General features: G+C 39.0%; 3 protein-coding genes and 1 long non-coding RNA gene across 7 annotated transcripts; 1 reads left to right on the top strand and 3 right to left on the bottom strand.

Moving 5' to 3' along the window:
• Window positions 1-30,828: 30,828 nt before the first annotated feature.
• LOC124275223 lies at window positions 30,829-46,464 on the bottom strand. Its single transcript, XR_006898241.1, has 3 exons — window positions 46,367-46,464; window positions 39,089-39,098; window positions 30,829-30,839 (listed from the first exon to the last, which is right to left on the bottom strand). It is a non-coding gene; the product is annotated as an uncharacterized LOC124275223 (long non-coding RNA).
• A 30,787-nt stretch (window positions 46,465-77,251) lies between these two features.
• LOC124275364 (protein phosphatase 1 regulatory subunit 42-like) lies at window positions 77,252-100,129 on the bottom strand. Its single transcript, XM_046710885.1, is given in 10 exon segments — window positions 77,252-79,683; window positions 83,896-84,013; window positions 84,495-84,563; window positions 88,248-88,388; window positions 88,678-88,912; window positions 92,060-92,198; window positions 92,964-93,064; window positions 93,066-93,134; window positions 96,215-96,464; window positions 99,992-100,129. Coding segments are annotated over 9 exon segments (1,143 nt in total). The 5' UTR covers window positions 96,350-96,464; window positions 99,992-100,129; the 3' UTR covers window positions 77,252-79,547.
• Window positions 100,130-101,380: 1,251 nt separating this feature from the next.
• Window positions 101,381-111,369, top strand: LOC124275267 (prolactin regulatory element-binding protein-like). The gene is made up of 9 exons (XM_046710749.1): window positions 101,381-101,522; window positions 103,844-104,039; window positions 104,720-104,940; window positions 105,518-105,572; window positions 106,546-106,615; window positions 106,726-106,899; window positions 107,725-107,797; window positions 108,517-108,676; window positions 111,015-111,369. The coding sequence occupies exons 1-9, from the start codon at window positions 101,391-101,393 to the stop codon at window positions 111,098-111,100; spliced, it is 1,167 nt and encodes a 388-aa protein (XP_046566705.1). The 5' UTR covers window positions 101,381-101,390; the 3' UTR covers window positions 111,101-111,369.
• Window positions 111,370-117,275: 5,906 nt separating this feature from the next.
• On the bottom strand, window positions 117,276-133,590 carry LOC124275363 (titin-like). Of its 4 annotated transcripts, XM_046710881.1 has the most exons (22): window positions 133,106-133,590; window positions 132,184-132,280; window positions 131,096-131,260; window positions 130,255-130,371; window positions 129,389-129,550; window positions 129,198-129,224; window positions 127,075-127,157; window positions 126,390-126,483; window positions 125,668-125,699; window positions 125,394-125,422; window positions 124,986-125,042; window positions 124,088-124,201; window positions 123,071-123,181; window positions 122,914-122,950; window positions 122,638-122,735; window positions 122,392-122,441; window positions 120,596-120,681; window positions 120,325-120,459; window positions 119,952-120,040; window positions 119,645-119,705; window positions 119,035-119,059; window positions 117,276-118,672 (listed from the first exon to the last, which is right to left on the bottom strand). In XM_046710881.1, exons 1-22 carry the CDS (start codon window positions 133,179-133,181, stop codon window positions 118,609-118,611), a joined length of 1,809 nt encoding a protein of 602 aa, XP_046566837.1. In that variant the 5' UTR covers window positions 133,182-133,590; the 3' UTR covers window positions 117,276-118,608. The 4 variants fall into 4 exon arrangements, with proteins under 4 accessions (XP_046566837.1, XP_046566838.1, XP_046566839.1 ...); XM_046710882.1 differs by lacking the exon at window positions 129,198-129,224; XM_046710883.1 differs by lacking the exons at window positions 129,389-129,550; window positions 130,255-130,371.
• Between the last annotated feature and the right edge of the window lie 10,589 nt (window positions 133,591-144,179).

Genomic DNA, 144,179 nt, shown 5'->3' with positions numbered 1-144,179 from the left:
TGTATCATTTTTGTAAAGGTATTTTCGCTGCACATACAAAACAGTAAAACAAGACTTGACGACTTCGTTCCTGCGACGTGTTCAAAAGTTAATTATGTAATTCTTCATTGTGTTGCTGATTATTTACGTTTGCATACGATTTTTTCATAAAGATCTGTAATATTTGTGTGCATTCCATAAACAAATACTTGACACGCGTGTTTTCTAGCAGTTAGATAGAGATATTTTCACGTAAACACATTGATTAACAAGATTTGAAAATATTATTTTATTCATAAGTCTGTCATTTGTATCTGTAGTATTACTAATGGATGACCAGTGGTGGGTTTTATCGAATGGCAGAAAGATTCACCTTGCCGAAAATGCTATTCTGTATAAATATTTCTAAAACTCGTTGGGCTCATGGTTGAAGCATCCGAACACCCTTTCACAACCCTTTTTCTGACTAGCATCAAGGAAACTGATTAAAAGCAACTATCAAATGAAGTTCTTGAAACTGGAAAAAGTAAGGAAGTTTGAGGACGCGGAGCAGACATTCCTTTGAAAGCAGTGACCCAGTATGCCAGTTCCACTTATGTCAGACAAATATATATTGCAAGAAAAAATGCACAAGTAGTGCATCCAGCTCCTTCTCCAAACCGTTCATATCCGTGGCTTTCATAACCCTTGACAGCCTGCTAGCCTATTGCAATAAATGCCGACCTCAAACTATTTATCAGCTGTCGTTACTATCTCCGTTACAGGAGTATCGCGTGTTGGGGACGGGATGTTCAACAATACGAACTCATCAGGCTTGCTGTGAATACGAAGAGGCGTATCAATGACACTGTAGCGATATGGTTCTATGATTGCTGTTAATCTGAATAAGCACATGACATGGTAAGATTGAGCTCGTTTTCTATTATTAGGGTATGAAATGAGTGAGAGAGAGCGTATGCTATTATCCGAAGGGCCTTTGTATGTCAGATGATATGTAAATTGTACCCAGGAACGACAGATAACGGAGAGCGAGACAGAATGTGTTGTATAGATGAAGATCTATTTAATATATACTGATGACACCAAAACGTTTACCAGAGAACATCATTTGGAATGAACAAATCAGCAATGTGATGCGTCAACACATTCCGACATCAAGGAGTCGAGTTCGGTGTACAAGGACAAACCTTTCCAGTATTCATCATTTTACGATTCCCTCCAGAGCGGCATGTGTCTGTGAATCACCACCAAATAGTAATGGTACCAGGCGTTCGCGAAGAGGTGGCCGTACCCTGCCCTCCTTCCTACTTGTGGCACACGTCACAAACACATCCACAGGCGAGTCATGTATTCACCTGTAAAAACACGGGGACGCGTTGCACGAGTTACAACAGATCCTTGTCGGTGACAAGGGTATAATCAGAGCTGATTCTGTGATTTATAGTTTGAGCACAGATCGGTTGCAATCCATTTAGTCATCACCTTTACCACAAGCAAAGAAAGTGGTGCGCAGAATTGTTCCATTAGATTTAGAGTTTGCCCATGTTACGATCATAATATCAAACTATTTCGAGATCTTACCCCATTTACAGCTGTTACCATTTTCAAGTAAGGAAATGGACTGTATCTGTTCATCAAACTCTGGAATCTAATCAAGTCGTATTGAATTAACCGGGGTAATTTAATAATGTTTGCACTTTGCCGATAATTTGTCTTTGAGGTGTATATAAGGCGCTCTACAAAATGCATGTATATATATCATATTATTACATAAAAGTCCTTTTCACTTTGCCCAAGCTATATCCAAAAATGAAGTTATATTTTAGGGTGCGCTAATAATACTTATGCAACAGGGGTATTTTGGTTTGACGTCGGAACAGGAAGCTGACAAGAATTCAGCATTTAAATACAGGATTGATGTAATTGAATTAGCAACCTTGCCATGCGTTGAAGCAATTTGAAGGGACGCCAACAGTATTTAAGTGACTGCCGGGACACACCTTCACTGAGAAGAGAGCTGTCAGATACATTTGCAACTATTACATATATTAAGTCGTTTAGTTGGTTTCTAGACTCAGGTATGAGAAATAGCGTTTAAATGTAAAAGTATATGTAAAGCGTTATTGGTACAGGCGCAATAACAGACGGAAACATCTTCATGGTGAATTTAGTTTTGAGTTTATATAATTATGTAATATAATTCCCTAAATAAAGAATGTGGAATAGCATTACTCTGATCTCCATTAATAACATTATGGACTGTTAATAAACACGGAGATTCCCAAATTACCGTCGTTTGAAAGGGGGAACATCACTGAAAGACCTGTCCTTGAATATCTAAAAAATGTAGGCGGTATATTTTTGTTCCATATTACAACTTTCGTTCTCAGCTCGATATTCTAATACCAGGCATTTGTGACACGGCTAGTCACGCACTTCACATGATTGGGAAGATGGTGTTAGAAAAGACATGCTTTGCGATTGTAACAATCTAGTATGGCCAAAGTGTCTGTAATTGAGAATACAGTATGCAAAGAGACCTTTGGTGGTGGCCATCCTGGGTAGTATGGTTGACGGCGTGTCAACGACCGCGCCATCACTGCATGTAATATCAATTGTAGACAATCGTAGACATAGACGTAGACGTAGACTTGATTTTACACAAGCAAAATATGTAGTTGAAAGTGTGCGACGCATCAGTCAGCAACTCACTGTTATGGCTGTAGAAAGTTGAAGGAACTGGCACCAAGATAACTCCCATTATCGACATACAACATGACTGACATCTGGTTACATAAATACGAAAAACTCCAATGATCAAACCAAATAATTACCTGCATGGATGATAATATTTTAACGTAGCTAAGGCTTGTTTGCGTTGTTGATGAACTAATTGATTATCAGTTTGTCACACTCACGTGAACTTAAACCTGAAACAGTGAGGTATTAAATAGAGTTGACCTAACGGACCCGTGTGTTTACAGACACATCAGGCATAATCTATCACCGGGAATTGTTATTCAGTACATGCTATTATAGACCTGGATGCACGTCAGATGTTTGAACAATGCGTTCTAAATGGCATTGTGTATTCAATGCATTTTAAGGTCAATTAAGGTGCAGGTGTAATCAGCTTAAACGTCGCGTTCAATATTTATGCTCTTCTACATCATCGTGCATCACAGTGCTATTTCAGTTAGATACCAAATGTTTCGGCGGGGGGCTGTGGGGTAGCCTTGTGGTTAAAGCGTTCGCTCGTCACCCCGAAAACCCGGGTTTGATCCCCCAAATGGGTACAATGTGTGAACCCCATTTCTGGAGTCTCCGGTCGCGATATTGCTGGAATATTATTAAAAGCGGCGTAAAACCATATATATTACTCACTCAACTTTCGGCCGATAACCGAGACTGTTCGCTCGAGGTTGAGAGTTAACTTATGACAAAGGAATTCCCCCCCTCAACTAATCATAAATGATGACATTCCAATATAATACATTCGATCAATGTAAGTATCAATAATTAGGACGGATTATACACCTGTCTGTAACCCAAACAAAAGATCAAAATCCGCCATGAAATATGATCAAAATTATCCCATAATGAGGAGTGGAAGTGGGAATCAGACGAGCATCTTCATCATGTGGTTATGAAAGTGTCAGTCGGCCCTGAATCATTAACCATTTCTGCTCCCTGGAGTGGGTTAGTGATTGGTACAGCTCACACTATTCTAGGTATGTCTGTCTTGGAGTCTGTAATTGATTTTCTTCGGCGAGATCCATCAAACACCTCCTGAATTCGAATTTGTCTCCATAACTAACTATCATGGCCCGGTGGCGTGAAGAGGCGGTATGGGCCATAGTATAATGAATAAGTATTGTGTCATGCCACAAACATCTTGAACATTTCCACTACATCAATACCAGAACATGAAGGAAGCAGTTTGCGGTAACTGCATTCAATCCTAGCGTGACGAATGGATGTGTGAATTATGTGTTAGGAAACTAACATTTCTGTTATATCACTCTGTAAGTAACTGAATCTGGCCAGTATGACAATCATATTCGGAGATGAATATCAGAAAAACGAGTGATAACATTATATATTCAAAGAGATCCATTAACTTCAAGATCAATATGAGGTATAGGTTGACTTGTTTGAAATGACATTGATTAAAGAAGACAAGTATGGAAAATGTGGTCCTGTTTATTCCATTAGGAACGTGTTTGTGTCATGTCTAGAGATGATGTATTACCACCTTCATGTAAAGGAGATGTTAAAGTGAGTTAAAGATATCTCAAGGAATGATCTCGACATCATACAGCACGGTCCCACAAACGAAGCATGATATGCTCAACATCAGCAGTATCGTATTTGAACTTTTTCTCCGTGGGAGCTGATTGGACAGTTATTCGTAGTTATGAAAGATTATCTAATTAATTTTTTTCTGCTCATTTTACTTTACTTTACTTTTGAAATGCCATCTTGACTTAAACCACAGTATGAGAGAAGATGAATGGTGGGCCGTCAGTGGAAGGGAGATGATTTTCTTTGATAGATGACGCGATGACAAAACGAACCATTGCTGTTTAGGTTAGTTCACAAAAGTGTACTTATAAAGAAATTAGTGTTTTTGTATCAACTTTCGAACTTTTTATCGGGATCAGATGACCAAGAACAGAGGATTGTATAAGTGAGTTTAGGGTGATACATTGATGATACAGGTGTGAGATGAGAGTGTTAAGGGTGGTACGCTGGTGATACGGGTGTTACACGAGAGTGTTAAGGGCGGTAAGTTGGTGATACAGGTGTGACACGAGAGTGTTAAGGCTGGTACGTTGGTGATACGGGTGTGAGATGAGAGTGTTTAGGGTGGTACGACCCAGGGTAGAATGTGTCCCCAGCACCCCATTGCTGGTTGTAAGTGGCGCCCGAATTGGGCAACCATTGAAGGCCCGAGTAAGATTAAGTCTTCAGCCCCTTCTAATCTTCATTAGAGGCAACTAACGGAATCAGATCGGGATTCCTGTGATGATTCTGGTAAACACGAAACATAAACAAGGACAGATGTCGTGCTAAACACCGCATGATATCTTGATATCAATCTCCATCAAACCCACAAAGGTGTCAACGATTCAGATCATCTTCAACATACATTCGCAAACCTTGTCATCAAATTGTGCTTGTGTTTGTAAGTATAACCTCCAGGATCTGATCCTATAGTTGTCAATACATCCGTCAAATTGATTGTTTGAAACTTTATCGGTTCACTGTGAGTGTAAGATTTAATTAACCCACCTTAATAAATCCATACAGGAGAAAATAGAAATTCCTACTGAAAGGAATTGATAAAAACATATGAAAATACAAGCAACCGCTACTTCAGGTACTGTCATTACAGTTACTGTACACTTGAAAATAACTTATATAAATTGGGCCAAGCACGTGAATTTAACCGGGTACTCGAACCCGGGACATTTACAGCTCACGCGAAGACTTTAAACCACAAAGCTATGTCACCGTCCCGCCACATCGCTAGTTCCTATTTAATATTCATGTTTATATAGGAGAGGCGTCTTCCTGAGGGTTGTATAAACGCTAAGGCGTAAAAATATTACCTATAAATTAAGCACGTGGGTTATGTTATATACGTTGCTACTGAAACTGATAAATATACCTATATTAAGACGCTATATTTTACCATTAATAGATGAAAGCTGTACCATGCTGGCTGATGATATACCGGTATTAAAAAGGTAAATATAATATCATATGATCTAGCTGGCATGCATGAAAATCAATAGATGGTAGAGGATGTCATATGTTGCAAGTGACCTACAAAATACACTAGGTTCACACATTCCGAACATAAAAATCCACTTGTTCCAATTATCGTTTGGAAAGAAAATTTTTAATAACTTAGTGTCCACTTAAGTGAATGATAGCAAAATACACGAGGTTCACACGTGTATTTCAAACATAAAAATCCACGATCCACGTGTATGGAACGTGTAGGCGTTACAAGTTTACCGACCCAATTATCGTTGTGAACAAAACAGTATAAATAAAGTAGTGCCTTCTGAAGTGAATGATGAGGTGAAAGCGTGACGTGTGCGTATATGTTGATATACTGACCGTCATCCTCTATACCAGTACTCAGGTCGTAACAGAAGTTTGCTTGGAAACATTTTTGGTTTATCATTTATAGAAGTGACTGACTGACTGAGTTTGGTTTTACGCCGCTTTTAGCAATATTCCAGCAACATCACGGCGGGGGACACCAGAAATGGGCTTCACACATTGTACCCATGTGGGGATTCGAACCCGGGTCTTCAGCGTGACGAGCCAACGCTTTGACCACTAGGCTACCCCACCGCCCCATTTATAGAAGTGAGTGAGTGAGCTTGAGTTTACGCCGCTTTTAGCAATATTCCAGCAATATCACGGCGGGGCACACCGGAAATCGGCTTCACACAATGTAACCATGTGAGGAATCGAACCCGGGTCTTCGGCGTGACGAGCGAACGCTTTAACCATAAGGCTAACCCACCGCCCCGATTTATATAAGTGGGAGCACAGTTGGTAAAACCGTCTATGGCGTCCCACATGTACGCAAAATTCGATGGTCATGGGTTCGAATTCCGATTCGCCCCGATTATGGTTCTAAGTTTGTCAGCACCTTTCTCGTAATCGTGGGTTTCATCGAAATGTTAAACGTCTTCAGAAGACTTCCATGAAGTTGACAAGGCTGATATTATGAGAATACACAATACACTGACGTTAACCCGAATGAATTACTTATGTCAGTATTAATACACTCCAAGCTAAGTCGTTATAATTGACGACCAGATTACGCACACAAACACACATAGGCCCGATATGGAAGATATAGATAATTATTATAAATGTTACACAAATTATAAGCACATGACCCGGGTTCGAATCCCCACATGGGTACAATGTGTGAAGCCCATTTCTGGTGTCCCCCGCCGTGACGTTGCTGGAATATTGTTAAAAGCGGCGTAAAACCAAACTTAGTCAGTCATAAGCACATGACCATGATAAAGTAGGAACCACACAATGAATGTAAATGTCTTGTGAATGTAAAAACGCTCTTATCGCTTTATTTTGATTATAACATTTGACTTACAGATACAAGAAACAACCATGACCACAAAACGGTACCACATAGAAACACTGGCCATCTATGACACAAGATCAAGTAATGAATGACGATAGATCAAACACTGAGATGCTAATGTGGCTGATCTCATGACCTCACAAACAACAGCATTAAACTCACCATGAACACTCCCTGTATGTACACCGACATATCGTCCCCGAGGAAAGGTTGATGTAAACATCTCTATATCATCACAATAAATCACATCTACCTTCAACACGATATTGAACCAATTAGGTTTTGTGATCTTGTCAAGATTTGGCTGCAGAGAAATCAATGGGAAAGGAATAAAACTGGTGTTGGCGCAGATCACCTAATCCATCCACTCTGCGTGAATGTCAATAAATTAGTAGAAACGATTCTATTAAACCGATCCACTTCTATCCTCTCACAGGGAACTATGGAAGCAAACAGGCAAATCCTTTCTTTTCTTAAGCGACTCCGACGCCACAAACGAAAATTCTTCTAACATACCATGATTTATGTCAGCAACCTTTGAAGCCAATTGATGTATTTATGTCACAACCATTCGTGTCATTGCCGAAATTGCCCCACACACTGTAACGTTGATGAGTACACGGTTTATAGTTCCAAATGTGAGAGTGACCTTCGCTTGGACATGTTATTACATAAAACTAATTATGTTTGATGAGGTACATAGACTGAGGACATAAATCCTTCTTGTTGAAGGCATAATCTCAATCATGAACCACACAGACACCAGACATGGAGTATTGTAACAGTTACATAATCGTTATTTCGAAAGAAATATCACAGTCATACTTCAGGAAAACTATAAATGAAATGATTGTACTTCATTTTATTCACTGTACATGGTTTGTATATTTGTTTAATAACATTTCACTAGACAATGGTCCAACTATATGACGGCGGCCCCATACCTGGATCAAACTGATCCACTGACTGATATCATGAATAATAATATATAAAAACCTTGTCTGGTCAAACACTCGCTCATAAGACATGAACAGGTTGCCGACGACAACATCTGATATAAATACCCACATGGTTGCACATGTGTATAATATCCTTAAGATTTTAGTATAATTTAGGGAACACTGCGACAAGGTGGGTTAGAAGGTTATTGTGATGCTTACTGATACTAAACAGAAGAGACAAAACCTTATATTTTCGTAATCATAACAAATTTCTGATATTACGACAGTTTAAAAAATTTAAATGTGATTCCTAATCACATAGTGATGACAGTATCTATCCACTAAAATATGTCTCACCCGTATGTCCGTCACAAACACATGCAAAGGCGAGTACAGCGCTCACCTGAGCAAACCACGCGAATATAGTATTGTACCAGTCAAAACCGGGAATTACACCGAACAATCAATCGTATCCTCCACGAATCATTTCCCCAGGTTTGAATGCTATTAATCTGATTAAAATACCTTTTGAGGCATTGAATCATATGACGCTCTGTGTAAGTTTCGGAGAAAGTGCATCATTTATACGCAGCTGATGGAAACTGCTCTGCGCAACGAGTAAGCTGACCATTTGAAAGACATACAATCTTACAGGCAAACAGACGAGGTGGTTTCACTGGTCTCCTTAAATGTACTTCAGGTATGTAAATCTATTTTCTTGAAGGCATTTGATGGATGATAGTGACGGTAATATTACAAATGATAATGTAACTGAAACTACAGTTACTAGAATCATTCCATTCATGACTACTTAAGGAAAAAATTGTGTGTATTTTTGTCATCTTTAGCTTATGATATTTGGGTGTCGCTGTTTACCAGACTAGACATCTTTGTCATTAGGGCGATTAGTAGAATTAAGCTTAACTGCTTTGAATACTATTTAACTTCGTGCAGGGTGTTTGTAAGAGGACAATATCATGCTCAAGAATAACGCAATTGGACAAGTAATCGCACTGAAAAGTATGAAGTGAATGGATAGTGTTTTTGACGGTTACAAAGGGTGGTGTCTGTGATGGTTAAGCAACAAATCAAACGGTTTTGCATGCATGGCCTCATCCTTCAGACACAAACACGGGGGTGGAAGTAGGCTATGATGTATGTGAATATGTCGTGTCAGAAACACAGATTTATCGGATTCCATTTCAAACCATCTTTGCACTTGTGCACTGATTCGTGCCCACGTTCTATTATCTTGGGCATATATTTTCTATGATCAACGTTTTTATATGCTAACACAGATAAATATTGTCACGATACTGTTCCCCGGTGTTGAATTGTCATGGCTTTCATCAGCGTCCCACTCCTGATTATGTAGGCAACATCTTTGAGACAGAGAGGAAGATAATGTCTGTGGCCAAGAACATACATTCGTGAAATGTTCAAACACCCTTAGCACCAAAGCTGATGGGTGAACAGAGGCAAAATGCAATGACGCATGCCAGAACCATGCTGTAGGATCATACATGTGCATTAATCAGTCTAGTGATTGCACATGCCGCCATGTACTAATATTCGTAGAAGAATTTCCTGACAAGAACATGACCATATTGAGTAGAATGGCACCCTTACTTCCTAAAAATTTCCAACAGTTATCGAAGATAGCTCAAATTGATAGTTTGTCCAATTAATATGCCAAGTAAAAAAAAAATCCCAGATGTGACCGGAAAATCGTTCAGAACGGTTTTAGGAGTGTGTGTTTTCATTTTTAGATTTTAATCTATATCTAAATGTTTCCAGACATACAGCATTATGTTGTGAGTACATGGTGTTTTCCATCAAATGTTGCCAGACATACAGCATTACGTGGCTAAAGGTATGGTATATACTAGACACATCGGTAGGGCAATATCACGCACAAGATAAACGACCCACGAAATATGTGTAGGTTAGTAGGTAAGATGACCTACAAACATTTAGGTCATGTGTTCCTTATCGTCACGCAATTCGGACTTTCTAAATCGTTGGAAACATTGGGGCTTGTATGGGTGGTTATCTCCCAATTGACGGACACCAAATTGACAGACAGTCGATTGACAGACACTGAACTAGAAAGTTAATTGGGGTAATACCTACGGGTGTAATGGAACAGTCAACTGTCAAGTGAGTAGAGTACGGTGATCCTGAAACAGGTTCGAATTCGTTACTGAGAAGTTTGATTGTGTGTTAATAGAACTTATGTTTTGATTAAATGATAATCTGTCTTCTCTTCGCAAAATTGTTTTTGCTATCAATTGCTATAGAACATAAAAAACAGGGAGACTGAGAGGCTTGGTTGTGTTTATTGATTAAAACATAATTTTATTGATTGAAGAAAAGAAATGGGTACAAGTTATTCTACTTAGAAAAGCCTTCTCCCAATAATAGGATATGTACAACAGAAGTTAACTGAGAAAACGTTTTGTTTGAGAGATATAGATATAAATATTAAAAATATTCAGGTGTTCATTTTTCTTTCAGATGTTGCGTACCTCAGTCTTGTACATGGTTGGCTAAAATTTTTGGAGTTTCTTAACTCATAGCTTGTCCGGTTGCCTACTGCGGATGGGTGTAAATCCTGAAGAAAAACTGGTGTTGTTCTACTTATTAGGAAATTCCATATCTGAAATGCTCTAATCATTTTAGATGTATCTTTTGACAATTGTTTTATATGATTATGCCAACTCCCGCTAGATGAGAAGGTTAAACCGAAATGTTTATGAAAATCAACTGTTTTTATAATGCAACAATCAAAATTCAAAGTAATGTCTTTTCGGTCACCTTTGAAAGTAAGTAATATAACTTCAGATTTTTCTTGTGTTATATTTGGACTATGCCATTATAATGTGTGGGTAACAGGTAATAGCTAATCTGTTCATTGAACCGTAAATGTTGTTGTTTTAAGGCGTCTGCGAACTGCCTGTCTGCGTAATGTGAGGACACCGTATGGGTTACTGATGGGTAGCATGGACGTGTTTGGGTTGGTAGTGCTTCAATTATCGAAGGCCTTCAATAATATTGATATCACTTTCAGATGTCAGATGGCTGTACATTAGATGCAAGTGTATAACCTACCGATCAGTTATATATACTGTTTTGTCATCTAAATATGTACCTCCACCATATCGTAAGATACAGTGTCTTGACATTTTTTAATTCTATATTAATTTCGCCTTAATAGGACATGTTATATATTACTGATTTACGCATGTTTCTAATGAAACATTTCTTCAAGTGACAATTTAAACTGCAATATTGATCAGTTTGTCAATCATTTTCATCTTCCACTCAAGGTGTGGTGAGTCCCAGACTTGGTGTGTTCAAATCCTTATGGACTATGTTTAAGTAAACTGTATTGTCTCTAAAACTGGTACGTTTACAACTTTGATCATAACCTCGAACATTGGTATGGCACTGACAGATAAGGAATTTTAGATTTCCTTGATTCTGCCACTCCTAATGTGCCAGTTACACCTATCATCATTTGTTTACCCGTATACTATAAACTTCGGTATACGAAAAAAATGATTTTGCAGACAATACACTGGGGTATCTACTATAAGTGTTAGTAGTCGTACGCTTTCGATGCGAGTCCCGGATAGAACCGTCCCTGTTGTGACGTCACACCCTTGATCTGACGCCACATCATATTGTCAACACGCTTTAAGTGTGATCAAAATGAGCTGCCAGCGGTTACGTGTGATGATAACTACGGACTTCAGATAGACAGGTACGTGTGTTTGCCATGGGTACGAATACAGATGCTAGGAATGTGATCCCGCAGGAAAAGATGCATGATCTGGGGGGCCTCAGATGACTGAGTTGATCCCTGAACTAACATGTAACGATTTGATGTGACACGTATAGTGTTATGGAACAATCAATCATCTTTCAGTACTTGCTGTTTATAATAGAATATTATAATTAATTGTTTGTGTTCAAAATAGATTGATCATTATTCCATCGCCTCGGGTATTCAATACATGTTGATATTTTCTATCAACAATTCATTGGATTTGAAATAAGTAAATCAGCTATGTTAGTGCGGAAAAATATATTAAATATTATTGAGGATCAGTTACAATAAGCAATGGCATGAGACGCAAACACTATGGGAACATTAGACACTTCTTGTCTGGCAACAGTTGATGGCTCTAATCCTTTACCTCAGTCTCATCACAGTCCCGAAGTAAGCAATGAATGCGTTTTCAATAAGTGTCGTAAATAGAAAAAGTTCCTTGTGTTCAATTTGGGAAAATTCGATTGCACCTCGATTGGATATTTATGTGATACACGTTGTAGTTTTTAATGTATAATGGCGGGAAGGTTCAATCTTGTCATCTGTGAACGCATTTTATCTGGAGACAGAGATGAAAAATAAACTGCTAAAGAATTTAATTTAGTTATGGAAACAGGATCGGTTTGGTGTCGCGTTTCCCACATTTTGTAGACTTTGGATATGAAACGAGGACGCTGTTCACCGATAAATTGTCTGATTGATTATAGAGTTTCTGCTTGAAGATTGCATTTTCCCGAGTTAGAAGTAATAAAGAGGGTACACTTTAAAGTGGCAACTCTATGCCTACTATGCGTCAAGTTCACAGCCAATACCTTTTACTTAATTGCGCAAGTGTTGGATACAGAGGGAACGCCAATATCGTGCTCTAATCTGAAAAGAGACGTTGACCAGCGAGTGGTGATGTCCCATTTGCATCAGCTGGACGGTGTAAGGACGGTTATACTCAATGCAATTGCTCGTGAGTATGTTGAGCAGGGTGGTATATTTCTCAAATGTCAAAGGTATTTTGTAAAATAGTAAGTAAGTGCATAATGATTAGATTACATCATTTGACGCACAGTCAATTTACAACATGAAGAACCAGGTTCAGTGTTATATAATAATTGTATCTTCAAAACGAGTATGTGTGTGCGTAATGATTAGATTGGAAAAACATTCTAACATGAAGAACATAGGTCGACGTTTATGCTGGTGGACTGAAGTCCACACGATTCATCATGAGCATATTAGTAGCATATGCTGAGTCAGCTACAAACCAAATGTTGGTTCTAAACATTAGAAATCCCACCGATTAGAAATGAATCAATACACCGCTGAGGTACCTCAGATTTCTCAAACTTTAACTTCCGTTGACAATAGCAAGACAGTTTGGACGTTCCAGACACATGACTATTTAATGTAAGATCCTTTAGAAGACACAGAGTCAGTGAAATGTTTTAGAAGAAACAGAGTCAGTGAAATGTAGATACAAAATATTTCTAAATACTGTCAGTGGTGTCCATCCAACATCATAACACTATCCACGAGTTCTCTGGAGGGCACACCTTTGGCTTTGATCGTCACGGAAACCCAGTGGGAGAAAGCAGCATCCAATACTCCAAACAGCTACAGACAGCGTTCCTAAGGGATGCTTGCCGACAGTTCGGGAGACGCATTAGTAAGTCTCGGAGACAGGAAGGGCTTGAGACGTGTAAATTGTCAGCTGATCAAAACTCATCTGAAATAATTTCAACGAGCTTCAGTGATCCATAGATCTGCCTCAACACTTTTGGTGGTCATAAGCATCTTATCAGTTAATCCATCTCCTCTAAGTGTGAGATGTCAAAACTTTTCTAGAACATGTTTTCATATTTGCAGACAAATACATGATATAAATACAAGTGACAAAAGTCCCCGAATTCAAAGCAATCTCTGCGAAAGGCAGAGTCCACTGTACTCTCAATGAAGCATTCTACTTTGAACAACTTGTTTCAAAATTGCCATTCCTGTCATTCGCTCGGAGTGGCATGTGTTCGGATTTGTAGCTTGCTTAATTGTGATACATGTGTCGTCGATATGTCACTAAGCCCTTTTGAGACAATGCAAGGGGGTCAACATTCTAATATAGATATCAATATTAATAATGCTTATCAGAAAAAAAGATGAGTGTTGAAGACAAACATGCTATGCAAGAACGTTTTGATCTGTAAACCTTTGAAAAGTGCCGCATCCTGCAGAGCCACAAACGCGCGTATTATGTCATCAATGAAATGTGGGCATCAATCATTTTCAAACTTAAAATGTTTTCAGTGAATGTAATCATCTTGATTAGAGATTCCTAAAGCTTGCTATCAACTTTCGTCCGTGTGTTTGTAATTATAATTTGAAACATCTGATCTGAAAGTGATTCATCGAAGTGGTGAACCTGGAAGACCAGCATCAAGCTTGTAACTGGAATACTCTTCAAACTGGCGTTAGGGGAGATGGGGTAGCCGGATGGTTAAAGCGTTCGCCCGTCACCCCGAAGACCCGGGTTCGATTCCCCACATTGGTACAATGTGTGAAGCCCATACCTGGTGTACCCCACCGTGAATATTGCTAAATGCGGCGTTAAACTAAACTCACTCACTCAAACTGGCGGTAAGCCCCAACGCGTACACATGTGTAATAATAAATACACCCCAAACACTCAGACACATATATGACCACTTATGGGAATAGTATAAATGTTACATTAAATCATAAATAATAATGATTATGATAAAGTCAAAATCGCACAGCACCTTTGTTATTTTTTGAATCTCAAAAGGATCTTGTCGCGTATATTTTGATTAAATCACTAACGACCGAGAGTTAAAAGGTACAAGAATAACCACGCAACCGCCGCTTTATGAAGGATAATGGGTTTAAAATTGAGTTTGCTAACGTGACTATTGATACAAGATTAAACTCATGATGAACACTCCCTGTATGTACACCAACATATCGCCCCCGAAGAAAGGTTGATGTAAACATCTCCAGATCATTTCAGTAAATCACATTTAATTTCAACACGATATTGAACCAATTAGGTTTTGTGATCTTGTCAAGATTTGGCTGCAGAGAAATCAATGGGAAAGGAATAAAACTGGTGTTGGCGCAGATCACCTAATCCATCCACTCTGCGTGAATGTCAATAAATTAGTAGAAACGAGTCTACTAAACCGATCCACTTCTATCCTCTCACAAGAAACTCTGGAAGCAAATGGACAAATTCTTTCTTTTCTTAAGCGACTCCGACGCCACAAACGAAAATTCTTCTAACATACCACGATTTATGTCAGCAACCTTTGAAGCTAGTTGGTGTATTTCTGTCACAACCATTCGTGTCATTGCCGAAATTGCCCCACACACTGTAACGTTGGAGAGTACACGGTTTATAGTTCCAAAAGTGAGAGTGACCTTCGCTTGGACATGTTATTACATAAAACTAATTATGGTTGATGAGGACACGAATCCTTCTTGTTGAAGCTATAATCCCAATCATGAAACCTACAGAGACCAGGCAGTGGGACCTGTGGCAGTTATACTTCATTGGTATTTCAAAACAACTTTCATTATCATATGGTTGTATCAGACAGTCCCCTGATTGATGATATGAACAAAGTTCACTCACCCTGTCCGACCAACAAAACACTCGCTTCATGAGACATTAACACGTTATGAGAGACCACATCTGACTTGAAATTACCGCATAGGTTCACGTGTATCTGTGATTCAGTGTTGTTTTCTTTTGTTGTTTTAGTGCATTCACACATCATGCTTGTCACTTCATTATGCATATGTAGATACAATATGTGTGGGACTTTCTAGAAGTATCATCTCACAAGACCATGAATATTTTTCCGTATCGCTAGTATTCAAATCTTACTTCCTTAAGAATATCAATAGTTTTATAGTCAGTTCACATTTATAGCTTGTGAAATATACTAGGCAGCCAAAGAAACGTCAGTTTGGAATTTTCCTTCGCAGAAACGGATAACTGTAAACTCATTTAATGTTTTGATTGTATATTTTTGACAACATCTCCAACTCTCTCTCTACCTGAGCAATGATATTCCTTCCCAAACCCAGAATGAAACCCAGGATATGATCTAAAAAACGCAACCTGATCTCGGAGATGGTACGGTGTTCTCCGTGTGTTTCATGCAACTCATGCTGCACGTGATGTTCGCAAGGACCAGCCCTATAAAATGCACCCGCAAACCTGGTGGAAACATTCACATTACAACGTCAGCAGGATCCCGCGACTCACGACAGCTCAGGAGAACCAGGCGCTAGGAAGACTTGAAGCTGGCCACACTGCACAAGCCGTTGCCAATCACGTCCAGGTCAACGTTCGGACCATCTTCTGGCTGCAGCAACGTTTCCGGGCCACCAACACCACAAATGGTCACCCCCGTACTGGCAGACCAAGGGTGACCACAAGACGACAAGACCGTCATGTTGTGCGACAGCATGTACAGAATCCCTTCATGCAGGCATCCGAAACAGCACGCCAGACAGTGAGAACACATGGAAGACCAATCAGTACTGATACAGTACGCCGATGTCTTAACAGCGGGAACCTCCATTGCCGTAGACCTTACTGTGGACCTATCCTCACCCCTCGTCATCAGCATGAACGTCTACAGTTTGCCCTACAACACCAAAACTGGCGATACAGGCAATGGAGAATTGTTCTGTTCACAGATGAGAGTCGGTACTGCGTATCAACTGCAGATGGCAGAACAAGAATATGGCGACGACGTGACCAGCGATACTCAGACCAATGTGTTATGGAAAGAGACTCATGGGGTGGTGCAAGCATCATGGTATGGGGTGGAATAGGCCTCAACCAGAGAGTGGGTCCTGTGGTGTTTCAGAACCTTGGTCCAGGGAGAGGAGGCGGCATCACAGCGGTGCGCTACATCGACCAAGCTCTCAGACCCCACGTCATACCACATTTCGCACGTCACCGGAACAACATTTTCCAGCATGATAACGCCCGGGCCCATACTGCCAGAGCTACACGGGACTTCCTACAGCAGAACGGTGTCAACATTATGCAGTGCCCAGCCCTTAGTCCTGATTTAAACCCAATTGAACATCTTTGGGATGAAATTCAGAGGAGACTGAATAATGTCATACCAAGGCCGAACACAGCCGATTTATTGCGCCAGGCCTTTCTCAGAGTGTGGTTCCAGGTGCCAATGGAATTCATCAATCGATTGGTGCATTCCATGCATAGACACTGTGCTGCAGTTATTGCCGCTCGTGGTGGTCACACTAGATGCAGAAGTCAAGAGTCTGAACGGACTGCAAACGTTCACGTAATGTCTTCAAATTGATGTGTCAGGATATTGTACACAAAACAAGTTTTTGATCCGCTTATGATGGCCATTTCTGTAATAATTTGATTACAGTGCCTATCGAATTTCGAATTCGTACTGACGGGGTTTTTTTGCTGCTGAGTATAGTATGCCAAATAACAAACATGTAGCACTGAGGAAAAACATTCCAATTTAGAACCTTTTTGGAGCTGTATTTGAAATTTGTCGTCTTTCATCAAATATTCAAGATTGTTTTATTGATATATTTTCCATGACGGTGACCAGAACAACATAATTACGTGGCGGAAAGTACGGTACATAAAAGACACATCTCTAGGAGAATGAGAAACGGCCCATGAACACCTTGTACGTGAGTACGTAAGATGACACACAATCATTTAGGTCATGTGTTCCCAATGGTCACGCGATCTGTACTTTTGTCTATTCTAACAGTGCGCAGGAAACACTTTGACTTGTGTGGGTTACTGATGGATAGCACAGATCCAATAATATGGATGTTTGCTTTACATGTTAGTTGGCAGTACATTGAATGCACGTGTTTGAAATACTGTTATGTCATCTACCTATTTCTCGCTCCCATATTATTACAATTTAGTGTTGCGTTTTGATATTGTTTATTTCATATTATATCAATCTCGCCGTTAATAGAGCAAGCATACAAATTGTCGCCATTATCTTTAAGCGTTATATATTATTGGTTTATGTATGGGCTTCTTCAAGTATCAATTCAAACTGCAATATTGATCAGTTTGTCCATCAGTTCCACCCGAGGCGTGATGAGTGCCAGAGTATGTGTGTTCACATACTGAACGATGCACAACTACATATGCGCTTACACATACTGAATTCACATAAAATTCGATAAATGTTTTCTTATTTGAAACTGTATACATACTCATTAAATTGGCTGACAATTAAGAACACCACAAATGTTAATGACATATTTGTGTTTGTATTTACCAAATACCTGACAATCGTTAGTTTTCTTCTTCTATGAACTTTAACATATCAGTCAAACCACGAAGAAAGCAATCATCATAACGATCGTTTCTAAACGGAAATTCCTGTTACATCAAAAAAGAAGAGAGATTCGTTCGCTTGTTGTCAATCATCATTTCGATCCCTGATATTTGTTGAGATCAATAATATCGGGCAGTACAGTTTCATGTTTACAGATAAAAAGAAAGACCAGAGTGAGTGAGTCGGGTTCACCGCCGATTTGAGCATTACCTCCGCCATTTTTCTTGTCTTCAGGCTAATCCTGAACGTGAATTCAGAAGTAATGCAGGTCCGTACCAGTGGGGCAGGAAACGCTCATTTTGTTTGGCAACCACCTTAGCATCTTCGCTATTTATAGAACAGAGATTCGAAAACACATGAACATTATATATGGGCCGTGATCAAGTAAATGGCATTGTCGCTTGTATTGATAGGTTTACAACTTGGTTTAGTCCCTCCAACCGTAGTTTAGATCGTAGATCGTGTAAGAAATTGATGGAACACTTATTTTGTTAAGTTACAATCAATCCTCTTTCAGTACTTGCTGTTTATAATGGACTATTGTTGATTTTTGTGCTCACCCCAGATAGATCTTCATTCCATTGCCTCGCTGATTTTCTGCGTGTTTATCTTTTTATCAGCAGCAGGTGATATAAGTCAAAACAAATCAAATAGGTTGGTGCGGAAAAAAAATATTTTTATCAGTATGATTATTTCCATTACCCGTTTTAATGATGATTGTAAATGTTTTCATTTACAATATGAAAACATGCAATAACGTCAGTACAATATTAGGTCTTTCTATCTCAACATTTTTGCCAGAAGCCCGCGTTTAAAATAATAGATCGGTAGAGGTCATAATATGTAAAAGTGAATGTAAATATATGCAGTTAATCTGATTGAGAAAGTAAATATACTGTGTGTGTTGATAGACGATAGTTTTGGAACCCAATATACACGTGATGTCATTTGGATAACGGTAAAACATAATATTGGTAATCGATATAGTAGTACATGTATCAAGAAGAGAAAGAGTTTACACATTAAGGTTCAGTTAAAATTAGCAATGTCGTGTGACGCAAATGCGAGAGGATAATTACGAATAGTTCCATCCAGTTAGGGCTAATATAATAACTAATGTCACCATATGATGTTGGACCCTTCTTGTCTAGAAACAGATGATTGTTTTCATCCTTTATCTCTTCTCGTCACAGTCCCAAGTACGCAAAAGGTATTTTCAGTCAGTGTCGTAAATAAAACAAACGTTTCCTAGTGTTATATTTGGAGAAACTCTTGCCTCTCGCTTGGATATTTATGTGATGTTCGTTGTAGTTTATGACAATAAAATGGCTGGATGGTGCCAGCGTGTCTAAAAAGTATTATACCTGGAGATAGAGAAGAGTAAACAACTAAAGACAGTGCATTATCAAATAGGATTCAATTTACTGAAAGCTGATATTGAAAAAGCCATCTGAACCTAGTTTCCTGAAAACAGTTTAATGTCGCATTTGCCGATTTTGAAGAAACCTAAGACATGAAACGGAGACGTTATTCCGCGATATATCGTCAGATTGATTATAGAATCCCACTTGAAGATTTCTATTTGGCGAATTAAAGTTCATAAAGAGAATACACTTTAAAGTGGGGACTCTAAGCGTCAAGTTCACATCCAATACCTTTTACTTAATTGCACAAGTGTTGGATGCAGAAGAAACGCCAATATCGTGCTCTAATCTGACAAAAGACATTGACCAGCTAGTTGTGATGATCCATTTTCATGACGTGGACGGCGTAGGGACGGTAATACTCAATGCAATTGATTGTGTGTTTGCTGGGTTGTGTTTTTCTCAGGTATGAAGTGCATTTTGTAGAAAGGTATGTGGATTAGAAAACTTTCTTAATATCTGAGCAGATGATGTGTGGTGCCACTTCATCATTTGACGCGTCGTTACCGTCAAATATGAAGAACCTTTCTCAAAATACTGAAGTTTTGTCTCAAATGCCTCCGTTTAGAAAAGCATCACTATACCGCTAATGTCCCTCGGATTTCTGAAGCTTTTATCAGTTTGCAAGAATCAAACACATGACTGATAAACTAAAAGTTTCTGTGAGAGTAACAATTTATCTCAAAATGTTGCCAGTGGTGTCCATTCAACATCTCACCACTGTCCCCCGTTCACTGGGGGGCACATCTTTGGCTTTGATCACGTTCTTGTTTGTTAAATGTTGCCATACTGAACAAGACATCTGCTATATGACCGCGACCCCTGAAAGCTGCAGTCCGTCTTGTTATCCACAGAATTTCTTCACAGATCTAAACATGAAACAGATGACAAAGTTTCACTGGTTTCTTGTAATTCAGTTCAGATATGTAAATTGGCGGAATGGAATTGGCTATTTTCCCGACGAGAAATAATAAGAGTGACAGCAATGTCATGATAACGTAAAGTAACTGAGTTTACTGTAGAATCATTCAATTCACGACCACTTATGCTAAACAATTCTTCATACTATTTAGGTCTAAATATATCTGCTTTTACTTTTGAAATTTTTCGTTGCTATATACCAAACAAGACATCCCAGTTATAAGTGCAATTACTGGAAACCAACACTGACTAATACGAACAAAGTAAACTCACATCTAGTATGGACTCAAATCATGGATGGCGTTTGTGGCGGTTAAGCAAAAAATCAAACGTTTTGGCATGTATGACCTCATCATTCAGACTCAAACACGGGGGTGGAAGTAGACTATGATGTATGTGTATTTGTCGTGTCAGAAACCCAGATTTATAGGAGGACTTTGATTCCATTTCAGTCGACCTTTGCATTGTGCGCTGGTTCCTGCCCATGATCCTCATCTATTATCTCGGGTACATACATTCTGAGATCAACGTTAAAACGTGTTTGCAGGGATGTATATTGCCATCATACTGTCTTGTAGGCGGTGACGTTGGTTGGCTTTGATCAAGTGGTCATATAGCACCAACGCTACTGGGTCAACAGTGCTCCTTTGCATGTCAGAACCGACCTTCTAACTCGGTGAAGACAGAATCATACATATGCATTGATCAATCTACTGAGCGTGGCCATCACCCACTTTGATCATTTGTCTGATACCACGTGTTTTTTTCTGACACTACTTGTTTTTCTTATGTTATTGTTACCCATGCCCTACTAGGCTTGTACTTAACACGTCTGGCTATGTTCAGTGCACGAAGGAAAGCAACATCTTCAAGTTTGCCAAAGAACGAGTTTTGATTACTGATTGAAACATGTAGCATAGGTGCGTTGTGGTGGGTGGGACGTTATTGATAGAAGAGCTCCAATGATATTAATATTTTCAAATGACAACTGGCAGTACATTGGATACGCGTGTAGTACTTATGTATGTTTTATTTATACTGTTGTGTATCCACTATCATTATCTCTCTCTTGTGTCATATCTTACCTGATAAGAATGAATCAAGTCAATGACACCTGAGACACAACCACATGGGCAAGTAAAGCGATGTATCTCCTTACTTCATACGTTTACAACTTTGGTTAACCCCCAGGGACATTGGTATGTCATGACAGAAACTGTATATCAGAGAGTATCTGGAATACGATCCAGTGATTACAGGCTTCCGCATTTCAAGAAGGCCTTTCGCACGTATCTGGATTTGCGTACCCGGTCCGTATCACCGTCCGTATCCGAAAGGAAAGGGAAACAGCTTTCACTGATTGTCATGCCACTGCTGTCAAAGGAATGTGCTTGTATCCACACATGCACTTTGTCATCTCATTGTGTAGTTGAAGTTACAATACATGTGGTACTTCCTAGAAGTGTTATCTGCCAAGAACATGAACTTGTTGCTAGAATGTAACCCTTAGTTCCGTAAGCATATCAGCAGTTAATTTAGACAGCGCAAATATATAGTTTGTCTAATGAATAAATGACAAATCATTAAACCAATGAACCGTTGTGTGTGTCATCTATTAGTTGTCATGAAATATTTAGGATTTTATATCTTAAATGTTTTATACTGTGAGCACAAAATGTGTTCGATCACAGTCAGTAGAACTACAGCATTACGAGTGAGTGAGTTTAGTTTTACACCGCACTCAGCAATATTCCAGCTATATGGCGGCGGTCTTTCAATAATTGAGTCTGGATCAGACAATCTAGTTATCAACAGCATGAGCATCGATCTGCGCAATTGGGAACCGATGACATATGTCAACCAAGTCAGTCAGCCTGACCACCCAATCCCGCTAGTCACCTCTTACGACAAGCATGGGTTACTGAAGATCAGTTCTAATCCGGACCTTGAGGGCTATACAGCATTACGAGGTTGTAGGTTCGGCAAATAGTAGATACATGTACATCGCTACGAATCCATTGTAGGTCACTATACGATGCCACGAAGTCACGTGAGTCATGTGTTCCCTATCGTGACGCGATCTGTACTTGTGTCGTCCCCTAATACCACTCGGGAGACAGTGGACCTTGTATGGGTTACTGATGGATAGCCTAGATGTGTTTGGGTGGGTAGTGCTTCAATTATCGAAGACCTTCAATACTATTGATAACACTTTCACATGTCACATGACCTTAATTGGATGCTCGTGTATAAACTGCCATCTATCATATATATTGTTGAATCATCTACATATATCTTGTTCCCTTATAAAATTATGTTTTGTATTTAGGCATGTTTCTATTTTATATCAATCTCGTCGTTAATAGGGCAAACATAAAACTGTTACAGATTATTGAATTACGAGTGGGTTTCTGCAAGTATCAGTTCAATCTGCAATATTGAGTACCACAGTATGTATGTTCACCTCCTTTACGATGCAAAATGTTAGACCTACACATACTTTACAAAAACACTGAATCTATATTTAAATCGATACATGGTTTCTCATTTGAAACTGGCTACGTGCTCATTAAACAGGCTAACAATTCGGAATGTCACAAATGTTAAAATAACTGACTACGGTCAGATTCTTCCACTCTGTACTAAAATATGCGAGTCAAAACACGAAGAATTCAATATTTCGATTTCTATGCTAAAATCTCAAAGCAATCATCATAACGATAGTTTTCAAACGGAAATTCCTGTTACTTCAGAAATTGGAGTGACGAGTCAGGTTAATGTGGAAGGGAAATCCGAAGAAAAGCAGGTATGTACCAGTGGGGCAGGAGACGCTCATCTTGTTTACAGCCACGTAATCCTATTTAGTGATTTGGTTTGTTGGCCTGTTGTTTAACGCCGCACTCAGCAGTATTCCAGCTGTATGGCAGTGGTCTGTAAATAATCGAGTCTCGACAAGACAATCCAGTGATCATGAGCATCGATCAACACACTTGAGATACGATGAGATATGTAAACCAAGCCAGCGAGCCTGACCAGCCGATCCCGTTAGGAGTGAGTGAGTTTAGTTTTACGCCGCACTCAGCAATATTCCAGCTATATGGCGGCGGTCTGTCAATAATCGAGTCTGGACCAGACAATCCAGTGATCAACAGCATGAGCATCGATCTGCGCAATTGGGAACCGATGACATATGTCAACCAAGTCAGTCAGCCTGACCACCCAATCCCGCTAGTCACCTCTTACGACAAGCATGGGTTACTGAAGATCAGTTCTAATCCGGACCTTGAGGGCTATACAGCATTACGAGGTTGTAGGTTCGGCAAATAGTAGATACATGTACATCGCTACGAATCCATTGTAGGTCACTATACGATGCCACGAAGTCACGTGAGTCATGTGTTCCCTATCGTGACGCGATCTGTACTTGTGTCGTCCCTAATACCACTCGGGAGACAGTGGACCTTGTATGGGTTACTGATGGATAGCCTAGATGTGTTTGGGTGGGTAGTGCTTCAATTATCGAAGACCTTCAATACTATTGATAACACTTTCACATGTCACATGACCTTAATTGGATGCTCGTGTATAAACTGCCATCTATCATATATATTGTTGAATCATCTACATATATCTTGTTCCCTTATAAAATTATGTTTTGTATTTAGGCATGTTTCTATTTTATATCAATCTCGTCGTTAATAGGGCAAACATAAAACTGTTACAGATTATTGAATTACGAGTGGGTTTCTGCAAGTATCAGTTCAATCTGCAATATTGAGTACCACAGTATGTATGTTCACCTCCTTTACGATGCAAAATGTTAGACCTACACATACTTTACAAAACACTGAATCTATATTTAAATCGATACATGGTTTCTCATTTGAAACTGGCTACGTACTCATTAAACAGGCTAACAATTCGGAATGTCACATGAATGTTAAAATAACTGACTACGGTCAGATTCTTCCACTCTGTACTAAAATATGCGAGTCAAACCACGAAGAATTCAATATTTCGATTTCTATGCTAAAAGCTTAAAGCAATCATCATAACGATAGTTTTCAAACGGAAATTCCTGTTCCTTCAGAAAATTGACGAGAGTGGAAGGTCAAAGGTATTAATGTTGAACGCTCATCTTGTTTACAGCCACGTAATCCGAAGAAAGGCAGGTGTATTCCAGCTATATGGCAGTGGTCTGTAAATAATCGAGTCTCGACAAGACAATCCAGTGATCATGAGCATCGATCAACACACTTGAGATACGATGAGATATGTAAACCAAGCCAGCGAGCCTGACCAGCCGATCCCGTTAGTCGCCTCTTACGACAAGCAGCGGTTGCTGAAGACCAATTCTAACCCGGATCTTCACGGGTCAATAGTGATTTGAAAATACATGACCATTATATAGTCGGATTGGACTGTGATTAGGTAAATGGTGTTGTTGTTGTATTGATACGTTTACAAATTTGGTTAACCCCTAGAATATTGGTATGACACTGACAGGTAATTCTAGTGAGTGAGTGAGTGAGTTTAGTTTTACGCCGCACTCAGCAATATTCCAGCTATATGGCGGCGGTCTGTAAGTAATCGAGTCTGGACCAGACAATCCAGTGATCAACAGCATGAACATCGATCTGCGCAATTGGGAACCGATGACATGTGACAACCAACCCAACGACCTAGACCACCCGATCCCGTTCATCGCCTCTTACGACAAGCATGGGTTACTGGAGTTTCATTCTAACCAGGGCCTTCACGGGTACAGGTAATTCTAGGACAGGTAATTCTAGAACAAGGGATTCTAGGATTCCGCCACTCCTTATGGGTCATTTACGCCTATCAGCATTTGTTTACCCGTGTCCTATCAAGATTTGTATCCTAAAGAATCTCTTTTACAGACAATACACAGGGACATCTTTTATCCAATTTAGTAGTCGAACCTTTTCGATGCGCGTCCCGCATCTGTTTGTTCATTATTTGTAAGGTTTAGCCTGTGGATGGAACCGTCCCTGTTGTGACGTCACACCCTGTTGTGACGTCACATTATGTTGTGAACGCCATGAAATTCCCTTCTTGCGTGTTATCAACACGGGCTTCGAGTTGTAAACCTAGATACGGATACGTGTCACGGGTACGGATACACGTGGTATCATCCCGCCTGGAGAATGCACACCCTGTGGGGCCGTACTAACGACTGTTAGTACAATGTAGCTATATACGGAAGGTATGAATAATAATAGTGATTGTGAAGCCCATTCCTGGTGTCCCCCCTCCGTGATATTGCTGGAATATTGCTAAAAGCGGTTTAAAACTAAACTCACTCACTCACTGAAAAATAGTGATTGTCAAATCTTTCATTTGTGTACAACTACAACATCATGAAGATTTTGCAGATTGCGGTTTATTCAAAATTAGCAATGGCATGTGACGCAAACGCGATGGGATCATTAGGAATAGTTCCATCCAGTTAGGGTTAATATAATAACTCTTATCTTACCTCACACATAAATGTCGCTTTCTGATTGGCTGAGCGCTCTTCTATTATTTTCAATGTACCCTGCTTACAAGAAAGTAACATTTCAATAAAATTGCACTAAGGTGCCAGTGTGTCTAAAAACGTATTATAACTGGAGATGGAGAAGACTAAACAACTAGAGACTGTGCATTATCAAACAGAATTCAATTTAGTTATAGCAGATATCGAAAAAGCCATTTACAATTTGTTTCCTCAAAAACAGTTTAATGTCGCATTTTCCGATCTTTAGGAGTCTTTAGACATAAAACAAGGAAGCTGTTTAGGGATTTATTGTCAGTTTGATTACAGAATTTCTTCTTGGAGATTTCTATTTGGCGAGTTAGAGCTAATAAAAAGAGTACACTTTAAAATTAAGAACGCTATGCCTCCTTAGTCAAGTTCACGACCCATACCTTATACTTAATTGCGCAGGTGTTGGATACAGAGGAAACGCCAATATCGTGTTCTAATCTGACAAGAGATATTGATCAGCGAATGACTATTACCCATTTCCATCAGCTGGACGGTGTAAGGACGGTCATAATCAATGCAATTGTTCTTGTGTATGTTGAGCTGAGTGGTATTTTCTTACGTATTTAATGTATTTAATAGAAGAGTATGTGAGCGCGGAATGATTAGATTGGAAAATTATGAGAAGATACCGTATGGTTACATTACATCCTTTGACGCGCGGCAACCTTCTAATATGAAGAACCTGTTTTGTCTCACATCACATTTCCAATGATTTTGTCGACATCCACCGATTAGAAATTAATCAATAAACATTGATGTACCTCGGTTTTCTCAAGCGTCTATCCTAGCCATTTTTCTCCTTCAAAATAGTAGCGTTTCAGCACTGTCCCCGAGTTTGATCGTCACGGAACCGCATCGGGAGAAGGCAACACACTACACGTCAAACATCTACAGCCAGGTTTCTTCAAGGAGGCTGGCTGACAGTTTGTGAGATACATTCATAAGTCCCGAAGACAGGAAGGACTTGAGAAGTGTATGATTGTCAGCTGTTTGAGACCTAAAGTCAATTGAAATCATTTAATCGAATGTCAGTCTTGTCTCAACACCAATTAATCCAACCTGTGTTTTATGTTCAGACAAAAACGTTATTCAAATACAAGTGACAAAACTCATTCCTAAATTTGAATAATCTCTGCTAAAGGCTGAGTCCATTGTGCTCACAATGAAACATTGTATTTAGAAAAACCTGTTACTGTAATTCGTTCCGATGCTGTTTGCACCACCTAGGCGTGGTCGTGTCTAGTGACATCGAAATGAACGTCAAGCCTATGTCAACCTCATTACAGATTCGGCAGTGTGGAACAATTTTGATGTTCGGTTGCGAACCATATTGTGCAAGGAAGGGTCTTTGGACAGCACTATCGGGACACCATACTGTGACCCTTTCCTGTTCCGTTTGACTGGCGTATGGATTTACCTTTCGTTTTGCAGCACGACAACGTCTGTGCTTACTGTAAAGTTCTCGCGATTCGCCAGTGCCGATATCCAGCACAACGTCGGTAGCAAACACTGCAAACGTTGGTGACAAGTCAAGACCCAAGATCATTCCCCGTTGAAAATGTCCGGGATATGACACGTAAACGTGGGCGTCAACGTTGTAGATCGCGTTGGCTAATCTCGGTCAGGCGCTGGCCGAAGAGTGGGACCCTCAAATTGCCATTGGGAAACTGATACGCAAAATGTCAAGTGAATGAATATTGGACGAATGCTAGTGGTGTTTTACGCTACTGATACAAAAACGTCAACTGTGAAATTTCACATCCTAGCCCATCGTCCTTCAAGACCGTTGAAGGTATAAAATTTGCAATCAGTCTTCACTAGAGGTTGTAACGTATTTCCGTTTATTATTACAATACAATTATCACCGAAAACTGATATTTCTTATGGTTTTTACATTGTTTTAGTTCTTTTCAAACATTCCCTGTTTTGGAAGAGTATATGTTCAAACTGCGTCCTCCAGTGGCCATGGGGCGGTGGGGTAGCCTAATGGTTAAAGCGTTGGCTCGTCACGCCGAAGACCCGGGTTCGAATCCCCACATGGGTACAATGTGTGAAGCCCATTTCTGGTGTCCCCCGCCGTGATGTTGCTGGAATATTGCTAAAAGCGGCGTAAAACCAAACTCAGTCAGTCAGTCAGTCCAGTGGCCGAAGTCATCTTGTTGTAGATGTCAGCTCAACAATAAGCCATAAAGTGATGTATGTGGTGAGATGAAACCCGGGAGCACTGGTTCAGCGCTAACAAATGTGAACCGGGATGGTTCCTGTACGCGAACTCAAAGTCAGTGGTCCCTGACACCAGAGTCACAAATATGCAAAACCAGTTGTAACGCTTTTAACCACTTGGTTACCACCTTGTGTAAGGAAAGGAAACACACGAAGGAGTTTGTTTTCAATGTATATCAATACAGATATACCGAGTGTTCTTTTATCTTTCCTCGTGACAGGGTAGTCAAGTGGTTATTATGTTCACAAAATCAGGGTTCGATGGCACATATGGATACAATTTGCGAAGCCAATTGCTGGGATATTGCAGGGATAGTGATAAAAACGACGTAAAATAATACTCACTCATTTCAGTTTCCAATAATCAACAAATCCAGACACTATAGCTATACCACCAGGCATAATTTGTAAAGAGACATGTGTGGTGTACTTGAAAAGCTTCTTCTAACAGGAAACACATTTTTTGGTAAAAGACAACATGTCATCAATGCTTCGGCAAGTATGATAAAAGATTAGAGAATTTCACTGAAGCATAACCATTGCACTTGTTATGTCAATACATAATCACTTCAGTGATCGTGGGAATGTGCACATTTTTGCTTCCCTAACACGCGTAAGCGGCTGCAACGTCTGTGTACATCACTTGTCGCGTACAAGTACAGGCATGTTTTATAGTACACAGACAACAAATGGACATATGTAACGCATGCTGTATTTAGGATTAACCCTTTCTCAGTAAAGTACAGATTCTAGTATATTTCCTGGGTTGAGTCCCATCCGGTATTCGAACCCACACCCACAGAGTCAAGCGCCTAATCGTCAGTACACACAGTTTGCTGTTTAACCCACTCAGGCAAAACGGCTTTAACCAAAAATGGATCCGGAAATCGGACAACTTTACTGAAAAAGCGTTAATTCGAAATATAACGTGTTACATTTACACTTTCTAAATGGCATGTGTATTCATAACAGATGCACAATGGACAAAACTGAGCAGTTAGAAAACGAATGTCCAAATTCATTTCAAAGAGTGAAAGCATCCATTTCGATTCAGTAGTAAATAATACAGATTACTAAAGACAGTCGCGTGACAGGACGTGAATATTATATAGATCCACACGTGAAAAGTTTCAGCTAAATTGACACACCCAAACACCGCCAGGAAGAATCAATGATTCGCTCATCAGTTTTCATCGGAAACCCCACCGAAATTCAAACTCCGTAGCTTTGTGTCATTCAAGGAGAGTTGATTGGTGTGTGGTTATTCCAGCTCGACTGCGTTAGGGATTGATCAGCCCTTGAAACTGCTCGGGTTCTCAGACAGCTTGGTTGGGTTATTAGATCCCTCTTTCTCCTTAGCGTCCCTTAGTCCAAGTTTGAGTCCAGGTCCTCATTTATTGATTACCCGTCACTGCTGTCTCTTCACCTAACTATTGCAACCAGTAATTTCTCTCCATGAAATGTTGAAGCAGAACTAAGCAAGATTTGTTTTCAAACGCCGAAGAGATATCTATGCTATTAGGAAGCTTCCCAGCAGAGCCCTTCAGACTGGGGTGAGATGTTATGTGTAAGGTGTATCAGAAGCTTTAACAGATCAACAGTTGCCTATCACACATCTTTGTAATTTGTCATTGCTGTTAACATACAGTGTGTCTAATTAAATAGAATTGTGTCTACTTGTTTCAATTCGATACATGAACAAACTATATATTGTCAGCTGAAGTCCGTGGGTGAGTGAATAATGGCTAGTGCCACACTATCTGTGTCTTAGCCAATACATTAATGGTTGCGTCGCGCCCCAACGACTTGGCATATTACTCATCATACCAATTACTGGATGACAAGTGGATGATCAGCTTCTTTATTGTATAACAGCGACGTTTCGGTATAGATACCTATACCGTTTTCAAACATGAGAACAAAACTCCATGGCTCATGACGCGTCGTCGAATAGTTTTGTCGTCCTTTTTTCGGTTTGTTTTTGCTAGTTCGTTTGTTTGTTTGTCTCTTTGTGTGTGTGTTTGTTTGTTTGGTTGGTTGGTTGGTTGGATGGGTGGTTGGTTCTATAGTTTTAGGGGTTTTGGGGGTATACGTTGCTTCCAGCAATGTTCAGGTTGTATGACCGCGGTCTGCTAATAATCAAATCTGGACCAGACCATCATTGGTTGACGTCATTAGCATCGATCTACGCATTGCAGATATGATGACATATCATACAAAGTAGCTAGCCTGTTTATCTGATCCTGTAGTAGCTTCTTACGACATGGTTTGCTTTTCCATGACATTTGTGAGGGGCGGGTGCTTTGATAAGAACACATGCTTACCCTCTTTGCAGACACCTGGTGTCATCACTCACTGACACAGTCGTATAATTGTCATCACTTTTTCGCCTTTTACGCCAGAGGAATCCCCTTCTGTGGAGAATCGAGACATTCTACTTCCTGGTGTTTATGTTCCTGCATTGAGATATTCGGAGTTAACTTCCCATGCATTTTATCAGCCATCAGCCATCAGTCATCCTCCACGTCAAGCCCAAATGTAGCACACACTGTACAGGCCATCCACTGGCATTTCACACCACAAACTACATCAAAGGTTTCGAGATAATTACCGAAGCCATTTAAATGAAACAGGCTACCAAAACAACATTAATTTAACATAGCAAGAGTTGATTAAGCTATACACGTGTTGTAATATCTAACAATGTCTCACTTGTTTTCCACTCAAACGTTTAAACGAGTACACGTCTTATCAACGACCAAATGGTATACTCGTGAGTGCGCAAAGTTCTTTTTGAGAATTACAGCGTCAGACATGCATACCCTGTTCAGATGAAAATTTGGTGATAATTCTTGCGTAAGGAAAGGAAACACACGAAGGCGTTTGTTTTCAATGTATATCAATACAGATATACCGAGTGTTCTTTTATCTTTCCTCGTGACAGGTTAGTCAAGTGGTTATTATGTTCACAAAATCAGGGTTCAATGGCACTCATGGATACAATTTGCGAAGCCCATTGCTGGGATATTGCAAAAATAGTGATAAAAGCGACGTAAAATAATACTCACTCATTTCAGTTTCCAATAATCAACAAATCCAGACACTATAGCTATACCACCAGGCATAATTTGTAAAGAGACATGTGTGGTGTACTTGAAAAGCTTCTTCTAACAGGAAACACATTTTTTGGTAAAAGACAACATGTCATCAATGCTTCGGCAAGTATGATAAAAGATTAGAGAATTTCACTGAAGCATAACCATTGCACTTGTTATGTCAATACATAATCACTTCAGTGATCGTGGGAATGTGCACATTTTTTGCTTCCCTAACTCGCGTAAGCGGCTGCAACGTCTGTGTACATCACTTGTCGCGTACAAGTACAGGCATGTTTTATAGTACACAGACAACAAATGGACATATGAAACGCATGCTGTATTTAGGATTAACCCTTTCTCAGTAAAGTACAGATTCTAGTATATTTCCTGGGTTGAGTCCCATCCGGTATTCGAACCCACACCCACAGAGTCAAGCGCCTAATCGTCAGTACACACAGTTTGCTGTTTAACCCACTCAGGCAAAACGGCTTTAACCAAAAATGGATCCGGAAATCGGACAACTTTACTGAAAAAAGCGTTAATTCAAAATATAACGTGTTACATTTACACTTTCTAAATGGCATGTGTATTCATAACAGATGCACAATGGACAAAACTGAGCAGTTAGAAAACGAATGTCCAAATTCATTTCAAAGAGTGAAAGCATCCATTTCGATTCAGTAGTAAATAATACAGATTACTAAAGACAGTCGCGTGACAGGACGTGAATATTATATAGATCCACACGTGAAAAGTTTCAGCTAAATTGACACACCCAAACACCGCCAGGAAGAATCAATGATTCGCTCATCAGTTTTCATCGGAAACCCCACCGAAATTCAAACTCCGTAGCGTTGTGTCATTCAAGGAGAGTTGATTGGTGTGTGGTTATTCCAGCTCGACTGCGTTAGGGATTGATCAGCCCTTGATACTGCTCGGGTTCTCAGACAGCTTGGTTGGGTTATTAGATCCCTCTTTCTCCTTGGCGTCCCCTAGTCCAAGTTTGAGTCCAGGTCCTCTTTTATTGATTACCCGTCACTGCTGTCTCTTCACCTAACTATTGCAACCAGTAATTTCTCTCCATGAAATGTTGAAGCAGAACTAAGCAAGATTTGTTTTCAAACGCCGAAGAGATATCTATGCTATTAGGAAGCTTCCCAGCAGAGCCCTTCAGACTGGGGTGAGATGTTATGTGTAAGGTGTATCAGAAGCTTTAACAGATCAACAGTTGCCTATCACACATCTTTGTAATTTGTCATTGCTGTTAACATACAGTGTGTCTAATTAAATAGAATTGTGTCTACTTGTTTCAATTCGATACATGAACAAACTATATATTGTCAGCTGAAGTCCGTGGGTGAGTGAATAATGGCTAGTGCCACACTATCTGTGTCTTAGCCAATACATTAATGGTTGCGTCGCGCCCCAACGACTTGGCATATTACTCATCATACCAATTACTGGATGACAAGTGGATGATCAGCTTCTTTATTGTATAACAGCGACGTTTCGGTATAGATACCTATACCGTTTTAAAACTCCATGAGAACGTCGTCAAAACTCCATGGCTAGTTTGTTTGTTTGACGCGTCGTCGAATAGATTTTTGTCGTCCTTTTCGGTTTTTTTGTTTTGCTAGTTGTGTTGTGTTTGTTTGTCTCTTTGTGTGTGTGTGTGTTTGTTTGTTTGGTTGGTTGGTTTGGTTGGATGGGTGGTTGGTTCTATAGTTTTAGGGGTTTGGGGGTATACGTTGCTTCCAGCAATGTTCACGTTGTATGACGGCGGTCTGCAAGTAATCAAATCTGGACCAGACCATCATTGGTTGACGACATAAGCATCGATCTACCCATTGCAGATATGATGACATATCAAACAAGTTAGCTAGCCTGTTTATCTGATCCTGTAGTAGCTTCTTACGACATGGTTTGCTTTTCCATGACATTTGTGAGGGGCGGGTGCTTTGATAAGAACACATGCTTACCCTCTTTGTAGACACCTGGTGTCATCACTCACTCACTCACTGACACAGTCGTATAATTGTCATCACTTTTTCGCCTTTTACGCCAGAGGAATCCCCTTCTGTGGATAATCGAGACATTCTACTTCCTGGTGTTTACGTTACTGAATTTAGATATTCGCAGTTAACGTCCCCATGCATTTTATCAGCCACCAGCCTTCAGCCATCGGCCATCCTCCACGTCAAGCCCAAATGTAGGAAACACTGTACACGCCATCCACTGGCATTTCACACCGCAAACTACATCAAAGGTTTCGAGATAATTACCGAAGCCATTTAAATGAAACAGGCTACCAAAACAACATTAATTTAACATAGCAAGAGTTGATTAAGCTATACACGTGTTGTAATATCTAACAATGTCGCACTTGTTTTCCTCTGAAACGTTTAAACGAGTACACGTCTTATCAACGACCAAATGGTATACTCGTGAGTGCGCAAAGTTCTTTTTCAGAATTACAGCGTCAGACATGCATACCCTGTTCAGATGAAAATTTGGTGATACTTCTTGCGCGAGGTGTATATGAGATAAGATCGCCGATTACGGATAGGTCATGAAGTTAAGGTTTCGTTTTGGGTGTTTTTGTTGCTTTGTTTATCATTTATATTTTGTTGTTGAATTTGGAAATTGTTTGTTAAAAGCTGTCTGACCAGTCAGTCTAGTGATTGGCATCACTGACTATTGAAAAAAACAGAACACCCGTTTAATAACCATGGTATTTATAAATGCTTGTATAATTAATTTCACACATCCCTGATGCTTTATACTTCAGTAACATGAAAGAAACCTGTAGAGTTAACACAAAATACTAGACAAATTGTCCCTCGTGTGGAAGACAATGCATTTTTGTTGATTCACGTTAATAATCTATTAACAACTCATTTGGAACGACCATTTCACGATGCTGCCTAACCCTAGTTCAATCATGTCAAGGGGCGGTGAGTAGCCTAGGCGTCACGCCGAAGACCCGGGTTCTGTTCCCCACATGGGTACAATGATTGAAGCCCATTGCTGGTGTGCCCTACTGTGGTGTTACTGGAATATTGCTAAAAGCGGCGAAAGTCTATACTCAGTGACTCAAGCAGTTCAACTCTTTTTCGGAGACGATTTATCAGGTGATCCCGTAAGGTCTCTCTAACGGTACATTTCATCTCCGACACTGTTTTTAACACACATCGACCCACGCAAGTGGAATACAGTGACATGCAACCAAGTCAGAGAGCCTGACAAACCGATTTATTAAGTCGCTTCTTAAAGCAGATTGTGCTAGGAACCTGTATTTTTACCCGGAATTCCCACAGGTATCACGACGTTGTGACATGTGCATATGTGTCATTGTACATAGTTGTAACAGCCGATCGAAATATCAATTTAAGACAAAAGCTCAATATCAGTCAATATACTAAAGTTTGTTGATTCGTCTTGTTTGAAGGAACGACACGTTTTCCACTCACTGACGGCATGGTCGCAGCAGTGTACGAAAGTTGACCTAATGTGTTTACTCTAGTCCCTGAACGATATTTCTTTCACTTTCGTCCATACCCGTAAAGATACGGGTTAGAATTGGTTTTCAGCATCCTACGCCTGTCGTAGCCGGCGACTAACCTTTCATTAAGGTGAAGGTGAAATCAGCTTTAACGCCGCGTTCAATATTTATGCTCTTCGACATCATCGTGCACCCTATTCCGGTCTAACCCACTATGCTAGTTCACTTAGATGCCGCAGTTAAATATACCCGTGAAGATCTGGGTTAGAATTGGCCTTCAGTAACCCATAAGAGGCGACTGACGTGATCGGGTCAGGCGAGCTGACTTGTTTGTCACATGTAATCGTATCCCAAATCCATAGACCGATGCTGATGTTGATCACTTGATTGTCTGGTCCAGACTCAATTATTTACAGTCATATAGCTGGAATATTGCTGAGAGCGGCGTTAAGCAACAAACAATGAAAACCACTTCCGTTCAACTCTCCTGAATGCAAAACGCTAATTTGGGTTCTGAATCCTCGAGCTAACTTTCCGATTTACATGGAGTCATTAAAGTTTTGAGAGATAAATCGGTTGTCTAGTGCATACAGTTAAATTTCGATTTCCGAATTGAAACAATAAGCTGACCCAGACATATTCACGCAGAAGAATTCAGTGTGAAACCAACAAGTACCAAGAAATGCAGTATACAGATATCATTTGCATGATACAATTGACCAGGCTTACACATCAATATAGCATATTGATACAGCATAACACATATAGCATACAACAGAGTGACAGTACAAAATTCGATGGCAGCACTGTTTCAATATAGCACTAACGTCAGTGATCGTGACATTCTCCTAAATGTGGTCAAGCATCCAACATAGAATGGATGTCCATGTCGAAATGTTATCTTCACATAATCGCTGGCCTTTGTATAATGTTAGAGTAGAGATACATGCGCTCATTTACATAGTCGAAATACATTCTAGAACGTTACGTAAAATGCTGGAATACTCCATCACTGTTCAAAAAGATAGCACTTGACCTCGGTAGCCCTAGCACAGAATAGTGACCCTTCAAGCCACAACTCCAATTCATGTGCAACACCCAATTTTTGAAAGATCGATCCCTTACCTTTGGTAAAAGGTCGACACCCTGTCCGCACAAAAAGACCAACACCCTGAGCATACCTTAGTTTTAAGGTCGACATCCTGTTCTCATCCTGATTGCAAGTATGGCATCATGCGCATACCTTTGTCTGAAGGTCGACAGTCCATGCATAGTAACGGTATATATTTGTTATCATTTGATTTGATTCGTTGACAGTATGAACACAGCATGTAATTCGACTGTTGAATCTCCTACCATATTCAAAACATCGTTGAAAAGAGCTGTGTCTTATTCATATTTTCAATGAAAAGAAAGAAACAAAGACTTCGTGTCAAAACTACAATTCTTTTAATCGTGGTAAAATCAAAGTAATGGCACGATACTTTGCAATACGAGTAGGCCAATCCGGTGTTACCGGTACTAACTATCAAACATAGGCGGCAAAACATTTTCCATAATTATAAGAAAGCAGTGTCTTTTACAGGTGAGAATCGGTCTTCAACAACCCAGGTTTGACATTATAGAATGTAAACCAGATCGAGAGATCAGGCTCTCTGAATGTTGTCGTCTCCCAGCTGCATAATTCGATGATCAAGCAGTTGATTGTCTGGTCCGGGCCCGATTATTTACAGACCGCCGCCAAACAGCAATCACAATGCTGACTTTGGCATTAAACAACAAATAAATAATTGTAAGATTATGATTAAATCCTAAGCAAGTGATGATATCAGTGTTAGCGAAAGGTCCGGGATTACAAAGAGTCATCTCAAATAGTCCAATTTATGCCTTGGCTGTTAGGTTGTGAATATCACAACCGGCTATCTACCTATACAGCTGCTCGGACACAGTATGAGGACGACATCACGTGGAAGTATAAAGTTTGTTCAATCATGTCACGGTACACAACATTACAAACACCATTGAAAGAATCGACATCGGTTTTGCATTCGTAACAAAATAACATGGCACGCTTAAGGGTAAGAATTACTATTCAACTACAACAGGGTATGTTCAAAATATACTGAGTCAAAAAAGAAACTTCACAAAATGTAATTTGAAAAAATAATGAATAATCTTTCTCTGATGATACATCTATGTATCCGAAATGGGATTCCTATCTTTCGACTATAGAAAAACGTGAGCAAAACCCACTCAAACCCATCCATTCGTCGTGCAAACGACGTTAGTGCCAAATCAGGTTTTGCACGTGCAGTCGATCACGTGATCTTCGCATCGAAGTTTTCTTCATATGCACGAGTTTGCATTGGCCTCAAGAATTGAAAAAACACTTTTAAACCACAGTTCTAACGGTACTTGAAATGCCACGATTGTCAAATGTGCAACGTGCCGTTGGCATGTTGCAAGCAGGAAGATCAGTTATTGACGTCGCAAGAGCAATGGGATGCAGCCGTTGTACTGTGTATGACTTGCGAGGTCGTCTACAACAAACTGGCACCACTTCTGATCGCCCAAGGTGGGGTCGTCCACGTGTGACGTCACGATCAGAAGACCGTCAAATCGTCCTACGTCACCTACGTGACAGATTTCTGCCGGCTACACGAACCAGGGCTGAGATGTTTAGAGGTCGACTGTCCTCACAGACCATTCGAAATCGGTTGCGGGCTGCCAATCTCCATTCTCGACGTCCATATCGTGGGCCAATATTGACGCCGTTTCATCAACGTCAACGTCTGTTGTGGGCCCATCGTCACCTCCGATGGACCCAGAGAGACTTGAATCGAGTCGTCTTTAGCGATGAATCCAGGTTTACCCTCAGATTCGCGGACGGCAGGCATAGAGTCTGGAGACGACGTCGTGAACGGTATACCCAATGTTGTGTACAGGAAGTCGACAGATTCGGGGGCGGAAGTTGCATGGTGTGGGGTGCTTTCTGTGGGAACAACCGTCTCGACTTCTGGTCATCCGTGGAAACCTCACAGCTGCTGCTTACCGCCGCGACCAGGTGCTCACCCCTGAACTCGTTCCTCTCATGGCAGATCATGGCCCAGGTCTACAGTTCCAGCATGATAATGCTCGGCCGCATACCGCGATGTTGACACGAAATTTTCTTCAAAACGCTGGAATCAACGTCATGGACTGGCCATCGAGGTCCCCTGACCTTAATCCAATAGAACACGTTTGGGATGCACTTGAGAGAAGGCTTCGTGGTCTTAGGAACCAACCTCAGAATTTGCAGGAACTTGGCGCTGCCTTGCAAGAGCAATGGCGCAGAATCCCCAACAACGTGTTCACAAGCATCAGGCAGTCGATGAAGAGACGGTGTTTGGCAGTGGTGAATGCGCGGGGCGGCCATACACGATATTGAACTGAGAAATTTCGCATTTTTATTCTTGTGACTTGACAATCTCTATACCCATGTTTTGGAACGGCGGTGTAGCCTAATGGAACTGATTATGGCACTGTCAGTGTATCGAGTACATCACACAGATCTCAGCAATGAAATAATAACAATTTAACCATCTTACCATCTCTTGTTCTTTTATAGTGCCCTGAAGAAAGAATGTGAAGTTTCTTTTTTGACTCAGTATATAGTGTGAAATTGTCAAGATCATCTACACTAACTTGCAAACAACAGCGTAAAGTAAAACTAAAACGTCAACGTCGACCTGTATGTGTTACATCAATTGTCCAGTTGTAACTTGCAGATTAATAGAATCCTCGAAACACTATAACTGCAACGCAAATTCATTGTTTTCTTTCGCATACGTATAAATCGTCCACATCAGAGTATATTCAATCCCGAAATTCAATATACCGAAACAGATTCCACTGAGCGTGAAAGACAAAGCAGTTTTGATATAGTATAGGATCGACCTATTCAGTCAAATGTCACATGCCCAATGCATAATTATATACATTTTAAGATAATATACAGTTCTTTAAATCTCATCAACATTTTTAAACAAGTATGAGTAGAATATAATAAAAATAAGATCCGAGGATGAGCGTACACATAAACAAAAGACCTATTTCTAGTTATAACAAGTAATATACTATGGTTACACTCAAAATAGTTAAACTGACAAAAGGTGTAACTAACAGATTGTTAAAATAATATCACGGGTGGGTATTCCCACGTCTGTAAAATCCCTTTCCATAAAATCAAAGTCGTACAAAAGGTACATTGTCGGTATTCTTTATCAATCCCAAATATACGTCCCCGTTCAGGCATTAGATTGTGACAACCGCACCTCAATCAGGATAATATTTGCCTATATATTCCTAGCTTTACCTTAGTAAGATAAAGCTCAACATTTAGAAGAGATTTGTACATGGAGTATGATGTCAGTATGATGTATTAATATTCATCTCCATTGCTGGTAGTCACTGAGTTGCTTTGTTTCTGATAGAAACGCTGATTTATGTCCAAAATCCTGCACGATCCAAATCTTTTTTTTAAAAGAATCTGTTTGACGGATGTATTCCATGAAGTACGATTTGTACTGACACGGCCATTCAGCCTTTAATGAGTTTGCTTCGGATGCCTGCTGTTGTCCATTAAGGGAAGTTTAGTCCAATAAGTTATGCATTTAACACATGTGAAACAAAAGCAAGAATAACTCCCCTAGTCTCCTAAAACAGTAGCATTACAGCAGATAATGGTAGATAAGTGATTTTCTGAAAACACACTTTGTCTGGACACTTTTAAATTTTGGAAAATTACATGAATTGATCACTTAAATCGGTGAAACCAGCTCTCCGCGGAAAACTGAGGAAAGTAATTTCAGGCTATAGCAACTATTAACGCTATGCGTATCGGCGACATAACTGAAGCAGCAAATTTTCGTTATTCACATGACCATGCCTGTCGGTGATCTCTTTGTGATACAAACTGTATACTTCCAACTAACTTTGGTTTGATATAACCCTCTTGACAGTCCTGGCAATATTCTCTTGTCTTTTGGGCTATATAACACGGGCACATGCATCATGTATTAGTGACCATGTACTTGTAGGTGGTATGAATATCAACAATAGAGAAATGATGAAACAAATCAAAAGAAGATAGTTCCTATTTTCATGTGAAACAAGCAGTTACATGCAGTTTTCCGCGTCATGGCCGAAATGTCACCATAAATCGCCATATGAGATTGTTAGTATTTATCATAATCGTCACATCGTAGTATCGGTTAAGCAATTAAGTGGCAAGCCACCTGGTTAATCGAGATTGTAATAACACTAATGTTCAAGTGAGTGAGTGATTTGGGTTCAACTCAGCATTGAAAGTTAACATTGTACCAGTTATATCACAGTGTGTTGGCATCATTGGGGTAGTGATGCAGGTCTCAGATGTTCACCAGGGATAAGGTAATGACATATAAATATTCACTCAAACGTTATACATGTATACAGATGTACAGATCCTACTTAACATCACACCATAATAGTATCAGAGGAGAGACGTAAAGGAGCGGTGAAACAATTATATCTTGTAGATGCTCGGAAACCACAAACCCATGAACATCCGGGTTAGAATTGATCTTCAGCAACCCATGCTTGTCGTAAGAGGCGACTAACGGGATCGGGTAGTCAGGCGAGCTGACTTGGTTGCCACATGCTATCGTATCCCAATTACGTAGATCGATGCTCATCCTGTTGATCACTGGATTGTCTGGTCCAGACTCGATTATTTACAGACCGCCGTCATATAGCTGGAATATTGCTGAGTGCGGCGTAAAATTCAGTCACTCACTCAGAAACCCCAGAATAAGCCACACACCATGTGCAGTGAAACTGACTCACTGACGATAACGAAGGTGTGTAACAGGACTGTCTCGAGATATCGGTGTACTTGGTTTTGGTGAATTAGTTCAAGACAGTTCCATAGCTTTGATCGTATATCGAGACCAGTCTTGGCGTTTCAACCCACGCTGTACGTAGATATCCATATGACATTGGTCTACATTCGAGGACAGTGGGCACACGACTAATGCCACCAATAGCCCCCAGCAATACAATTGTAATGAGTGTACTGGTCAGCACGTCTCCCAGAACGCAGTCCTATACAACATGTCTGGAACGTGTCACAGATTGCCATATCACGTCGTCTGTCCTGTCACGGAATCTACAAGAGCTTGTCACAGACTTCCACAACAACAAATACGTGACTTATTAGGAGCGTGATCTAGGGCTTCGTTGACAAGCTTGTCTTCGAGCTAGGGGTTCTCACTTACACTTCTGAGTATGTTTGTGAACAGTCTGAACGTCGGGGTCTCTCGCATACGCTACTGCACATGTTTCAACCCTTTCTGAACTGGAGGTTCACATACCACTGATCCTGTTTGTGAACAGTCTGAACTCAGGGTTCATCCACACGCCATCGAGCATATTTAAGTACAATCTGAACTGTGGGTTCTCAGACACGCCACTTAGCAGGTTTTAGTACATTCTGAACTTGTTTTGTTTCTTAGCAGCAACCACACATGTGGACAACGTTACCATCTATGGATAGGTTAGCTTGTCGAAGCCTGACTGCTAACATATGGAATTCTAAAGTTTAATGACATTGCCAGTATCTTTGTTTTTCATCAAAGGAGTGAGTGAGTGAGTGTGTGAGTGAGTTTAGTTTTACGACGCACTCAGCAATCAGACAATCCAGTGATCAACCACATGAGCATCGATCTGCGCAGTTTGGAACCGATGGCACGTGTCAACCAAGCTAGCGAGCCTGACCACCCGATCCCGTAGGTTGCCATTTCCGACAAGCATGGGTTGCTGAAGATCAATTCTAACCCGGATCTTCAGGGGTGTCATCATTGGAGGAGTATATGAGCATTGTATATAATACTAATTTAAAATTATGTAACTAAACTGCTAATGTTGAAAAGAAAATGGTGTAGCTCATGACAGTCGACTGACAACGAAGGGGATCTTTTTGTAACATTTGACAAATGACCCTCAACTGTGACCTTGAAGATCGATTGTATGGTTGTTTCACACTGGCGTCCACTAGTGTGTATGTCCCAGATTCGGTATATTTACGTGCTGAATTGATATAAATACTCTGATGGTGTTTTCGCAGACACAATAGCGTGGAATCGCCTTCACGAACAGATTGCACCCCGACATCAATATGGATAAGAGATACACCATCAGTGTGTCCGAGGAAGAAATGGTTATCTGTCTTGCAAGGGCGTACTGTATCAGGCACACTATCTACCGTGATAGACCTGGCACAGTAGATGTGTACAAGAAGACATATGCAATGAAGCTGGTACACATGGTAATACTAACACCACTCGTTGAATCAGGAACCAGTAAGAGTCAGTAATGAGATGAGACTCGGTCTCAAAGGGCAGTTAATGTCAGGAGACTCGGATGGTGGTGATAGATTTGACCAGTGTAACGGATTATATCCTATTCTCTGGGCGATGGTATCATTTTCACAGGTACCAATGTGTTAAGGGCAAGTAACTCTTACCGGTTTGGAATGACATTTATTTATTTAAACATACGCCACGCTTTGAATAGATCGTCATTCTTGAAGTACGTGAGGGTGTACATTTTGGAGATGTAGCACATGTGAGGGTGGTGTAGTGTTGCGGTTTACCATTTCCCCATTGACAATTCATGAAGACAGCTGTTAGTTTAATCTATTTTAGACACTGTCAGTTATTCTTCATTTACACGAGTTAAGGTAAAACATGATATTTTTGTTTTTAGACTAGCTATCGAAATGGTTCATGGGTTAATTTCTATGCGTTTTTGCATCCATTTTGAATTGTAAGTATTTATATGGAGTCATGATTATTGATACCACTAACGCCTTGAACCGTTAAATTAAACATAAGCAGTTATAAAAAAATCGACAGTAACAGGTAAAATTATATGGACACTACTACGATTAATACCCGCGCACATGTTAACTCCCCGTTGCAACGCTATACTATGGCAATGTTACAGCGAAGCGATGCAAAGAAGTGATCAACTGTCTGTGGCGTGCCCTTAGCGCTGATTATGAATAAACAGGTCAGACAGAACAAACGGGGATGACAAAGAAACGGAACTTATAGTGTCATCCTTTACAAAATAATCCCTACATTTTGTATTGATTGCATATGACAGGTTTTAATCCAAAATCGACTTGACGTCGTGCACAACAGCAAGGTAATACTCAGTTAGGGCTGTCATGACATTCAAACAAAGACAGGTCAGTTAGTTCATTGCTTTTTTGTAAACGTTCGAAAACTGTCAAGTGACGGCGCCTTCGTTATTTTCATTTTCAGAACGACGGTGTTCTCTATCATTTAAGGAACTGACACGAAGAAAGCGGATGAAATAAGCACCTAGAAACTAGACGATCGATTTTAAACACTTATGCAAGTGCCAAGCAAGATTACACAATTAGATACGGCATGAAGATGAAATAACAGGAGTGGCGAGCAATGGAAGTGTGAGGGAAGAAAAGCTTCCATTATCCGGTAATCACGTTGTCACAACCGAACGTAAATGATTCATCTTACAACTAAAAATCATCTTATACAGAAATAATTATAGAAATATATCCTGAACCACACAGTCCATTTTCGCAGAGTATATTCAAAGATAAAAACTGTTCACACGCCCCACATATTCTCTGGACTTCGTCTCAGCGGAAACACGTCCCTGTATATCAGGAATTCATCTTGCAAAGAAGTTAAAATCATACTGGATGCAAACAATTTAGAAAAATTCTTTAAGAATTGAATTAAAACTTTGCGTGAATTTCTTTCGAATCCGTATTACAGTAAAAGTCTACATCTGGAAACTAATAATTTAAACTAATTTAATCCATTTCTCTTGGCTTCATGGTTTTGATGGAAACATACAGGATTAAAAATGCCGCTTACAGTGAATGTATCCTGCCTACAGAAGAAAGAAAACAGTACCAATATAGTACTGGAATATATGAGCTGATCAAAGACTGAGGTACATCTTACAGCCAGTGGAAGACTGTTTTATGTTTGTAGCGTCTAACATGAGAGACACATCGAGCCATAATCGATGCCACCTTTTCAGCTCAGAGTGGAGTGGAGCGGAAACGCACCATTCGACCGAACACCGTAAATATGTTTTCAATTGTATGTTGTTATAAAAAAAAAAACATCATGTAGGCATTATTCAAATATTTTCGGTGAATAAAAAGAGAGCATACCATCAACGTTTGTCATATTCTTTATTATTATCCTGCATCATCAGTATGTAAACAGTCTAAAAGGCGAAAACATGCATTGAGCCCATGTGTAGTTTTGACATTTTGCAGCCATGAGGATCTGAACACACCTACTCTGGGAATCATTACGTCTTTGGTGGAACGTGGAACTCATGGACAAACTGATCAATATGCATTTTGAATTAGTACTTGAAAAAAATGTTTCACAAGAAACCCATTTATAAATTAATATAAAAAAACCACTTAGCTAATGACGATAATGTTTTTATGTTTGATTTACTAAAAAACGGAATTTATATGGAATATAAAACTGTTAAAACACTTTAGCTGGTATGTTGAAAATAATTAAATATGAATATTGCAAAGCGGCTCTGTTTGCGTCTCAGGCGTTGTTGAGAGAGAGACACACAGAGAGTGAGTGAGTGGGTGAGTTTAATTTAACGCCGCACTCAGCAATATTCCAGCTATATGGCGGCGGTCTGTAAAAAATCGAGTCTGGACCAGACAATCCAGTGATCAAACAGGATGAGTATTGATCTGCGCAATTGGGAACCGATGACTTGTCAACCAAGTTCGCGAGCCAGACCACCCGATCCCGTTAGTCGCCTCTTACGACAAGCATGGGTTGTCGATCGAGAGAAAGAGAGAGAGAGAGAGAGAGAGAGAGAGAGAGAGAGAGAGAGAGAAAGAGTGAGAGAGAGAAAGAGAGAGAGAGGAGGGGGGAGTTGCCAGTTTTTTTTTATCAAGCTACCCCACTGAGATATCATGCAACGGCTGACCGGTCCCTTTCCGTGATTGCAGAGAGTCAGTCACGGTAACAACAAGTACCACATTTATACATCAGTATGATGACGTTGCAGGGGAGCGTGCCACCTACCTTGTCAATTTCATCGGGTCAATTTTCATCGTTTGTCCCAAAGCTGTCTACATCAGGTTTTATAATACCATGTGTGATTTAAAGAAAATTAAATTTCGCAACAAAACGAAGAAGGGGACATTGCCCACTCATGCCTCAACCGGCGGACAGTACAATGCAAGCCAAATGGGACAATTTCTGATGCGACAAACGAACTAATGTATCGCCGTGCACAAACATCTTCAGTAAACCTTTTTTTTTCAATCAAGCCGTGTGTTGACCTAATTTAGTGCGCCTACGTTGACCAACTTTTCTCCAAGCCACACACTTTGCAAGAGCTTCAAGGTCATCGCCAAGCATACATGTTTTCGATCTGGCGCCGTGTTACTGCCTCAAATTAAGGGTTTGCTGCGAAGTGAAGTTATGTGAGATTTCTATATACGTGTGTGATTATAAAATACGTTTAACGTGTTTGCAAGCAGGTTGCTATGGGCTAAATTCATAAAGCGTCAGTGTATTTTCTTTTGAATAACATATATTTTATATATTGATATTTTATTTGTTCAGACGTCCATTGTTTGCGTACCAGCAGCAGATCGTGAGAACGCGTTATACAATCGTAATCCAATTCATCGCTGGAGAAACATCAGTACTCCTATGGGGCTTTAGTCAATAAACACAAGATATCTTTCATTAAAATTATGGTTTGGGATCTTCAAGTAAGAAAGGACAGTTTACTCTTTACATCTGGCATCATGGCCGATATTCAGTGATCATGTATGCAGTTCTCACGGCCTTTTTGGTATTTTTTACGCCAAACAGAATCTGTTTCTTCGAATAATCGAGACCATGCGCACTGAGGATTTGATGATAAGATGAATAAATAATTTACTATAAACATAGACCTCTGCGGCTTGGGTCCTTTTTCCCAATTTATAACAGTTGGGTTTAGCCGAAGCATATCCGAATTCTTTCGTTTTAGCCGCTGTGTGTACATCTGACTCTGCACTACTTCCGTTAAAACCAGCTGATGACAGACCAGTTTCACAAACTAGGTTTAGAGTAGTTCCCCTTTGATGAAGGACAGTAACTCTAGCGGTTGAACCGACAGCCTGCTCCGAAAGGCAAACTGAAACTATGTTTGGGCAGCTGTTATTGTGCCTATGGTACAATCCATTGTGATATTATGTAGGTCTCAGTTAGATTGTATTGACTGTGTTTATTGCTTGACAGACACATCACTGACCTCTGACGTATTGGCAAACATGGATAAGTTGGACCGGAGCAGAGAACGCGTTTACGAGAAGTAGGCGGTGCATGGCATTGAGCAAACCCATTTGGTGAAAGGTAGAGCAGATGTAGTCTAGTGCAGGTATATTGCAGGACGATGAAATTGATTCCGCGCGTAGCTGCACGTGCCATGCTCATAAGACTCTCACGTCAGTGTAGCAAGTCGCACTACACTTGATCGCGGACAACCTGGGGCCCCTTCGCTAACAATGGCAAGCGCCAGTGGGCGGCACCCATACATGCTAATACGGGTCAATTGTCAGGTCGGTTCTCAACTTGTTTGCCAGTGATATGTATGGATTCCAACATTTGAACGACATGGACGGGTGTTTCGACAACTGAATTAAGAATGATATTTTATAAAGAGGTTGAATATAATTAGAGCTCATCACGAACATGTGTTTTGGAAAGGTACATATCCTGTATTCGGAATAAACCTTTTATTTAGCGAGCCTTTGCGAACTAAATACATGGTATCCATTCCTAATACAAGATATTTACAATCCCAAAACACATCGCGTGATAACTTCAAATTATCTTTTGCACAAAGGCAGTAAAATTTAAGTTATTTTCCCAATATGGCACACGTTGTCATAAATATCAAAATTATCTTGAATTTAATGACACATTAGATTCACATACCATGACATTTATAATATTTAAGATGAATAAAGTAGATATGCATAAAGCATTCATGAGGATAACTTTCACAATCGATAAAAATATTCGTTTGAGGAGATATGGTTTTCAATGACATTGAGTTGAAGAGCGCCGTTGTTGTTTTGGTTTTCAATGTGAAACGTATTTTTCAGGCTACAAATATATCAAGTGAATATGTTTGTTAACGGGAGATGATAAGTAGAAGTGTTCTAATACCACAAACAGATGTTAACATATTTGTGATAGGATACTGGGGACAGTTCTGTGCTAGTTACTATATATAGACTAGGAGTCATTGGTAGTCTGGAAGCTTCTACAATATCCAGGCTCACTAAAGAAATTTCAAATTCCAAATTCTGTTATCTATTTCACACACGAAAGGGGAAAGGCTTACCTCGGGGATCTAACATTTACATGAAGACAAGACATTGTGACATGGTCGTATTTTGCTTCCTTGATTTCCAGTCTCTGGCCTAGTTTGGGAGCTTGATCACCGTATGTTTGGTTAGCATCATTTTGACTGAGGGCCATAGCTTTTACTTTTTCATCGTTTTCTATTTCCAGGTGTATTTTCTGTATCTTACAGCCAAACTGTCTGTATCATTTAGGCAAAGGTATCAGGAAATCTGTGTGTTTGCCACAGACGTTGCTAACTCTACAACTGAAGACTTAAAAGATCAAAAACAACTTGACCCGGGCCCAAAATGTTTGTTGTATGTATGTACATAGACCATGATGATATCATAATGACTGTAGTAAATCTATCAAAAACAATAAGAGCGATAAGAACATTTCTATAATATACAAATCCGACATAAGCATGACATTGTTTTCTTTACTATCAAATACTGATGATCGGAGATCACGCTCAGAGGAGGCCTCCATCGATGACCCATTCTCAGACTAAATCAATTTCAAATGCAAGTCAGTTTTTCGCTGGACAAAACATCGGATTATTCGTTTGTTTGTTGTTTAACGCCGAACTCAGCAATAATCCAGCTATATCTGTCTGTAAATAAACGAATCGGGACGAGACAACCAAGTGATCAACAGCATGAGCATCGATCTACGCAATCGGGATACGATGACATTTTTACCAGAAAGAGCCTGACCATCCGATCTTCATTAGTCGGCATGGGTTGCTGAAGATCAATTCTAACTCGGATTTTCACAGGTTACAATGCAAGTACATCAAGTACAACCTTTAATTGACCGAACATCTGATTCAGTTTAGTAATGGACATGTCTTCCACAACAAAACCTGTTGAAAGCTTTACTTCAGTGTTGGAAGGAGAACGAGTCTCTGTTAGTCTCCTTGAAACTTTGGTAGACGGAGCATACCCAAAATAGACACCAAAGGAGTTATTGTAAAATTGCCCGATCTGAAAGAAACGTTGACGAGACAAGTAATACGTTTTGTCATAGAGTCTCGAGGAGAGTTTTGTTTACAATCTTGGTGCAGGATCAAAATATGAAACAGCAACAGCTAAGGCGGTCTCAATAGTGTCCCTTCATTTCCAGATCAGACCGTATATTCGTGGAAGGACAATGTCTGCTTCACTTCAAACGATATGAATTCAACGAAACGACGCTTACGTTAATGGTTAACTTACCCCGTTTCTATTTTTCTATATGTAACAGACAAAAGAGAAATGGTCTGACAAGAAACCACCCTTACCCTTATAACGTATATGTGTTATCAATGAGGAAGTATTTTACATATTGTTTCCTCAGTAAACTTTACGAGACATCTGCTTCCATTTGGTTACTAAATGCCCTGACCCCTTGCAGATGGAGATGTAACATGACCTACAGTCAACACATTTAGTTGCTCACGTCCCATGAATAAGGAATTAGTTTTTTTCCTGATGTTTGCCATTTGGAGTACAAAGTTGACAAGTCAAAGGATTTGACATCATGTATCTTTTGTCCTTCAGTGATTTTGAGAATTCACGTGATAAAGTACACATGTCTTTCTGTGAATGTAAGGAAAATCTTTCTTTGATAGGCTTAAGCTTTATGGCTAATATTTGAAAAAAGAATTTGATGGTTTATTTGCAAAACCATGTAGAATGCATACCGAATTTTTTAAAAACTTGCGATGCGAGTTTGGTTTAATAAAGTGTTTATCTGGAAGAAGTCTCATGATTTGTTTATCATTAAGAAACAGCGTTACCGTCAATGTGTGACCTTGGGGAGGTCTTGTTAAAACGAATAAATTTGAGGTCAACTTATACGACAGGCGTGTTACCTACGGAGGTAGCATGCCTATACCGGTCTGTATACCCGGTGGGTCAAAAACATAGAAGTACTGTCTTAAGTGAACATTTCAGTATAACAACTACATGAGCCGATATTTTCAGAGTAAACACACGTTGCACATAGTCAGACTTGTAATTACCATTTGATGTCACAATCTGTTGGAATCGTGACATTTTAAAAGGTTCATTCAAACTCATTCAGATATAAGGTTTCGCGTTCTTCAACACACGAACCTTTAGAAATACCAACACAATTTCCACCGAAAACATATTTGCAGAATTCTTACAAATGTCTAGAACAAACAATCAGATGAGGGTATTGACACAATCGACATTTCTGGACATTGAATTACATCCAAGTTTTGGATAAGATTACTCAAAGTTCGCTCAGCATCAGCACTAAAAATTAGGGTATATTTCCAAACCTGAAAACAAATTCATTTTACAAACATCAACTCTCAGAAGTGCGTATATGCTCCAAGTGATACGATTTAAGACGGACACCATTGGTCTGATGCTCCCAGAAAATGTCTGATTCTTTTAAGGGAAGTCTGTTTTACTTTCGCCACAACATTTGTTGAGATCTTGGGTTCTCCTGCTCCAAATAGCATCATCGACTCTGGCACAATTAGTGAGTGAGTTGAGTTTTAACGCCCTCCTTTAGCAATATTCCAGCAATATCACGGCGGGGGACACCAGGAATGGGCTTCACAATCACTATTATTATTCATACCTTCCGTATATAACTACATTGTACTAACAGTCGTTAGTACGGCCCCACAGCGTGTGCATTCTTCAGCTGGGATGACACCACGTGTATCCGCACCCGTGACACGTGAGTGAGTTGAGTTTTAACGCCCTCCTTTAGCAATATTCCAGCAATATCGCGGCGGGGGACACTAGAAATGGGCTTCACATATTGTACCTATGTGGGGAATCGAACCCGGGTTTTCGGCGTGACGAGCGAACGCTTCAACCGCAAGGCTACCCCACCGCCCCCTGGCACGATTAAGACGTGAGTTATAGCCCGCATATGGCCACGCATACACATCGAGAATGTCATTCCAGTTGCGCACATCTGTTACACTGCCCACGTGTAGGATATGGAGATCGTTTCTTCCCGGTCTACGAACCAGGATTAGGATCATGACTGAGGTTCCACTACACTAAATCAGAATCACATGCTCCCTATGTAAACAACTGAAGAGACAGGGACATGTGACAGCTGTGATTGGATGAAATAGTGTGAGATGTTTATGCTTTTTAAAAGCACATCAATCCAGTAATTAAAACTGACCACAATTTTAAGTATTTAGTGCTGTCATTTTTTATCACCATCACTTATGCTTATTGTGTGTACAGATATTTTCCAGGAGGTGACATTTGGTGCGGAACTGGGGTTGATGTGTTCCGCTTCCTGTGCTGGGAAAATGAGCCGGACAATTTGGCCAGAAATTGTGTTTTATTGTAGTTTAAAGGCCTGACTGTACCCATGTGTACCTGGAATGGCTGTTGACAGCCTGGATAATTTAAAACAAAAAAAAGGTTACTATAGACGTCTATGGGAAAACATTTGGTGTTGTGTAACCCTGACTCCGCAGCGCTCTCTCCATCTTTCTATAGTGGTCTCAGTAAAGTATCGGAGCCAAGTCCTGGCCCTGCCAGGCTTCATCGTCAGTCCAGTCCAAACGTGCTTGTCAGATCTCGGCTCAGCATGTTGTTGGACGCTCTGATCAAGAGGTGCAATGATACAGTCACGATGTATGTGAACACTTGTTTTCCAGCACCACATGAACCCATGACTTCACGCATCTGTCCGTTCATCATGTAATTGAGGTCCCATATTCAAGGGTTACCATACCATTGTGTACCACAGTATTCCAATCGTTATTTGTTGGATGAATATCTTCAAACCATGATCCTTACCAAACTTTGTGTAATATATATTCGCCAAGCAGTTTTTCAGGTGTTATTGAAAAACACATGCTGCTAAAAAGAGAGGTGGGTCGGTTTTCATGAAGATTTGAACAGAATTTTCTCTCACTGAGTGTCTCTTCATTATGTGTTTTTGTCCGTGCATGTCGATGCTTGTGCGTGCGTGAGTGCTGGTGGGAGTGTATTTTAGGGGATGGTGTCCAGACATCTACATCCTTGTTCAATTTACATGGCGTTAACCAACCAGGAGTTATACTTCTCGATCATTCGAACTGGTGATCAGCTAATCAGCGAATTGAATCGATCTTACAGGATTGGTTAAAGATATAATCGCAAACAGTAGACATTACTTGACATATCTACATACAATTCAGGTATTTGACATCTGATGACGCTACAATGACCAGGTCGCCGTGATACGGCTGGAATTATGCTAAAAGCGGCGTAAAACCATAGTTACTCACTCACTACAATGACCAGGTCATTCAAATTTCAAATACATGCACACATCACAGGATAAGTCACGTCAACCGCGAACATGATCAAACCATATGCATTGCGGATGCCCAAGTTTCACTAAATGTTAAGAAGGTTTTGCTATAGACAGGAATCTAATTATCATCGGTTTTCAACAGCACCTATAATTAACTTAAAGAAGAACATGAATAAATGGATGTCCTCTTAAAACATTGTATGCTTGTGTTGTGAGATGCGTCGTTAATTGATACTGACTTCAACAGTATAGATGCCATCTTCTTGATATCTTACTCTCACGCAGACATCCACTTTGCCCTGAGATACTTAATCACATTTTTATCAAATGATCAAACGAAACATTATGTAAATGCCTGAAAAATAGAACTGACACGGAATTTGAAATTCAGAAACAACAACGTCTTCATCTTTGTTTTATTCTTGCCTAACGTGGCTGATATGATCAGGCGAGTAAGCCTGTTCCGCTAAGTATAGTTGTTTTGTTACCAATTACGTTTTGTTCCTATTTTGTGGTAACGTGCAGTATCTTTACCACTCAGTTACCAAGGCATGATTGATAATGCTGTATCCTGGCTGTGGTAATGTGGTAATATGAGGTGTGAAAGAAGTCGAAATGTTGAGGGATACAATAAGTATTAATCAAATAAGGTTTGCCACACCATCTCGTTTGTAAATATATGTCCAGTATCCGGTCAATCAATAGCAAACCATGGTCCCAGTGGATTCTGTGGTGTTGGTGTCAGAGGGTGGTGCATTGTGTCAGTTTTGTATGTGATTGAGCATACATGTATACAGGAAGACTACAATAACGGTATCGTATATGACTTTGATGACATCTAACACTACAGTGTGCTTTATGCTGTCGGGTATTTCATTTGAAGTCGACTCGTATGCATGTGTGTGTGTGTGTGCGTGCGCGCGTGCGTGCGTACATATGTGTGCGAGCGCGTGTACGTGCGTACGTATGTGTGCGCGCGTGTGAGTGTTGCTTGTCTGTCTGTGTTCGTGTGTGCACGTATGTGCATGCATATATATTTCGCTCGTAGCTATGTTTATGTGTATGCTTATGTGTGAGAGATGCCTGTTCAGGGCCCCTTGAAGGTCCGGGTTAAAATGAACCTTCAGTAACCCATGTTTGTCGTAAGAGGCGACTAACGGGATCGGGTGGTCAGGCACATGCTTGACACATGACATCGGTTCCCAATTGCGCAGATCGATGCTCATGCTTTGGATCACTGGATTGTCTGATCCAGACTCGATTATTTACAGACCGCCGCCATATAGCTGGAATATTGCTGAGTGCGGCGTAAAACTAAAGTCACTCATTCACTCACTCAGGGCCCCGTTCCACAAGCGATGGTAACCGTAATGTACTAGCACAACAAGCAGAGATATTTCGCCTCGTTGAAAGAGCCCAACGACTTAATTGACTGATGATACACACGCGTCATTGAAAACTGGCCGGTGAAAACAAGCTTAAGAGATTTAAATCTCGCTCATTGAACAAAAAGGGGGATTCGAAAACCCTCTTAGGGATCATTCGTAAAGTCCTTGTCTCGCCGCTACTGCTATGCTCTTAGTGGCAGTGAAAGTTGTGGCAAGTGTTGACAAACGTGTGTACGTTTTTCCAGTTACCTGAACATATAAATCTGTGTCATGAATATGAACATGACCTGAAATGTGTTGGCATTTCAACCAGTTCTGGATATTTACAAAATTAAGCGTTGCATTGTTATTCTTGGGAGTGGACACCTTAATTACCTAGTAAATACTTCTATGCATAGTCACAATTTGTCGCCATTTTCCGGTATTTGCTTGTGCAGTAATGAATAGTTCAAATCTGTAGTTGGATAATTTGACATATATGTATGCAGTCATGGTGTAGGTGAGATCAGTTTTTACACGTTCTTTTTCATAACCAAAATCAGTTGAAACTTTTAGAGTTTGAAGCACTGCACACGGAGTCGGCTGTCGTTTTGGAGCAGCAAAATATGTCTGGGACCTCGTTATTTTGCAGAAAAATATGTTTCAATAGTTTATTACCTGAGGAAGTGGCATGTAACTAAATATAAAAATATACATATCCTTACTTTAGTTGATTTTCTGAAACTCTTCACACCTCTATTGCTTCGTCAATGAGCGCACTGTCGGTAACTAATGACACCATACCGGAAGGACATTAATGCCTACTTTGGCACCTAACAGTTAATGAAGGACGGTGGTTATAGATTCTTCATAGCAGCAAATACCTTCAGGTTTGGCTTTTGAACAGGGCGTATGCGCGACGTTGCAATAGTTACGAGATACTAGCACGCTGATCGTGTTAAGCAATAACTTCAACTAAAATCATTCTGCTTTATGGTAGACATGCGGAGGAAATTTCCAAATTTTACACATCAGTGACAATAATTATGTCTGAAACAATTCTCTCTTTTTACCTTGTACTATACATGTACATGTGCTATACATCTTATAATCCTAGCAGGCGTGTGTGTCTGTGTGCGTATGTATGTGTGCGACAGTTTTACTTTCTTCGTTACATTTCGAGTTACATTTCAAACATAGTAATATATTTTTATTCAAATGAATCAATTTATTTTTAAACAAAATTACCTAGCAAAGACAACACAGACAACGAGGATTTGAAAAACTCTTATACAGTATTTTGTAAGGGTTACATATTAACGTCCTTAGTAAAGCTGTCAAAAGGTTTCATAGTGAGATACCAAAACTGACAGATCAGTGACAATGTTATGAGAGATGTAGTCCTCTATTTTGATTCCACTCACCAATTCGCGAACACCCGGTGTCATTGGTGATAATAACTCGCAAACACATTCCTATGAGTGAGTGTGTTAAGTTTTACGCCGCTTTTAGCAATATTCCAGCAATATCACGGCGGACATTCCTATGATATAAACGTAACCGTCCAATGGGCTCAGGTTTCAGAAGAGAACCTTATGATTATGGAAATGCTTTTCATCTCTTTTATCTAAATCTGTTTTTCTAACCTCTTTTAGGGACACTGTCATGTCTGATATGTAGTTACATCTTTAAGTCTTCTTTGAGTGGCATGTTAGAAGTTAGAGGTCAGATAGAACAAGTATATATGGATGACAACTTCTTTTATTCTAGAGCACTACGTTTCCCTCGTTTTCAAGTATGACACATACTTGAGTATCATACTTGAAAACGATACACGAACGTTTCGATAGAGGTTCTTGTATCGTTTTCAAGTATGACTCATACTTGAGTATCATACTTGAAAACGATACAAGAACCCGTATCGAAACGTCGTGCTCTAGAATAAAAGAAGTTGTCATCCATATATACTTGTTCTATCTTTAAGTCTGTATATAATAACATCTGCCGCTCTAATGTAATTCCTGTAACTTCCGTGTTCTACTTCAAACAGGCAGGTTCATCCTTTTCAGGGTAATCCCCCATCCCTGTTTATTTACCACACTAATAACGAAAGAAATATGATGCTAATAAGCTCCCCATGTTCCAGACAAAGAATGATTGGCACAGTTTTACGATATAAGACACGCCAGTTCACCACATTTATGTTACAAAGTCCGATGTGTTATTCGTACTTGACACAATACCACAAAGAGTAGGATACTGTATGAACACAAGGTAATTGGTTCCAATGTACAAACACTGTGAAGCCATTAACTCTGGCTGTATAGTGGAATGGCATTGTGAATGTATAAAAATCAGTGAAATGAACAAATTGTGAATGTGATGTGCAGCAAAGCGTGATAGTAATTAAGGGAAATCAGTTCCACTGTCACACAAAGAAAATAGGTGGAAGTAAACATGGCATTCGGACCGAATATGAGAGTAGAAATTACCACTATTAACTGGCGGCATACATAATGTGTCATGATGTATGTCTCAATTGTATATCGAACTTGAGACATGACAATAATATTCTGGCCGATTTAATGAACATCCACTGAGTGCGATAGTTCGATAGTTCGGTATACATGCATCATCTTTGGTTGACAAAACTGTAGATAATTTGCTGTTTATCTCTAGTAACTGATCTGGTGTCAGACACACTGATTATTACATTTATGCTTTTACATCTACACTAATATGGATTTGTCAGAAACACACAAGGCAATTGTTTACGACTGACAATAAGAGCAGAGACCATGGTACCATTCCAAATGAATCCCAAATGAATCCGAATGAAACACTACCATATAGTGCTGATACCAGACGTCTGTGAAAAGTGTCCTACCGGTTGCTTTCGGCACAAACACATGCAAAGTCATGTCAACCGCTTACCCAAAAACAAACGGGAACATGTGGCAGAAGTCTAAGTAGGAAACTGCATCAGACAGACTCTTTCGCACTGATATGTCAATGTTTGCTGAGTGCTTTTTAGAAGCTGCACACTAAACAAGTTTTAAATGTTGACACCAAAGGTCTGCACTGCTTGAATATTGCTCGTCAGACCTGGAAAACTAACGACCGAAAAAAATGAACCTATTATAGTAAAATTAAGTAAAACGAGAAAAAGCATTTCCACAGTCATGAAAGACATTCGCTAACTGCTGAGCCCTTTGTTTAATTCTGACTATTCTAACTATGAAAAACAGATGGTGATGACAGCATGTCTGTACAAAAAGGTGACCATATGGTTGTCCACCGGTTGCACTCATCCCCATTGCCGTACATTCACATCGATAATTATATTATCTCCGAAACTTTAGTAAAGCATTGTAAACAGTAACAACCTGTCAAAACAGATATTTTGCGGCAAGTGCATTTAGATCGAGTGGGATAATCAATAACGTTGCATGTTTGTCATCTTGAAGTATGAATAGGCTCTGGAGTCCTGGTCATCTTCAAGATGGCTGAGATGGATTTTACTCACGCTCGGTTCCTAACACAGTCGGATTGTACATATTTGCCCAGCGTCCAGAAATCAATACCACAATGTGTTAAATACTGTGTCCCAGACTGAGCCTGCTGGCGTTGATGAGGTCACCGAGGGCGACTTCTCAAATGAGATAATTGTTACCTTGTAACTATATATATGTAACCGGCAATCAGCTCCTAAGAGGACCATGTCTGAACCAAACAGCAAAGAATTAGCTGCAAGTAACAATTGTATTCTAAAATGAACTAATTTCGCAAATCAATACAATGGTATCACTATGGCAGTACGATCGATGCTCGTGATGCTGATCACTGGATTGTCTGATCCAGACTCGATTATTTATAGACCGCCGCCATATAGCTGGAATATTGCTGAGTGCGGCGTTGAACAACAAACAACCAACCATCCAACAAACCAACCAACCAACCAACCACTATGGCAGTACACAACTGAGTGGCAGTACAGATTCAGAGGAGAAATAAATTTGAGCAGTGATTATTGCAGTAAGGACAATGATGGTAACATTCACCTCCATGCACTCTTGATCCAACACGGAGAAAGGGCTGAGCAGAGAATATCTTGGGTATGATCACCACATACAATGCAGGGCCTCCTTTCACAAAGCACTAAGGTGATCTTAAGTCACAAAGGTAACCTTAGCGCAATTGTAAAGAATGGGAGTTAAGGTTAACCTTAGTAACGGTTGCTTCGTGAAAGGAGTCCCTGGTCTTTTTCTAGTTTGGCACATAAAATGACATAAGAGGCAATAGCCAGGTCCCTTTATCCATACAAAAACAAGATGCTAGAAAGTTCTACACGAACGCAGATGATTCTGGAATACACTTTCCAGATCTTTCTTTCTAAATCTAGCACAAGTCTAAATACAGCACACCACTGTCCGTTAATGAACATACAGGTACAATGTATAACAGGTGAAACATTGTTGCACAACGTATAACATTGCCTCTTAACATAATGTTTATCTTTTCTGATCGTAAATTCCAAGGTTACAGAACCAGTCATGTCTGAAGGCATTGCAATTCTCTGTTCTTAGACGCTGAACGTGGGGCTAAAAGTTACAACGTATCCCAGTTGAAGAAAGCGTAGTAATCGGCACAGAAACAACCGGTGCTATCAACAACAAGCATTACAAGATGGGACCGAATCACCAATCTACCGCTTTTCCCTCTCGGAGAAGGTCGGCGTCGTCAGTACAACGTGCTGGCATGTGTGCAGTGTTAGTTTTGACAAGACAACCAGTGTTGGATAGTAAAGCATAGAATAGAATAGAATAGAATAATACTTTAATGCCTTTTCAGGAATTTGTGTTACATCAGCAGAGCTACTGACACATCAGAGAGATACCAAACATATTTACATAAATTCTTTGATTTAGGTATCTTCACATTTGTTTAAATGAGATATGGTACTTGGAATAAAGGATGTACGGGCTCTCTTAGTTTTCACAATTGGAACTTTGTAGCGGCGGCCTGAAGGGAGGAGGTTGTATTCCGAATTTAAGTAGAGAGTACGGTCAGATATGATTTTGACAGCTTGATTCACGATTTGCCACACCTTTATCATTACTCCAGCAATATCACAACGGGGAATACCAAAAATGGGCTGCACACACTGTACCCATCTCTGGAATCGAACGAGATTATTAACAGTGGAATGCTTTAACCACTACTACCCAACCGATCCACAACATTGTGGAAAGCTATTTAATGTTATTGACGCATGGCGTAAAGACTCGTTTCCAGTACAGATAGAACCAAGATTGTACGACGACACAATGAAAAATTATTTTCTCTTCAACACTCGTGTGTCAGACACAGCAAGATCAAAGGGTTATTCATTCTTTTCTAATTATCTCTTTCTTAGGATATTGTTTAACAGATCAAAATGATCATTAGAGTATTTTTCAGCCTTCCCCACAGATGTCACAGACTTCCTTGAAACTGCATTTTTACTCTGCTTAAAAAATGGCCAAAACTGATTTTGCAATTCAAGATGAAACATATATGGTGTGCTGCACTGCCTCTCAAATCAATAATTTGTAAACTTGGCGATGTTGTAGGTCACCTCAAACAGGATAGATAGCACGGGATCCATAGGGCCATCTGTTCCGAAGTCCAAAGTCCGAAGAGTATAGTCGGAAGTATTTTTGGAAATAACGTTGTTTGTTAAATACTTTTATCTAAATTTTGCCGTTAAAGAACTTTGTTTTCGCGATTTCGCTTTCATAGAATGTGATTTCAGAAATGGGTTTTACTGTCAGTTATGTTATCTTGCAACGTGTAGAAAAGACAAAACGTGCATGATATATCAAGTAATTATTTTATAGGGTCGAAAAATATGCATTAGACAATCATTATTATGGCGAAGGACTGAATGCATTATTAATTAATATATTTTCGGCTTACGGAAAAAGGGATACGTCCCATCCTCAGTTCAAGGGAGGATAGTATTACGTTCCAAACTGGTATAAGACAGTAATGATGCGTATAGCATTACCAATCATAAAGCTGAGTAACTCCAGTAATTTCTTTTCCGACGTATTAGAAGGGATTTTGTTTCTGCTGTCCTTCTGGAATTCGGTCTTTTTTAGGGCAGGTATCATCTAGCAACTTGATTTCGGGTTAATCAGACTTTAATGATGCATTAACGTGTTATTAAACATTTACGAATGTATCAATGAATCCTTGTTGTGCTAACGTTGTAATGGCATTGTGATGTCATTGGCTTAAGAAAGTGTCTTAATTTGCGCATCATTAATGCATCATAAGGCAGTTGTGATATTAGAAGACGGTGCTTATAAAAATTTGATGCAATCAATTTTATCCATGACATTACAAATGAAGAATTAAATACTCCAATAGGATTTAATGGAGACATTAGTGAGCGATTGCTTGCTATAGCTGACTACTGTAAACTATGTCACGAGCGTTAACTGCTGACAATCGTTAGCTTACTCGCACAGCGGCATATCTCAAGGTGTTCATCAACCAAGACATACATGTATCAGAATGCTTATAAGCATCCGTACCTAATCCTAAAGGTTTACATGGAAGCCGCCCTGATCCCGATACGTCTGTGCCAGGAATAACAATTAGTCACATCCTTAAAAAAGGCTAAAAGAAGACTCTCGGAACATCCCTAACAAAGTGACACAATGGTATCAGAGTAAAATTACCAAATCTAAATATAGAAGATAGTAAAAATGTTATACAGATGAAAAGTTTCATACCTACCGGAACTTTTGTTTGTAGCACGCTAGCCAACCTTCAGTTTCCTTAATTTGGCTCTAATTGTATATCACTGCGGCGGTTTAAGAGCGCGAGGTGTCACGTATAACGATCCCTGTGATGTTTGTTTATAGCTGATACACTCGGAGGCAAAAACACCTGTTGCGAAAACTGTCGGCTTGTTCCAAGGACGACGACGTGCGGGTTCTCCAGTAGACTTGTGTTCGTGGTTGTGTGAAATGTTGCGCCATGACGTGACGTCCTCTCCGTTTCAGTGTAACATGCTGATTTTTACAACACCCAGCTTTCTAATGCGTTTTTCAAATACTTTCACCTTAATTAGAATGCAGCTCCCGATTTTAGGGCTTCCAAATTTCCAAGACTTCAGGGGATGAAGTGACGGATACACACCAACTCCTAATTGGTCTTAAATTAAACTTTACACTGGAATGACCGTTTAGCAAAGTGTCACTGTTTCTACGCTGAACGATAGACGTCTGTAAGTGTGTATGTTAAATTAGGGATAGAGAAAGGTGAAATTGCTTCACAATCGGATCCCACCTGAAAAACATTCGATTCATGTCCGTGTCTGTATGTCTTCCTTCATAAAATCCCCCGTCGAACAAGTGATCCGTCTCATACATGTTCCATGATCCCAGACAAGAGACATATCGAAATATTATATTGCCATTTATATACTTTCAATCTACGCAAGAGTGCTCAAGCATATATTATCGATGAATGAATGGTTACTTGATCGCTATAGTGGAAATATAATCAGTTTTAAGTCAAGAGCATTGGGAAACTGATGGGAAAATTAGATATTTTGACATAACACAGGCTATTGATCCAAAGCGAATCAAGTGTGCTATACTAAGTGTATTGTATGCATAATTTAAAAGTATTTGTTCCTATATTTGAAAATATGCTATAAAAAGGTTCGGGATATTGAAAAAAAGGTGTCACAATTAATGATAGTTTGTATCTTTGATTAGATATATAGTTGAGTGTAACAGGGACAACTGGCTGAGATTTGCATTCGTCGTTAAACGTCAGATGACCATAGATTTTGTTAGGTGATTGGCCAAATCGTCCCACTATCCATAACGTCATTTGCCATTAAAAGTCAAACTAATTATTATCGCGTGAAACCGACTCTTTTCTTGCGACAGTCCCGACATGCTTCTCATCAAACGACCCGTGAAGTTCCGGGTTAGAATTGATCTTCAGTAACCCATGCTTGTCGTAAGAGGCGACTGACGGGATCGGGTGGTCAGGCTCGCTGAATTGGTTGACACATGTCATCGGTTCCCAATTGCGCAGATCGATGCTTATGATGTTGATCACTGGATTGTCTGGTCCAGACTCGATTATTTACAAACCGTCGCCATATAGCTGGAATATTGCTGAGTGCGGCGTAAAACTAAACTCATTCACTCACTCTCGTCAAACATCCAATGTAAACTTTGTTCATTCGATCTCATTCTTCCTGTAGGGAAGCGCCAAGGTCGTTGAGAGTGGTCGGTGGTTGTTGACGATGACGTACACAAGGATATCTCAGACATGTTTAATGGGTTACAAGTCTGGATCGAGCGCTGGTCATGGTTAGTTGGTTATGTTCTGTTGGAGGTAACCAGTAACAAAACGAGCCATGTGTGCTCTTGCGTTGTCGTTGATGCGCGCAAATGGAACCACGTGTGCCTACAGAACGCTATCACGGCAGTACTGACCGGAAACACAATCGTGAACATTACCGAGCCACCCCCACAACGCCCGTTCTGTCTAACGTTAAGTGCATGAACACGCTCATTCACTCGTTGACGCCTGTCAAGGAAGTCCAAAGTAAACCTTGATTCGTCCGAAAACGTAACTTCTGCCCAACGACGATTGGTCTAGTGCTGCTACCCTTGACACCAGAAACGTCTTGCAGTGATGCGACGGTATGTCAGTCGTGGGATAGCACGTCCACTAACACGTCCACCTGCAGGTTCCATCTCCATGGTGTAGTGGTTAGAGCGTCCGCCCGGAGAGCGGAAGGTCGCGGGTTCGATCCCCGACCGCGTCATACCAAAAGACGTTAAAATATGGTACTTGTTGGTCCCTGCCTGGCGCTCGGCATTAATGGGTACAACAAGGACTGGTCGGCTCGGAGTAGGTATCATGTGTCTGAGTGGGGTATCCATGCTTCACTGTGGCATGATATCTCAGTGGGCACTATAAAACCGGCTTTAGTCTGGGCTAGTACAAGCAGCCGCACATACACATACACACGCATGCACGTCGTCATATGAGCGAAATATTCTCAAGCACGACGTTAAACCCAAATTCACCTCACCTCCATCTCCATACTCAATCACTAATCGTCTGTCCACTCAATCAAACACCTGTAACTCTCTTAAGCTCATGTGCAGTTTGAGAGGCACTTTGTGTCGTAACACGATCGTTCTGATGAAACGATCCTGTGCGCCCCACTTCGATCTTGGCAGACCAGGCTGGCTATTCTCGAAACGTTCGTAGCTCTACGAACTTCTTAACACATTGGCTACGATCAATGTTAAGAATTCTTAGGACTACGAACGTTTCGAGAATAAGGGCCCTGATCCATATTTGTCATCGACTTGAAATCGTGATTGAAATTTGAACGTGTGAACGTTTTTTATAAGAGCAAGTGCAACAGTGCCTGTTCAAATTTCCTACATGTCACATAGACGTATCCGTTCCTGACGTGACAGACACCGCATGTTAAAAACATTTCATTGAGTCTAAACCAATATCAGAACAACTATAATGTACATCAACACACTGACACCTTTCACTGTTAATTTTAAACATTACACCAACCACGTTCACCTGCACATCATGAAAAAAAACCGTCCATAAACTTGGATTTGTAAGCACAATCTTCATTCCACGTTAGCATTTTAAACGGAACAATCATTCTCTAAATCCATACAGAATCCTCTTAATGCCGGTACACAGACAGGGCAACAACAAATACCCCCTTTAAACGTCTCCAAAGGATCAAACGGTCTACTCTTCTGACTTGACAACGGATGTGATCCAATCAAAACAAACCTATTTGTCCATTGTATATAAATATCAGAAGACGTCATGACAACATAACCAAGGTCCTCACAGAACTACTTTTGCTACCATTGAGAAAATAATTATGTTCTCGGCACTCGTCAACACTCCATGGTCTGGTTCCAATGTAGCTGAAAGCACTTACAGGGTTTTACCAGCCTGAACAGGCAGTACGATATGCATGCCGACATCAGATGGTGCAGCCACCGTCCCGGACAAGTACGTATGGAACCATAACTGTAAGCAGTGGTGACGCAGCTCTATGGAATGGGCTTCCAGTGTTCAGTGGATTTTAGGAGATCCCCGAATATCAGTTTCTTCCGGTCAACGTTTAAGTCTACCTTCCTCAAAAGGACAGGGTTTTTTGGGGTTGTTTTTATTTCCTCTTTTTGGTTACATTGCCATCCATTTAATAACATACACGTACATATATATGTGCATATAGATGTACACAGGATTGTGGCTCGTTTAAATGTCATATCTAAGACATTACACTGGCTTGCTGATACGTAAACGTAGAATCGACCAAATGTGCCATGGATGTACACAGGATTGTGGTTCATTTAAATGTCATATCTAAGACACTACACAGGGTTGCTGAAAAGCATATGTAGAAGCGACTAAAGGCGTCATAGATCTACACAGGACTGTGATTCATGTAAAAATCATATCTAAGACATTACACAGGGTTGCTGAAAGCATATGTAGAGAAAAGCATATGTAGAGACGACCAAAGGCGTCATACATGTACACAGGGCTGTGATCATTTAAATGTCATATCTAAGAAATTACACTGGGTTGCTGAAGAGCATGTGTAGAGACGACCACAAGGCATGAAAGCTTGCTTGTTTACAGTTTGAGAATGCTGTACATTTTGTTGCCTGGTAGTATCTATATATTTCTTGATGTAAAGGTTTGAAATTTGGTTTGATTGTCCTAATAGTACATCTGTAAAGCATAGATTTTGTTATAAGAATAATTGGATTCAAAGGATTATTATTCATACCCTTAAATCCAAATAATACATTCCCTTCATTGAATTCTATGTTTCCTTCAGTATATTTTGCAAGCCATGCTGAAAGTTGTCTCCATATCATTTTGGCATACTGACAGGCATATAAACATGTACAATGGTTTCAAGTGGATCATTACATAAAGAACATGCTGGGGATTCAACGTATCCCATCGTAAATAACAAGTTATTGGTACTCAGTATATTATGAATGATTTTAAACTGAAACCATCTTAGTTCACTACATTGTGTACATCGTTTTGCCATAAGATTAATATTCTTCCACTCTGTATCAGTGTACTCTTTTTGTAAATCATCTTCCCATTTCAACAGTGTTTTGAACTTTGTAAAAATTGGGTCTAATAAACTCATATAAAAAGCCTTGTTTATTGCTTATTATTGACATTCTATAAGGCAGAATGGGTCTAGAACTGGGTTCAACACAAAAGGACAGTTGACTGAGTTCTCTTGAGCAGACAGTATCTGGATAAGATGCGGTATAATTATAAATCTATAATTTAAGAGTAGTAGTAGCAGTAGTGGTAGTAGTTTTAGTTATAGTAGTAGCACCAATATTGGAAGTAGCAGCAGGAGAAGTAGTAACAGTAGCAGTAGTAGTAGTGGTGGTGGTAGTAGTAGTAGTGGTGGTGGTGGTGGTAGTAGTTGTAGTAGTAGTAGCAGCAGCAGAAGTAGTAACAGTAGCAGTAGCAGTAGCAGCAGTAGTAGTGGTGGTAGTAGTAGTAGTAGTGGTGGTGGCGGTAGTAGTTGTAGTAGAAGTAGTAGCAGTGGTAGTAGCAGCAGCAGCAGAAGTAGTAACAGTAGTAGTAGTAGTAGTGGTGGTAGTAGTAGTAGTAGCAGCAGCAAAAGTAGTAACATTAGCAGTAGCAGTAGTAGTAGTAGTGGTGGTGGTGGTAGTGGTAGTAGTAGTAGTAGTAGTAGTAGTAGTAGTAGTAGTAGTAGTAGTAGTAGTAGTAGTAGTAGTAGTAGTAGTAGTAGTGGTGGTGGTGGTGGTGGTGGTGGTGGTGGTGGTGGTGGTGGTGGTGGTGGTGGTAGTTGTAGTAGTAGTAGTAGTATAACAGCAAATCTATTTTATTTTATCTTAAGCTGTCGTCAGATTATAAAATTGTAAATGCTAACACGCTGTCAGGATGTGGACACACAGGGAAAAAAACATTCCTTTGTCAATATTAAGAATGAAAGCGGAGCAGAATTTATCACTATAAACATTGTTTGCATCGCTTTGATGCTTTGCTTGCTCTACGTACCCCGCACTATATGTAGATCACTTGTAACAGCATTGTCTACAATAATTATCAACAGCGAACATTAGCTGTAAGGAAACAATCACATGTATGACTGCATGACTGTCTCAGGTGTGGAACAAAACATACTCGGCGAGGAAGGGTCATAAAACATACGCACTAGATACCCTCGGCGTGTTGCTTCCACCGAAACATTACTACAATACTCAAGCGAGATTGTCAAGACCATAATCTTTCCAGTACTCAAGCCTCACATCATCGTGTGAGTACAGTGTATTGACGTATCTGTGAAATAATGGCTCTACCTATTCAACGACCTCAATAATTTAGGATCGACAATAATAAACTATATGACGTCCCACGTCAGATTCTACAATGCCACACAAGGCCATCTGTGCAGTTTCTGCTTGATCCACCTTAAACCCCTCGTTTAACCTGATTTGGGAAGGTCTGTGACAAGGAAATGCATTTAGATAAGACATGAAAAATGCATACCAGTACGCCAATGGCAATAGCAGGTGCTTGGCAAGCTGAACCAATCAGCACCTAATGACAGTTCCGGAAGACGTCAATCGAGAAGAGTAGTTCTTACATTCTTGTTAAATATCAATATGATTGACATGTCTTCACATATGTGAATCTGTGTCTTCTAATCGCTGAATTATATAACCTATAATAATCACGTCTCTAAAAACGTCACTTTTGCAATGACCTCGACAACTTTACTTAATTAATGATGCGACGAATGGCAAAAACGTTGGCTTATCTGAACCTAACTGAACGAGTTCGTTGTTAATTGGAGTAGGTTTCTACATAATCCCTCTGATGTCAGATGCCTTGATCTCACTTATGTAAAAGGCTTCCTCGTGGTGGTGTCAAGTTCTCCAAGGCGGAAATGACGTCATGATAATTAGCTTGCCGGACAGTTCTTACTTTCCGTTTTGGAAGAGGTGGAAATCTGACCGTCCCAAATTTACTAAATATGGTAGAAGTTCAACGTGTAACCGCAGTCCCATGACGACAACAGACCTGGTGGAACAACACACCTTCAGTAACGTTTTTCCAAGAAAACCGAAACGATGACCATGCAAGCTGTTGGAACAGGCCATAAGGGACGCTTGGTGTTCCCATTGTGTGCACCTGTGTACAAGAGTCTGGTCGATCATGATAACACCAAGACTCAACCTTGGTTACACGTCTCCAACACTATCCAACTGGACGGACTGCTTCAAAACGACATACATCCACAGGAACTGGTGTTGAAATCTTTGTCATGCTCAGTTCATTCCTTCTCACTGCATTGGCTATGTGACGTGTGGTACGTTGTCGATTGTCCTTGATCGAACCACGTAGTTCATCAACATTTTCGTCAGTGAGGCATCTAAAGGTATTCCTGAGCATGGATAATATTCCAGACTTTCTCTTTTTTCTCCTCTCACAGTCTGCTGGACTGGAAAATCAGTGAGTGAGTGAGTTTAGTTTTACGCCGTGTCAACCAAGTCAGCGATCCTGACCACCTGATCCCGTTAGTCGCCGCCTACGACAAGCATGGGTTACTGAAGATCAATATTCTAACCCGGACCTTCACGGGTATCTGGACAATGAAGAACCTACAGTTGACACCATGACTGTTGGAGTTAGCTGTTGTGATAAACGCATTAGCCAGAAGTTGTTAGATTTGGTAATTGCACACCAATTACTGGAATGCCAATCAAACAGTCAACCGAAATATTTAGTCACTTTGATGCTTGGAAATATGTAACTGGTTGTTTAGTTGGCTCCAACGCAAGCACAGGCTGCTCTGTATTTGATACATGCCAACAATTTACCGGTGTACTATATGTAATCGGCAGTTGGCTTTGACCTTTTCCGCTACCCCTGGAATGTGCGAATCTCCAATCTCCAGCAACCGTATTCATAGGTACATATTTAAATTGCGCAACGCGTTTTCCTCATAATTTCTGCCCCGTTGTTTTATATCTAGTTATCGTGTGTTTCATGATACATTATCTTCAAACAACCTAGATGTCGTCTATGGCGCGACGGTGTTCAGACCGGGGTATTAACTGTCATTGAATTGGTACTGTCATTCTAGTATATACTGCAGCTTTATGTTTACTGTAGCTTAATTTATACTGTACCAAGTAGGTTTTTTATACAATTGGTAATTGTTTGACATTTCTTTGTAGGTTTCGTCGCATTCTTGAGTACAGATATCTAAGTTAAATGATCTCAAATTTGCCATTTTACTGTTTCCTGATTGCTCGGCACCACATTCTACATGTGGGTTTCGTGAAGGTAAACATTCCTCCTGTTTCACTCATAAATAACGCTGTTATAACTGACACTAACTCACTCACTCACACCCCCATCCATCCAACCACCCACCCACTCGCTCTGCTGTCTCGCCTCAAGTCACAACTTCTACATTGATCCCACCTACACAATAAGCTTATTATATTTGTTATGTTACAAGAAATATTGGCTTCCACGGTGATGCAATAAGACCTTAAGTAAGAGCAGTGTGTCAAATCTTTCACCATCACCGTATTTGTCTCAGATTATTTCTTGCTTATACCATTGCTGAGGTATTCACAGTGCATCCGAAATTTCTAGCGGGATAACTAAGTATTATCTGATCTGCTAATCTCATCTTTCGTGACAAGCTGTAGAGAGCAATGACACACATATAATTCCAGAACATTGCTGGAGGCTGTTAATTCCCCTAAGACCACCTGGCTTATATTTCATTCCCACTGACACAAATGATTATAAAGACCATCTATATGTGTCTCGGAATGTACCCTCGAAAACAAGATACAGAACTATAGCTCACCTAACGTATAGCTCATACTACACATCGTTGATAGTAATATTCGCTGATTGTCCTCGACACACAGGGGAACACATACATTATATGTCGATATCACCGAAACAGTGACTGAGATAGTGAGTTTGGTTTCAAGACGTTTTTAGCAATATTCCAGCAATATCACGGCTGTGGACACCAGAAATGGTCTTCATATATTGTACCCATGTGGGGAATCGAACCTCTGTATTCGGCTACCCCATCCCCCAAACAGGATAATGGTCGTGGTGTTTATTTATATTGAGTCTTTCTCATATTCTAAAATCTTCAGCAAATGATTATTTATCGACTTCAGCGCTAAGAGAATATGTGTTTAAAGCACGGGTTTTGCTCGAGGATATTTTGAAGAAATATGAACTTAGCGTTCCCAGATTTACCAAACATGTGCAGCCTGTGGAATTCTCTGTGAGAAAAAATAGAGAGGCGAATATATAGGTCAGTTGCACAAGCTTTGGTAACTGCATGCCAGTGTTTCCGAAATGTGTGAATGCTCATGGCATCAATCACTGGATTGTCAGACCAAGACAGGCCGCTTTCATGTAGCTTTTCCAGACATATAATACACTGACAGACACTAGGCACGCCATTACCATACAAGCAAATGGAAACTATACAGGGTCATTAACTTTACAACTTAACTCAGAGGCAAGAGATATCACACTTCTCAGATGATCTATATAACAAGGTTGTGATCATACTAAATAAAAGAATGATCTTTACTTGCACTTAGTCAGCCAAATGGTTAGATCTTAAAACTATGATTTTTGACATATGTATATTTGACAACCCAACAACACGGGAAAACTATGAAGACACAATGCAATTTAGGAAGTCGTCAAATATAACAATTGAGAGTGTCGGTTCGAATCCCGGATGGCGCTCAACCCAACAAGAATATCAGAATATGTACGTTACAGGGAAAGTGTAATCCCAAAAATAACATGTCTGACGGAAAAACTACCGATCGTGTTCAGGACGAATCCAGCACACAAAATGTTGGCAAAACAGCAGACCGTTCGAGTGGGCTACTCAGAGTTTAAACTTGAACGCCAAAGGTTAGTGTCGTTAATAATTCTTAATCTTATAGAATATCAGACTTCAAATCATGGACATGGCCGTTTGCAGCTTCATGTACACATACGCTTGTGTAATCGTCCAGAGTCAGTACTGGTTGACAGTTCCTACAGTCATGACTAGAGACTCACACCTTTAACATTCTGTCTGACAGAAGCCACGTTACGGGTTGAAAGATGTGACATTTATTACCACCCGAGCTCAATTACACAGCACAAAGCTAACATCTGATAGGTTGCATGACAATCACTGTGACATTTATTATCCCCATTGACATGTAAACTGAAACGAGATCAACAAAGTAACAACTTCACAATGTAATATGTGTTAGTGTCAGGTAGATGTGAAAAGTTTGTAGCTAAATTGACTTTAATGCAGATCTGAAACCTTTCTCTTGGTCATTTTAGGTTTTAAACTTCAATAATGTAACAGCTATGAATAGTGTTTTCAAAACATATACAAATTCGCGTAATTAGCAAACTGAATACAGACAAAATGGCTTAAGTCCATGATAATTCGGGCAAACCTGGTATCATTTTCGTATACTTTGGTATATTCGAAAAAAGGAAGCAAATATTTATGTTCTATGTATCTTTAATTGACAGAGTGAGTGTGTGAGTGAGTATATGAGTAATATTTAGCAACATTCTAGCAACATCACATTGTACCCATGTGGGGAATATAACCCGGTTCTTCTTAGTGACGAGCAAACACTTTAATCATTAGGCTTCCCCACTGCCCCATATATATTTAAGAAGTCACAAAAAAGCGACAAATCCTTTTCCGTTTGAGATATTTCTGCAGAGTACAGTGCATTGTTCGATCCAACTATGTCATTGGCAGGTGTCAAATAGTGAGGATACCACATGCTCGCCAAAAAGTGTGTGAGCATATCCCGCCCCACCCGCCCCACCGGTATCACCCAACAAATGTATAGGCAAGTCAATATACATGTAAATCAAGTCTTTTATAATCACGTTTTTGGTGCGCATATTCTTCTTTTTATCTTCTGCTTCGCAAAATATCAGGAATTGGCATGCATGAATTTCATGGTGAAATTAATACTGTTTTAGTCAGTTGCAGCCTTAAATTGTATTCCAGAATATTTAGATTTGATGAATGATTCACACATTTCTATATTACAATAAGTTTGACTAGATACTGCTCGCAATACTGCTCCAGACACTTCTTTTCCCCAGATAGTCGCCTTCATCGTTCTGGCGACAATCACGACGTTTCACATGAAACAACGTAAGTCCAAACAAGTCATTTAGGCCAGATCTGGTGAATATTCCATAAAACATTTTAAGATATTGGAGTCATCATCTGAATAGTGTATTAATTGTGCTCATTTAAGTATAATAACTATGTTAAAATAATTGTCTGCATGTCGTTTAACGTCACACAATATTGTAGCAATATTCCAGCTACATACAAAAGTCAAGCTTTGACCAGACAATCCAGTGATTGATGTCACAAGCAACGTTCTATGAAACTAGGATACCGTATACATACATGTATTGATATCATAATTATTATTCAATACTCTTAACAATTGTATCTAATTTACATAAAAAATGAGAACACGCGAAGAACCCACAGACGTAATAGGGTTGTAAACAAAACTTGTTTTTTCAACGTTCTTGGCTTACCACCTTTCCATTGTCTATGCTGGTTCATTGTTCACTTTACTGGGAGTGATAGTCACATTTAGGAAGGTTGCATTAACTTTGTCTAGGTTACTTAAACATCAAATTTCTCTAACTTCACCTTAAGAAAGCACATATGTTTCAGAAGTCTGGATGCACTGAAAGAACTTCAGCCACCTCGCAGTAAGACACACTCTGAAAAAAGCTACATCTTAATCCATTTAAGTGCCTTCTAAAAAAAACATTTGACAGAAGCCAAGGGTGCGATTGCACCCTAAGGTCCGTTGGAGTGTAAAAAATATATACTTTCTGCACGATAAATATTACACTTGGATTTTTTTCCAGTTATTTCATTCTAAAACGTTCCAGCCAAATTACCACATTTCCCAGAGGCACCAAAATATCTATAGAGGATTGTTTGGTTGATTGGTTTGTTGTTTAAAGCGGCATTTAGCAATATTCGAGCTATAAGGTGGCGGTCTTTAAATAAGCGAGTCTGGACCAGACAATCCCGTGATTAACAGCATGAGCATCGATCTACTCAATTGGGATACGATGACATGCGTAAACCAAATCAGCGAATCTGACCACCCGATCCCGTTAGTCGCCTTTTACTGAAGACCAATTCTAAGCCGGACCTTCACGGGCCTACAGAAGATTCATTATGTATAGAGGTGTTTGATATTGCAAAACATCCAATTATGTTCATTGATCACCCAAAATATATTCTATTACCATCTCATAACTATCTCGAATTGGCGCTCATGTAACCAAAGTGTCCTCAACATTCTGATTAGAGAGTTTGCTTTACTCACTGGCATGCTTTTGGTTTAAGTATTTCAATTGCATGACACCCTGTCAGCTTCATGTGGGCGTAAATCCAACGTAATGCAGATATTATATAATTGTATAACTGGAAAAACAAAGTGAAATCCAAAGTGATACAGGTATTAGCTATTGTTCACAGCATGTCAGCTTGATGTCAGAGGAAACCCCAAAGTGTTACAGGTATTAGCCATTGTTCACAGCATGTCAGCTTGATGTCAGAGGAAACCCCAAAGTGTTACTGGTATTAGCCATTGTTCATAGTATTTCGGCTTGATGTAAGAGGAAACCCCAAGGCGTTACAGGTATTAGCCATTGTCCACAACATGTCAGCTTGATGTCAGAGGAAACACCAAAGTGATACAGGTATTAGTCGTTCACAGCATGTCAGCTTCATGTCAGAGGAAACCCCAAAGTGATACAGGTATTAGCCGTTGTTAACAGCATGTCGGCTTCATGTCAGAGGAAACCCCAAAGTGATACAGGTATTAGCCGTTGTTCACAGCATGTCAGCTTCATGTCAGAGGAAACGCCAAAGTGATACAGGTATTAGCCGTTGTTAACAGCATGTCTGCTTGATGTCAGAGGAAACCCCAAAGAGATACAGGTATTAGCCATTGTTCACAGCATGTCGGCTTGATGTCAGAGGAAACCCCAAAGTGATACAGGTATTAACCACTGTTAACAGCATGTCCGCTTGATGTCAGAGGTAATCCAAAATTGTTACAGGTATTAGCCATTGTTCACAGCATGTCAGCTTGATGTAAGAGGAAACCCCAAAGTGATACAGGTATTAGCCATTGTTCACAGCATGTCAGCTTGATGTAAGAGGAAACCCCAAAGTGATACAGGTATTAACCACTGTACACAGCATGTCGACTTCATGTCAGAGAAAACCCCAAAGTGATACAGGTATTAACCATTGTAAACAGCATGTCCGCTTGATGTCAGAGGAAATCCCAAATCGTTACAGGTATTAGCCATTGTTCACAGCATGTGAGCTTGATGTAAGAGGAAATCCCAAAGTGTTACAGGTATTAGCCATTGTTCACAGCATGTCAGCTTGATGTAAGAGGAAAGCCCAAAGTGATACAGGTATTAGCCGTTGTTCACAGCATGTCAGCTTGATGTCAGGGGAAACCCCAAAGTGATACAGGTATTAGCCGTTGTTCACAGCATGTCGGCTTGATGTAAGAGGAAATCCCAAAGTGATACAGGTATTAGCCATTGTTCACAGCATGTCGGCTTCATGTCAGAGAAAAACCCAAAGTGATACAGGTATTGGCCATTGTTCACATCATGTCGACTTCATGTCAGAGGAAACCCCAAAGTGTTACAGGTATTGGCCATTGTTAACAGCATGTCGGCTTGATGTCAGAGGAAAGCCCAAAGTGATACAGGTATTAGCCACTGTTCACATCATGTCGGTTTCATGTCAGAAGAAACCCCAAAGTGACACAGGTATTGGCCATTGTTAACAGCATGTCGGCTTGATGTAAGAGGAAATCCCAAAGTGATACAGGTATTAGCCATTGTTCACAGCATGTCGGCTTCATGTCAGAGAAAAACCCAAAGTGATATAGGTATTAGCCATTGTTAACAGCATGTGCGTTTGATGTCAGAGGTAATCCAAAATTGTTACAGGTATTAGCCATTGTTCACAGCATGTCAGCTTGATGTCAGAGGAAACCCCAAAGTGATACAGGTATTAGCCATTGTTCACAGCATGTCGACTTCATGTCAGAGAAAACCCCAAAGTGTTACAGGTATTAGCCATTGTTCACAACATGTCGGCTTCATGTCAGAGGAAACCCCAAAGTGTTACAGGTATTGGCCGTTGTTCAAAGCATGTCGGCTTCATGTCAGAGGAAACCCCAAAGTGATACAGGTATTAGCCGTTGTTCACAGCATGTCAGCTTGATGTCAGGGGAAACCCCAAAGTGATACAGATATTAGCCATTGTTAACAGCATGTCGGCTTCATGTCAGAGGAAACCCCAAAGTGTTACAGGTATTAGCCATTGTTCACAGCATGTCTGCTTGATGTCAGAGGAAACTCCAAAGTGATACAGGTATTAGCCACTGTTCACATCATGTCGGCTTCATGTCAGAAGAAACCCCAAAGTGATACAGGTATTAGCCATTGTTCACAGCATGTCGGCTTCATGTCAGAGGAAATCCCAAAGTGATACAGGTATTGACCATTGTTCACAGCATGTCAGCTTGATGTAAGAGGAAACCCCAAGGTGATACAGATATTAGCCATTGTTCACAGCATGTCCGCTTGATGTCAGGGGAAATCCCAAAGTGATACAGGTATTAGCCATTGTTCACAGCATGTCGGCTTCATGTCAGAGAAAAACCCAAAGTGAGATAGGTATTAGCCATTGTTAACAGCATGTGCGTTTGATGTCAGAGGTAATCCAAAATTGTTACAGGTATTAGCCATTGTTCACAGCATGTCAGCTTGATGTCAGAGGAAACCCCAAAGGGATACAGGTATTAGCCATTGTTCACAGCATGTCGACTTCAAGTCAGAGAAAACCCCAAAGTGTTACAGGTATTAGCCATTGTTCACAACATGTCGGCTTCATGTCAGAGGAAACCCCAAAGTGTTACAGGTATTGGCCGTTGTTCAAAGCATGTCGGCTTCATGTCAGAGGAAACCCCAAAGTGATACAGGTATTAGCCGTTGTTCACAGCATGTCAGCTTGATGTCAGGGGAAACACCAAAGTGATCAAGATATTAGCCATTGTTAACAGCATGTCGGCTTCATGTCAGAGGAAACCCCAAAGTGTTACAGGTATTAGCCATTGTTCACAGCATGTCGACTTCATGTCAGAGGAAACTCCAAAGTGATACAGGTATTAGCCACTGTTCACATCATGTCGGCTTCATGTCAGAAGAAACCCCAAAGTGATACAGGTATTAGCCATTGTTCACAGCATGTCGGCTTCATGTCAGAGGAAATCCCAAAGTGATACAGGTATTGACCATTGTTCACAGCATGTCAGCTTGATGTAAGAGGAAACCCCAAGGTGATACAGATATTAGCCATTGTTAACAGCATGTCCGCTTGATGTCAGGGGAAATCCCAAAGTGTTACAGGTATTAGCCATTGTTCACAACATGTCAGCTTGATGTAAGAGGAAACCCCAAAGTGATACAGGTATTAGCCGTTGTTCACAGCATGTCGGCTTGATGTCAGAGGAAACCCCAAAGTGTTACAGGTATTAGCCGTTGTTCACAGCATGTCGGCTTGATGTCAGAGGAAAGCCCAAAGTGATACAGGTATTAGCCACTGTTCACATCATGTCGGTTTCATGTCAGAAGAAACCCCAAAGTGATACAGGTATTGGCCATTGTTAACAGCATGTCGGCTTGATGTAAGAGGAAATCCCAAAGTGATACAGGTATTAGCCATTGTTCACAGCATGTCGGCTTCATGTCAGAGAAAAACCCAAAGTGATACAGGTATTGGCCATTGTTCACATCATGTCGACTTCATGTCAGAGGAAACCCCAAAGTGATACAGGTATTAGCCATTGTTAACAGCATGTGCGTTTGATGTCAGAGGTAATCCAAAATTGTTACAGGTATTACCCATTGTTCACAGCATGTCAGCTTGATGTAAGAGGAAACCCCAAAGGGATACAGGTATTAGCCATTGTTCACAGCATGTCGACTTCAAGTCAGAGAAAACCCCAAAGTGTTACAGGTATTAGCCATTGTTCACAACATGTCGGCTTCATGTCAGAGGAAACCCCAAAGTGTTACAGGTATTGGCCGTTGTTCAAAGCATGTCGGCTTCATGTCAAGAGGAAACCCCAAAGTGATACAGGTATTAGCCGTTGTTCACAGCATGTCAGCTTGATGTCAGGGGAAACACCAAAGTGATAAAGATATTAGCCATTGTTAACAGCATGTCGGCTTCATGTCAGAGGAAACCCCAAAGTGTTACAGGTATTAGCCGTTGTTCAAAGCATGTCGGCTTCATGTCAGAGGAAACCCCAAAGTGATACAGGTATTAGCCATTGTTCACAGCATGTCGGCTTCATGTCAGAGGAAACCCCAAAGTGATACAGGTATTAGCCATTGTTCACAGCATGTCAGCTTGATGTCAGAGGAAACCCCAAAGTGATACAGGTATTAGCCATTGTTCACAGCATGTCAGCTTGATGTCAGAGGAAACCCCAAAGTGTTACAGGTATTAGCCATTGTTCACAGCATGTCAGCTTGATGTAAGAGGAAACCCCAAAGTGTTACAGGTATTAGCCATTGTTCACAGCATGTCGGCTTGATGTCAGAGGGAACCCCAAAGCTTGAGCCATTGTTCACAGAGGAAAGCATGTCAGCTTCATGAGGAAACCCCAAAGTGATACAGGTATTAGCCATTGTTCACAGCATGTCAGCTTCATGTCAGAGAAAACCCCAAAGTGATACAGGTATTAGCCATTGTTCACAGCATGTCAGCTTGATGTCAGAGGAAACCCCAAAGTGTTACAGGTATTAGCCATTGTTCACAGCATGTCAGCTTGATGTCAGAGGAAACCCCAAAGTGTTACAGGTATTAGCCATTGTTCACAGCATGTCAGCTTGATGTCAGAGGAAACCCCAAAGTGTGGTACTGGTATTAGCCATTGTTCATAGTATTTCGGCTTGATGTAAGAGGAAACCCCAAGGCGTTACAGGTATTAGCCATTGTCCACAACATGTTAGCTTGATGTCAGAGGAAACCCCAAAGTGTTACAGGTATTAGCCATTGTTCACAACATGTCAGCTTGATGTCAGAGGAAACCCCAAAGTGTTACAGGTATTAGCCATTGTTCACAACATGTCAGCTTGATGTCAGAGGAAACCCCAAAGTGTTACAGGTATTAGCCATTGTTCACAGCATGTCAGTTTGATGTTAGAGGAAACCCCAAAGTGTTACAGATATATGTCATTGTTCAAATTATGTCAGCTTGATGTCAGAGGAAACCCCAAGGCATTACATGTATTAGCCATTGTCCACAACATGTCAGCTTGATGTTAGAGGAAAACCCAAACTGTTACAGGTATTAACCATTGTTCACAACATGTCAGCTTGATGTAAGAGGAAACCCCAAAATGTTACAGGTATTAGCCATTGTTCACAACATGTCAGCTTGATGTTAGAGGAAACCCCAAAGTGTTACAGGTATTAGCCATTGTTCACAACATGTCAGCTTGATGTTAGAGGAAACCCCAAAATGTTACAGGTATTAGCTTTTGTTCACAGTATGTCACAAAATGCAACTCTGCACAGCAAGTTGGTGCACAGCTGTGCCATCTGACCCAATATAGAACAATGTTTATAGATAACAACTTCTTTATTTCGTGAGTGAGACCTTTCGATACAGATTCTTGTACCGTTGTCAAGCAAGAGACGGTACAAGAATCTGTATCGAAACATCGCACTCACGAAATAAATAAGTTGTTATCCATAAAAATTGTTCTATATTGTATGTCTCAACTTCTAAAATGCCACTCAAACAAGTCATCTATGACCCACAATAAAGTACCTTGTGATAGTGCGTAGAAAAACAACAAACACGGTTGATGTTTAAACTATTTTATGGTGACAAAGCCAACACAAAATGCAACCTCCACTTTCAAGCTGTCTATTTACACTGTATGAAACTAACAGGACTACCTAACAGGAAACTTGAGCAAATATTGCAGGTATCTACAAACATGTTAACATTTTGATTAGATGACACAATTACTTCCTTTCTCATGTAATTGTTTTTTATTTGCTTATTGTCAGCAATACCACAGCAGTCTGCAAACAATGGAATTCTGGACCAGACAAACTAATGCTTAATTTCACAAGCTGCATCCCATCATTGGGCTATGAAAACAGAAAACCAATTCACCAAGCCTGATCATCCATAAGACCAGTCATAGGTTACTCAGGGACTGTTTACTCAGTGGATACTTTGAAGGGATACAGCTGAATCAAGTTTTATTCATAAAATATATTCCTGTATCAAAATATTACCTTCATCAACAAATATTTCTTTGTTAAAGCTTCCTGTTTTTCCTACATCAGAAGGTAACATTTCATTTGGGTTTACACACAATAAGAAACATTACTCCTCCACTAATGTGTCACTTGGTAGCTACACAGGATCACATATTCCCTTAAAACAATGAAATTACTATTAATAAGAAGTGTTCTCCAATAAATCATATGTGAAAACTTGCATAAAATATTTTGATTTTGGTCAATGAATGCAATGCTGGAGATGAATAAGTGGGTGAATTTTGCTTAATGATGCATCGGCAATTTGTGTAAACTGATAAACGTGAAAGCAAGTTTATTGCCTTTGTCAGCAACATCTCAGATACATCATTGCAGACAGCAAGATCAGATTACAAAGTGATATTAGCGCTACGATTTTCGTGAGTCTGCTTTAGTATGGGAGTTACTATCATCTTAGCACTAAGATCGCATTGTGATCATGAGTGTGCTAAACATTCAGATATCAGTATTCTAGCTATGTGGAGCCTGGTGGATAAAGCATTCGCTCATCACACCGAAGACCCGGGTTCGAGTACCCACATGGGTACAATGGGTGAAGCCCATTTCCGGTGTCACCCGCAGTGATATGGCTGGAATATTGCTAAAAAGCGACGCAAAACTAAACTCACTCACACTAGCTATGTATAATACCATTTCAAGGTAATACCGCCAAACTAGTTGTTAATGTTGTCAACACACTAAAACCAAGACTCTGTGCATCAAGAAGCTGTAATACTGCTAAGGTCAAGTAATGCAATAGCATCAAGGCAACGATCAAATACTACACAAGGATATCATCTTTTAAAAAATAGTCTATATACATTGCTATAAGTGTATTCATAACTATCTTCATTGACTCACTTAACTGAACTTCATACATAAATAGAATTGAAACAATTTGGAAATGGAGATTTGAACTCCTCTTGGGATAATATACTCTTATCATATTTATCAGGTAGAAACACAGAGTAAAAATCCAATTGCAATGTAAATAATTTATGTTCTTCTTGTAACAAAGAAAGACTAGCAATAACAAAATGATCTTGATATCGCTTGAACTTTTGTTTTACCAAGATTCAGCTATAAGATAATATGTACACATGTATAGGTTACTGATAAGCACCATATCAATTATTATGATAATCACTTCATCAACAGTATCAATTCATCACCTCAGACTATAAAAAACAATAAATATATTCAAAATATATACATCAACAGCAGTATCATATTTACAATGTATCATACATTAAAGAATCATCAGTTAACTTATTTATAAGTATTGCTAAAATAAAATCCAAAATGTGCATACAACAAAATTTTGTGCAGTTCTTGCAACATAGTTTGATAAATCAACAGGATTCTACAAGTCACGTTCTCAAACAAATGACATACAATGAATCTGGTTATGTAGCACTTTCAAACATGAGACAACAAAAGCAATGGATATAACACGCATCCACACATACATTCAGGTGACCATCGATGAGGGCACTCATTATACATAATGGAATCTCTTCTATGTGAGGTCAATCATCAACTTGACAGCATTGGTTTCGCCCTAAACAAATTGGTCTAGGTAGCAGTGAATGTGTCAGTCTACACTAGATGCCTAAGTAACTGTGGGAGTAAATGATACAAGCCAAGGTTGAAAAGGTCAGTCCAATGTCATGTTTATATCCATAAATGACTAAACAGAGTCAATCACAGATGCTTTCTCTCTTACAGAAAGGAGCAGAGGTGACGCTGCTGTGCAAAATAAAATGAAACTGGTGAGATGCAAACAATATTCCCATTCTGCGATCTGTGTTGACAATGGACGTATCTCTAAAGGAAATGCTGAGGAATGTGCTGGTTTCCAAGGCCACCAGTCACCTCGAAGCTGACACTCATGAAGGGGTGCCTACGGACTGGGGCGGAGGACACAGGCTTCATGTGGACAACACCTTGAGCGTCAGTGTACCTGTAACATGAAGCCATATGTTGCAGAGCAGGTATACAGGAATATACAAACACAGTTCAAGCCACAACAGGAATCCAATCATTTCTTATAGCATGCATGAGACTGACAGATGAAGATATATCTTGCATATGCAACTAGATAAGATCATTAACAGCAGGCAGTGTGCAACAGCCACGTTCATCAGCTTGCACAGATGCTATACCTGCTGTGCACATACTGTAAAGCTAGGTCATATTTCTCAAAGATCCTTAACAGAAATGAAAATAGGACTTAAAGTGAAGAAATATTTTCATGTATATGAAGAAATGAAAGATAAAGATTTTTCTACAAAGTCCTAGCAATGTTAGCACTTGAAAAGAATTATGAAGACCACCACCATTAAAGTTATCAGTACATTAATCAAACTTTGTTTATTCTAAGATTTCAATTTCAGTTCAGTTTTAACTTCCATACAGCTATTTCAGGAAAGATGATAATTTAAATATGCCAGTTAGTATTAGGAGTAAAAGTACAATGACAATGGGAAAAGCATGAAAGCAAAAATGTTAGTTACAAACTATTATCTGCAATAGGTAGCAGGATTACAAATTTCCTGAAAAACAAACCAGAACTACTTAATCCAAGAAAAAATGTAAAATCATTCCTGAGACACATTTTATTACTCTAACATTTATGTAAGGTTTCATTCTATGAAATGAAAAAGGAGCAATATAATACAGTTAGAAACAGTGATGTGAGCTTGTCAAAACTATTTTGACATATAAGCAGACTATATAACAATCCTAAGCATTTAACAAAATATGTATCTCAAATTATAAACTAACCATGCTAACTACAACCTATAACTCCAACTTATTCCATTTGCTGTATATTCTTTTCGAGACAGGACAAGTTTCCACACCATGATGTAAGGACCTTTCTCGATGTGAAAATGTTACAGTGAATGGAATCAATGCAGCCAGTCTGCATGAAAAACCTGTTAGAACTATGTATCCTTGGCCTTAAGACTGTACTAGATCTGTATGTTACGTAGGCTAGGCCCACAACTGCAACTTACGAGGGCTCCCTGGGTTAGACACCCTGTCAAGTTCAAACCAACAATTACTGATCATTTGTCAAGCTGCGAACCACAATCCATACAATTGTTGTCAACAGATATTGACAAAGTTTCACATGTTAAATGGGACATGAAATTTGCTGAAAGCCTCTCTTCCATAACACATGATGAAAATGGCATGAAGAAGGTTTACTCACATAGGAATCCATACCCATGTGACAAGATGTGTTAGTGTATGATTTAAGTGAGTGACTGAGTAGGGTTTTACGTCGCTTTTAGCAATATTCCAGCAATATCACGGCGGGGGACACCAGAGATGGGCTTCACACACTGTCCCCATGTGGGGAATTGAATCTGGGCCTTCAGCGTGACGAGTGAACGCTTCAACCACTGACCTATCCCAGTGTATGACTTAAATACTCAATACTAAAGAAAGAGCTCTAAAAAATTACCCGATTGAAATTCTTGTTAGAAAAAACGAAGGAAAAAAACACAAATTACCAGCCTTCATTTATCTGAGCTGTGCATTTTAACTTCAGATATGTACCAACTTGAAAGCCTTTTGAGAAAAATACATCAATGCTGATGAAACAGTTACACTTTGCCATGGCACTTTTCTATGATACTTCAACAACACAATCTTGCTGCACTGTTTCCATCTATTGAAAAATAATAATATTCAATTGAAATGATGAATTGAAGTAATTACAACATGGACCTGAACGTATTTGTTAAGGCAGACACTGATTTCTTTACGAAGCACCAGTTCGAAAAGTTTTGCTCCAAAATGAAACCTCATTTGTTGTATGTCTGATTTGATTATCAAAATTAACAAACTGTAATGGACAATAGAATGATTATGATCATAAAAAAAGAACTCATTCATTTGCTTCTATGACAAACAACCAAACCCCAAACTGCTTAGCTTCAGCTATTTCTAACACAAGTTACTCATTTGTCAAACACTGTTTTACTCAAGTAACCATGGTGACTGCATCTGAATGACGTGTGGTCTCCAAAGGAAACCCTACGTCTCACAGGGAAGTTTGAGTTCTATTATTACTAGTTCTGGCATCACTCAGAGTGAAGAATGTTGTTCTATTGCAAAACAAGAACAAAAATAATCTCTACACAAAGTGCAGCACCCAAACCAGGCCTTGAGTACCAGGAATGCAAATGCATTGGGGGATAAATTACTAACATCATTGCAAAACAGATTCAGATTGAATGAAGAAGATCCTCCAGCTTATTAGATACTTAGAAACTATGTCATCCATGCCATGAAGTATGATAACACATGACCACCAATTCTACTAAGATGCCTCTTGGACAAGTAAAGCTTTGTGTGGCTTATCCTAACACAGAATCCTGGTATGATTCTATCATCATACATAACAGGGATATTGCTTTGTGTACACAAAAACCAACAAGGGCTATCACTTCCCACAATAACTGACTGACTGACTGAGTTTGGTTTTATGCCGCCTTTAGCAATATTCCAGCAATATCACGGCAGGGGACACCAGAAATGGGCTTCACTCATTGTACCCATGTGGGGATTCGAACCCGGGTCTTCGGCGTGACAAGCCAATGCTTTAACCACTAGACTACACCCCGCCAACCCCCCCTAATCCCCTAACTAATCCCAGGTGATGTTTTCATTGTCAAACCTTTTTCCCAGACCGCGATTCCGCTATACAGCACTGTGCATATCCATGCTGAATTAAAATGTGAAAAGATCCACACGTTTTAAGTTGCTCAGTGTGCCATGACTACAATTGTTATTGACATCTGTCAAAGTGAAATTCACATCACATCGTCAATAATGCAGGGCATGCATCAAACATGCTATATATGAGCAGCAACCAGGTGGGATATTGGGTGTTAGAGAAATGAATGTCGTTACATACAAACACATATCAAGATGATCCGAAGGCACTAAAAGTTGCCTCCCTTTGTCTCATGATATAAGATTGGGGGATTTCAGGAAATCTGAAAACAAGATTATGGGTTCAAGCATTCAAATCAAATTTCAAACTTGGGCTTTGGGATCAAAACAGATTATTTTCATGCTTTCAACACACTTAGAGTGCAATAACATCCAATGGGAAAATAGTGTGGGGATTAGTCTCAATATATGGAAGGACTATGATCCATGATTTCAGAAAAAGTGTTTTTTGTATTTTTGAGGAAACAAAACAATAAATGTTATAAAAAGAGTGTGTTCATAGTTTTAGGGAGAAATTTCCTTGCTACAATGTGTATCATAAGAAAAAACTGAAAGTTATGATGTTAATTTTGTGTGAAAATGAATTATGTTGTGCAGAGACATGAAATATTGTGTAGGATTGGTCTTGAAAAGAAAAACATTCACAAAGCTGCAAATATGGTCACAACCATTTAAAATCTAAAACAGAATCTGAGAAACTTTTCAAAAGTTTTCAACTAAACAAAATTTTCTTCTTAGTTAAATCATTTTTGACTAAATATAATCAGCTCACAGTTCATATCTCTCTAATATGTAAACAATAATAAAACTGCATATTGCCCACTTTAATTCCATCGAGCATGCTAATTACAGTATCTGTATTTTATTCCTATTTGCCCTGTCATGCCAGTTCAAGTACTTATCCAATAAACAAATAGGCTGGTTGGTCATAATCCTTCCACAGCTGGGGGCAAGGGAAAAGGGAAGTAACTGGGTTGTTCAGCGGCAACAGTTCACTCAACATACCTCATCAAAGATAGCAAACTCTTGTAAATTTCTGAAGTAAATCAGAAACTCATAGATTTGCTTTGTTTCTATATCCTGGCTCTGAACACAGAGATGCAAATGAACAAAGTGGCTTATATTGGTCAAAATCACACATTTTAAATTATGCACTGTGACAAATATAACCCTAAAATCCGATCTCAAAAAAGAAAGATTCCAATTACATATTAACTGTCTACTGAACCATTCTAACCATGGTCTGATCAATTACAAATTTCAAATATTTCAAATATTTTACCTCAGGTATTATTTTTAATTATTAATGCAAGCATCAATTCTAAACCAATAATTTGTTGAAAAGGTAAGAAAAGCATTTATGCGCTTTTAAAGCAAAAACTTTATGAAACATTTTCTGAAATAAATCACCGTCTAACACACTTACTTGGCACGAAGCACACCGCTGCGGGTTTTACTTGCACGGTTGTTGACAGTAGTGTTGACAGTGTTGTCAGACATGTTGTTTTTAGCCAACAACTCATCGAACTGTTTCCGTGGTAATCCTAGTGAAATAGTAACAGTTATGTTTAACAACAAAATAAACAGCCTTCCCAATGATTTTTCCCCATTTTCTTTTCTATCTACTGGTATTACAACATTGCAAAAGTAATTTTTAACAAGATCAAGAAAGCACCCGTTATTGCAACAGATAAGACATATATACCAATGCCATTGTTTTACTGCAAAAGTATGCCAAATCTTATCAATTTAACTTAATAAATTAAGGATCAATATTGCAAAATGAAAAGAAGAAAATTCGATGAAATATTATTCCCTTATTATCCAATTACTGCAATATGACTGAATCTATAGTCAATAGTCATGCAATATTAATTGTTAAGTCACTCAGTTCTTACTCCATTCATCTTTCATATTAACGGTGTAATTAACATAATTACCATTTCCGGAAGCTGAACACAACACGTGTTGAGATAATAAACTATGTACACCAACAAAATCAAGTCAAAGAGTTCACATATGTACCTGGCATCAAATATCCAGGAATGCTGGAACTCTTTGGTGGGCCTTTCACTGGAGGGAGATCCTTGTGGCCTGCAGCGGAATACATGGCTTTACACAGTAATGTGTTGTGACATCACACATGAGCTAATAATTCATAATGCTTGCAGAAAAGACAGTCGTACTAACCACTGACTGACTGACTGAGTTTGGTTTTACGCCGCTTTTAGCAATATTCCAGCAATATCACGGCGGGGACACCAGAAATGGGCTTCACACATTGTACCCATGTGGGGATTCGAACCCGGGTCTTCGGCGTGACGAGCAAACGCTTTAACTACTAGGCTACCCCACCGCCCCCGTACTAACCACAATGCAATGTACTTCCACTCAGCAGTTTTACACTTACACCATATTAAATGTGACAATATTGTCACATATGCACAATTTGGTCAACTGATATTTCCATCGGCAATCAGGTTCACTGTTTCACCTGCACGAGGAACTTTTGTCAGAAATACATTATTAGTTGTTCTTCCATTCTCAGTTACTTACTTTCAACTTTACATGCTACATACTCTACCCAAACCATGCCCAAGATCATCCTATCTACAGCTATACATACAACATTCTTCTCATACAGCCATACATTTAGCTTGTATAGTGTCACACATATGACATTCATAACATAACTCTGAGCTTTGGATATGACAGAAATAGCATTACAACACAGATAATTACAACACAGAACTTCAGGGCAGATGCATACTATCAAGACATTTAAAAAATATATATTACAGAATGTCTTTAATATGGTACCACATACACCATGTAGAATGTAGTGGCAATGTAATATCTTGCCAATGTATCAGTAAGTTCTTAATGTCTATGCTGAATCAATACAAGTTCAAGAATATCGATACAAAGTTATGAACATCTACACTAAAAATCATTAACACTAACAAGGCTAAGATGGACAATGTGAAGGCATGGCATTCAGTTTTAAACATTTTAGGGGGTCAATCTTGTTCTTAATGAGCATAGACTAATTTGACTTCTGGCTCCGATTTCTCGAAACAAACTTAAGTTTTTACTCAAATTTCAAACTGAGTTTGACAATTAGAAACAGCTGAATTTTTAAGCCCAAAGAACTTAAGTAATCTATCCATCAAACTCAAATTGTTTACTATGTTTGAGTTAAATATCGATTTCAGTTTATTCTGGGAAATGCATTTTCCGGCATTGTCTCAAATTTGAGTAAAAACTCTAACTTAAGTCAAAACTCAGAATTAAGTGTGTTTCGAGAAATCTGGTGTAGATGGTTGTTTTTTATCGAAATAATATACAGATTAATATGAGATATGAATACATATCATACAATTTTGAATTGATGGATACTCAAATATTTTGGATACACATACAATATATTGCTTACAACAGAAAGCAATTCCAAATTAACTGACATTCAGATTAAGATATATACTCAGTGTTATTTAGGAGTCACACAGATACTAAGAGATAAAGGTATTCCAGAAACATTGCATATTCAACTTACTAGAGTACAATCTGCAATGAATAGTGTATACCCAAAATGAATGTTACTTCTACTGTATCCCACATGAATGGTTCACCTGATGGTGGCATTCTGGTATGTGTTCTGGGTAGCTTTTTTATCACCTTAAAAAAACAGTTTGCTTTTTTCCAAAATTGTTGTCCATTCTTTTCAGCTTGATAAAGCACCCAATCAGTGTGCCTAAACCAGTAGGTATAAGCAACATGTTCTTCGGGTGTTTATCTTAATGTCAACATACTCGGAGCCATTATCACTCATTTCATGTTTCCATATCTGACCCAATTAAACACCTTGGGGATCCTTCAGCAATGAGTATGTAGAATGTGGATTTAAGAGAGGATAATAACATCATGGTTATCACACATCCCATATAAACATTGAAAATAAGAAATAATTAAGGCCAGACCAATTTTATTTCTTGTTTTACGGATTTTTGTCCTCAGAAAAGCTAAAGGCAGGAGGGAAAAAAATAAAAAATAAAAATCACTAGTCAAAATAATTTTCCTTTTAAATACTAAAGTTATTTTATTTTTGGCCGTTTATGAAGTTTTATATGGGTAAAAAAACAATCAAAAAATCTTTTTGGGGTATGTTTACATTTTTGGTCAATGAATACTTGAGGATTCTATTTTTTGAGTGGGGATAATTAATTTTTATTCTTGAAAAAATACGACCGGCGGATCCGTAAAACAAGAAATATAATTGGTCTGGCCGAAGAGATGATAAAAATGAGACATTTACAAACAGATATAAGCTATGTATATTCCTGTGCAGCTTATGAAGCTGCACAGGAATATGATACCTGGCACTACAATGATCGAAAGCTGAGACAATGTAGAGAAGATACTGGCACAAGCATTTATTTTACTGCACTTGCAACTTACAATCATTTACTCTACAGAACAAATTGAAGGCATTAGCACTAAGCACACTAACTACTGAATGCTCTTCATAATGAGAAAATTCTTGTTGATTGCTGCAGTGTTTGTTAATACTGCAACTACTCCCCCAAAACTTGTGTTTTGGGTAAGATAGATACGGTTTGTAATTCTTAATTAATAATACTTGTTAGTTATTTGTAATTTTTTCAAAATTGAAGGTCAAAACATCTGCAACAATGATAATATAAAGAAACTTTAAGAACAGTTTTCTTGACTGCTATTTCCAGCTGTGATATAAACATCTAGGTTGTCAAGTGAAACAATGGTTCAATGATGTTACCTGAAACACAAGTTTTAGGGCTGGGGGAGGAGATAAGGCAGCATGCTAATGCCTTTTATGTTCCAGATTTCTTTACCCAGGAATCTCTTTGATGAAGAAGAACCAGCAAAACATCATCTTATGTCAGTTTTCACAGTATATTGAAACAAACTACTATTACACTTAGTACAGTTCAAAACTACATAAGTTTACAACTTCGCTAAAGTTTTTCAGAAAATTAGTTCAGATATTATATGTTAATACTCTAAGGACACAAAGCTTCCACACATATAAGATAGTCATTTATCATTAACTAGACCAGGCTGTAACCCTCTACAACAAACTATACAGTTATCTAATTATACATTGTACTCCTGTGAAGTAGCTTAAGATCAACATAACCTACTCATGACTGCAGCTGACCACCTACTACAGCTGCCTGTACTTACCATCTAATGCATCATCCTCATCCTCATCTTTCTTTGTAACAACTGGAGAAATGTACACATTTCAAAATTCTATGTTTTGTATAAAAACACAAATCGAGCACCAGAATATCTAAGCTCAAACACAAAGCAAGAAAAACAAATACAAACCCCAAAGTTCAACAACAAATCTACATTTATAGATACGTTTCTTCAACTATGAAAATATCCTCACCCATGGAACATTTCAAGAAAATTAAGCTGACCACTGCAAATTATCCTATTCTTTGCATGGATCATGTTGATGGAAAGAAGTCATGTAATGTTCATGTAATGTAACAAAGTGAGGACAGTCCAGTCATATATTTCTTCCCAGTTTCTTCACACAGTGGTGATAAATATTGCAAACTATAAACAGTACATGAACATACATAAAAAGGCTCTAAATATGCTCACTGGTGCAAAACAGAGTTATGGTGAAATTCCTTGCTTCGTGATTGTCATGGAAACATCAACATGGCCTTGCATCGACCCATCCAAAGATGTCTTATTATTCTCAGAGCTTTTACTTTTACTTACCATGGGCATCGGTCATGTCCGTCATCATTGTTCCTTTGCGAAGGAGTTCATCTCGCTTTCTTTTCTGCGTCTCTTTGCTGGCATGCCAGTTGCACAAAAACTGACGAGACGTTTCAGTGATCTCCTTTCCATCTAGCATCTCTGTAGACATCCATTTTACAACCATCATTACATAAAACTTCATAATGAACCATCAACATTCTTCTGAGTTACCTACTCAGGAAATCAAGTTTGAAAGGTCTGAGGATATTTTAGTCAATGAAGAGTTATCCCCCCCTGAATATCTTTTGGTATTTCTTTCAAGCCAACTGTTGATAAATTTTCATTTAATATTTTGATTTACACATTTTCTAACTGCTGATCACAAATAATACAAACTAATACTAATATAAGAGACAAGAATGTCAAAGTGAAGATGGCTCCGAATTACCTAAATGCTTAGACATGACAATAATTCTGTCCCTGTACTTTGCCTTGTGACACACTGGGTTGCCCATCAGCTCCAGTCTCCATAGGAATGGCCACAGTCCTAGTATATGAGCAAGCTCCTTCATGTCATTGAGGAAGTTATCACTGGCCATCATCTGAGTGATACCCTTCAAAACCTCCAGATCCTTGATGCTGTCCAGGTTATTGCCTGATATGTTGAGCACTTGTAGAGTGTTCTGGAAGTAAAGTCACATAATACCAACAACAAACTGACTCTGAATGGTCAATCATGCCTACAAAACACTGGAAAATAATGTCCATGCATTTTATTGACAAAAGTTAAAAATAATCTATTACATTTTCAAATTATTTGAAATCAGTAAATAAACTTAAAATACCTGGTAGTAAGATCTTATGTGGATGTAAATACAACGAATATGACTTCCAAGGAGTGAAACTAAACTCATGGGCAAAAGAAAGTGAACACTTTGTATTTTGAATTTTTGGCAAAGTTGTCCAAGTTAGTAAAATCCTTTTAGGCCGAAACGGCCAGGTGAGAAGATGACCACGGCCCCAGCAAACAGACAAGAACTTGAAGACCCTCTCAGGACCGAGTGGAATAGCATTCCGAATGACATAATTCGGCAGATGACGACATCGATGAGACGGCGAGTCGGGGCGTGTATTGCTGCTAGAGGTGGTCATACTCGTTACTAAGGATGTGTATGCGTGACCAGAGACTTGAAATGATGGAGACATTCCATGATTGACTCTTGTTGTATCTGTGAACTGTGATAGTCCTACCCCTCTGTTCATTACATGACACGTGCTCTATATCTGTGAGGAGTTTATCATAGACACTGTGGGTGCATTGTCCCAAATGCTGGCTTCATTAAATGTACTATAACTTAAAAACACTATATGTTTTGCTTTGATTTTATCGATCATTAATAAGGGTGTTCCCTTTCTTTTGCCCACTAGTTTATTTGAACTCAGTAAACAAACTTAAAATACCAGGTGGTCAGATCTTCTGTGGATGCAACAACAACGAATATGACTTCCAATGGTTGAAAGTATGGAAGGTATACAGAGGCCCCGATAAGCTGCGTATCCGGGCAAAATACGCATAGAAAATGTCCAATTATGCATTGAAAAATAATTGTTGCATACTAATTACACATTTAAAATGTTAGATACGCAAAATGTTTAAAACAAATGAGTATGGAATATATTTATAAAAATCACTTGCGTAATGAAAAAGACATCGATTGCTATCAAGTTGTACTGTTAGTATAGGACTAGTGTTGTACTGTCAGTATAGGAGGAGTGATTTTTTATGAAATCATTTCCATTATATTAAGTTGGTTTTGATTAGGTATGACATAAGGCAGAACATACCTGCTTAGTAAACTTACTCAATGACATAATACTTAGGTGAGTAAAATGACTGAAATACGCACATATTTGAAAGCAGTGGGTAACGGAAAATGAAACACCCACTCAGCATTCATATTACCCACTCCCAAAAAATACAGTAGATACAGTACCCACATGAGCTAAATCTTATCTGGAGCTCTGGGTATATATGTAACATGACATGCATCCATTCTCTGGCAACTAAGAGAGCTGTCAAGGCAGTAATCAGATTGTGACTTCTGAGAACACTGAATAGGTGTATCATGGTGTTGGGAAAAGCGGACCCTTATGGATAGGGCTGTAACGATGCATCGAACTATAGATGGATTGCTATTGTTGAGTCTCTGATAGCAATTAATCGATGGTTGAAATGAAAAACTATCGATGCGTTGATAGTATGTGTGACTACCGATAGTTTAGTAATTGACTTTCGTTATAAATGCACAGCACAAAATCCAGGAAGTACCAGATTCGTTCACTTTGAGTTATGTGTTACCTTTTTAACACACTTGATCTGGGTGTCAAGTTTCTTGTCAGTTATTAAAAGAGATTGAAACTACTTCCGTTTGTTTTTATTTCATATAAACTACACATTCATTTGGGAAATGACTTCAAATGAGACAATTCAAGGAGAACAAACTACTGCAATAGTTGGTTGTAATAGTATGTTGGAATAGACTATCGCTATCGTAATAGTTGTTTCCCCCTCAATACTCACCCCTACTTATGGAGCAAGGTAAGCTGAAGTTATACACATTAAGTATATGGGACAATATGAGCATGTCATTTCACACACATTTTGCCAATGTCAATGTAAATTGTGATTACTAAATGAAATTTGGGCTGAATTCAATACAATCAAATCGAATGAACGATGACCAAGTCCCAAATCCATTGAGATCATCATGCGGTAAGGAGGAGTGAGTGTCATGCAAACATAGTAAACATTCTGATGATCGTATGTCATAATGATAAAGTTGTCTCTTATAAGTCAATGCAATATTTCACAGCTGTTCATGGGATTAGCAAGAAAACAAATGTTTCTTAAACAACTTAAAAGCCATAATACAAGGATATACAATCGACACATTTTATTAGCATCCAAACTGAACCATGTTAGTTGCATTCGGTACAAATTTGTTGAAGTACTATTTTCGATTTGATAACATGTAGATGTGTGATAATTTTTTAGGGAAAATATCTATGGGAGCCATTGATTACCCAAAGATATATCACAAAGGGCATTTTGCGAGGGATGAAAGTATATACAGTACTATACAGCCATGCAGTATAACACAAAGCTCCATTATCCCTATATTTTCTGTGTAGGATAAAGCATGACTCCGAGGTTATGGTTGGGAAAGTAAGACCCGAGACCGGAGGGTGGGGAGAAGTAAGACCGAGAGCGCATACAGCTCGAGGTCTTTCTTCTATCCACCCGATGGTCGAGGGCTTACTTTCCCAACCATAACCGAGGAGTGCTTTATTATACATATAAACCGTCAATAATTAGATGATCATGTAATGAAGCTACATAACAGTAACTAAAGGGCTAGTAAAATCAATTTAATGACAGTAGGCCTAACTATAAATTCAACCCTGGCTTCTTTGTTGGCCCGGTGGGTGCTCAATAACTTGATAGATGCGGTTCCAATCCAGCTAGGGAAAACATTTGCACATTAAAGTTGATCTTTGACGATATTTTATAATTGATTTCAAGCACTCACATATCATCTGAATTTGAATGTTGATGTACTATAGAGTTAGGAAAAAGTAAAACCTGGGAAGAGGTCTTACTTACAAAAAGTAAAACCGGGAAATAGGTCTTACTTACAAAAAGTAACACCTGGGAGCAAACAAAAACCTCAAATGCAGTTATTCCGGGAAAAGAAGCCATGTCTAATATATAGTGAGCAGCACCCTTCAGGTTTATATGTTACAGGAACACCGGAGGCTCATGTACTTACAGCAAGAGTTCTGAGTGACCTGGGGTCAAACAGCAGCTTCTCCCCTGGGGGCAGTTGCTGGTTCTCCACATGCAGCTCCTGAAGTTGGTCCAGCTTCTCTAGCCCCTCCACAACCGTGATGTTGTTGCCACCGATGTAGCTGAAACACACATGACACATGGGTTTACACCACTGGTCATAACCAACTAGTGAGCAGTGCATTTTAGACAAGTGACTCAAGCAAAATAGCTACATTTGTGGACAAAACAACTAGGCTTTCCAGATTTTATCTAGTCTTTGACTAATGAATTAATGGTCATGTCATGGCATCACACAGTGACTTAGTCAGATGGTTTGCCTCTACACCACTCGTGTTCTAGCCATATCATGGGTATGGGCAATCAAGACTGGCTCCACTGTTTTAAATAAAACCCACTGTAAAGTTCATAGATTATACTCTTTTAATTAATAACAGGAAACAGATTATATCACTGCAATCTCTTGTCAGTTTTCAACAGTGATGAAGAACAATCAAATAAAACTTCATAGTCACTAGCACTGCAATCCATGAAATCAGCAAGTTGCAAAGCATAAAACCATTGTGTTACTAATGCCCCCCGCAGGATGAACTGGAGACAGCATTAAGCCCTAAATCCCCTGAACTATGTCTGAATTTATCCCTTGTGTACAGCGTGTGTTCTCAATCTGTTTTCATTGAACAATGAATCATGATAGCATTATTAAACAGTATGTTTGCTGGAGGCAGGTGTCATTCAGAAGTTCTCGTGACTGTAGCAAATTTTAAAAAGACATTCTTCTGTAATATTACCAAACTGGTAAGATATTTACATGACATTCTCGATGGCAATCAGCGCTGAAACTGAAACTTATGAGATCAGTGTTGTAAAACCTTTGTGCAACTCACAGTTTTACAAGTCGGTTGAGGGGTCCAAGGTTTTCTATTTTGCAGATGTTGTTGTTCTGTAGGTATAAGTGAGTGAGGCTCTGGTTGTGGTGGAGGACCGGGCACTTTACTCAGTTGGTTGTCATAGAGATAGAGAACTATCAGGTTCCGACATAATGCCAAGTCCTCACCCTGAGGCAAACAAGAAAGGGAATATAAGATGGCAGGCAACAATCAGGAAGTGACATTTCTCATTGTACACAATGAATTGAATGCTTAATGATGATAATTTATCCGCCCAAAAGAATAATAACTGAGAGTATCATGGGAAAATCTTTCTGAAGCTGATGAGAAATCAGTCACAAGTCATATTGAAATGGGGAATCGAACCCGGACCCTTTAACCACCGGGCTACCCCACCGCCCCCATAATGCTAGATGATAAATTATAAACATAGTAATTGACGGCTAATTTCCTGACACTATTTCAAAAGCTTTCATGCTGTTTCAAGCAAAGGAACATTTAAGAATAACATGATTTTGTTGAGATCAAGAAAATTAGTCAGTCTTGTTTGTGCCAAAAACGATTCTTACGTAGGTCTGGCTATCAGTACAGATCACAGGGATCAATAATCATGAACTAAGTATCAATTGATTATCAATAATATGAGAGAAGTAACTCTGGGAAAAAAATGTCTAAAAGAAATCAAAATAATCTATGTCACTGGTGAGAGGTAACGCATTTATGCATGGATTACAGCATGCTGAACAAAATTAAGAAGAAGCCCTGAATATAGATCTTACTTTGTGTACTGTTTGTGTAAATTAAAGTTTAGTTCATCACAAGAAAGTTTAGGCAATATATCAGTGACACAATTTTCATATCAATAATGACTGAGAATTCTTCACACTGGCAATATTTCAGAATATCAATCATTTTAGCCAGCTCTATTTTGAAGTTTAATAAAAAAAATAATGCTCTTGTATTTTCATGAGTTCTATGCATAACTCCCTGAAGGAGAGTCAGTATTTTAGGAAACTTTTGAGTTCAACACGCAGTCAAAAATAACATGCTATCCCTTCCTTGAATTCATGTAGACACATAGGTCAACGAAACAGCTGACCATGCTAGCCAAGCAATTACAGTTGCTTAAAACATACTGGGGCAAAATAAGTTCTCTCAATCATTTCAAATAACCACAGCATTTCCAAAAACAGGGCCCAAACTTTAAAGAATAGATAAATAAAGATCTTCCTGATATGACGAAAATGACTCAACTAAATTCACACTTCACTATCCACATAGGTCTGTCTACAACTTGGACATGAAGTACCCCAGGTAGTCACAAATCCACGGTGAATGTTTACATGGCTCTTCAGCTGCCAATACTGTTCAGTATCAGTGACCTGTGAGGAGGAACTTGACAGGGGATTATCTGTCTGACAGTGAAAGGTAATCCCTCTGATTATATACTTATCACCAGGAGTGGAAATTCGCTGCCCTTTCCGATGTTTTCCTTCAAACCTTTTTGGAGCAAATTTTCTTCTCTGATACTTTAGTCTTACTTCTCTGGTGAAACTTTCAGTACAAAAACAGCATAAAACTCTTATACAGTTATAGAGTTTTGCTTATTCCGTCAACCACGATGTCAAGAATTCGGACAATGACTTATAAGCATAACTATCGAAACTTGAGTGATAGAAGTCGAATTTCATCTTCCTAAAATGATAAAATAACAGATAAAGTTTTCAGGATATGGCCCAGCTTGAAAAACATCTGGCACAAAGTCAGGTTTGGACATATTCCAATAAAAACTGTTATTCCATGTCTAGTACAAATGAAGTAATGACAATCATATTGTCACGTTTCGCTTAACAGCATCCAAAACTGTTTTCTCAATCTTAGCATGCATAGTTTGGCTTATTACAATCATATGTACCACCTACACGGAGAAACATGCGCAAGGACAAGTTTAGGCTCGTTGACTGCACTGTGTATTGATTCGCATGATTAGGGACATAACAATTGATTGAACTATCAATGAATTCATAATAACTCACAGCCTGGTTGTTAGTGACACAACATCAATAACCAGGACAAAGCATCAACATATTCATAATACTTTGATAACCCATGTTTGAAATTAAGAGAGATTTTATTGTTAGTTTGAACGTTGAGTAGCACCACACTAAGCAATATTACAGGTATGTAACCGTGAATTGTAAATAATCAAGGCAAGACAATCCAGTGATTGACTTCAAATTCATCAATCAACGCACTTGTGACTGGTATCAACCAAGTCAGCAAGCCTGACTAGTTGTGTTCCGATTAATTGAAATAATCGAAGATTGGTCGCAGTGACTAAACAACCAAGCATTCGATCGTGTTTTCTCATAATCGAACACAAACAATTTTGGAACACGTGTTTGCATTAACAATATATTTCACAAGGCTGGTTTTGTCTGTGTCATTAAATTTACATTTCATAAGCACTACAAGCTTGTTTTAAGTCATGATTGAATTTATCTTACAGACTCCAGAATATTTATGTTCGTAACATACTAGTAATCCTTTAAGTACGTGGAGTTTGCAAATGCATTTTGTGCAACTTGCAAAACATCCAAAAAGCTTTTGTGCATTAACAAACATAACAGGAAAATTTGATAAATGACGCTAACCAATTATTTTCGGTGATTGATCGGTTGTAATGAACTAATCATCAATTATGAGATTCTTACCAATTCCCAACACTAAGCCTGACCACCCCATCCATTCAATGATTCTTACAATTAAGCACAAGACTCATTGTAAGACTCATTAGTAGAAGGGTCTTTAATGTAACACTTTAACCAGCGTTCGAAATACCTGCCTGCCCGACCGCCCTGGACGGGTTATTTTCAACTCGGACTGCCAGATTCTCAATTCACCTGCCCGACTGTCGAGTTATTATTTAGACATGTATATTATTATTACTTTGTGGGCAGGTAAGTTAGTAGTTTTGGTCAGGGCTGGCAAGTTTTACATCTAACCAGCCCTGTGGTCTGGCTGAAATTTTTGGGAGTTTCATACCCTGCTTTAACATTATACATCAAAAATCTTGGTGTCCCTTGAATAAAATACCAGCATGAGCATTTGTGAGGGCAAACGATAGGCCTTTGTATCTTTGTCAGTTTTGGAAACTGCTATTGCTGACTTTGGTAGTGTTTCTTTATGCTAGATGGCATCACGTGTCATCTCGGAGAAAAATAAACAAGATTTCAAGTTCTGCATACCACTTCATCTATAGACTTGTCCTCCAGGTAAAGATGTGTCAATCGTCGAAGATACTGCTGCATTGACTCATCTCGCTTCTTTTTTGTGTATCCAGATGTTCCACGGGCAATCAGGTCTATTGTCAATTTGGGCATCTTGGTTGCTGATATCTATCATAAACTATAATAGGGAAATGTCCATGTTTCAAACTTCCTTAGTGACATGGCAATACAGAGTTACTGTACAGTCCTTGGGTGTATCTCTACATGTCTGAAACAAACAAGAACCAATAGGAAAGGTGAAAATCATGATGTGAAGTTTTAATAGCAAATTTCAATCATTAAAATAACTGTAACAAAAATATTTCATATTTCCTTATAACATCAGCCAGTACCACATATTCAAGGATGTGGGGTCATGGAGATTTATCAAGACCTGCTCCGAGGCTGAGCAAATGTAATAAAATCTTAAATTCAAATTTCCCAATATATGTTAGTATGGCTATAACAAATATTATCGGGTTGTAGAGCTGATCTCTGCATTTTAATAATGACTGGACCAATAAGAGGAACAAGATTTACAACTTAGTTTAACATTTAGTACAAAGTTATTACATCTCTGAATTTAACTTATTTTAAGAAAAGATAAACTTTAATACCATCTCAGTTTTTAAGAAAATTGTGAGTTTTCCTAATTTGCCTGCCAAAGGCACTTTCTTTAAAATCCAAGGGATTTATCTAGGCCTGCACTCAGAAGTCTTTGGAAATGGGATGAAAAAAATATCAGAAAAGAAAACTTCCCAATAAATGTTCATATAGATACAAACAATGCAAGTCACTAACTTCTTTGAGAGGCATTTAGAAGTTGGAGCAGTAAGGAAGTAAACAATATACATGATATAGGGATGAACAACTTCTTTATTGCAGTGGGAGCAACATTTCATGTGTTGGCTCTAACACCATTATCAAGCATGTGATGATACCAGTCAGGGGTGGAAATAACCCTTTGCCCGACGCCCCAGTCCAGTGTTTTTTTCTGTTGGGCAAGCAAATTTGTGTATCACACTGTACCGGTGTCCAGTTGACTTTCCAATATTAATTATGTTGTTTATTTAAGAAATCAACAAGAAAGCGGATGGTAAGTGGAAAGATTATCAGGGCAAGTTGTTCAGTACACTAGCAACTTTATAGTTATTTCTACCCCTGCCAGTGTTTGAACCTACACCGAAGCGTCGCTCTCACAGCAATAAAGAAGTTGTTCATGCATATATTCTTAGCCATGACCACGCTGATTCAAACATCCCTTAACAACGGGGAGGTCCCGTCATGTTTTAAGAGAGCTGTCATCACTCCAATCTTGGAAAAAAACAACTTGGATCCAACAGTGTTGAAGAACTTCCGCCCTGTATCAAATCTTCACTTCCTATCTAAAATCTTGGTGAAAGTTGGAGACTGCTCAACGCCCACCTGTTTGCAGAATGACATGAACCCTTCACTGCAATGACAAACAGACTGAAGCGGGTGCAGCACTGACAAACAGGAAGTGGTGTTGCTGGTTCTACTCGATTTGTCAGCAGCATTTGACACGGTGGACCACGAAACGCTCCTCTCAAGACTACAGCACACCTTCGGTATTCGCGAAAACTGCTTGCGGGTGGTTCAGATCTTACCTGTCAGGTCGAGTAATGCAGGTAAAAGTGGCTGAGGCCTACTCGAAGACACACCCTCTCAAATTTGGCGTGCCCCAGGTATCAGTGCTTGGGCGAGTGCTCTTCTCTGTCTACATCTTTCCACTAGGGAACATCATCAGGAAGCACGGCCTGCAGTTTCATGGATACGCTGATGATAACCAGTTGTACATCAGTGTGAAACCAACCACAGTTGCAGGATCCCAGGACAAGATGACTACATGTATTCAGGACATTCGCAAATGGATGTCTAGCATCTTCTTAAAGTTGAATGACGACAAGACGAGTACATGGTCATCGGTACCAAACAGCAGCTGAACAAGGTCCCAAGTTGTCCCCTTGAAGTTGGAAATGCTCTGGTTGATCCAAGTGACAAAGTCAAGAACCTAGGAGTGATGTTCACGAACACCATGTCATCTAACGAGCAAGTGCTGAACACCTGTAGGGCCACTAACATCCATCTACGCAACATCGGCAAGATACGGAGATTCCTAGACACCGAGACAACTAAGCTCCTAGTCCACTCCTACGTTGCCTCGAGACTTGATTATTGCAATTCCCTCATCAAACGATCTGGCAATATTCATAGTCTCCAACAAGTTCAGAACCGTGCGGCCAGAATCATCACCAGAACTAAACCAAAAGACCACATAACACCCGTACTTCAGCAACTGCACTGGTTACCAATCCAACAACAGATAAAATTCAAGATTCTCTTACTAACACACAGATCTTTATATGAGGATGACTTTCCCATCTACATGAAAGAACTTGTCAACGGGTATCAACCGTCAAGATCTCTCAGATCTGAAAGAAATCGTTTGTTGCGTATTCCTGTGACCAAAACCAGAATTGGCAGCAATGCCTTCTCAGTGACAGCCCTAGTTCTTTGGAACTCTATTCCCCTTAAAATCTGTTGCATCGACAACATCCCACCCTTCCGAACTCAGTTAAAAACCTTCCTTTTCTCTGGAGTCTCTCTACCCTAGATTTGTTAGAGCGCCGTTGAACAGGTGTAAGCTGGAAAGCAGGCACGTTATAAATGCATTATTATTATTATTATTATTATTATTATCCTTCCTTGCAGGACACTGTACTTGAGCATTTGTTTGCTTGTTGCTTATGAAAGGAAATCTAAAGCACTTGTAAACATGGCACAAATTATTAAGAAATGTAGTCCATATACATATATTGCCGGAGCCATATCATCTAAAAGACAAAAGATCATTTATGTATTCCCTTACTGATTACTTAGATTGATGTAAATGAATTACATTGTGTAAGTAACTGTGAATCTGATTGAATGATGAATGACAAACATTGAATGAGTGATCTTCAAGCTGACATTATATGTCCTTTTACGGTCCAATCCACCAGCAAATTGTCATCACTTTTTGGAGCCCAGTTTTTATGTTCACATTCATTAAGATCAGAATCTATCTAAGTGTATTTAATTGTTTCCCAGTGCGTAACAATGGGTCAACACTTTATAAAATGAAATCTATAAACTACAGAAAATGGTCTATGTAAAACTACATCATGTGTCATTAGGTAGGATTAGGTTGACTGGTTAATTGTTCTGATATCATGGAAATGTAATCATACACAAATGCACACAGAATATAAATTCTAAACATTTGCAGCTCAAAGCCTCAAGACAATTTCGCATGTCAGTCAGTCATAATTTTTTACTACTTTCTCGCTATGAGTGATGACATAACATTAAATGCAGAGATTAGATTAAATTTCCAATATAATTAGACAACAGACTTATTAATAGTATTGAAAACGAGAGTAATTGCAACACCAAGTGTTTGAACATCAAAGCCTACTCAGGTTACTGTAGGCCTCAAGATATGTATAAATTTACAAGTCAAGTTGTAATAGATCTACATGTCATTGTCAACAGTGACATGTTAAACATCATGAGAATAGACAACAAGAGAACGATATCCGGTTTCTCATTGACTAAATACATGCATACCCGTTACATACCAGTCGTTCCGATGTCACAAATTGAATGGAAACATTCTCACACGTGAACTGACAGTGGAAGAACGCCGACAGTTATGAGGCAGCAAATAACACGCATTTGCCGATTTATACTTACAATGTTGTGCCAGATATCCAAACTCTCCTTCGTATAATATTATTACTTTACTAATACGTATTCATCAAACATAGAATGCACTAATAACAACTGAACCTTCAAGTATATGTTACGATGTTTACACATGTAGCGCCTTGATACTGTGATTGACAGTGCTTGATCACATGACCGGTTGCTAAGGTGGTTGTCATGTTGAAGATTTTCTTTTCGCACCAATTCTAACGACGGAAAGTACAATTGATCATCTCTGAAAGCATATCTAAATCGTTTTCGTTAGAATGGCAAGAATGATAAGAGTACATTACTAACCCGATGTCCGAAAAACAATGCCACAACCGGCAAGGATGAACTTCTTTTTCTGGAAGCTATTTTCTATCAACTAGTTATTATTCCACATTTGAAAACAAACACTCTAGTGAATGTTAGTATTACAACTCATTTTGACGTTGTTTCCATTTTTTATGACAACATTATGTTTGCCATGTTGTGTCATCTCCTGATTTCTTTAGGGAACAACTGTGGTCCAGCGGATACATATATTTTACAAGTTGAACGTGTTTATATTTGAACGTAAGACAGTAGCTTGGCTCCTCAAAGCTTAGTGCCTCTATGATTACTTTACATTTTACATTTTGTCAGCATGAAGATGCGAGGGGCATTGTTGTAGAGAGTACCCTTCATCTTCTACTTCAAACAAAGTGCAGTACACGCAGACCCTAGGGAAAGAAAAAAGAAATGAACTCAGCTTACGCCTAGGATGATTTGTTGGCAACAGGTGAAAAGGGCCAAGAGAAAGTCAAAAGGGCCAAGAGAAAGTCAAAAGGGCCATATATCAAATTCAAATAAGGACATACAAACTAATACATATTTTATATGTTTTATTATATTTGCATCAGTATGTAGTCATAATAGTAATGATACATAGTGTGATCATCATACATTCAGGTGTTGATATGTGATCAAATATTCCATAAGTAAAATAACTACTGAGACAATATGTTAGTCAACACTACGTCTTGTGTGTGTGTGTTTTTTGTTTTTGTTTGTTGTGTTTTTTTTCTGTATGAAAACTGTGTACACAAAGTCCTTTATGTTATGCGCTGATTGACAATTTTGACAGCATATATCTGGGTCAGTATCAGGCCTCCAGATGTCATGAATGGTCTCTTGGCAATGAACTAAATGAGAGTAGTTGCCGGCATATACAATACATAACATTAGACTCGCACTTGAAACATTACATGTTATAAGTGGATGAAATGTAAAGACTAAAACTAGTATCAGTTGCATTTTAAACATGTGATATAAAACGGGATAAGAATAACGGTATTAGTAAATGGTATTTATCTAACACTAAAAGATACAGTCATAACGCAGTTAATGATAGCATAAATCCAATATGGCGCCGCAGAAGGGCACTCTGCTGTCAACAACAGATTTTCCGCTGTATGCGGTACGGTCTCTTGGAGATCGACACTTTCTTGTAGCAGGAGGGGGTGGTCAGGCTAAAACAGGCGTTCCTAATGCAGTAGTGAGTGGCTGTTTTCTTCTGCATAAGTTTTCTACAGAAAATACTTACGCGTCATGTTCCACGTTGACAGACGACACTCATCGTGACTCGAGGCACTGACTGACGATAGTGCTACTTCTATTAGTTCTAAGCTTAGACTCGGGCACGCAGCTGATATGTTAGTGCAGCGTTGTTTATGCAAAGTATACGCCGGCTAGCTAGCAATAGTAACATTTCGACTATGAAAAACGTTTCTCAAAATAAAACGATATGTGCTGAACCTGCACCATTGTGCAAATGTGGATTCTCATACATCGCAATGCAATGATCTACAACACAGATATGCTTATTTTACCCCTGAGAAATTAGCCATAGTTTGGGATGTGTACTTCAGGGAGACTTGTTACTTGGGTAACAATAACTATACACAGTAACACCAATGCATCTTGTTGGATGCTTAAGACATGTTAAAAACGTTTTAGTTCAGCCTCACTGATTGTTTACAAATATGACTACATGAACATGATCAAAATGAAAAGGGGTATTTAATATTTTAATTGAAAACAGTAACACACACAATATATATATCATATATTATCATCATGGTATGTGTTTTCAGACACGTAATAACATTTCATGTTGTTATGTTGAAAATCACATGAACAATTGTAAAACATGTCACTATGTTATTAAACTTAAAGGTCACATGCAACAAAAAAAATCAAACATAATTAAAACACAATTATCACTTATTCGTGACATATAATATACATTGCTGGTTATGAAAAAGCATATAAACAAAATTCTAATTCAACTTAGTATGTAACACGAGTTCTGATTGGTCAATGCTATAAATTTCCGACCGTATATTCAGCATATACGGTCGCAATTTGAAAACTGATTCACCCGAAACCTTTGAATGTATCCCTACACTATTGGGGTAACGCTGTTTCGCAGGACATTGTCATTTGCAGAAGCCATTGGTCAATTAACTCCCCTATCCAGCTAAAATGGGTGGAATTTGTGTTAAAAAAGACAAAACAGTATCATAAATTTTAAGTTCAAACAACTTACTCGCATCGGGCTGTTGACCCAACACTGTCGCCGATATAACTAAATTTGCGGCTATATAACCACCGGTATACATACCCAATTCGTCAAACACAGTACAGTTATCCCCTAATTATAAGCGTACAATCGCAAATCAAAAGTGCAATATTTTGTACTTGGGTTTTTTTCCCACGAAACGAAGCACCCAGGACACCGAACCCAGTCAGAGCGGGTAGGTGTGCACTCAAGTGTAATGGCTGGTTCATTTGCAGATGCCGTCACGGCTCATTGTCTGTGTATATAGAGATGTTGGGTTTTGTAAATACATGCTCATTTTTTGTGTATAACATTTTGCAATCAACAGACATCATAACCTGTCATGTGTACAAGTATCACACCTGCCTGTCTTTGTAATTACATAATGTGACAGAGACCGAACTCGGGCCATAAATCAATGCGTTTTGTTTATTGTGTATAGCCTGATAGGTGTTAAGTTCAAATTAAATGTGGTCAGTGATCGAAGTTGTGTATTGAATATTGTCATTAGCAGACAGGCAGGCAGACACATAGGCGTCAATAAAACAGACGTTGAGTTTTTTGTCTGTGACAACGACATATCTATATCACAGTTAGAAATTCTGTCAACGCTAAATAATTACATTGCTTTTAAGTATCGAACTGAGAAAGTGACTCGGTAAGAAGAACGTGTGGTGAAATAGACAAATAAAATTATATAAACAGTTAAATCGGTAATCTACTGTAATAACATATGAAAAGCTCGCACCTGTGAAATATCAACAAAACATTAGAAAAATAGCTCACACCAATGCCTTCACCGGACAACCCGCTTCCAAGCTGCGCGAACCTATTTCACTGCGCATGTTCTGTGAGCGCAGCCCAGCTGTTGAAACCACTTCAATTCCCCCCACACACTGGGGGAAAATTAGTGAATCGTTTGAACTCCGATTTCGTGCGGATTTTTTCATCGCGTTATTTTTCAACTTTATAAGTTGAATTTGCACTTTTAATGATTCGTTTCGGTAAGTCCATACCGAAAGGTATCAGAATCTGCAAAGTTGTGTTTTACGTTGCATGTGACCTTTAAATACAACCTTATCTCAAACACATGCCATCATCTGAGTATTTACAATGTCTGTGTGACGCAACCCGCCGTGTTTAAAGTGTAAGTAAACACTGTCATCTGGAAACGTGATGCAGAAAACCTATTGAAATATGAATAATTACACTTTGAATATATGAAAAGAATCTTCATCTTGCATTTTTGTTTTCAGGAAATATATGAGCTGAAGTTGTCTGATAACAAGGTTTTGTCAGCAAGTCTGTGTCGTCATGATACTGGGCTTCAGGCGGTTATGAACTGCGATACCTTCTATGATGGGCGCAACCATTACCTAGCAACAGGACAGGATGATGAATGCCACACATACTCACTCAAATACAAAGTTGTTCCAGCAGAAAAACAGCCAGGTAGACTGATTTCCTATAGTTTAGTCCATTATTATTACTATATGTGTGTGTGAATAAATACAACCATGATTACCACTTCACCCAGTTCACAGTGTGTGCCGACACCTTTAGCATCTTTAGTGTTTTCAACATCTTACTTGCAGGGATTTATCTTGGATTTCTAAGTGGCTTTTGCTAGAAAATAGCAGACAATATCTATGTGTTATCAGTAATTTGAAAATTTTTTAATGATATTTTCCCATATAATCTGTCAAAGTGGGAATTGTTTTATTCAAATTAGAATTTGTACTGCCATTTTCTGCAGATTTGGAACCACAGGCCATAACATATAACTGCTGCCACTGAGATGAGGACAACTCACTGAAGTGTGTTGTTAATTTTTTTTTAATCATGGTTATGTATATTGTGTATCACCTGTGAAAGTTGTTAAAACAGGCTGACATTTTGTCATTGATCACAGCAGCCAGTATACATGTTGGTAATCCTAAGACATTAAAGTCCTGAACATAATTCTCTAGACCTGAATCATTTTCAAAATACACTTAAGCTCAATACTGCTGATTATACCAAGTATGTCATGTAATTCTTTTTAATCCTTCACAGCATCACTGTCGCTGTTTGGCGAGCTGGAATTTTAAGTTAGTAGTCAGAAAAATATCATTCTTTTTATTCATCCACAGAATCCAAGGAAGCCAAGGTCAGAAAAAGAAAAGGAGAAACTGAAAATTCCTCAAAGGAGAAAAGCAATGATACCAAACATATCACCTTTGACATTGAACCAATGAAACATGTTACTACAGACTTTGCTAAAGATGGCAGTTTTCAAAAAGTGGTCCGATTTGGTGCCGACCATTCTATTCTGGCAACAGGAGGAGCTGATGGTTTCGTCAGAGTGTGGCAGGTAGGTTTAGAGTGGATGAGTTATGATATTTAGTCACATCTGCAGTATTTCAGCCATATAACACCAGGCTATAGTTCGCCAGTGACTGAGTAGGTTTAGGACAGATTGTGACACGTGAAGGTCCGGGTTAGAATATTGGCCTTCAGTAACCCATGCTTGTCGTAAGAGGCAACTAACAGGATCAGGTGGTCAGGCTCGCTGACTTGGTTGACACATGTCATCGGTTCCCAATTGCGCAGATCGATGCTCATGTTGTTGATCACTGGATTGTCTGGTCCAGACTCGATTATTTACAGACTGCCACCATATAGCTGGAATATTGCTGAGTGCGGCATAAAACTAAACTAACTCACTCACTCACTCACTTAGAACAAATTGTGCTCATGTCCTCCAGCATGTAGCCAGACTTTATATTTCACACTGAAAATATGATCATCATCATCTTGTTCTTCTTCTTCTTAGAACCTTATCCATTCTTTTGCGCCCTGATAGATCCATTCAGCATTTTGCACAACAATTTGAACTACCTCTCATTAAGCCTTATATTTTAGAAATGACCTTTGTCCTCATATTGTAGTATCCAGACATGAAAAAGATCTATGAAGTGAAAGCTCACTTTAAAACTGTTCACTGTTTCTTCACCAAATTTCATACATAGGTAGGTCTAGTGGTGAACTGGTGCCTTTTGGTAGTTTTGGATTTCTGAATAAAATAAACAAAATTGTGTGTTTCCATGGCAACAATTTTGACTTCAACTGAATTTGATGGTAGTGCTCCTTTCTGGAGCAGAAATATTGCCGATGTGACGTTAAATAATAACTCACTCACTCTGGAGCAGAACTTTGAAACCTTTCAGTACTCTACTTCCACTTAGCTATATACACGCCAACACATTTGACATAGTCATAACTCGTAGACATATTCATTAAGAGTATTTTGCCATTGCGGGGGATATTGATGACTTTGTCTTCTTGTTGCATGTACATGTGGGTATAGTCTGAAAGATTTCACATTGCATTTATATAATAATTTATCTTACCTCACACATAACTGTTGTTTTCAATTTACCCTGCTTACAAGCGAGTAACTTTTTCCCGCTGTAAATGCCGAACTGTGGGAATTCGTTTGGTACTTCGTATTTGTAGTGTTTGGTTTGTTGAGTGAGTGAGTCAGTTTAGTTTTACGCCGAACTCAGCAATATTCCAGCTATATGGCGGCAGTCTGTAAATAATCAGGTCTGGACCAGACAATCCAAGGATCAACAGCATGAACATCGATATAAGCAAATGGGATACGATGACATGTGGTTTGGGCTGTTGCCTAAGTCCGTTACTCCTTACTACGATCCAATGCCCGTGCTTCAAACAGTTCAAAATTAACCTTGAGGTGTACGGTAGAATAAATACGTTGTTCACTGGTCCCTCAGGGCCCATGGGTCGGGCTCAGGGCACATAAACAAACAGAGGGTACCAGTGAACAACTTATAATATATTTGGAACCTTGTTGAAGATTGATAAAAGAACAAATTTACCATGGTATTATTTCTGCATGAATATGTTGAAGACTAGAAGTTTGACTCATGACAGTATTTGCTTGTTTCTACAGTTGTCACAGACTGCCATCCTAAACCATTTTTGAAACCATTGTTTTTCTGTCTATTTTGTCCGATCTTTCAGTTCAGACAGACTGACTTTGAGAAACGTTTATTATATAAGTTCAGCAATGGTGAGTGCTTGTGCAATTTGTTGCTTCTCAAAATGTGATTTTGCAAATTTGACTTTTCAGATATGGGCTTATTGAAGGCAGCAAAGCCAAATTCAGCTTGTATACTCTGAGCATACCAAGCAAAAGATCTTCCAAACCCTCACCATGCTATGTGACGTTGTGGGACCCCAGCACATTTAAACCCAAGAAACATGCCAGCACAGGAACTGAGGTTTCATCATCATTAGCAGTCAGGTAATGGTGGGCTAGGGGAAGATGAAATGGAAGCACTACTCTTTGTTCGAGTTTGCAGTGCATCAGTGGGAATTGCATGGCTATAGAAAGCAATGCAGATTTGATACTATGATAAAGATTGTCAGATGCATAGTATTGTTTTCCAAGCAGTTTAACCAAAGTTCTGTCTGTGCCAAAACATTTTTAGAGTGGTGGAACAAATATGGCACCTATCATCCTTCCCCAGTGGAATTTAGTGTTATTACTAGACCGAACAGAATTTTACTAGGCACAGGCTTCACACTATCTGCTGAAGTCACACGCTGCCTCATACAGAAGGCACGTATATAGCACATTAATCTAAAGCACCACAGTTTGCTATGCAGAGTTATGTCCCTTCTACATTCGGTTGCATTTGATTGCAGGGTCTTATTCTCTTATTCCCTTTGATCATGCTTCTAGGGTTGTCTGAACATTCTTGTGGGTCTCACCGAGGTTGAAATATCCGAGACCTGCATCCCTTCAAGCCTCCCTCCCGACTCACTGATGTAACTAAAATAATGATCAAAGCAGTGTTAAACTCCCTGACTACTACGTTGCTCTGTGCAATAAACAGTGAGTGAGTGAGTTTGGGTTTTACGCCACTTTTAGCAATATTCCAGCCATATCACGTTTGGGGACACCAGAAATGGGCTTCACACACTGTACCTATGTGGGGAATCAAACCCGGGTCTTCGACGTGACGAGCAAACGCTTAAACCACTAGGCTACCCCGCCGCCCCTGTGCAGTAAACAAGTTGTTATCCATAAAGTTGTATGCTTTATTGTCGACCTTTCTTGTTTCAGTGACGATGGTATCTACCTTGGTGTTGGCACAATATCTGGAAGTGTGTCTGTTTATGTATCATTTAGTTTACAGGTAAGTGATCGGTTGACTTGTCATAATGAAGGAAGCCACTTAAGATGTTATAATACATCACTGGCATAATCAGTTTATTTCAAGTGATGAATAAGTGATCACAATGAATGCATCAAGTTGTCTACTTTTCTTTGTTCATATTAGAAATGTTTCTCTGAAAACTTGTGAGTATATATCAGTGTTCAGGAATAGTGTCAGACCCTCTGACAAATCCGGCAGATTTGCCAACGGGAGATAGAAGTCTACAACCCGCCGGTCCCAGTGTCTGACTGTATATTTCACAATGACTTTGACTGAAGATGTTTTATGTGACATGTGACACTTGTTTGCTGTTTATAAATCTTATGTTTGTTAATAATTTCAATGTCAATTATAAGAAATATTAAATCTGAAATGTGTGTTTAATTTTATTCCATGGGTCCTGTGCATTTTCAATGGGTCAGACAGACATCTGAAACTTACAGGACCCAATGTCCTGTGACTTTGAAACACCATTCGGGAACACTGATATATATTCCATATATCATATTGCTGGAAATACTTGACTGGTTCCTTGTAATCAATGAATATTGTTTGTATGTAATTAATTATATAAAAATCAAAGAAAGAGGAACCATTAAGCATAAAGGGAGATAACTCTGTCAGTAATCTAAGAACATAGTGGGTTGAAGAAAACATTGTGTCACTGTAACTCTCTGCATGACTGGTTACTGTTTCAGAGGTTGTACCACGTGAAAGAGGCTCACAGTATATTTGTAACTGGGGTGGAGTTCATGCCCAGCTCTGAAGGGTCCCGGGCTGTGACAGGGGGGCAAGATTTCACACTGCTCAGCATTTCTGCAGATAACACCATCAAGATACACCAAGTTGCACCAAGAGGTACTTCCTCCCACTTACAGCATTACAAATATGACACTGTCATGAGATTTGAATGCTTGTTATCCCCTGCCGCAACTCGAAACGGGGGACTATGTATTCAGCGGCGTCCCCACGGCTTTGACCATTTTCAAACTGTTGTTAACATGATATCTCATGCACTGTTGTATCCAATGTCTTCAAATTTGGTGACAGCCTACAATGGGGGATTACGCAGACACCAGTGGATTTAGGTGACCTTGACCTTATCTTCAAGGTCACCACGACACTTTGACCACTTTTCAAACTCTTGTTAACGCGACATCTCATGAACTGTTGTACCCAATGTCTTCAAATTTGGTGACAGCCTACATTGAAAGATTACCCAGACACCAGTCGATTTAGGTGACCTTGACCTTATCTTCAAGGTCACCACGACAGTTTGACCATTTTCAAACTGTTGTTAACGTGATATATCATGCACTGTTGTATCCAATATCTTGAAATTTGGTGACAGCCTACATTGGGGGATTACGCAGACACAAGTCGATTTAGGTGACCTTGACCTTATGTTCACCACGACACTTTGACCACTTTTCACACTCATTTAAACGTGGTATCTCATAAAGTATTGCACCCAATGTTTTCAATTATGTTGACAGCCTACATTGGGTGATTATGCAGACACCAGTCATTTCAGGCATCTTGTATGTGACCAAAAAATAAAATAGTAAATGTAGATACATTCCATTCTTTAGCGGCGGGGACATTGCCATATCAGTGGCAAACACTTGTCTTTGATTGTTATAATTTCAGATCAAATGCCCATCATGTCTTTCTCTAATAATAAATATTATTCATAGTGCTTGATAAGAGATGTGTGACAGTGTTTTAATAAGTTAAGGCATGGGATTTGAAAATGCTGTGTGCACAGGTCTGAGGATAAGACAGCAGTAAGGATGTGTATTGCAGGTTTGACTTATATTGTGGTGTCTAGAGACATTACAAGGCAAGAGAAATTACGTTTATCAACTTCTTCACAATCAGTATAATGTCAGTATGCTGTTTTTTATTTGGCAAGTATGTATGCTAAGAATGGATGGTTTGTATTATTAATGATGTTTGTGTATGCTCTTCGTATTTCATGTGTATTATAAATTCTTTTTCCTTTGGAAACAAAATCCAGTGCAGTCAACTTATTCTTTGAAATATTCTCTTTGTGAGCATTCGTCTTAAAAATAACTCATCTTAACTATGCATCTCTGGATCAGTAGTAATTTGGTGATAATTCCTCTATTTCATCATCAGTACAGCAGGAATTTATCTAGGATTCGAAAACTACGTGCCCTTAGCAGACAAATTGGGAAAAAATGTTAATTTGCTTAAAATTGGAGGGTTTTTTATCCTAAACACAGAGGCATTTTAACATTGACATTGTTTTCAATGCAATAATCTAACCGAAGCATTAAAGCTTCTTTTTCCAGTTTGACCCAGTTATCAGTATTTGTTGCTGAATATCAACCTCAGAGCTAGTCAAGGCATTTCACTTCTCCTGACAGAGTATCATATGAATCCCTGTGCGAGCAATGTCATTATGTATGATTTGACTGTGGGCTAACATAAAGGTTGAAGTGTTGACTCATCATGCACCAGAGCTAGATGTGACTTCCTGCTTATACGACCGCCTCCGTGGTGTAGTGGTTAGAGCGTCCGCCCGGAGAGCGGAAGGTCGCGGGTTTGATCGCCGGCCGCGTCATACCAAAAGACGTTAAAATATGGTACTTGTTGGTCCCTGCCTGGCGCTCGGCATTAATGGGTACAACAAGGACTGGTCGGCTTGGAGTCAGTATAATGTGTCTGAGTGGGGTATTCATGCTTCATGTATCTCAGTGGGCTAGCACTATAAAACCAGCTTCAGTCTGGGCTAGTACAAACAGCCGCACATACACACACATGCACGTGGTCATATGAGCGAAATATTCTCAAGCACGTCGTTAAACCCAATTTCACTTCACCTCATGCTGCTTATACACCATTCCTGGCATCTCCTACTGTGATACACACCTTTAATAACACTAGTAGCACTATCAGTAGCAGTGCAATACTATCCTGACTCAGATTCTACACATACAAACGATCCATCTTCATGCACAATCACCGCCCTAGGATTCCAGGCTAAGTTAGACCCCTAGGAAACTTTACTTGTCTTGATTTAATAGATTGGCTGATGAGCCTCTAACTTTATACCATGTCAACAGCCCAGATAGTGATAGTCGCTGCTCATAATAACAATTACTGGGTTCTCTGGTACAGACTAGACTATTTCATGAGAAATGTCATGAGTGTATTGTATCTGTTTCAGGCTCCTACAGTGCAGCCTGGCTCGTTGTTGGAACACTCGCCATCATCTACGCCATCTTCTGGCTAATGTCCTCTTTTGGTATTTGATCTGCACATTCCCACCTGCTGAGAAGGATGTTTTGTTTGTCTTCAATATGGCTGTGAAACATGTAGATGGGAAAATATCCAGCAGACTATCAGCCGATATGGCAACCCACTGAAAGAATTGGAAATCTATCTCAATTAATGGTCTTATCTCATTTCTATTTTTGTGACTGATGTGAAACAAAGACGGTTTCCTCATATACTTGAGGCCACTGATGAATTGAGGGGTGAGATATCAATGTTTGGGTTGTATGTGGGTCATTGCAGCCTAAATGCCTGAGCCTAGATTTTCGAAGCTCTCTTAGCGCTAAGATAGTCGTAAGTTATTGTACAGCACTTACGACTATCTTAGCGCTAAGAGGGCTTCGAAAATCTAGGCCCTGGTGCATTGCTCATTATATCCATCTAACCCATGCGCGTCGTGAGAGGCAACTAACTGGATCATGTGGTCAGGCTAGCTGACTTGGTTGACACATGTCATCGGTTCCCAGTTGCATAGATCGATGCTGATGCTGTTGATCACTGGATTAAGAAAGTAAGATTCTTTAGAGATAACAACTTCTTTTATTATATATGATGCGACGTTTCGGTATGGATTCTTATACCGTTGTCAAGCAAGTCACTCTTGCTTTACTGACATCCTGGCTTCACAAATAAACACTCTCTTGTGAACATATGATTTGTCAAGAAATAAAATCATTTGACCAAAACACTACATAAATAACCCTGATACCAGTCAGTGGATACCAGTGATCATGCCAAAGAATGGTTACATATTTAAGTGGCTGCATAAAAGCTTTCATAAAAGGATATCAAGAGGAGCAATAATGACATGCTCAAGTGCTGGAATGATACATGCATGTAGACTAATACAGATTTCCAAGTGAAACATTTGTAAATATGTCTGATGTCAGATGTTGGATCTTCACTTTTAGTATCTTTTAGGCTAAAGAATTACCCCGGTAATGTTCCTGTTTCTTGCCAACCAAATGTGGATTTTTTCATATGAATTCATAAAATTAAGATGCTGAGGCAGATTTCATCTGAATTTTTCAGTAAAAACATTTAAATAAATAGTTTTGTTCAGAATAACCACTGATAAATGTGATACACATCAAGTGTGACTGTATGTGGGACTATATTTTAACTGTATTGCATCAATAATAAGAAGAAGGAAATAGATGGTGGTGTATTTTAGGGGAACCTTCACAGGATTGGGGTGTGATGTTTGTTAGTGAGGTGGGTGGGTAGAAATGAAAATCTGATAAATATAATAGGCCACATTTACCAAAAAAATTTTTTTTCCCTTAATTTTAACCTTTGTTTTATTAACATTATCGTAAGTTGACCCTGACAACATTTCATGCTTTTGTTTGTGTCTTTATTCTTGGTAAATTGACAGGGCATATCCATCAATCAGATGTTGAACTCATCTGATGTTTATATAGGAAGTAAATAAATATAATAGGCCATATTTACAACAACAAAAAATTCCATAATTTTAACCTTTGTTTTATCAACATTATCATTAGTCAACCCTGACAACATTTCATGCTTTTGTTTGTGTCTTGACTCTTGGTAAACTGACGGGAAATCCATCAATCATCTGATGTTTATATAGGAAGTACCTATATATTTCACTCCTTGTTCTATTAGAATGTATTATTTACCAAGGTACAGGTTCATTTTCCTTTTTAGGCTGTTATTTTCTCATTATGTGTTGTTGTAGTTGTAGTGTATTTACTGACGATTGCTATTGTTTTATTTGTTATAGTTTGGACAATCTAGTACTGTTTTCTGTGCCAAGAATGTTTGGTTCTTTGTCTGAAGCTTTCACTGTCTTAGTTTCACCAGTGAGGAGCTTGTCTAGGATCTTGATTTCCTTCCATGAAATAACTTTTCTAATGGTCAAAACAGCATTAAAGAAATGTAACAAAACCTTTTCCGCATTCGTATAAAATCTCTGCTAAAAGATGAGTAGATTATACAATTCTGACTATAAAACCCCCACCACTCAAACTCCTTCAGTCACTGTAGGTGATGGGGTAGCCTAGTGGTTAAAGTTTTTGCTCGTCATGCTGAAGACCTGGGTTAAATTCCCCACATAGGTACAATGGGTGAAGGCCATTTCTGGTGTCCCCGCTGTGATATTGCTGTAATATTGCCCAAAGTGGCGTAAAACAAAACTCACTCACACACAAGGAAACAGAATGGCATCCCCCAGAGTTCTGTTTTAATTTGGTTGTGAGATACGTAATGTCAGCAGAATATATGTTCAGGAATTACCTTGTTGATATTATGTATGATATTAACATCAGCATACATTACACGATCTCATCAACATTTTTGATTGATGTCTTTCAACTAAATATAGCAGATGACTGCAAAAGCTGGCAATTCATTGTTAGACATACCCATGAATTGACTTTTAGAGTTCATAGAAGATTTATGCCTTTTTGCAAACTTGGGCAATGAAATAATCATATGACTAGATATGGTACATTTGAGTTCATCATAACATTATTTTGAAAGCAAAGTAACTGATTTGTTGTCATCTGTAGCTTTGAGAAAGACAAACACAAGGAAGTGCCTTCTTCAGAACATTTCTCACAATGAAAGTGTCATAATATTGGGCATTCAAGTGGTTTGTGTGAGGACACCATTTCTAGATCTTTGAAACAGTATTTATTGTGTCAATTGATCTCTGAGACTGTGCCTCAGTTAGATGTGTATATGCATACAAATAAGACCTTTTCTCTAAAGACAAATGGAAATACATGTAGCATGTAAAACCCCCCAAGCTGTTTTGTATATATGCTGTTTTAACAAAGATCTAAGCTTAACAATTGTTATGATACTAATGGAATTTTAAGAAGTGAGACAAGGATAAAGAGTGTCTCCCTGGCTGTAGTTGCAGGAAAGAAAAGGAAGGTTTTAAATGGTGTTTTCATAAATTATCGGTTAACATTAATGCAGTTTTGTCCAAGGTTAACAGATTATAGTTATTTGATACCTTTTACCCTATGAATAAAGATATTCATAAAACTATTCATAAATATGTAGCATGTTATGTTTTCTTAATAGAAGACATGAACTGATAAATTTATGGAAGAAAGGTAATAAATATGTTGATTATGTAGGTAATATAGCAATTATTATGATAGAATGTTTTTCATGTGTGAAGGTGTTAGCAGGAGTTAGCAGGTGAAATGAAACACTGTAAATACAGCTGTCAAGTTCTTAACAGTTATTATCATTATAGTTATGTAAATTAAGTATGTATGAATATCGTGCAATATAGCAATTTGAACTGCACACTGGATGTGTTATTTCATGTATTTTGTATTGATAGGTAATCAAGACTTCAATTGCTTCCTGAAAGTGGTTTTTGGTATATTATATATTTATTACCGAAGTACATCTTCCATTTTATGTCAGAAATTAAACACATTTGTAAATGTTGAGGTTGAAATGTATGAAGCTTTGTGTGAGAATGCCAAAGATGATGAGGCAATAGTGATTTTGTTTTTGTGTTGAGTTATGAGACGGCTTGAAAAGGACAGTTCATTATGTACTGATAAATAACATAATCTGCTCACGATATCCCTTAGGATGGTATGTTAGTTGTTTTGTTCTGAGAATGTGAGAATGTGAGAATATGCTATTTGTATTTGATAGAGTGTTTGTAAAATATGAGCATGCTTGTATTTGTGAATGTTGAAAAAAGCACAATGAAGTCCTGAAAATGCTGGAGTGAAAAGACCAGGTGTGAGCTTTCTCCTGAATGTTTGGAAGTATGTCATTTGTCATCAGTTTTATCAATGAATACAGAACATCATGTTTTTTATTCTTGGTTGACAAAATTATGAGAGAGCCAGTTGGTAAAGTATGTTGCTCATCATTACAGGATTGAAAATTACAGTGTTTATGTTATGTAATATGTAAGAACAAATGATATTATGCATTGTTTTGTGTGTGTTGAAATGAAAGGACAAAGAAAACATCATTGGTTGAATGTTTCTGAAGAATATGTAATCAAACATACATCTATCCACTTCTGTTCCTCTGTTTTGTGTATGGGTTCAAATAAGGGTTAATATCTGATTGTTGTAAGACAAGTGTGTGGTTTGGGATTATTGTTTCGTTACATCAAATTTCTCGCAATAATACTTATTAACTGTATTCATTTTACTTTAGTAATGCGGTTGAACAGAATGTTAGCAGAATTTGACTCATTCACATGTAACTGGTTGAATTCATCTCTGAAATGTCTTCTTCTTGATGAATTTTATCTTTTCCAATCTTAGACTTTTGGGTATACCAGAGACAAAAGCTCATGTGAGTGTAAGCCGTGTTGGTTTTTGGTTGTAAACTTTGACATTTTAAATATGATCCTCGGTGCTAAAAATCTCTTTCCTACTAAGCTGTGATCGATTCAGTTGTTTCATTTGTGAAGTCTTTTCACAACTTACACATTGTGTTTATAATTAACAGGTATACTACCTCCTGAAGGTGAATTAATGAGAGAGTTACACAGGATACACTAGAAAACCAAGAAGACATCTCTGCTTTAAACTGTTGATATGCATGGCTTACATTTACAATTTAATACAAATGTGACATGCAAGTTATCATGGATATGGTTTGATTGTTTTCATTTTGTCCTTTCAAACATATATTGACTTATAACCCAATTGGTTTGTTCATTTGTCCAGCTGTTATTACATAATATGTAAGTTTACATTACTGGTTGAATTATCCAATATAACTATTTCATTTTGTAATAAAATCTAATACCAACATTACTATAGCATTGCTGATATTTTTCATACTGCAGGGATGGAAATAACCCATTGTCTGACGTCCGAGTCCAGTGTTTTTTTCTGTCAGGCAAGCAAATTTGTATATCACACTGTACCCGTGTCCAGTTGACTTTCCAATGTTAATTATGTTGTTTATTTAAAACATCAGCAAGAAAACGGTCGGTATAGTGGAAAAATTATCAGGGCAAGTGACTTTACATGTGCCACTGTACCGGAGTACACTATCAATTTTAAAGTTATTTCCACCCCTGATACCCTGCTTTGGTTTGTTTTGAGCATGGCACCATCACAGTGACACTTAGCCACAGCAAGGTCATGGTGTGGTCGCTATGTTGGATTGGTAGTTGTTCTCAGTACCAGGCATAATACTTCAGTGTTAAAATGAATGATTTTTCATTTTTCATGTTTAGTAATGTGCCGTTTGAATTTAGGATGAATGATTTCTTAATTTCAGTAATAAGGACTCACATCGAGAATGTAGGTAAACCCAAATGATTGTGGGTTCAATTCTAGGTTTCTCAGAACCATACCGTTCTCGTGTTTTTTCACCAGAAGGGTAAACGTCTGAGATCTGTTCACTTTCCTCACACATTACACTGACAGGCCATGATATGAAAACATACGTTTGAAGGAGGGGTTAAACCAAACACACTCACTTCTTGCCCTCACAGTCAGCAACGATCTTTCGACCAGTTTTGCAGTGTCTTCAATTAGGATGCTTCGTAACTACTGAGGCTAAAACACAAAACTCACTTCATTTTCAGAAAACGCTGCCCACAGCTATAAATTTCTAATTTATTCTGACTCTTGAATGTCACTTTAAAGTATTTTGTGTGCATAAACGTCTGACATTTCAACTAGAATTGTGTATGTGTCAAGATGACAGCTGACCTTTCTATAGCAAGACTTGGACCAAAGAATTACCAGGTGGATTATCCAGTGATTATACTTGATTAGATTTTCTTAAATCTGTTGAAGTGTGTCAAGGAAACTGCTGTCAAATAGGAATCCGTTTATTCTGATTTGAACTATCACTGTCCTCTTGGGGAATGTTTGTATCGACATAATTGTGATAAAGATGGAAGACGTATATCTGTGGATGTGGAGTGTCTGTCTCTCTGTGTGTATGCGTTTCTGATGGTTGACAGGAGGAATTTCAAGGAGTCTTCAGGGTGAGAACCTTCATCCTTAACAAGCTTCCACACGAATCTGTTTCTCAATGCAATGACTTTTCTATTGGTGTTGACGTTTATATAACTGAACAGAGGTGATCACGAACATATCCATCCTATTCAGACATATGCTGTTTGTGTTCAGTTCACTTCAGTTTACTGTTGAAACAAGCCCAGTCCATGGTCTGACAAGAATTTATTCATCTTCCAATGCACTATTACAGCAAAAGGTCATGCTCTCATTGTTTTCCATACATAAAATAATAACTTAGTACTTACACTATATACAGCACTTTCTATATATCTGAATCTTCTTTCCACATGATTGATATTGCGCATGGAATTTGTACATAGTTCTCAATCAATCTTTCTGTTGATTCGCATCAGCAGATCTCGTGCAGAATTATTTCTCTTTGAGGTACTAAAGACTTACTGTGGAGTATGAATAACGTTTCTCGAAATGAATATTGTGTAACCAAAAAGCTGTTCAGCTGATATAACACCGGATCACAATGTGTCTGAAATATTGCCAAGGCGTTTTGAAACTTTATCTTACAATGAAGCGCCGGCCAGTAAGTAATCAAGACTGGACTGGGCACGACCGTCCCATGATTCTTTCTGCAGATGCAGCAATTTGGGCGTACATTTCATCTGGCATTATTATTCTTTTGATAAAGAATAATAAAAGATAAGTTCCTACGAAATGAAACAAGGGAACCTACACGTGTTTAACAATAATCCCAGACAATATCAGTAATATCAGAACAGATCTGATTCATTCATCAGATATATTCTCTGGAGCGTTATATGAAACATTTGATCATTCCTTGAATTAATTTAGCGGTTGGATTTATAGTCGTTGGAGGTGTTTAAGTTAACGTTGTTACAGGTTTGTTATTGCAACAACGCATTTTTATACAATTCGGAACGGACTCAATCTGTTGAATACCTAGTTTTCTTTCTTGCAGTTGTATCCACGTTCGAGAGGAGTTAGCAAACTGATCGATAGAGCATGTCTGCTTCGTGTGTGAAGCCAGTTATTCAAATCAATACTTATCGATCGCATTGTCAATGTTATATTTCTGTGATAAGAACTTAAACTGTCCAATTATTTTAAGGAAAATATTTTCTGTAGTATTATCTGGTGCACGTTTCTCTACTTTCTCAACAGTGTTTCTACTTTTTATATGCGTTTTGAATTTATCAGCACTAATATTGAATCTATATTTCCTAAAGTTCATTCTGTACCCTGATCATGAGTACTCCGTATATATTGGCAGGTTGTTATTCTCTTTATATATACATTATCACAGCTTTTGCAGATCACATTTGGTTGAAATGCCATATCACAGCTACATTGAAGCCCATGTTCAGTTCACCATCTATATCGAAATCCTGAGGTGCGAAATGTACATTTGTGTTGTTATTGAGGTAATTCAATGCAAGTATATAGCTCCCATCTAAGTTTTTAATCCACGTGGTACATCGTGCCAGGGACTTGCTCAGCGCATGTCTGTTACACATCCGCAGAACTCGGTCGTAGCCACGTGTCGTCATTCAGAGTGTCAGCTGATGATGGTCTGAAAGATATGTTGACGTTATTCATTAGTTTTTGTCAATTACAGATAATATATAGCGGATGTGACAATGTCATTGAAAGTTAGAACACATGAAGTCCTGACATGTGGACATTAACTATTGAAGGTCGTTATCAATTCTTTGATATACACGTGACAAAAATCTTAGGACTCCCGATTCATTTTGATTTTGTTTAATATGTTTATTTATTCATTTGTTAGTAACCGTTAGAAAAAGATGCGTAGATACACCAACATTGCATCCTCTGATATCGAGCTATACGTAGTAAAGAAGTCATACTGAACCCCCAATCCAAGATGAGCACATTAATTTATCGTCCTTTAAAAAAAAAAAAGTTCCTTACCTATGGTCCCTGAATCGGAGTCCATCTGAAAGAGAAAGGAAAACGCGTCATTGTAATAGCTGGAGACATCTTTTAGTCAACAAATAGCTTTACAGTCAGTACGCCTAGATTACAAACAGTGAGGGAGTGAGTGAGTTTAGTTTTACGCCGCTTTTAGCAATATTCCAGCAATATCACGGCGGGGGGACACCAGAAATGGACTTAACACATTGTGCCCATGTGGGGAATCGAACCCGGGTTTTCGGCGTGACGAGCGAACGCCTTAACCACTAGGCTACCCCACCGCCCCAGATTACAAACAGACTGACATGATTAAAACAGAAGTATGCTCTAAGGTTTCTATTTTGAACGAGTGGTAGCTGCAGCGCCCAGATAGTCCAGTGATGTATGGCAGCGTTATTCACTTTAGGCGGGCTGAAAACTGAAGACGGGGATTTGGAATCCAAGATAATGTTTCTACGGTTGTCAGAAACATACAGTTATCAGTGGTTTTATCGGTTTAGTAGTATTGACTGACCTATCTTATTATACCAGGCTTTGGCGCAAAGATGGAACCTACTCTTAAAACGGTAAACATAATTCACTATTTTCTATGTTTCAATGTGCATACCTTCATCAATGCGCCCCAGTCGACTCTCTATGTCCATACTGCTGCCACAGCCGCGATATTTCTGTGTTAAGCAAATACATATATTTTGACATCAAACCAGGTACACTGCAACACGAATCCTATGCTGAACATGTAAACGATGCGATGCTCCATTGTAAGCATTAAATGGAAATTTGTCAAAACTTTTGGACACATAAAAGTTTCCGCTGTGAAAGATATTATATTGATGTCCGGTATGATTTGATTGGAAGTATTTTCCATGTATCTTTATTGAATCTGAACCGAGTGAATAGTTTTCGCCACAAACCCGCATTCTTGCGAAAGGTGTGATCTCCCGATCCATCCAAACTGGGCGGGTAAAGAAATATTTCTTCATGATCACTTGTTTCTCAGAATCTGCAGAACGAGAAAAGGTCATGTATTATATAAATGTACACTTTACCAAATCATATATGCATTTTCTGTCTAATGAAGAGCTTCTACCGTGTAAACTTAGAGCAACATTGTTTTGGGTTGGGTTTTTTTGGTCAAAAGTGGTCGTTTAATTGTATTTTTAGTTCTAAACACAACCAAGTTCCCTTTCATGTTGTTCATAAACACAAAGTCCTGTTAAGCAACTCCGTCTGTGATGTAAGACATCTGAATCAAGTTTTCGTTACTGTGTTTTCAAAAAAATTAACCTGTCTTAGCTCCTCTGAGTGCACGTAAGGCTTCTTCCTGTTGTTTGAGCAGCGCCCCCTGTTGCCACTCTAGCTTCATGTTGGTGTACGGCACTTCCGGGAAGATGCTTCTGAACTCCCTCCGGGACCTATAGTCTGAAAAAACCAACAGTCAATCCATTTCAGCTGTAATGTTGAATCTTTTCAAGGGCATCCGAATCACGAAAGAACTGGGAATTTATCTTAAAAAAACTAAAAATGATCTGCAAATAATTGTATATCCAGTTTTTACCTCTGTGCTTGAGATCTGTGAAGACGTGGACATTATTAGGATTAGCGTTGTCATCTGTCTTGGGTGTAGGCGGTATATCCACTTGTCTGAAACAGGGAACCGTACAGTAAGAAGAACTGATGAAATATAGACATATCAGAGCCACAGTCATGATAATATACTCAGCAGCAAAAAAAAAAACCCGTCAGTACGAATTCAAAATTCGATAGGCACTGTAATCAATTCATTACAGAAATGGACATAATAAGCGGATCAAAAACATTTTTTGTGTACAATATCCTGACACATCCCAAAGATGTTCAGTTGGGTTTAAATCAGGACTAAGGGATGGCCACTGCATAATGTTGACACAGTTCTGCTGTAGGAAGTCCCGTGTAGCTCTGGCAGTATGGGCCCGGGCGTTATCATGCTGGAAAATGTTGTTCCGGTGACGTGGGAAATGTTCTATGACGTGGGGTCGATGTAGCGCTTGGTCGATGTAGCGCAACGCTGTGATGCCGCCTCCTCTCCCTGGACCAAGGTTCTGGAACACCACAGGACCCACTTTCTGGTTCAGGCCTATTCCACCCTATACCATGATGCTTGCACCCCCCCATGAGTCTCTTTCCATAACACAATGGTCTGAGTAACGCTGGCCTCGTCGTCGCCATATTCTTGTTCTGCCATCTGCAGTTGATACGCAGTACTGACTCTCCTCTGTGAACAGAACAGTTCTCCATTACCTGTATCGCCAGTTTTGGCGTTGTAGGGCAAACTGTTGACGTTCACGACGATGACGAGGGGTGAGGATAGGTCCACGGTAAGGTCTACGGCAATGGAGGTTCCCGCTGTTAAGACGTCGGCATACTGTATCAGTACTGATTGGTCCTCCGTGTGTTCCCACTGTCTGGCGTACTGTTTCGGATGCATTAATGAAGGTATTCTGTACATGCTGTCGCACAACATGGCGGTCTTGTCGTCTTGTGTTCACCCTTGGTCTGCCAGTACGGGGGCGATCATTTGTGGTGTTGGTGGCCCGGAAACGTTGCTGCAGCCTGTAGATGGTCCGAACGTTGACCTGGAAGTGATTGGCAACGGCTTGTGCAGTGTGGCCAGCTTCAAGTTTTCCTAGCGCCTGGTTCCTCTGAGCTGTCGTGAGTCACGGCATCCTGCTTACGTTGTAATGCTAATGTTTCAACCAGGTTTTGGGGTGCATTTTATAGGGATGGTCCTTGTGAACAGCACATGCAGCATGAGTTGCATGAAAAACATGGAGAACACCGTACCATCTCCGAGATCAGGTTGCGTTTTTGAGACCATTTCCTGGGTTCCATTCTGATTTGGGAAGGAATGTCCTTGCTCAGGTGAAGTTGGAGATGTTGTTAAAAATATACAATCAAAACAGTAAATGAATTTACAGTTATCCCTTTCTTTTGTGGAAAATTCCAAACTGACGTTTCTTTTGCTGCTTAGTATATTTGATACTTGAATTTGGTTTCGGTTTGATAAACAGGACTACTTGTGGGCCAAGTCGAATCAATTCGCTGTATGAGTTAAGTCCCTTGGTTGGATTTGATTTGCTAATCCGAATCCCAGATTCACCAGGATTATGGCCCTTGGTAACACAGTATCATTACCATGTTTGTATGCTTCGTCAACATAGTAAATGCGTACAAACCGATGTAACTGAAACATTCTTCAAACACACTCATCCACTCGTCCATTCACTGTCTCATCGAGCCAATCATGTTGAAATATATTTCAACATTACGACGCAGGACTCAGACATTCTCATGAGCTATAACAGTACAACTTACCGTTCTTTGTGCTTCCGTACAACTTTAATATCAAGCTTGCCAGGCTCAATCTAGATGGAGAAAATATCACATTTATAGCCAATATTATATCTGACGTTAACTATGTGTGCATTTTCTTCTAGATTATAGGTTTATGCGTAGAAAAGTATTATACGTTAAGTTGTGTAGACTGTACATCTATTACCAATATTGTACTGTACACAATCGATATTAAAATAACGGTAATAACTTGTATAAATAACGTACTGGTCTTCTATTCATTAACAACTCTTCGATCATACGCCTCTCCTCTCTGAGTTTCTGACGATACAGATCCATGTCGTCAAGGAGACGGTTCCTGCCACCTAGAATACAATTGTCAGGAAGTGATATATATTAGATTATGTAAGACATTGATCTGTATATTGTTATCTAAATATTCATTTTCAAATCCATCCTCTGCTTAAATGTAACTACAAGTGGAATTTGCAATTTTAGATTTTTTTAAAGAAAAACAAATGTTTTGTTTAAAGGGCAACTTACTTCCTGGTTTAACCACAACTGTTGGAATAGTTCTTGGCTGAAAGAAAAAAAGAAGGCCAATTAAAACTTGCGTTATGTACGTTCCGTGGAATGCGACTGACAAATGGATTTAATTATTTATAACTGTCACAAACTTAAACCATTTGAAAACACAAACCCTCTCCAATTCCTTTAATCTCATTAGTCTTTCCCATTCTCTGCGCTGTCTCTCCGCCTCTCTCCTTCTGTTCTCAGACTCAAGACGAAGTTCCTCGAGACGACGTCGTGCCTGAAACAAACACCAACAACGGGGGAGTCATTTCAGATCATTTGTGGCAACATTTGTGGCAAGATGTTTCATGTGCTTCCGACCAACGGGAAATACATTTATATCCGAACAGCAAAGCTATTGATGGTTATTGTTATATTGACGTCTGGTAGTACTAGTTATTATCATCACAAAGAATAGGTGTCGTCTCTGATGTTCAGTTACACATTCATGTGTTTATCACCTCTACTAGCCCTATGGAATAGGTTAGGGCGGATAATCGAGACTGATTATTCTCTGACTTTGGACTGTTTGTATACTGACAGGAAGCCATGGCTAAACGGCTAGTTCTATTGCTCGTAGAACACCAGAGCTCCAGATAAGATTTAGCTAATGTGGGTACTGTACCCACTGTATTTTTTTGGAGTGGGTATTATGAATGTTGAGTGGGTATTTCATTTTCCGTTACCCACTGCTTTCAAATATGTGCGTATTTCAGTCATTTTACACACCTAAGTATTGTGTCATTGAGTAAGTTTACTAAGCAGGTATGTTCTGCCTTATGTCATACAAAATCAAAACCAACTTAAATATAAGAGAAATGATTTCATAAAAAATCACTCATCCTATACTGACAGTGCAACTTGATAGCAATCGATGTCTTTTTCATTACGCAAGCGATTTTTATAAGTATATTCCGTACGCATTTGTTTTAAACTCTTTGCGTATCTAACAGTTTAAATGCGTAATTGGTACGCAACAATTATTTTTCAATGCGTAATTATAAATTTTCTATGCGTATTTTACCCAGATACGCAGCTTATCTGGGCCTCTGGAACACAATTGGCACACAGATACCTAATGACTTGTGACGAACAAAGGTGATCATTGAAATAATCATCAGCAATCTAATCAATTATTACGCACCTCTGCTTCTGAATCTCGGAGGCGGCGTTGATTCTCGTCAAGTTCTCGCTGCAATCTCCTCTTATGTTCTTCGTTATCCCTCTCCAGCTTGATCTTCAACCGAGCTTCTTCTAACTGTTAATGTCAAGTATTTAGGAAGTTGTTATTATTGTCCTTTTGTTTCGTAATAGTACAATATATAATGAACGTTGATGTGGTAAGTGAGGATATGGATACGTTGCTTTATGAGATGCTTCCTTTGGGTTTTTGACGAACTGTTTAACAATACTGTCAGCGTATCTAGTGTAAGTATTCAGAGATTGCTCATTCATTGTTAGCTAACGGTATATCAGTGATACCACGGCGTGTGAATTTAATGTTTGAAAATCCCAAGTAATACAGTTGTAAGACGTTTAGCACGCTATACATTGCAGTACTATAAAACTGCTAGAAAGATAATCGGGGCGAACCGGGAATCGAACCCACAATCATGGGTTTCCTACTTTGCCAAGGGATGCGACTCTCCTTACAGCACATTGCTGGGGCTACAGAGCATCGGACCCCCGTGTTCCCGTAACTAATACGAATTTAATGAAGTCTTCTAACAAAATCTACCAAGCAGCAAGCTCTCAAACAAAGATGGTATAGCCATGGAATGTCATCACGGTATCTACTCTGTAATTTGGTACCGATACCTGATGGCATTTTTGGTGATGTGAAATAAACCTCCATCTCATGAACAGACACACTTTATGTACTTTTCGAAAATAATGTTACCAAATTTCAAATATCTGTGTAAATGTGAAGTGTGAGGTCAAGCGATGTGTTCAATTGAACATGTCATTTGCAGTGGAACTCATCAGAAATCTACTCTATTCTTAACAGTTGGTTATTAATATCCTTGCGTTAACCATGTTACCTTGTCGTTTAAATCATCCAGTGGTTTGTCTATGGCTGCTCTGTATCTAGGCTCAGGCTGATAAAGTTAAAGTAGGGTTATAAAGAAGACAAAATGCAAATAACACCAAAGAGGCGATCAAGTCATTAAGATTCTATAGTACTAAAACGTAGTGCTAATTGAAATGTGTTAGTTGTACTAGAGTGAATATTGAACACTTCTATAGAAACAGGTTGAAAAATGAATATGTTAAAATAGTCTATTATACATGAATGAATTATCTGTACCAATTATACTAAAATCTAAATCATTAATTTACTTATACTATTTAATAAAAGAAGAAAAATGTCTAAAAACATCTCAAACTGTTAACTTCTACTACTGTAAGTTTAATAAAGCAGATTACTACAATCTAGTTACATAACTTACCAGTAATGAAGAGCTCTTAACTGGGACCTCTGAAAGTAGACGCAAACACATATATGTGTGTGGCTGAGTGAATCTAACTGTAAAATGTCGGAAACTGTGTCATAATTTGTTCAGTGCGTTCCATGATTTGAGTCCCGTTATCCACTTTTGACTCAGCCTTCGTTCGAAGGTTTGCGAGAAATGTTTCCATTTAGATTTAAGCAAAACGTTCCAGTATTTAACCAAAAAAAGACATGAAGGTTAAATGAGTGTTTATTGGTACATTAATACTTACCCATTTGGATAGGGTTGTATTTCGGACCTTGCCTGCAAAACAGATACCTTGGCGTAAACGTACCCGATGTCACAATGATCTGCTCAAGATACACCGGTTGTAGTCCGGGTAAGAATATGTAACAATCGTTGCTCATAATATCAATCACTGGATTATCTGGTTGCTTATTTACATTGGACGTATAGCGTGGATATAAATTACCCATCACAAGTTTAGACTCACGTAAAGCACTCACTATATGTTATGCATATATGTGTGGTTACATCGAAGATGAATTTCTCCACTAACTTTGGGGAACCAACTGCAAACTTTATGCAGATGAATTGCACGAGGATCATGCATTAAATTTCACTCGAAAATGTTTTACAATACATCAGATCATGTGTAAACAGTACCTTTAAACAGTATGGAAATTTTTGCAAAATCTAGTTTAGAAGAGTTGACTTAAGTAAGTGGCTACATTTACACTAGTGAGTCTAAACGTTTGATGGGGAGTATAGTTCAGTGCGGCGATAAACAACAAACCAGATGATTCTTTCAAAGGATTTACGCAAAGATTATTCAAATATTCCTCAGAATGAACCTAATGTTATCATTAATTCTTCAAGTCACCTCTACAGAAGTAGCTACTGCCTGTGAACAGAAAAATGCAAATGTGTACATTCATCAAGAGCATCGTTATCTTTGTGCAACGAGTTGCTGACCTATGACAATCTGCTTACCATTGATAGGCTGGTGCAGGTTGTTGTATGATGATAGGTCTGGTGTCTTGGTAGTGTATAGGTTGTAGGGGCTGGACTAGTGGCACCTGAGGGACTGAAACAACCAAATATGAGTATATTGAGACAACCATTCACCATCATGTGTATGTAGCCACATAACATAAACCTAACAAACATCTTACACGACATAAAACAACATTGACATCAACTAATCCATATTTACATAACATAAACCGCATTTACCTAACATAACACCATTGTTACATGACATAAAACTACATTTACCTACAACCATAGTTACGTGGCATAAAACAACATTTACATGAAAAATTCCATATTTACATAACATAAACCACATTTAAATAACTTAAATCCATGGTTACATGACATAAAACAACATTTACAGGAAATAATCCAAATTTACATGTCATAAAACCAAATTTAAATAACGTAAATCCATGGTTACATCACATAAAACAACATTTACATGAAATAATCCAAATTTACATGTCATAAAACCACACTTAAATAACGTAAATCCATGGTTACATGACATAAAACAACATTTACACGAAATAATCTATATTTACATAACGTAAATTCGCATTTGAATACCATAAAACCACGTTTACATTTGGCTTAATCTGTATCAGTAAATGACATTAAAATATGCAAATGTACTTACCTAGACTTATGTCCCTGGCCGCCATTATGCCATAACCACTGTCCATTGGGGCTCTATAGCTGAGAGGTGCCGGTGCTGGAACTCTGCTTGGTGTGGGAAACATGAAGCATATATGTATATTGGTAGAAAATGTATGATGTTAGTAACTCGCAGGAGTAATGGAACAAGACGTAGCACTTTCCCTGCAGTGCTAGCCAGTACGTTGCAATAATATAATCCACTTGTTTGTTTCATACCTACAGTCTTACCTTCAAACTTGCAGCAGGTCAGGCATGAAATTTATATTGCTGAATAAAATATATCTATCACCGGCAAGTAAATAGATAGTCGAGCTTTCATAGGAATCTATGTGTACACACGTATTGGAAATTTTCTTATGTGGAGAGGTGATTGATTAAGTTAAGCCTTTCAAGGATCTCTCTTAAGGAGAAGTGGAGCCGAATAGCATATCTTTTATGTGCGTTTGACGACATTCATTTCGTTTGAAAAGAATTCCACAAAGCATTATCGCCTTAACAAGCCAATAGATTCACTATGACTAGCGTAGCAACGGTGTGTTTGGATACTGTTCTGATACATGCATGTCGCCTAATATAACGTGACTTTAAGCATATGTTTTAACATACATTTCATATGGAGTGTAAGGTTTCGTACAAAAGACGAACATTTAAACATGAAACACAAAATTAATTGAGATAGGGTTGATCATTGATTCAATTCAGTGACATTGATGGTACTTTATACTCAGTTCTAAAGCAACTAAAAGCATTAGTAAAAAGCACGATTTAAAGATCTTCCCTAATCAACAAATACATAACGTCTACAGTTTAAAAAAACAATGCCCGGAGATTTGGGTCTGTAAAATGTAAAAACTCCTTTCAAGAATTCTCTTTGAGACATCAACAGTTAGCCAGTGCATGAGGTAATTGTGAGGTTGTAGTTCATATATCCTGTATACTGATCTCTGACAGAGACATCTACATACTGCTTTGTGGAAAACGTCAGTCACTTTTATGGAACGAAAATGACAATTGACAAGGGAATTGTCTCGAAGTACATGAAATCAGTACGAAGATAGTCACATTAAATGAAATATCGATAGCTTTCTTTATTGTTTTGAATAAAATGAATTATTGAAGATCTATGTAGATTCAGACATCAGTATACAACGGAGAATGATAAAGCCGTGCAGGAAGGACAGAAAGTGAATACGTTTCTTTTCAATCCACCATTTCCTACTATGACAGTAGATCTGGGAGAAATGTGTATCAGCTAATGTGATAATGCCACGCTCATGCATGCTCTCGGTGTTTCAAGATGTTTGACAGATTTTAGTTGAATGCACAATAGATCAGACTGTGGAAAGTATTCATGCATAAAGAATACAGTGATAATAACAGACCGTCGATGCTCACATCAGCCAAGCATAGTTCATAGATGTACAACACAGCCTTTTCGGTAGTCACAGGACATATCTGCTAAATGCAGTCGATTTTCGATTCCGACTTATCATGAGCATGGTTTTATGAATCACTGTAAAATACTGAAGATACCAAGAAAAAGGTGGAAATACACCACCCTGACTCTCATGTTACGGTTTTTATGTTTTCTATTTCACTTACATAAGAATCATAATCCGACCAATATACCTTCATAAAACGCAAACTGATCTACTGGACGTATAATATTGCCTGTGTTTGGTAGGAACATTTAAATGACGTCAACACTAATAAAACGGATACTTGATTTGGAATTGATTAATACAATGCCACCATAAGAGCTTACAACCCAAAAGGTCAATACGTTACGCTTACAGGACATACGAGAATAACCTTTTGATGTGATGGAAGAATTCAAACTTATCTTTTACTTTTCTCCAGTGGCATGCCTTGATGATCAGTAAAATCAAAAAGCGCTCATTCTTCCGAAAATAATCAACTTTGAATATAATGTCAGGTCGGTCTAATCATGCCGACAATATACACCCTCCAATATATCCCCTTGACGTTTCCAATACATGCTGATGTGATGCAGCGACGTCCAAGGTCATGTCTATGTGCACACACACATATATAAGTGCTTCGAAGGATTCAAACATCACACTTCACAAACACATATCTTACTGTTCTGGTTTCTCTGGCTTGACATCTCTAGGACAAAAATACAACGTGAAAAGTTAAAAAGAATTCCTAAAAGAATCTACACATCAACTACAGTGACACGAGTGACACATCTAGAAATAAAAGAAAGATGAGGGTTAATCTTCTAAAGCACTGCTTGGCCTCTAGAGGCATCTTCAAGGAAGAAAACTCACGGAGCTGTGAAGTTTAACCGATGGGGTGGATCAATAGTACCCAAATTAGCCCTCTCACTGGAAGCTATCGGTTCCCTTGGTCTTGCTCGTGGTTCGCTAAATGATGGCAAGCTCATGGGACGGGGAGAATAATCAGCTCTAGCTGTACGGGGAGACCCTTGCCTGTTGAAAATTTAGGCAACATTTGTATATGCCTGGCAGGCGTATAGCTTCTTCTTGGGTCTCTTAACGTTTACACTGTAGTGTATATCCTTACCGGGAACATGACAGACTATTAAACTATGATTATCAAGAATCCAAAAATCGTATCGCCTTCATAAGTATAATGTGATGTCCGTATAGGAAAGCTAACATGATAATGTCATAAATCTGACAAAGAAAAAGTAACGCAGTAAGGATATGCCTATTGGCATTATGATATGTTATGATATGTTGTATCTCACGAAACGAGGAATTGAAAACACGCAGTGTTTCTGTTTAAGAGATCCACACAATGTAAAAACGACAACATGATGTATTGCAATAAAGATAAGAACATTTATGAAGCTCAACTGAAACAGTTGAACTGGACATGAATACACAATGTCATTAAAAATGGGCATGTAAATATTGCTGATATTCAGTGACATCTATTACTTTCTTCTTACAGAAAGTAAGTGCAGATAACTAAGAACACTATTGCCTCTTAACAATTACTGAGCAGTGTCTTTGAACACTTAAGTTATACTTTACTTATGTTATTTTTATATATATTTGTTTTCTTAGTTTTAAACTGCCTTTTCAGTTTCATAATTTTGATACCGACTAACACACACTCTACACAGGATAGGTGTTACTACAGAGAGAGTTTATTATAAATAGCCTACCAGATGACTCTACGGACGGGAGGAGATGCTTGGGGTACTACTTGTACCGGAACTGTTACGGTGGGTGGTGGTGAGATTGAACCATGTACTACTACAGGTGGTGGTGCACGAGGCCGCCTTAGCAAGAAAGGACAGACATGTATAAGTACTACACCTTCTTATCATTAATAGGGTCACTTATATTAATTCACAAATGAGACCTTAACTGCATTTGAAGTAATGTGGAATAATGTATTTTTTTCTTCATCACAGAAACAGCCCAAAGGCATTCAAAGTGCCTGTTTAATTGTCACTGAGAAATATATATTTCAATCATCTATTCCATTACTCGAACTTGATAATGGGTGACGGAAGCTTTGTATCATGATTTACAATACAATGAAACACTCTCTATGTGCATATGCAAAGACTAACGAAATCATCATTTGACTATAACAATCCATTTACTCTATAAATTAACGTTGTTGGGTAATGTACACTTGGATTAAGACAATCTATTTCTGGAATATTTAGAAGTACAGTTGAAATAAAATGATCTGATTAAAACATTGCTTCTTACGGAACGTCGAGGTATTCTTTTGTAAAGACATGTATTAAATATTGTTTTAAAAGGCAATGAACTCTGAACAATATTATTAAAATGATAACTCTCATCTACAAATTCTTGAATGTATATGAATAACTATGTATAATAGGTATGTGATATCTGGATCAAACATCCATTTCAAGCATTCTTAATGTATGATGACAACAGTGCCACAACAAAACTACCGGAAAGTGCGCATCTAGCATTATTATTAAACTCTGTACTATGAGATAACTGAACTTTTATTATACTTACTTGTTTTCATCGTACAGGAACAGTGTGTGATATGGCCGAACCCTTGAGTCCCACCTTGACCGATACTGTGTCCAGTCAGTGCCACCTAGAGGCTTTAACCTCTCCGGGCCTTTCTCCGGATCCAGGTAGCCGGATGCATTGACGCTCATATCCTGGATCCTTTCTCTGTAACAGGCAATAATACGGTCATAAAGATCTAGCAACAGAAGCTAAATACGTGACCTGGAAATGAGATCAAAGAACGGTTTCTCTGTTATGGAGTAATACTGTGGATAAAGCGTTCATCGTGAATCCAATATCGTGTTTGATTCGCGAAACAAGCACATTCTGTAAAACTCCTTTATCGTGTCCTAACTCCCGAAATCACTCGAATGCCTGAAAAGGATTCGTAAATTCCTATTTAAATGCTGCATGTATTTCTCTTCACACACTCTATGGTACGAAATGGAAACATCGGATGGCCTACTAATGCCTTCCTTAATGCATACAGAGGTGGCAATATATTAAACAATTGATGAAGTGACAGCTTAAATAATAGAGTCAATGTCGGAATAGAGTAATTCAAATGTCAGTAAACCTTTGGCCAGAACATTGTATATTCTGCCCCGGTCATACAATATTCTTGGTGGAAGTAAATGAAACTTATGAAGAATCTGCCGGTGATGCGGGTCTCAGACGTTCTTTGGTGCTGACAAACCAAGAAGCATAATACAACCGGGATTTGAACCTACAATCCTTGGTTTCACGCGAAGAACTTTCCGAAGTGCTGCGCCCAGGACGACCCTTCCACCTTTGTCCCTAAAGCATTATATTCAACCGCGATTCTGACTCATTTGATACCTAAATAAATATTCCTGTGATATGTATACAGGTGGGAAAGTACGTTACATGCTGAAAACACTTGAGGGGCAGAAATGGTCAACGAGCGTTGTGCGTGAGACAGGTCATTATCCTGTCTGCGTGGGTTCGAATCCCTGATTTGTCCATCACACTTTGTTCCTGTCACCCAACTACTTCGACCTCTCCCACCCCTACATCAAGTAGACACAATTAACCCTACATTTACATCACCAATAATTGGTAGGCACCTTTGTTTTGCTGCATTTCTCTCAGCCATCTGCAGCTGGAGGTCTTCCTTGTAAAGGTTCTGCCTCCTTTTCTTGGCACTGGCCCTCTCGCCATATTCTGGAACAATGCATATAAGGACATCTGTAAATGTACATAACTGTTTGTCCATTCGACAATCAGTTTACACCTGTATAGTTTGATTCAGTCGAACGTGATCCCCATTTCATACGAAATGATATGAATGAACGAACGTGCGGTATAATATTTTGCAAGCCGTACAAATGTCAGCCTATTTCAAGAGAAGAAACTCGAATCGTCCAAATCCAATTCCACTCAAATTCACATACTCCTGTAGGCTAGGAACGCCGGTACCCATGCAAAATGAAACTGGCATAATAATGTGAAGTGTTGTTACTACATTAAGTCACATTACATCAGTCACGGGGCGGTGGGGTAGCCTAATGGTTAAAGCGTTGGCTCGTCACGCCGAAGACCCGGGTTCGAATCCCCACATGGGCACAATGTGTGAAGCCCATTTCTGGTGTCCCCCGCCGTGATGTTGCTGGAATATTGCTAAAAGCGGCGTAAAACCAAACTCAGTCAGTCAGTACATTAGTCACTGGTTTGGCTGTCCCAGACTCGAATATTTTCCCAACGCCATCACATAGCTGGAATATTGCAAAATGCGCCTTTAAACCACAGGCAAATAAATAAATAAGCCACAATGACATGAACCGATGTGTAACTTCAATCAAAATAATGTAATGATTTCCCCCAGGATTGTGATCCAAACAGTCACTGTATCAAACTAATGGCCTAATAATTCAACATGACATGTCAATGGATGAGATCAGGAACACTATAAAAGCCATCAATTATTTCAAATCAAACATACAACACAGAATGTCCACTGAGTAAATGTTCGACATAAGTATACTTCACCTCCGACATCAAGCGATGTGAGATAGTACCCGCCAGGCTTGTAGCCAGAGTGGTGTGTGGTCGTCGTTTCATACATCTTGTTTTCTTGTTTTCACTCTTTCTTCAGCCGGCAGTTTCTGTTTCTCCGTGTTCACCAAACACGTTATAGGATGTACGTCCATTCATTCTGAAATACGTACAGATAAGTAAATGTTGAATAAGTGCTTCATTTTCCGTTTACTAAAATGAGTGTGGACGTAAACTATCCCTTCTCCATTTTGTAACGTATTGACCAGACAACAAAGCGGCCATGTTGTTCAATGGCGGCCGGGCTGTACGTCTGGTCCCAAGATACAGTCGTCCCGGTAAGAATAGAAGCCGAAGAAATATGCGATCACATGTCCCTCTTCAGTGCTATCCAGCATAACCAAGGAGGTACAATGAGCGAGTACTATTCAGAACTACCGTACGAATGGGGGACACGATTGATCTCCCTCCCAACGTGTCATTCCTATACACCTATTATCAACCACGGCAGGGAACAGAACAGACTTTCAAATACTAAAGCCTTATCTCATTGTTCAAATCATTGTTGAATATTAAAGTTGTGTTTGCCTAGCGTTTAGTTTCAAAGGGTCGACTGGTTCGATTTTGTACAGCATAATTTCTTTTTACGATCGACAAGAAATATCATTTACAGGCGTAGTGGTGTTAGGAGGTAATGCCTTTCAATTAAACCTGTCATGTTGGAAAGGCCGTTGTGCCTTTGTAAATATACAAAATTGGTTTAGCTGTTTGATTTAGAGCACCACTTGATGTATGTGCAGAGAGTATATATGTGACGGAGCCTGAAAAAAACACAGCCTTTAGAGCCATTTTAAAGCATATCGATATGTTTATGTAATTATCGCTAGTTTATATGCATGTTGCACGAGTTTTATGGCTGTCAAATATTTCATATCATGTAATAAAAAATGACAAAAGTAGATATATTATAGTACTAAATGAGTATTAACAGTTTCAGGAGAACTGAAGAAGCATAATGTTGATAGGATTCCCATTTTTGCCGCATTTAGAGGTGATCGAACAGAGGCGGTGTGTGATAACCACTCATCTCATTGTCAGACACACAACTACAATCACGTTTCAAGACTCAAAGGATTTGGAAGCAGACAAAGCATGTGTACGAACGAATGTAATTCTAACACCATGCAGATAAGCGTAGTAATATTAGATAATATGATACAATTCCCATCACGTGATAAAGTGCCATTATCTAGGTTTTATATGAGTTTGGTAGTAGTAGTAGCAACAGAAGTTGTAGTAGTAGTGGTGGTGGTTGTGGCGGTGGTGGATACCAGGCGCATTATGAATTGACTGTCGTCGTTCAAGAAATAGTTGAAGCATCTGAAGCAGTAGTTGCATAGTAACAGCAGTAGTGGTAGTAGTAGTAGTAGTAGTAGTAGTAGTAGTAGTAGTAGTAGTAGTAGGAGTAGTGGTGGTGTAGGTGGTGGTGGAAGTAGCAGCAGTAGCATTACTGGTCTTAAGCTCGACATCCATGCACAATTACAGAGGTAAACTACCAGTATATATACACACTGATAAAGATTATATCAACCATTATGCATGACCTCATAAACATCTAATATATAACCACAACGTTAATATATCCCATTATGTACACATCTAGGCGTATAGCTGACACAAACATATTCCCATACTCCGCTAGCTGTGTCACAAAGCCTCCTCGACAGTTCAGTACACCAGGACACTGTTTGGGTTATATTTCTGGCTTGTTCTCCCCTCCTGAGACGTTATCGACCTCAACCAAACAACCACAGTCCACCGTTACTATGTACAACGTGTTACTCACTGACCAAGTGTCATTGTACACATTCTTTAATCCACTCCAGTCCTATATTAACACGTTGCTTATGTTGGTTGGGCGCTAAGCTTTATATTTATTACGGGTAGGTCAGCACATACTATCACTTTCACTGGGTACAATATGGGAAGGTTCAAATGTATGTGTGTGTGTAGACATTTTGTATGATGTAGATAGATTACAGAAGTACTGAGATGTATAAAAGGTGAGTGAGTGAGTGAGTGACCGAACAAGCCAAATTCCAGCAGCTCCATCCCTCGGCTTCTACATCTCACCATTTTGGGAAAAACTGAGTATGTTCTTTCTTTCAAACAACGTCATATCCTATTGCTCAAAAGTTGTTTGATCACAGTGACAACGTTCAAGGCCCCAGAGTAGCTTTCATGACGACATGCGGTGCACATTTCCAAATGTGACGCTCCTGTGAGAAAAATCATGTTCGATGCAATTCCTAATTTTGACCATATGTTCCAGTGCACTTTTCACATGAACAATTGACTTGACTTTGCATGTGTTTGTGATTATATTTGAGATTTCTTATGATTATGGAAAGGTAGTTGTGATTCTTTATGTACAAGATGGGTTATACGCTAGTTAAGTATTATACATCATGTAGATTAATACAGTTATAATACAAATACGATAAATACACCCGAGGAACGTATCGAGCAAATTTTTCAAACACCCTACCAAATGGTAAATACTTATGCGATCATTAAAGTGTTACCCTTTGGTTACATACATTTGGAAAGGTAAATACGCTTTTGGGGTAAAACTATTACTGGGCAATCTGCTGTTTTGTGTCAAGCATTAATAATGGACTTTATTGTGATTCTGGAAATGTTATATATGATTATCCATTTTACGTCATATTGCTTTTTCCCAGAACTATGCAGCTACAGATATTTAACAAAATAACAGTAGTAATTTAGTGTGTAATGTACAATCACTTTTTATACACATATTTCGATTACCGTGATCTTTCAGATAAATACCCCTTGAGTCACTCGTATAATGTACCCTTGCTGTTTGTAGACGTAAGATTGTGACACATGTCTAGATACTAGTAATTCTAGTATTGGTTCACCCAACATGAATATGCGAAGGGTGTCATTATCCGACTGTAAAAAGTACCGTTACACTGCTGCAAATACTATACAGTGTTTTACGTGAGGTAAGAAGATACATAGAAACCCTCCGAGTGTCTGGGTAAATGAATCAGGTACACATTGAAATGTCCCTTTCGATATATTTCTACGTGCCCAACAGTAATAGTCCCCTTGACAATATCCATATGTCCCTCATCCTGTCAAATAAAACCCCTATAAGAAAGCACATAGATATATAAAGACAAAGGTTTGAATGAGCATTAAATTTAAAAACGTACAATTCAAACAAAGCTGTTTATAACATTTGTTTCTTTAATTTGACATTTCTGACCTTAAAGTATTAGTTTGGAATATGCATATTGTGAAATCTATTAGAGAGTGGTTAAGTTAAAAATCTTTTGAGCTCAATTCTTTTCTGTTTATAAATTTGTTTAAACAAACAACAAACTGTCCGACTGTGGGATTTCCAGATTAAGTGGGTACGGACCAGATTTTGGACATTGTTTGATTAAGTCTGTGTCTGTTATCAGTCTGTTATTAAGTAATGTAATCTTTAAATTCATGAGGGTATGAATAAAATTAATATGTTTAACTTAATGCTCGATTTGTAATCAAACTGAACACACGCACCTGTAGCATCTACTATTTACATGTCTATGCTTATAGCGTGCTCTATAGATACTTAACACACCATCTCATGTATAAATGTATATGTCTCGCTTAAATAGTCGAAATGTATCATAGAGTGGCACTTTTAAATATATATAAACAATAAAAAACACATACGAAAAATATCACATATATCAAATACAACTGATTATTAAGGACACGTTAAGCTCACTTTGTATTCAAATTATATTGATGGATCATGCCAAGGGTGTCATTATATAAGTGTTACTTGTAGGTGTTATATGTAAGTGTTATTTGTAATGAATGTTTTCTGTCGATTAAAAGCTGACATGTTCGATCCTTTGCAGTGGGGACAGTGTTACTTGTTAGACCCTTCCTTCGGCGTCTTAGATACGCAACAAACTGCTCCTGTTCTTCAAACCTCACCAATATCTTAAACTAAAACATCTGAAGGTACCCCTTAATCTAACTCTGAACATACCTGAGTTAAAGATACATCCATTTACACCTTGTTTTTCTCAAATAATCCACTTTTAGCTGATAATCCGGGCACTAGCTGTGTATATCCATGCAAGTGGTTGTCACTTTCATTGTGTATTGACTGGTTGTCAAGCGAACACCCCTGAAAATGACAAGCCCATAGCCACCACTTAGCTGAAATCACTTGGCGATTTATTTGTCAAGTCAAGCCCATTGGATCCTTTTGTGAGGCGTTTAGTTACCCCTTTTCACGGTATCAATGACATTGTGTCCCCAAACCTGGTCTCTTTCTGCTAAAGCAAACTCATTACTAGTTCGACTGTTTAATTCCCAATGTACGACCGTGTCGAATTCTATAGATGTTTATGAAAGGTTTATTTACAACATTTCGACATGGCTGTGTTGAAATGTGCAACCACCTGAGAAATATTTACCTGGTATAATAGCCGTTATACGACACCGTGCCATGAAATAGACACGACAATAGAGAAACCCGTCGCATTCACCGTGCGGTCGATAATAGGCGACGTATAACTGTCAGTAAGGTAGGTTAGTAGGCAGGCCTGATCTGAACGAATATTGAATTATCAATCACTGATCGTGAGAAATAAGAAGGAAATTGGGATAACTGATACTGACCGCTAAGTGTTGTGGCGTTCCCTACATAACTATGATTGATGGAAGAATCTCGGTAGTGTTGTCTTGATAGACGTTTCTGATAAGAGTATTCTAGAGAATCTGTTATAAGTCAACTATGTGGTCTCAGTGTCGCTTTAAACGATATTCATGCGAGTTGATGTAAATAGAACAGTTTACCTCATTGCTGAAACTATCAGCATATGTGCTGTACAGACCAAGGAGTTAGTGAGTGAGTTTAGTTTGACGACGCACTCAGCAATATCCCAGCTACACGACGGCGGTCTGTAAATTATCGAGTCTGGACCAGATAACCCAGTGATCAACAGCATGAACATCGATCTATGCAACTGGGTGAGTGAGTGTTTGAGTTTAGTTTTACGCCGCCCTCAGCAGTATTCCAGCTATATGGCAGCGGTCTGTAAATAATCGAGTCTGGACCAGACAGTCCAGTGAACAACAGCATGAACATCGATCTGCGCAATTGGGAACCGATGACATGTGTCAACCAAGTCAGCGAGCCAGACTATCCAATCCCGTTTGTCGCTTCTTACGACAAGTATAGTCGCCTTTAGTGGCAAGCAGTTGCTGAAGACCCATTCTATCCCCGATCTCTACGGGTTTACGCAACTGGGATACAATGACATGTGTCTACCAAGTCAGCGAGTCTGACCATCCGAACCCGTTAGTGGCCTTACGACGGGTATGTGGAGGCCAATGTTGATAATCGCAGTGTATATGGGATTCGAATAGCGTATGGGTTAGTGGATACAACGCCAGAGTACACATAACTTTGAAACGCAAAAACAACCCGAGGTTGCATCAAGGTATATATTGTCACTGCCAGGAGTCTTAGCACTGAATGGAAAGAACCTAACCTATCAGTCCATGAACCACATCATTTCCCCTTCCGTCCACCTCTTTCCGCAATGCCAAAGCCCTAAATGCAGTAAGTCTAGATTTCCTCAGGTTCTGAATCACCAAACTCACCGGGGCTCCTTTTCAATTTACATGGAATTTACATTCTAACAAAGTATGTTTTGTTATGCGTACACCTACAGATTGGCTGAAATGCTTGTCTGTCACCAGCCTATACAACAGGAAGGGACACACACACCACATCGGCCAAACACCGACAGTACGTTCTCACCCGATCCCCCCTATTCGACCACATATCCTTCCATATGTAACAAGCACTTTATTGAATATATCTAAGACTTAAACAACTGTATCTACCAGTCTCACATGTTCAAGTCAACTACTTTCGTCACTTTTTCATTTTGAACTTAATGCAGTGTCCCTCATGAATATGTAGGTGTGTCCATGTGATAAAAGTATTAACATTTTCAAGCCGCCTCACGCTATGTCAGTTTCACATGTCAAGGGACGCTACTCTTGCAGTACAACTTCCAAGTCAACTGTTTCCGCCTGTCAACACTATCTGTCAGTTGTAGTTTGTAGAGCACATAGTATAACGTATACAAGATCAATTTTAATGGCTTATACTTACGTGTTCATAACACAAATGTAAGGTAGGGAATGCTTTACGCTGTAATGATATTCTGGATCTACGCTGCGTGATATCGGATGGCAAAGAGGCCTATATCTGCAGCTTTGACGAGCAACCTATTTTGTCACAACTGATGGTGCACAACATGTTTTAGAAGTATATTTTGTGACATATATGACACAGAAATAACACATGGAGCTTTTGAGTGAACTTAGGATCAATACGTTCAGACTATTGCACCACAAAACTGTCTCACTGACAAATGCTTTGTAACCTTACGTTGCTTCCACGCTACACGCATCCAACCGATACAACGTTATTTAAACATATAGGTACATCTTTGACCTGTGTTTCAAGACGTGCGCTTTTGACAAAGTCTTACCTATTTTGGATGAAGTTTATCCTGCTTCACCCTGGACTGACGTGAAATGCGAATAACATGAACCATAATAGATGTATTTGTAAATACTGGTTCCTGTTACACGTCCTTCTATGTCTTGACATATAATTGCATTTCCAGCTGAAATAGTTCCAGATTAAAGGACAACCAATAGATATTTGAAGGTTAAAACACGAATTATCGCTAAGACGTTGGTCCAGGCATACTTACAGTGCTTGAAGTAAGACAATGGTTTCCTTCACTGATTTTGTGAATCAGATGATTTGACACAAAAGGAAAATTAATGGCAAATGCTTAATCTTATTCCTGTTTAATTGCTATTTTTCGGAATCACATTCTCAAAAATCCCTTTTCTACTATCTATTTTAACTGTTCTGTACTTTGGAATTTAATCAGCTCCAAAGGTTAAAAGAGTTGTATTTAAACAAATATAATTACGCAAATTTACAATTTTAAACGTATTTCTCCAAAGCGGAAGATCTGGTCACTGTTTTCACTCCTGATAAGAGAATAATGATTCAAACCAGTTTTGCCTTGAAGAGAGTTTGTGTGACTTTCTTTTTCAAATAATTCCGCATTAAAAGTACTTTCATTTTGTCTTTTTTAAGTCATTGACTTACTGTCTAACTAATGCCCAGCTTCTCAGCCTAGACACTGCTAAATAATTAATTCCGTAACCATGTTTCGAACAATGGACTACAGGTACATGTACATAGTTTGACGCTGTAGTTTGTGATGCACGGCAGGTTCACCGGCAATTATACAAATTATTTAAAACTACAGAATTCAAATACTGCGTTCGAAATGACATATGTAACTTTGAAAAAATGATAAGAATGTTATGTTTAATGAATTCACGGGAACCGGACAATTAGTTTGATTCAACTAAGAATTCGAAAATCAGATTAGGGATCACGGTCTTCACATGAACTTACAATTTAAAACCTGACGGCCGTAACATGCGACTTTTAAACAAGTTTTTAAAAATGTTTTTTTTGTGTGTGTTGTTTTCACAGAGTGCTGTGAGAGTCCATCGGCAGACCCCTCAGTCACACACTTAGAATTGTATCCTTTCATAGATTGATTACATTGTATACCGACATCTGCTGACATTTCCCTTGAGCAACCCTCTAAGCACAACACAATATTGTGTGAGTAAATCAATTTGCAATCGTTGATGACCCACTTTTGAATGACTGACCTGTCTCCAACCTGTTTTTAACTTCAGAATTTAGACCTTCACATGATTTGAAAAATATGTTTATATTTTCCTTGTCATTGCTTTCATTTTTATTTTGGCAATTGCATATCTGAAAGTCATTGCTGTAGAAATTGTGAACGATACGTGTCGCAGATATGACACTCAATTGCCTATCCCTACACTGTGAACACGAGTGTCCTGATGCTTGTGTGTGCTATGTGTCTATCTAGCAAATGAAACGCTTGTGTGGTTTGTGTCTTCTCTGGCGTCAATATATCGCTGATACTGCGTGGTTTGACCTTTAAACAACAAAAATGAATTATTGGTCACATTGCGACAAAAAAAATTAATTGCCATAAAAAAAGACATTGACGGATGTGAATAGTACCTTTCGTTGCATGGCGCCACAATAATACTGTTATCTATAGGTACCTAGAGGTGTTCAATCATGTTTTCAAATTACTGAAATACAAAAACAGAAGTCGTGACTATGATGCGATTCGCCCAATAAAGTTGCTTCCCTTAACCTTGACACGATCTCCTGTTCTCGGGTTTATGACCCTTGGAATGCGTGCCTCTTCTACTGAGCTGTCGTAAAACTATGTCTTCAGAAGAATTATCATTTATGATAATCACTACTTGTATGTTCGCACTTACATAAATTTAGTTTCACTTGTTTGTTGTTATATACCGCACTCAATAGTATTTCATCTTTATCTAAATAAACGAGCCAGGACCTAACAACCCTGTGATTGACGTTATGGGCAACGCTTCATACCGCCGGGTTGCACACAATGAACCATGTCTGCGAGCCTCAGCATCGGATCCATTCAGTTGCCTCTTATGACAGGCATCGTTGGTGAGACCCGTGAAGGTCCGGCTTAGAATTGGTCTTCAGTAACCCATGCTTGTCGTAAGAGGCGACTAACGGGATCGGGTGGTCAGGCTCGCTGACTGGTTTGACACATGTCATCGGTTCCAATTGTGCAGATCGATGCTCATGCTGTTGATCACTGGATTGTCTGGTCCAGACTCGATTATTTACAGACCGCCGCCATATAGCTGGACTATTGTCGAGTGCGTCGTCAAACTAAACTCACTCACTCACTCATTCATTGTTGGTGACTACGGACCTAACAAGCCAGTGGTTGAAGCTGTGAGTAACGTTTCATACTCAATGAACAACGTCACCGGGCCTCATCATCGAAACCATTAACCTACTTCACGTTACGACAAGTAACGGTTTCCCTACACTGAAACTGTTGATGCCCTGAACAGAATGTACATATACTCCTGTGATAAATGTGATCAAAGGCTTCTTTACTCTAAGAATAACATTTAATGATTTAAATTTGAAAATCAGCCTAAAGCTAAAAAATATTAAAGAATATTCCACAGACATGTGTTGTTACAAACATGGCAACTTACTGTTGGTTGAGACATTTCTCTATGATGGCAACATTTTGTTCCGGAACTAACATTAACTGAAGAGTGCTTTGGCATCTGTTATGACTACACTCTACAAAATATTACTTCTGACAATTCGTAACATGTTTATGAAGCAAATATAGATTCACAGGATGCCATTACGGTGTGTGTGCACCGAACTTTCATTTCCGGTTTTCTGTTGCCAAGTAGTTAGTTTAAAACGACCTTCATTCGTCAAAACAGGTCAATAGAATTTTTTCAAGTGAAGAAGCGATATTTCTTCTCAAAGCCCTGACGTCAAAAAAAAATTAAAAACATTTGCAACACTTCAGCATGTCTCATATGAAGACTGGGTTGACTTATAGATTTTAACTTCTTAGGTATTTCTGAAATGTACAATCCATTTTCATCCTTGCAACTGCAACTTCTAAAATGCCACTCCAAAATATATTTGATGAGATTCGATTCCTGTTGAAGGCTTTTAAACGATGAATCGATGCCCACACACCCATGACGATACGGCCGTCTCCAGGATGATACATATAAGTGGTATAAACTCAGAACGGATGAACTATGTTTGAGTGGTCCCCTTTAAGCACCTCTGGACTATTACAATGACGCACGGATCAACCTCTGAGTACTCAAGTGAGCAATTATCCTGGGTGCATCGATTATAGACTTACGTTTCAACTGGCATCCGTTGAACTCACATGGGGAAGATCATTTGTGCTTCTGACCATAGCAATATAATGACAATTACAACAGAAAATGAAGGGAGCGGGTTTTCTACACCGGAGATTGATCGGTTTGAAGGCGTTTGTAAAAGATAATATCCCCGTTGTTTATGCATCATAAACTATTCCCAAGCAAGGTGACATATGTTTGAGATACTAATTGCTATAGGTCCGCTTTATAGGAGTGCCTATAATAGTTTAATAATAATAAAAAATAATACTTTGAATGTAGCTTCCCTGTTTAAAGCACCCTGGGTGTTTTGCAATGCATGAATGCATATGCTTCAATTTTACATGCCTCAGAAGCGGCCGATAAGAGTTTACGCTTCCTCCGAACCTTTATAAGTGATCCTTCTGGAAACAGAGATAAAGACTTTGGGATCTATATATGGACCAGTTCTGAAATGAGACTAGAATCTTACCATGGACTATTTTGAAGGATAAACATAAGCGTCAGACATGCAGACTCAATATGCTGCAAATCTTTACATCCTGAATCCCAGACACAATACTTCAGGGATCCAGAAGAGCATGAGATGTAAAATGTATTGGCTCTTTCTGGAACCTAACGATTTAATATATAAAACAAATTAAACGTCACCTTTGAATGGCACGGCCTGAACAGCCCACATGATGTGGACGGTACACAGAACACGCTTTGATATCTCTTACATAAATATTTACAATATGGAACATGTTTTGCCAGTAATAACCTGACAGTGTGATGTAAACACAAACACAGAGTGGTATTTCCATTTCACACTGTTTGAAAGTGAGGTGACTTCATGGCTGTACGTGTTATTGTCTTCTATCTATATTAGAATACATTTGTAGGATGTTACTTTGCAATTCATTTCACGTTGTCCATTGTGGTCAGTAAGATGACCAATCACACACATGAAGAGCCACATCACTCACACACCACTGGGAAATCGGATACGTCAAGCCACCGATGACATGGGACTTTCCTTTACCATTATATTTCCTAACAAATGTATTCCAAGTGTAATTCTATTTGGCGTTTCCTTTGAAATGTTGAGTTTTTCATGCAGTGTTCCAACACCGATTCCAGATGTCCCTAC

The sequence above is a fragment of the Haliotis rubra genome, unplaced genomic scaffold (genome assembly GCF_003918875.1).
Source record: "Haliotis rubra isolate DU_JTF1 unplaced genomic scaffold, ASM391887v1 Scf2, whole genome shotgun sequence".
NCBI classification, from domain to species: Eukaryota; Metazoa; Mollusca; class Gastropoda; order Lepetellida; family Haliotidae; genus Haliotis; species Haliotis rubra.
The sequence above is the reverse complement of the archived record's forward strand: the minus strand, read 5'-3'. Positions and strand labels throughout refer to the sequence as shown.

Excerpts from the sequence above, each read along its gene's own strand:
- LOC124275267 (XM_046710749.1), top strand. The coding sequence starts at position 101,391 with ATGGCGCCGCAGAAGGGCACTCTGCTGTCAACAACAGATTTTCCGCTG. Across the intron at positions 104,040-104,719 it reads TCCAGCAGAAAAACAGCCAG|AATCCAAGGAAGCCAAGGTC; the intron begins GTAGACTGATTT and ends ATTCATCCACAG. Across the intron at positions 107,798-108,516 it reads ATGTATCATTTAGTTTACAG|AGGTTGTACCACGTGAAAGA; the intron begins GTAAGTGATCGG and ends TTACTGTTTCAG.
- LOC124275363 (XM_046710881.1), bottom strand. The coding sequence starts at position 133,181 with ATGTATGAAACGACGACCACACACCACTCTGGCTACAAGCCTGGCGGG. Across the intron at positions 126,484-127,074 it reads GGCCAGGGACATAAGTCTAG|TCCCTCAGGTGCCACTAGTC; the intron begins GTAAGTACATTT and ends TGGTTGTTTCAG. Across the intron at positions 118,673-119,034 it reads CTCCGATTCAGGGACCATAG|ACCATCATCAGCTGACACTC; the intron begins GTAAGGAACTTT and ends CATATCTTTCAG.